This window comes from Cricetulus griseus (assembly GCF_003668045.3).
Source record: "Cricetulus griseus strain 17A/GY chromosome 1 unlocalized genomic scaffold, alternate assembly CriGri-PICRH-1.0 chr1_1, whole genome shotgun sequence".
Taxonomy (NCBI): domain Eukaryota; kingdom Metazoa; phylum Chordata; class Mammalia; order Rodentia; family Cricetidae; genus Cricetulus; species Cricetulus griseus.
The window spans coordinates 42,350,312-42,494,490 of NW_023276807.1; the positions used below are offsets into that span (position 1 = coordinate 42,350,312).

Genomic DNA, 144,179 nt, shown 5'->3' on the forward strand with positions numbered 1-144,179 from the left:
GGTTTAGTGTCAAATCTCAGTTCAAGTTACTCCTCGATTCCTTAAAGTTAAATTACTATGCTAGTAAATTTTAGTAAGGTTTTTTCTCTACATTTTTAAACTTAAATTAGAAACAAGCTTGTTTTACATGTCAATCCCAGTTCCCTCTCCCTCCTTCCCTCCACTATGCCCACTAACTCCCTATCCCATGCCCTTTCTGCTCCCCAGGGAGGGTGAGGCCTTCCATGAGGGATCTTAAAAGTCTGTCATATCATTTGGAGCAGGCAGCCTTCAGAATGGGAAAAGATATTCACCAAACCCACATCTGACAGAGGGCTGATCTCCAAAATTTACAAAGAACTCAAAAAGCTAGTCTCCAAAACACCAAATAATCCAATTAAAAAGTGGGGTACAGAACTAAATAGACAATTCTCAATAGAGGAGTCTAAAATGGCTGATAGACACTTAAGAAAGTACTCAACATCCTTAGCCATCAGGGAAATGCAGATTAAAACAACTCTGAGATACCATCTTACTCCTGTCAGAATGGCTAAAATCAAAAACACCAATGACAGTTTATGCTGGAGAGGAAGTAGAGGAAGGGGAACACTCCTACACTGCTGGTGGGAGTGCCAACATGAACAGCCACTTTTGAAATCAGTATGGAGATTCCTCAGGAATATGGGAATCAGTCTTCCACAAGATCCAGAAATTCCACTCTTAGGCTAGTAAGGCTTTTTTTTTAAGGCTCTTAAAAAGGACTTACTTATTTAATAAAACAAATTTTGTTATATTGTGTGTGTTAGTATTCAAGCATCTGTACTGGCCTGCCCTCTTGGTCCTGATGGGATATGTCCTCAGCTGCTGCCACTAAAAACACCTCCTGTGCACATTCAATTTACTAAGTATTCTTTTAAAAGGTGGACCTTGCCCACCTCCTCTCTCCCTCTCCCTCTCCCCTTCTTTTTCTGTTCCTATCTCTCTCTCTGCTTCTCTGCCTGTCTCTCTGTCTCCCCCCATGCCCTCTCTTCTTTTCTGCTGCTCCTGCCTCCAGAGGCCAATCTCCTCCCATCCACTACCCCCTTTTCTCATTTCCTTCAAAAAACCACCATGTGAGTTCTTTGGCATGGTGTCTTTCTCTCTTTCGCCGCTTTTTCTTTTTTTTTACAACCGTGTGTGTGTGTGTGTGTGTGTGTGTGTGTGTGTGTGTGTGTGTATGTGTGTGTGTGTGTGTTAACATGAGCACAGATGTCAAGTAATTTATATGGGGGTCTAATGACACCTTGAGGTATAGGTTCTTTCTCTCTACTCTGTGGAATCAAGCTCAGGTTTCTGATTGTAAGAACAAAACCTTACACAGCATTGCTGGCAAAAACATTAATACTGTAAAGTGCTAAACATTTTTCCAATATAGGAGGTTATCAATTATATATATATATGAAGTAAACTATCCATAAAGTATCAATTATTATAACTTGTAACAATTAGTGATGATAATTCAAGATCTGGTTAATTTCCTTAAAACAAATAACAGAAGTGGAGCCAGAATGGTGGTGCATACATGTAATCTCAGCATTGCAGAGGCAAGGTCAGGAGGATCAGGAATTCAGGTCATTGTAGAATACACAGTGAGACTGTCTCAAAAACAAACAAAAGGTAAGGAATATTAAAGATAACTTTGATAGTTTCAAAATCTATCTTTCCATTAACTACTTCTCTTTGTGTTTTTGTATCCTTTGTCTGGTGGCTTCAGTTTTCAGAGAAGCAAATTTTCTGATTAGGAGAGTCAAATAAAGCTCAATTAAGACTGACTTCCTGAAATATCTTTGATAACATAATGTTAATCTAAATGAGAAAATCTGCAATGCTGAGGTTTTAGCCATCAACATCAGATGAACTGCTACAAGTAATTGAACTGGATGGCCTATTGGGAACCATTCTAAACATCTTACTATATAAGCAATTTACTTGTTCATTACTGAGTTCTTGATGTAACACATATTTTGCTAGTTGTGTAAGACCTTCGAATCCATATTTCTTACATTTTTCCTCAAAAGTGCCCATAAGTTATATGAACAAGTGATACAGTATATTGTATTGATATTTCTTTACTATATGTAATACTCTGATTATAACATCTATCATGGGATGAAGCTTGGGAATTTTATTTTCAGCGTTCAGGATTGGCTTACCAATTTTGATTAGTTCATAACAGGTGAAGTCTAGATTAAAATATAGTTCTCTTTATCAAAATTCTTCTCCTCATCCCTCTAGAGTATCCTAATGATTCTAACACTTGAATCTAACTAAACTTTGACAAGTATAAAAAATATCCAAGTACTAAATGTATTCAGATGAGAAAAAATGATGTTTTTACTGATAATTGGGAATGGTTTCATAAACTCCCCTTTTTTCAGGCTTAGGGTCCTGGAAGAACAGACTGGACAATAGTAGACAGAAGGGTGAATAGACTTTTAATATAGAGAGAAGACAGGAGCTAAAGAGCAAAAGACAGAAAGAGCAGACGCCAAATAATGCCCTGTGTCCCAATTGAATGAAGAATGAGATATGTGAAAGAAGTGATGCTGTTGTAATTTTCAAGATAGACTCAAACTAGGTTATAGGGAATTGTAAGTTTGTACTTTTTTACCCAAAGCCAATAGTATTCAACCCTGACTGATCATCAAAATAAATTTTACTTCATTTTTTAAATGCCCATGTCCTGGCAACATTCCCAGAGATTGTACTCATTATATCATAGGGGTATGGACATCTGCATAGTTTAGAAGTCTTCTATTGATTTAGCATGTCTGGCTTTCTAAAGAGCAAGTGTCATGATGACTGAAATGTAATCCACTCACTGTGTGATGCACAGACCATGAGGGTCTTCACAATGTTGCTATGCATGATGAATATTACAGGATAAAATCTGGCTAGCAATTTTATGCAGTACTATTGAATCTGCTGAAGCATGTAACTTAAAAATACAGTACTATTTTGTGTATTTTTGTTGTTGTTCTTACACATTTTCTTTCCTGTCTCTAGACGAGATATTTCCATAAGCATTTGTTTTTACAAACAAAATAGAAATGAGTATGGAAAAGATCACAGGGTTCAGAGAAAACTCAAACATTCCTATCCAGTGCCATCTTTAATGTAATGGAGGAAAGTGGAAAGTACTTCAGAGGCATGGCATTGAGCTCTCTAGTGAAGACGTTTTCCCCACAGATCAAAAAGTAGGAGCTGGAAAGATGAGGACAAAGAAAGGAAATTAAGACAAGTCTGGCAAATATGTAAACAATTTAAATCCACATACCAAAAGTATGACCATGTATAGAGATCTGTATAGAGAGAAATTATAGTGGGAAATTACCAATACGGAGTCAGGTAGAAATATAAGGGTATTTAATAGTGAAAAGTCTTACTTACAGAGCTACCTAGCCAGCCGGCGTGGCAGCAGTCTGTACAGCAAGAAGCAAAGTGAAACCGAAAGCACAAACGCAGTCACACAACGTCATTCTGACCACACCCTCACAAGTGTGGTCAGGCACATCTGTAGCCAGCCCCTAAGTAGGCGTGGCTACAGCTTCCCCTACAATTCCCCTTTTAGTCTAAAAGAGGATTAAAACTTAACAGTTTAAAGTATCCAAAATGAACAATCATAAAGGTAAAATATAAGAAGATACAACAATCTGCTTATGTCACATCCTAACTATCTATGTTAACTAAACCCTAAAGTCATCTGAAAGAGGTGTCCAAGCCTGAACACTTCCTTCCAATCCCAACCATAAACAATAGGAAGCTATCCCTAAATAGGTATATACACTATCCTAAGTGACAACAATGGGGAAAGGGGGCGTAGCATTCTCCAAGTTACTTCCTGCTGAAATGGGACGATGATAGTCATGTGGGGTCCTGTAGGAAGAAAATATTAGTGTAGTAAAAAGTCTTGAATAGATTGTATCCAGTCCATGTTTGATGGGATTCACTTGATTGAAGATCTCGCTTGAAATCCTCAACTTGATTGAAGTCAGTACCCGAACCTCTGGCCGGAGTGTCAGTTGAAATGGAGCAAGTTGGATCCAGTGCAGTCGAGGAGGTGTGGTCCATTTTCTTTCCAGGGTGTCCAGGGATTGCTGTCAGGCAGGTCTTTATTGGCTGTGTGGGACTCAAACATAAACAGTTAGCAGAGAAATGTTTGCTTGTGTATGTACACATGCTGGGGAATGAAAGTGCAAACTGTATGTAAGAAGGGGAAAGAACATGCACTAGTTTATGTACTGCACTAACAGGGTGCAATGCCAGGACATTTTATTTATATTCAAGGGCATCATTATCAAAGCACAAGGGAAGGATTAGTAAAGCCTGTATCAAATTTATGTCAGAAGAAGTGAAAGTCCAGGTCATAGTGAGTGTGAATAGAGGTGAAAAGAGAGACAAATGCTAAGACTAATAGAGTCTGTAGCAGGATCAAGGCCATTTTCATGTTAGCTCAACACTTATACTCCGTGTATTACTTGGTTCCTGCTTCTATATTTTGTTACTACTTACAATTACATCCATTTCAATCATGAGGAACCCAGACCTGTAGGAGTGCTGGCTTATCTTGACTCAAAGCTGAGAAAGGGACACTGGTAAGTTCTAGGGCACCATCAGGCTTTCAACAGATGAGCTGGGAAAACAGTAATGTTGTCCGTCTTATGCAAATAAGATACGAGTTGTAATTCTTTACTTCTGCATTCCTGTGACAGAATGCATTACAGAACAAGTAGAGACAGGAAAGATTTGATTAGGCTCACAGTTTCAGACAATTTTAGCCTATCATGACTGGGAAGGTTTGTGGAGGGGACTCTTTTCATAGCTGTGGAAATGTATGGTAGATGTTGCTCATATCACAGTGGTCCAGGAAACAAAGAAAGGGAAAATGTAGGCTCATCTTCCCCATTTCTCCTTTTCTGTTCCATCTAAGATAGAATCTTGGGATGCTTCTGCTCACATTTGAAGAGTTTTCCTTCCTCGGTTAATGGGGTCTATAAATTACCTCAAATCCTCAGAAGTGTCTCTTCACCTCCTACAGGACTCATGTTTAGTCACACTGACAATACCAATTGACTGTCACAGCAGCATAAGTAAGACTGTCCACTTCTACTGGATATCAAGGAAATTAAAAACAAAGGTATGAGAGGTGAGAAGTTCTGAGGCTTTGAAAAGTAAGGTGTAATCTCCATTCTCTGTACTCCAAAGATTACACCGATGAATCATTTTTACTTTCAAAAAATCAAACTCTTCAGTCCCTTCCCTCCTTTTAGCCTGCACTGCCACAACTCCACCTCCAGGCTTATGTTTGATTTTACCAGTGTCTATATTACTTATTCATTTTCTTTACCCTTATGGGTTGCTAGACTATAAGGATTTCTACTTTTTAAAAATCATTTATAATTACTTGCTGAATGTTTCTTTTCCCATTTCTTTCTTTCCCTAAACAAATAGCTCTTTAGTATATTTCATAGGACTTGATGTTTAATAGGTCTATGATATTAGTTCAGAACTCTTACCAGTTTTGACAATGTTATCAGAAATAGGTCAGCCACTAAATAGTCTCTTACTTCTTGGCATACACATGGATTCCCATTTTTCAAGCTCAGGCTGGCAGATAGAGTACTGATTTAAAAACAGCCACTGCCAGCCTGTCCTTCAATGGGATAGGAACAAGATTGTAATCAAAATCCACTTTTGTGTTGTAATAGCAACCTGTGAACATCAATTCCACAGACTATTATTTTATAAAGTCCAAAATATGTGCCAGTAATGGTGGTATATGCCAGGGAGCTCAGCACTCAGGAGGTAGACAAGGGAGGTCTCGGAGTTTAAGACTAGGATCAGCTACCTACTGGTTTGAAGGTAGTCACAAAAAAAAGAAGAACAGTAAGAGAAGAGAAAAGATAAAAGAGTATGTTCATTAAAAATGATAGCAAGATATGGAAAAACAGCTACAAAACTATTTGCAGTTTAAGTTATAGAGAATATGGCTAATTATCCAGTGTTTTAATTACTATGAAGCTGGACCTTCAAACTACAACTCCAAATCTAATTGAGGAATTCCATCATATAGACAAAGCATAATGCAATATACAATTAACATTTCCTAAAATTAAAACTGACACTGCATATTTTGATTTACTCTAATTATACTGTTAATTTTGTTCCCAACACAAAAATACCTTTGCATTTTAAGAAAATGTCCTTTAAAGGTCTCCTTCTAATTTGTAATAGACTTGTGCTTCTCCCACTTAGCTGCTTCTAATATTAATCAAAAGTGAGGATTACTAAGAATTCTCAGTCCACAGGTGTTATAAAATATAGATTATGGAAACTTGAGCCTGAACTGTCCCCCAAGGACAGTTTGCATTGTTTATGCTACATAAGCTTCCAGGATACCATTTTGATCAGTCTTCTTTATTTATCTGTAGGTGCTCGTTAGAAGTGCCTTACAGGAAGCTAAGAGCCAATATCCCTGGATTCCCAGTATAGGCTTAGTGTTTGTGCTTTTACCATTGGTCTTTGATTAGTTTCCAGTGTCCTGCAAGCCTTCAGGAAGCACTGATTGGGAGCAGGGCAGCTTGCAGCATTGCTAAAGTAGAGGCTAGAGTACACAGCTGATCCTTTTGCAGGTCAATGAACTGTGTGTGTCCTCTGGTGTTCAGAGGCTCTCACAACAAGCACATTAACCTGCAAAGTGTAAGTCCCAAATTAGGAAATCCTTTTGATGATGTCAGTGGAAGTCAAGATCATGTGGTGTGAAAGGAGGAAGATAACTGGAAGACTCAGCTCAACCAATGGTTTTATTTGTGGTAGTTTAAGTCAGAATTCATTCTGTATAACCCTAGCATCCTATCAGAAACAGTTGTTCAGACTATTCTTTCACAAAGGAAAAAAACAAAAAGAAGAAGGTGGCAGCAAGGAGACTCAACAGTCAGGAGGTCATGTGGTATTAACACAAGGGAGGAAAATCATTTTGCCCAGTTCTACATCATGTTCTACCCAAAGCAGGAAGTAAATCAGCTTTCAGAACACAGACCTTTCAAGTCAAGATGAAGGAGGTTCACACCTGACTCTCGCTTATTGAAGAAACATCAACCGGTTATTTCATTGATCCTTGGTTTCCTTTAAAATGGAAATGTATGATTCCAGGTTAAATGACATATAATACACAGGAAGCCTGAGATGTTCCAACGTTTGTAGACTGTATCTGTCAATAAGATTATTTTCTTGCCATGACATATTGGAAGATAATGAAGTCACATTGGTTAGTTAGCTGTGAAGAAATAACAAACAAACCAAGGAAAACTTTCAGATATTCCAAATTACACAGTGGTCGTTGACATACAATTTTCAGCTTAAATGGCATGCTACGAACCTTGTGTTTATAATTAAATTAAGAGGAAAATTACATTCTCAGAAAGAAATTTACTATAAGTTTGGAAGTACTAATGGGATAAATGGTTTGTTTTGATATCATCGAAGGGTTATAACAAATGAAGGGGGGGCAGGGAAGATTAGTGTTAACCCAGCAAACAAAAGTACAATGACTTTAGCTAATGACCATCCTACATTCTCAAATGCCTAGAGAGAGAGACACATAAAGTTCTTAGTACCATAAATTAAGTGCATATATCATTTTTCACACTGTCTGAAGTAAGACTGCAAAACTAATAGAAATAAACTTAACAGTAGAACTTACTATAATTAACTAACTGACCCATTAGCAATTAACAAGTTATGTGTACTTGTTGAATCTCTATCTGTAATTCCTAAATTTTAGATGTAAGATTTTGGAATATAAAAAGTAGCAAAATATGATATCCCTAATAAAGTATTTTATATCTCTAGGGAGACAAAATATCACCTTGGTCCATTAAGTAATATTTATGATAAACCACAGACTCTGGCTTGTAATATTACAATACCATTGCCAAAATCATGTAAAGTTTGAAAATACTTGAAGAACCCCCCCAAAAAACAAACAATTGCACTTGAGATGCTGGCTCATGTGTTAAAACACTTACTGCACTTGGAGATAACTCAAGTTCATTCAGTTCCCAGTGCCCACATGGCAGATTACAACCACCTATAACTCCAGTTTTAGGAAATCTAGTGCCCTATTCTGTGCTTCTTGGACACCAGACATGCATATGGTGGATGCAGGCAAGCACCCAGACACATTAAAAAAAAAAAAAAAAAAAACAGCCTTTTTTGAAAAAGTACCCAAACCTCACATTCCTAGCATCAAATCCTAATGGAGACCATTTCTATAGCTGTCACGTACATTTTCAAATACCAGGAGCTAAGAACTTCTTGCAATAAATTATTCTTTCAAAAACTGTTTTTACAGGTTAATAATTTCTTTACCTGTAATAAAAATTAAATATTACTTAAGATTCTCAATATTGCTAAAACAATATTTACATAATTATATTAATAGAGCATATGCAACTTCATGCTACTGGTATACATTTGGGATTATATTTTAAACACCCCACGTAGGTAGTGGTCCATTGTATGTTAAGTGGCTGCACTATATGTTGTTTAAGCAGTTATGCAATCACCTTCTGATTGCTGAATATTTTGATCATATTCTTTGTGGTTATAATAAACAGTGTAAATGATTCTATTTTATGTTCACTTTCACCCATTTCCTAACATTAGCTACTGTATTCCAAAGAAAACTTCAAGGAACTATGAGACAATTGTAGCTAAATAATCTGAAGGACTGGTTGAAGAAGCAGATTTTTGGAAAGGGTTGTCATGAAGCAGGACATGTCCCTGTTCCCATGGGTTTGTCCCCTCATCTCAAATGATAAAAGAATCTTCAAAGAGCATGTGACAAGGTTCAGGCAGCTTGGGGCTCAGCATCCTATTCTGACTAAGGCATGAGAAATCTAAAACATGAAAGCCTGTGGTCTAGCTGGGAAAGGATACTGCATTGCTGGGCAGAAGGTATATGAAGAATATCTTAAATTCTATCTAATGAATATCAAGAAAGATGTCCCAAAGGCCAGCAAAATTACTAACGCCCAGGTATACTGATACTCTGTCGATAACAGGAGGTGGATAAGTGAAAGCACTCAAATGTAAGAGGTCTTCAAAGATGGTTACTCAATGATGCATGGTCCAGTTTAAAGACCTACCAAGCCAAAGGAATCACTGAGCTTTCTCTTAACATTGGCAACCAAGTAAAGCTTTCTGTTCTCCTTTGGAAAAGTATAATGTGAGGAATGGAAGCAGTGGACAGAGAGCTCAGGAGGGAGAGAGAAGGAAAATATACATTCAGGGCCAAGATGGGGAAGTAATGAATAACAAGATAAATATCAACTTGAAATTACAACTTTATTGGTATTCTAACCAGAAACATCCACAGAATTTTACTCATGTTCATTTTCTTTCTTTTCTCTTGAAACAGAGTCTCTTTATATGGCCCAAGATGATGTAAAACTCCAGAACTTCTGACCTCAGTACTCCAAGTACTGGGATTATAGGATGCACCACCATGCCTAGCTTGGGATTTCCATCACATAAGAATGAATAGAAGAATTGTGAGACAAGAGCCAACTGTCATCAAAGGTGAGTAGCATAAACTTAACAGTATGTTTCAACAAAAAACGAGCAAGCAGTGCATTGTTACATGTATGTACACTGTGCCTCTTGCTTTTCCAGTATAATAGAATATGCAACAGATCACTTGCATTCTTTTAATGTGTTTCTTTTGTATAGATTCACATAAGGAAGATGGCTGAAGATTTCAAGAAGGTGTCATCATTTACTTTTCAAACAACAACAAAACAAACAAACAAAAACTGTCTATGAGTATCCAGAGATTTCCCGTCAACTGTGTCTTCATGATAAACTAATTGATAATGGAATGGCTGATACTTTGCATAGTGGATCTTTCATACTTTAAGATCGTTTAGGTGAACAAATTTCTGTCAATGGAGTGCAAAGGCCAATGTGTGCTAATTACTTTTGCCCTTAATGTTCATTGCCAATTTGCTTTTTAGGACACTGTACCACCTCTGTTTTTACCAGTAGCATTATCAGCATTCATGTGGAACCAGAGTTATTTAGTATTAGTTAAAATGCACTTCAAAGACAAGAGATGCCTAAATTTTAAATTGAATCTCTTTATTACATATTCTTTATTCTTACTTATGTTTAACCTCAGTGGAATGTTTTACCATTTTTTGCCAATTTATCTCAGTGGGTTTTTGTTTTTTGCTATTTTGTTTGTTTCCCAAGACAGGGTTTCTCTGTCTGTCCTGGGACTTGCTCTGTAGACCAAGTGAGCTTTGAATGCTGAGATCTGCCTCCCTCTGCCTCCTGAATGCTGGGACTAAAGGTGTGTGCCACCACTGCCCAACTTTTTATTTTTTTTAATGGTCACAGGGTATCCACATATCACCCCAGGTTTACCACTTGCATTTGTAGGAAGAGAAAGGAAAGGAGTGGTGAAAGGAAAAAGAATACAGAACATTTGCTAGGATTCTGCTCTCCAGGTTCCTTGTTACTCAGGACACTTAGCAAAGTGTATTCCTTAGCAAAGACAAATTCCTAGGCAGACCTTCTTCTTGGGAAATAAATTCATCCTTTTCTTTTGTATTATTAATTTAATCTGCCTGAAGGAAAATCATTACTTTTATGTGAAGGTAAAAATTAATTCTAGAAACAGGGATTCCCTCAAAAAACTAGATGTATATACTTTAATCACTACAGGGACAAAGAAAAAATTAAAGGAAATTTGCATATTTTCAGCAAAGCACATCTAATAAATTTCATCAGTATCAGGATTAAAATTTATTTTCGGTTCATAAAGAATTCAAGTATAATGTTGAGTAGTTTCTTAATTAAAATAAAATGTATTGTGAAAGTGACAACGAAGGGGTGAGAGCCTCATTCTGAGTCAGCATTGGTGGCTTTTGATGACTGCACTCCTACCCCCTGGGAGGCAGAGGCAGAAGGACCACCAATCATAAGTGAACCCAGGCTTCACCCCCAGACTTAGAATGACTTTTTAAAATTTTAAAACTAAAAGTAAAACTTTTATGGAAAATAACAAACCCTCCTCCTCAAAGAGCAATAAGCTCTCAAATAAAGTAAAAAATAGCAAACAGGGAAGGAGAAAATTTAATTCAATAAGTGTTGAAAAGATAATAAAAAAATCATTATATGGAAAAGATGTATCTTATAGTATTAAACATTGTTACATTGTTTTCTAAAAGAAAAGAATCTACTTTCTATCCAAATGGAGATAATTTAGGGGAACTTTGGCCATATTAAAAATGTAGTGTTTAGCATCTCACACATAAAAACCTGTGAAACATTGGAAAGTGAAGAAATAATGAGTCATCAGTGATTAGAAAGGCTCATCACGATGACATCCAAGCAGATAAACATTTAGTTGTTATAGAGATCAAGAAGCTGGAAACATGTAATCAAAACTCGTGATATTTACCAACCATTTCACTCTTAGATAATGATATGTTTTTAACCAAATGACTCTTGCAATTTTATCCACATGGCAGCTGCCAAACTGGCCTAGTATGAAATTTAGCTTCTGTGATTTGCAGCAGTTCATTTATTTAGTTTCAGTAAATAACAAACACCAGAAACGGCAATTCCTGAATGTGTCTGATTTGCAATTCAGACTAATTGTATTTTTCATTTTTAGAAATGCTCATGGTTCTGAACTCTGGATTAGGGTGAAACCATGGAGACTGTAACTTGCCTGGGGTTTACCTGCTGAGAAGCAGAGCTGACATCTATCCTTTTTCTTTGGGGTGTCCTAGAGAGAAAGAAGGAAGGGATGGGAGCAGTTTCCAAGAGTTTTTTTGTTTTTCAGGACTCACAAAGTAGGTTTAGCACCTTGCTTAATTCTTTGGAATCTCATTGGCTTTATACAGCCATTTGAGTTTTAGAGATTAAAAACAATTCTAGGTAATATGTGCTAAAAAAAAAAATCCTACCCTGTTTCCTAAATACAACAGCAACAACAAAACCTAGCAAATCATAAAACAGTTATTTAGCAATCACTCAAGAAGGAGAGGGAACCTTGATAACACTACAGCCACCATCAATGTTTAATCTCTATCATGCATGGCAGAAAACAGTAGAAACACTATTATTCTGTGTTTAGCAGCAGGGAATGTATATTCTCTGCCTCCAAGACTCTTGGAAAATGTATTAGAAGTCTTGAGAAATAAAATATAGACATGTGTGATAGTTATTAGAAAGCAAAGACAACCTCTAGCTAAAATAATTAAAAATTTTAAAAAACATCTACTGACAGACTGATAACAACTACAGCCAAAAATAAACAAATTGAAAATGTAACTAAAGAATTTCAAATTATACCAAAAATGCACATATTAAAATGGGAATAAGCCTAATTGTAAAAGCATGCATCTCCACAAAGCCAATTATAAAGCTCCTTTTAAAAACTTAAGGGAAGAAGCAAGCATATGGCCCTATATGCCCTATCATGATGACTTCAGGGCAATAGAAATGCCCATAATCTTGAAACTCATCATTTCAGTGAGATTCTTTTTAAACAAATTAAGATGTCTCCAGGAAACATTATAAGAGATTTTGAGCTTTGTTGAAAAGAATTAAATTTAAAATATAGAAAGGACTGAGAGCCACAAAAAATGTCTCCTAAAGTTACAGCAATTAATTCTTTTGAATGATTTTTTAGAAGTGTGGATTTGGCACAAGAAAAGAAAATGCAGTGAAGCAGGGACTGATATAAGCAAATGTCCACACATGTAACCCACCTTCAGGATGACAAAGGGTACCTTTCCCAAAACCAAGAAAGGAAAACAAGAGAAGCTTGCTAAATCTTCTGCCAAATGCAGTTACCAACTTGCACTTCACATGCCATGAATAAAGAAATCGTATTACTGAGGAAAAAAATTATGTAGAATTTAAATTAGATTCTAATATAGAAAGTGTTTTAAGCAATAAAAGGGTAAAACAAGGAGATCTCTACTTCCCCTTGCCTGGGAGATCCGATCTCCTGGTTGGACTGGGGGCAGGTGGGCACAGGAACTTGAGCAATTGGATTGGAGTGGAGGGCAAGTACTGAAGAGAGCTGACTAGAAAGGAGGGCTTTACAGGAGCCAGCTAGAAACCTGATGCAAAAGAAAGGTGTCTACAAGGATGGCCCCACTAAGGAAGATTCTAGGCAGCCTGAATGGGCCATCCCATGTGATACCCCTGTTGTCATCAGTGAGTCTTCATCCAGTGACTGATGGAGTCAGATTCAGAGACCCAGGGCCAAATACTGGAGTCCTGCTGAGGAGAGGGATGGTAGGAGTCAGGGCAGTCAGAGATATCAGAGGAAAACCCACAGAAATGATCAATCCGGTTCATGGGAACCCAGAGTCTGAACCAACAACAAGGAAAACTGCATGGGACCCAGCTAGGCTCTCTGCACATATGTGACAGTTTTGTGTGGCTTGGTCTATTTGAGGGACTCCCAGGAATGGGAGCAGGGATATCCCTGGTGCTTTGGGTAGCTCTGGGAAATAATTTCATCATGCTGGATTGCCTTGCTGAGCCTGAACACAGCGGGAGGTGCTTGATCTTATGGCTTGATCGTTGCTGATGCCCAGGTGAAGCCCGTTGCTTTCTGAGGAAATATAGTGGAAGGGTGGATTAAAGAGAGTGAATAGAGGACATGCAGGGGTGAGGGTGGAGGAAGGAAGTGGGAGGAGAAGGGGAAGGAGGTGGAGATCAGGGTGCAAAATAAATAAATAAATTTTAAATAGGGGGGCAAAACAAAGGGAAAGGCAAACAACTCTGTGTCCATCAAATAGAAACTTGTGCATAAAAATAAAGAATTCTATAGAGGGAAGAGAAATGGATCTGAGTTTTCTACCTTAAGAAATACACAGGAAAGCAATCTTTTTCTTTTTTGGAAACCGAGTCTCATGTGAGTCCAGACTGTTCTCAAAGGCTCTGTGTAACAGGGGCTGGTCTTAAACTGCTGCCCCTCCCAGTTCTCCAGGGCATGCTCTTACAGGGATGCTCCATGACACCCGCTCTTACCACAGAGCGAAGTGTGGTGAAGAATGTTAGTACTGTGTTCTGCCACTGACCTTGACCACCATCAGGGTCCTCTCACAAGGAGATGCTGCTTTGTAGTCTATTTTTAGAACTAACTTAATGTTTTTAGAACTTTGTCATATGGGTGACCTTTGGCCTAGTTCAAACTTCCTTTCTTTTGTGCCTCTTGGTGATAGGGCCGGCTTATTCCTTATTTTGTTGGACACCAAACACATTTCCCAGTTGCTGGTCAGTGTGTCTGCTGGAGAGTCATGGAAATAAGATCTGCTCTTCACAGATGTTGTCTCAAAGCTAGCCAGTGTCACCCTCCAGGACAACACCCCTGGCCCTTAATAAAGGGCCAGTTTTTTGGGAGATTTCCTTCCCCCTCCCACTTTTCTGTTGTTTTCCTGATAGCATTGGCCTTCCTGTGTATCCTGCACATCATAGTGGCCTGTCTCTTGCAATCTCTAAGAACGGAAAATGCTCCGTTATTTCCTGTGTTCTCTTATGTGGTATTCTGTGTTTCACCAATCAACTCATTTTAGTTTAATTTCCCTCCATGTGTGTGCTGTCCTACTGTGTGCCTCTCTAGGAAAGAATACAGTAGTCACAGGTCACACAGTCACCATGGTCTGTGCCCATATAAACATGTTTCTTGGGAAAATGATACAGGTTTGGGTATTTAAGCAGAATTAGATCGTCTTCCAAGGTAAAGTAGCCCACAAAAGCCCATTGTAAACACACATTACTAAATCCCCCAGAACCCAATCAAGGCAGACTAATTAGAGACAAAAAGAGACAAATGAGGGTTCCTAGTCACTCCCCAGAGAGAAACCTCCAGAACAAATAGCAACAAACCAACGAAAGTGAAAACTCACAGTAGGCCTTTTCTCTGTGTGCCTCTCTTTTCCTCTTCAGAAAATGGGGAAAGGTATTCAAAGGTAAGTAATACGCTAGGTTTGACTACATAAGGAACTTCTGAAGTTTGTCTTCAAAGGAATAAACAATAACATCTGCAAGCAAGAAAAAATAAAACAATTCACACATGAAGATATGTCGAAAATAAATGTAAGTTTAAAACTTCTCAACAAACAGCAATATGGAATAAAAATTAAGCACAAATGAGATATTAATCTGTGCCAGGCATTGTGGTGGATGCCTTTAATCTCAGGATTTAGGAGGCTGGGGCAGCCAGGTCTGTAGAAGTTTGAGGCTAGACTGGTCTATACAGCAAGCTCTAGGACAGCCATGGCTACTGTGCACAATAGATAGATACATAGATAGATAGATAGATAGATAGATAGATAGATAGATAGATATCTCTTTGTGTTCTTTTATTTCTTACAGAATAGTTATTGTGCTAGGGAAGATAGAAGGAAACAGGAATCATATCCAATATTGGTAACTACAAAGTAAGACTTTCCTGTATTAAAATACTTGTTTTAATATTAAATGTGTGTCCTCTTTGACGAAGCAATGCCATTTCTGAAAATCTGCTTTAAGAAAATACTCTAATCCCATCAAAAGATAATTGCACGTAGTCAAGAGGGAAGTCATTCTCTAGATGCTCAGACAATTAAATACACAATATTTCACAGCCTAAGACATACTCCACTCATATTGCCAAGAAATTTTCATTGTATTTAAAGATGAGTTGAATAATACAAAAAAAATCACATGTGCCTTTAATGCCCTCACTCATACATATATTTGATTACATATAAAATTATACCATATAAAATATTTATAAAACATGTAAAATGTACATATATATATATTTAAAATACGTAAAAACAATGGTCAAGTCTTGAATACACATATATGGGGAAGAAATTATAGGAGCAGAAATTTACAAAAGACAAATTTTCTGCTCATAGACTAAATCATTTATACTGAGAATACAGGCACTTATTTACTGTAAAAAATTTAAATTCCATAAAAACATCACCTGTCAAATAAGAACATTCAATAAATAATTATTAATATTATATAAGTGAATGACTACAAATCTTGAAACTCTATGTTACTCTTTTGCTCTTAGGCACTAGGATTTTACTACTCTGAAATTCATAATTCCTCTCTAGTGTTTTACAGCATCATTGAAAAGAAGCTTTCCTAGTGACCAGACATAACCGTCTGGATTGAACTGAAATGAGAAAAACAGTCAAACTTCCACTTCACTCTACTTGGATACACTTGCACCAAGTAACATCAAACTTGGTATTTGCAAAGGGCAATATATGTTCCAACACAAAAGGGCAAGATGAGAATTAACATTTTAAGGGTTGTGTCTCCTTTATTTACCCATGCTTTGTTATTACTTTTAATGAGTCACGTAAATATCTATGAAGCTTCCATAAATGCAGTTTATTTGAGAAAAGCAAAATCATAGTGTCATAGTTTGTTACATTTGTTGTTATAAAGGTGATACAGTTAATGCTAACTTGGCATCTCTGCTAACTTGAGGGCTCTTAAAATCCAAATTATTTCTCAGCTAAATGTTAAGCTTTCTATTAAAAGTGATGTATCTCAAAAACACTAGTAATTCTGGGTCTCCTCTTCATCTCATATCATAGACACCTCAGGCTTTTTTTGTGATCTGTCCTTCAGTAATTGGTTGTAAGGTCAACAGTTTGGCATATTATACTTAATGTAATGGCTGTATTCGATTGATGCCTTTCTCATCTAATGATAATTCTTATTAATGTAAGTTATGTGGAATGGATGGACTCAGGCCAATCATAAACTCCCTTGACTGTAGTTCTGAAATATACTCAACCTCATAATGATAGAAAGTCCTATCTGGAAAACTCCGAGGGTGTCTTCAACTTGGAAGTTAACTTCTTCAAGTGAATTAGGGCTGTCCTTGGCAAATGGTGAAGGACCTCACTAAATGAAATCCATAATTAGATTTACAGTGACATAAATGTATCTCTCTCTCTCTGCCTCATTTTTTAATCTTAAAATTGAGATTTGAATAGATCGTCTAACCCTGTCTTCCAGTTACAAAGGAAGAAAATCTAAATATATGATGTCCTGGAGCAATCATTCCAAACAGCCCTGTACCGGTGATAAATTAATAGTAAAATGAAATATAAAGTATAAATATCAGTATGATGAAATTCCAGAATAGATCACCCAGGACATAATCCATGAACATTTGACAAATAAAAATAAATAATGATAATAATGATTACTATGAGCTGCATGAGAAATTTTATCAAACAATAGTTTCATTTTAAGCAGATATTTAGACAAAACTTGGCAAAGAAAGTCAAGTATGGGATGGGGGCACAACTCATTAACTTAAGTATCTGTTGTGTAAGCAGGAGCCTTGAGCTCAACACCTTAGGACTCGCACAGAAAGCCAGACATGCCACTGTATACCTAAGACTCCAGCCTTGGGAGGCTGGGATGGAGTCACAAGGATCACTGAAGCTTGTTCACCAGCCAATTGAATTCACATGTTTCAGGCTCATTGAGACACCTTGCCTCAAAATTAAAGGCACATGCTTGATAACCTATGAACTCACAATCACACACCATGTAGGTACACAATACCAGACACACACTGAAAATACAAAACCAAGGTAAATAATGAATTCCTTTGAGTGATTGCCATACCTAAAGGTGCTTTCAGTTAGAAAATTGAAAATGTGGGCAGTGAGGTTGAATTGGGGTTTGAGGGATGGTAAAGATATTACTAGTTTTTATCAAGTTTTTATCAAAGAATATATGTCAATATATATATTCTTTGTCCATGGCCCTTATTCACTAGTTATTTTTTAATTAATAGTTTAGAAATACAGAGCCTGAAGCGTACAGGTTACTTGAATTCAGAAGCTTGGACAGTACAGGCAATGACCAAACTATGATTCCAAAATGTGATAACCTTAAATCATGACTTAGCCCAGTCAGGTGAGGGTGCTGGAGAGATTATTAAAGCGTTTGCTCTTCCACAGGCCACTCACATCTGTCGGAGACTAGTTCCAAGGCATCCAGTGCAACTCACCTGATCTCTGTAAACACTCATACACATAAAATAAAATAAATAAATCCAACTTTGAAAAAAAAAAAAAGCACTCAGCCAGGGGAAATGTAGGAGGCATAACTTCCCGCAGTAGTTGTCAGTCTTTAAAGTTGCAACCCTTTAAATACTGTTCTTCATGTTGTGGTGACCCCCAACCATCAAATTACTTTTGTTGCTACTTCATATGTGTAATTTTGCTACTGTTATGAATTGCATTGTAAATGTATGTTTTCTGATGGTCTTAGGAAACCCCTGTGAAAGGGCCACTGACTTAAAGGCTTGCATAACACTGATGAGACAAAAACACCCTAACGCATTATCCATAGTTCATGTGCACAAGACAAAGCTTTTCTTTGCTGTTTCTTTCTTGCAAAGAAACAAAGACTGTGATTTAATCTATTGGTATTCAAAACAACATACACTTATTTACCAGGGACTTGCTCTATATCTGAAAATATGGTTGCCACGTTTAAAAGCACATTGTAAATATTGTTAGGAAATGGTTGTTTTTAACTTGGAAATTCTACTAAGAATGTGTCACCAGAAGAAATTACATCTTTTAAAGCTGGGGAGCATACGGTATGTCTGCAGTTTGGATATGAAATACCTCCTGGAAGGTCTAACAGCATAGCTTTAGCTCTGAGCTGACAGCACTACTGGGAGGTAACTGGATCACAGACATGTGAACCCCTTCCCGGATTAACCCAGCAGTGAGTTCACAGCAGAATGGGATCGTAGATGATAGAAGGAGTTCACTCGTCAATGAAGTGAGTGTCATTGATCCTCCATCCACTCCTTGTTTTGACGCTGTTCCACGTTCCACAACAGTGGCATGACGCTGCCATGGACTGAACCCTCTGATTCTGTGAGCCAATAGGCTCATCTCCTTCTTTTAGTTGTCTCTCACTATAGATGCTTTATCACACGTTAAGAAAAGCTGACTGATACAGGCCTGGCCAATCTATGCGGCCTCTGGTAGTGGATCAGTATTTATCCCTAGTACACAAACAGACTTTGGGAGCCCATTCCACGTAGAGGGATACTCTCTCAGCCTAGATACATGGGGCAGGGCCTAGGCCTGGATCCAAATAAGATGACAGACTTTGAAGATCCCCATGCAAGGTCTCACCTTCCCTGGGGAGCAGAAAAGGGGATGGGATAGGGGGCCCGTGGGGGATATGGGAGGAGGGGAGGGAGAGGGAACTGGGATTGACATATAAAACATCTAATTTAAATTTTAAAAATACAAAAAAATGAAAGAAAAGCTGACATCTCAGAGTTTGTGAACATGCTTTTGGAGAAGTTACTTGTGACACAGATTGGAAGAGAAAACAAAAGCATCATGACTATATAAATGCTTGACAGATTGTCTCTTTAAAAAAAAAAAACAATCATTTTGCTTCTTAATTTTTATCCTCGTCTTTTGGGACAGGAAGACTTGAGCTCAGGTCCTTGCCCACGCTGTGTGTATACTTCACCACTTTAGTTCTTTTATTTTGAATGGATCTTAAAATACTCAGCATGCTGACCTGCATTCATTCTGCAGTCCAGGCTGGCTTTGAACTTACAATCTTTATGCCTCAACCTCCAGAGTAGCAGGGATTTGGGGGCCTGTGCCAACAAGGTCGGGTTATGACCATTCCTTATGTTAATAAATGCTTATGAAAGAAATAGTATGATTATTCTCCCAAGCACTGCTTTTAGAACCAAGATAGGAGTGGCAAATGAAATACACAAACACACACCATGAGAGCATTCACACATGGCCGAATTTATTCATTTAATTTATTCAATTAAGTACGCTGGCACATGCAAACCAAAAATATTTATTAAATTAAGGAACAATAAAATAACAAGAAATTGTGGAAATAAATGACAGAAATCTTCATCAAGACTTGGATGACCATGTCAGAGACATCAGAGAAAGGATTTCTGAAAGGAGTGAATGGGCCCAGGTAGCCTGGAAGACATTTCAACATGACTTAAGAGGCAAGAAGAGCACAGGATGTCCTACAGCTCTGCTTCATACTATAATTTAATCATAGCCACTTACTCAAAGGAACTTGGGCTGCAAACTGTCTTGTCTATCAGGGAGAGTGATTAATACAGAAGTATAAAAAGGTTAAAATTTATGGTAAGAATTGGTGAAGTATTTCTGCATATGTAAGTAGATTATGCCAATTTGATTTTATTTGCAAAATTACTGTGCCCTTAGAAAGGAAGCAAAATATTTAATTTGAATGGTAATTCACTATTTCTTTTGTCATGAACCACTGAATCATTTCAACAGTTTTGGCAACATACCCAGCAGTTAAATTAGAATAAAACAATATTCATGTATTCCGTTTGGCGTTCTTACCTATGTAGTTATAATTTATTTTAAATTGGAATTGATGGTTTTTATTCTCATAAAAGTGACTATTCTGAATAAGCAGCTATTTTATCGAATACTTGTTTAGTTATGTTCATTCTAAGCTTTTAATTCGGTAATTTATGTGTTATGTTCTAGTAGTTTTATTTTTCTCTCTATGATGAGCAAACACGTTTTCTAAAGTACTTAAGCAATATGTGCACATTGTTGGGTAAGCAAATGTGCTATTATTTGGTACACTAAGCTACCAACTAGCTCCTATGAGACCTTGAAGAAAACTTAAAAATAGCATTTTTGAGAAATTACCTACATTTTATATCCACTTCAATTTATATCAATAATAAAATATTAAGTAACATTAAGAACTTTAAAAGATTATAAATGCATATATCTTCTCAAAATTTATCTTTGAACAAGTTTTCTAATCAAAGGTAAAATAAACCTTCATTTTAAGACATAAAAGAAAAATTGATAAGACTGAGTACATCAGCAGTTTCTGTTGTAAGATCAAAGAAGAGTTTGCTGTCATTTGTAGTAAAATTTAAGAATTATTCCCTTCAAATGACATTTTCAAGAGAATGAAAACAATAATCCAACAGGCTAGGAAAATATTTGAAAAACAATATCTAATAGAAGTCACATATCTACAACCTAAAAGAGAACTCTAAAGGCATTAAAACTTTATATATTTGTATATATATACAAACATAGACAGAGAGAGAGAGAGAGAGAGAGAGAGAGAGAGAGAGAGAGAGAGAGAGACATGTGGTCCAAACAATTATAACACATCCAAGAAACACATTAATGATCAATGTGCAATGTTGCTCAATATGATGTCATTAGCAGAAGATGTAACTAGCAACACATATACCAAAGGCTTGTGAGGGTGTGAACAAATGGCTTTCATTCATGTCCTCAGCAAATTAGAAAGCAAAGTAACCTTTAGCAGGCAGCTAGAAACTCATGCAAACCTAAATCCAGATTCAATATGTATTCATGCTCTCAGATATGGAGTCATTTCATTGTAAAACATATATCTGTACAAAAATAGTAAGTGTAAATATTTATAGGAGCTTTATTCATAACTGCCAAAACTAGAAGCAAACAAGAAATCCTCCCATTGGTGAACAGATAAACAAACTGTGCTATATCTGTGTAGTGGGATGTTATTTGGTTACAAATAGAAATGTAGATCTCCAATCACAAAGACAAAGGAAACAAATGCTGCCCTAGTTTGCATAACTGTCCCCCCAAGTTTCTCCTGTTAGCAGGCTTCATCATCAGCCTGGAGTGCTATTTAAGAAATCTCAAAATGTGTAGGTTAGTGGAAGAAGTTAACTAACTGGGGGAATCTCCCAAAGAGACTAATGAGACCCTGAGCTGCTTATGCTGTTGTTACTGGCTGCCAGAAGGTAACATCATGCTCTCCCACACCCCCATTCTAGTGTGCTGCCTTACCACATCCTCAGAAATGGGGCATCAATACACAGCAAACCTCTGCAATTATGAGTAGAAACAAATCCTTCCTCCACACGGCTTTATTTACTTCAGGCACTTATTTTAGAGTTGTGAAGAACTAAGTAAATGAATGTTGCTAAGTGAAGGAAGCCAGTCTGGCAAGCAGCATACTGTTTGATTACTATTCTGTAATGTTTGTAGCAGGAAAATGTACACCGACAGCAAAAAGCCATGTGCCAGAAAAGGAGTGGAGGAGATGAAATGTGCAGGTGCAACAGAGGGGAGTTTTTAGAATGGTTAAGCCGTTCAGAGCAATAACACAAAGGAGAGTTCATAGGGTGCACATTTGGATAGACAATCACAGTCTTTAGCACGCAGAGTGAGTTCTTATATATGTGCCTTGAAATTAGGAAGGCCCACCTGTGTTGAATTTGAACCCATCACAAAATAATGAAAGAAAACACACCTAAAACATAACCCGAGTCTATTCAACTCGTGGTTAGGTCCTGGGTAAGATTCTGGAAAAGGCAATTAACTTTAAGTAAAAATCAAGGCAGTTTGGACAAAATATGAATTTATTTAATATGAGTTTCATGTCCACATCTCATCTATTCGGACTGGGATAGAGTGGGGTGGTTCAGTGGTTAAGAGTGCTTGCTGCCCCATATTACAAAGGACCTGGGGATTTGATGCCCTCTTCTGGCTGTTTTTGGTACTTCACACATGGTACACAGAGATTCAGACAAAGTGTGCATACACACAAAATAAGTATGCTTTAAATACATGCTACTAGATCGTTAATTGCAGAGTTGTATTATATAAACATAAGATACTGATAATAAGTGCATCACCTCCCCCAACTTCAGGCTCCTCTTTGAATTTCTGTTCTACTCAGGACTTCTCCTATTTGTCCTCTTTGTTCTGTTCTTTATGCTTCTTATCCACAACTACTTTAATCATAATGACCTAGAATCACTAGCTCTCACCTTCAATCAGACTCATCAGACAGACTTGTTTTGCTGTTTTCAAACCAAAGTCATTACCTTCATGCCTTTCTTTACCTCTTTCTTCACAAGACACATTGTATTTTATATCATCTGTTTTGCTAAGCAATCAAAATCTATCACTTTCATGGATGATAGGCTCCATGAAAGGAAGAGCCACATTTGTTCATTTAATCTAGCCTTGGATATGATATTCAGTATTCAGTAATTCTAACAGAAGAATAAGAGGCTAAATGAATCTTGACTTCTAAAAGATTATTTATTTAAGGTTGCTTCTTTCTTTGATTAATGTGGAAACATCTATATTCTAAATTATTTATAATTGACTTCCTTATAGTCAATGGGAACCATAAAATGTATCTTAATGATTCACAGCTGTGTCATGGAGCTGTAAACACTAACATATACCAACAAAGTCTCCTTAAATACAAGGTATTTTCATCCGTATTTTGTATTATGCTAATTTAAGTACTGTATTGAAGGAGAATAAGATACTTACATTTTTTAATTGTCCAGACATTTTAGGAATGAAAAAGTAAAAAAAAAAAGAGTTAATTTGTCTACCAAAGCAATATATTTGTCAATATTAGATTTGCTGGTTAGAAAATTTGCTGATTAGAAAAAAAACAGCAGCCAAAATTTTCAAAACAGAGAAAAAATATATAATTCTTTGCTGAAAATAAAAACATGTACTATCAACATTGAGTCTCCTAATATTAGCATGTAAGTCTATATTTAACACAGTTCAAGTAAACTTTGATTTACTTATTTTTTTCTTCAAAGGTTTGGCCTCAGTCTTTTTTATTTATTTGTTTTAGAAGGACTCACAACTATAGAAGAGAAATATGTCATTTTCCTCACTTGAGGTTTTTCATATATATATACATATATATATATTTAATTAATTAATTCAAGTTAGGGAACAGGCTTGTTTTACATGTAAGTCCCTTCTCCCTCTCCCTCCCCTCACCCCCATCCCTCCTCCACCCCCAACCTACCCCCCACCCCATCCACCCACCACTCCCCAGGCAGGGTAGGGCCCTCAACAGGGGCTCTGTAAAGTCCACCAAATCTTCCTGTGCTGGGCCTAGGCCCTTCCCCATGTGTCCAGGGCCAGAGTGTATCCCTTCACGTGGGATGGGCTCTCAAAGTCCCTTCTTACACCACTTCCAGAGGCTCCCTGGAGTGCAGAGGCCTCCTTATTGACATCCATGTTCAGGGGTCTGGATCAGTCTTGTACTGGCTATTCTCCAGTTTCTTCATGTGGGCACTTAGTGCTATGAACTACCCTCTTAGCACCACCTTCAGAGTGTCCCATAAGTTTGGGTATGTTGTGTCTGCATTCTCATTAAATTCTAGGAAGTCTTTAATTTGTTTTTTTATTTCTTCCTCAACCCAGGAATGGTGCAATTGGGTGTTATTCATTTTCCAAAAGTATGCAGGTTTTCTGCCATTCATATTGTTGTTGAATTCTAGCTTTAATGCATGGTGATCTGATAAGATACAGGGGGTTATTTCAAATCTTTTGTAACTATGGACGTTTGCTTTGCTGCCTACTATGTGGTCAATTTTAGAGAAGGTGTCATGTGGCACTGAGAAGAACGTATATTCTTTTGAGTTTGGATGGAATGCTCTATAGATATCCGTTAACCCCAGTTGGGTCATAACTTCTTTCAGATCCTTTGTTTCTTTGTTAAGTTTCTGTCTGGTGGTCCGGTCTAGTGGCGTAAAGGGGGTGTTGAAGTCTCCTACTATAAGTGTTTGTGGTTTTATGTGTGGTTTGAGCTTTAGTAATGTTTCTTTCACAAATGTGGGTGCCTTCGTATTTGGGGCATAGATGTTCAGGATTGAAATTTCATCTTGATGGACTTTTCCTGTGATGAGTATGAAATGTCCTTCTTCATCTCTTTTGATTGATTTTAGTTTAAAGTCTAATTTGTTAGAGATTAGGATTGCTACACCAGCTTGCTTCTTGAGCCCATTTGATTGGAAAATCTTTTCCCATCCTTTTACTCTGAGGTATTGCCTGTCTTTGAAGTTGAGGTGTGTTTCTTGTAAACAGCAGAAGGATGGATTCTGTCTTCGTATCCATTCTGTTAGCCTATTCTTTTTATGGGTAAGTTAAGACCATTGACATTTAGGAATATTAATGTCCATTGTTCATTGGTTCTTGTTTGTCTTGGATTTATTGTTGGTGGCGTCCTTGTGTGTGGATTTCACCCTCCTGCTTCTTTTTGTGTTTGGTAAAATTAGATTATCTATTGCCTGTGCTTTTGTGAGTGTAGTTATGTGTGTTGGGTTGGAGTTTTCCTTCCAGAACCTTCTGTAGTGCTGAATTTGTGGACATGTATTGTTTAAATCTGTTTTTGTCATGGAATATCTTGTTTTCTCCATCTATAGTGATTGAAAGTTTTGCTGGGTACAGTAGTCTGGGTTGACATCCATGCTCCGTTAGTTCTTGTAGGGTATCTATCCAAGACCTTCTGGCTTTCAGAGTTTCCATTGAGAAGTCAGGTGTGATTCTAATTGGTTTGCCTTTATATGTTACTTGGCCTTTTTCCTTTGCTGCTCTTAATATTTTCTCTTTATTCTGTAGATTTGGTGTTTTGATTATTATGTGTCGGGGGACTTCTTTTTGTGGTCCAGTCTGTTTGGTGTCCTGTAAGCTTCTTGTACTTTCATAGGCATATCCTTCTGTAGGTTGGGGAAGTTTTCTTCTATGATTTTGTTGAATATGTTTTCTGTACCTTTGAGCAGTGTTTCTTTACCTTTTTCTATACCTATTATTTTTAGGTTTGGTCTTTTCACGGTGTCCCATATTTCCTGGATATTTTGTGTTAGGGATTTGTTGGACTTGAAGTTTTCTTTGGTTGATGAATGTATATCCTCTAACGAGCCTTCAATAGTTGAGATTCTCTCTTCCATCTCTTGAACGCTATTGGTTATACTCACATCTTTAGTTCCTGGTCGTTTATCCAGCCTTTCCATTTCCAGCATCGCCTCATTCTGTGTTTTCTTTATTGTGTCTATTTCAGCTTTCATGCTTTGAACTGTTTCAAGAGCTTCCTTCATTGTTTGGTTGTTTTTTTCTTGGGTTTCTTTAGATTCTTTAAGAGATTTGTTTATTTCTTGAATTTTGGGGGTTTGTCTTTTCCTCCATTTCATGTAATTTTTTGCTTGCTTTTTCTTCTATTTCTTTAAAGGATTTTCTTGTTTCCTATTTAAAGGTCTCTATCATTTTGCTGAGATAATTTTTGAGGTCCATCTCTTCTTCATGCACTGTGTTGGGCTTTTCAGATCTTGCTGGAGTGGAGTCCCTAGATTCTGGTGGTGTCATATTGGTCTTTCTGTTGTTGAACAAGTTCTTATTCTGTCTTCTTCCCATATCTTTTTCCAGTGAGTGCAGGAGGGGTCTCTCTATCACCTCTTGTTACCCAGTAGTGTGTGTGGGCCAGGAATTCAATGTCCGAAGCTCTGGATGGTCTTGCCTCTCCTGGTAGTCTCCTCACTCTGAAAGTGTTAGGCCTCCACAGGGGGCACAAGACCAGGGAGATCTCGGTGAATGTCGCTTTGGACAGGAGTTGGGTAAGAGCAGGGGGTCACTCACCTAGTTGCGGATCAGTCGTCGGAAAGAGAAAAAAGAGTGGCCTGTACCCAGATTCAGAGAGCTCCTCCCTGCCTGGGAGTATCTACTCCAAGCAAGCACAAGCCCGGGGAGATCTGGGAGAGTGGCATTTTGGACAGGAGTTGGGTAAGAGCAGGGGATCACTCACCTAGTTGCCGATGGGTCAGCGGAAAGGGCGAGGTTTTTCTTATGATATCGAAGAGGAGGAAATAATCTTATGCTGAAGGAAATTATAATGGCTAATGGTACAGCAGTGCACACTAAAGGAAGCAGTCAAACTCTTCCATTTAGCCTTGCCTTGTTATTAGGTATCAGCAGATCACTATTTGTTCTTGCAGAGTACGGCTTTGGAACAAAAGAGAGAGGTTGAAAGAGGGAATAAGTTGAGTTGAGGGTTATTCATCCTTTTGAGAGAAAGCTATGTCCCTATACTAAGTGCACCATAGAACGATCTAAGCCAACACACTGGTACACTTTCCATCTTTGCCTCTTCCTACCACCTCTTTTACTCAGCCATGGAAAGTTTGCCTCTCCACCAGTGCTGAGACAGCATTCCTCTGGCATCCTGCTCCACCTGCTACCCTGTGGGCTAACCAACTGGTTTGCCTCTCAGTCATAGAGCAGTTCCATACATAAAATTACAATCTGGCTGTCTTTGATGTGTGTCCCAGCAAATCAAGCCTAAGGCTCCCTGAGCTTTTGTAGCTAAATTTTTCAAAAGAGTTGAGGATGAAAAGGGAGACTTTGAGGTTCTCAATGCTTGCACTTAGTGTTGAACAACTTTGACAAGTCATCGATTTATAATTTGCCTTGTCCTCAACTCAAAGGCAACTCTGTTGATATGAGTTGATTCCAGTGAGCTACAAGTTCAAAAAATAGAAAATTCACATTTCCTAGACACTTTTGGTCAAAAGGATTATGAGCTGTCCTAGACTCCTCAAACCAGTTAAGAAACATTTCAACAGTTCTTGTTTAGTGGGATGGGATGCCTAAAATACCAGAGGAACAATTCTTATTTCTAGAATTAGCAAAACCTCAATTTTTGTTTTCCTGGAAGGTGGGTTCCCACAGGAATTCACAAAACTCTGTGGTATATCATTGCCTTTAAATGGCCCCAAATCCTTTCTTAAAATGGCCTTATGTGGTCTATTTGTAGAACTCTTTTACACAAAGTGCTAGTGTGGTGAGACGTATGAATATACCCGTAATGGCAACTTGCTAGTTTGAAAATGAGCACCTTTTATATGACTTGGGTTAACTCAGTTCTCTTAACCAGGCGTAATACAAATTTTGGAATAAAAGCATTATTTTGGGTAGCTAGATGTTCAGTCTTTTGAGTATCATAAAATTCAATTTAGAAGACTAATAATATAAACCACATAGCATCAAATAATTTTGTAGTTTATCATTTGGATAATAGGGAAGAATTATGATTGAAGATCAAAGTGTGTCTGAGGGCACATGTAAACTTTGTCCCAGGAAATGATTTTAGTAACCATTAGCAATGGGATGGAACATGTGATTAATGAGGTATGAAACAGTACAAAGCAATCCACATTGCCGTGCTTTATGGTGATATATTGTTTATGATCTAATAAAGTTTGCCTGGAGATCAGAATGCAAAACTAGCCACAGACATAAAGGACAGGTAGTGCTGGTACACACTGTTAATCCCAGCAGTCACACTAGTTAACCATAGAGCCAGCCAGTGGTGGTGCACACCTTTAATCCCAGCACTAGACAGGTATTTAAGATAGTAGCAGGGTTTCAGAACAGGCATTCAGTCTTGGGCAATTAGTCACCAGCCATGCTGAGAATAGGATCTCTCCAGTCTTAGTAGAGGTAAGGGCTCTCTGGTGGCTTGGCTGGTTTGCTTTTCTGATCTTCTGTTTGAACCCCAATATCTGTCTCTGGGTTTTTATTAATTGTGCTACAGCTCTTAATGGGTTTGTAGCTCAATGGTAGAATGCTTGCCTAGTATGCACATGACCCTGGACCCAAATTCCCAGTACCACAAAGCACCTGTTAATTCCATATACAGTTTTCTATAATTTGGAATTCCAAACTACATTATCTTGAAGCAATTCCCTGTACCATGTTGTTTAAAAACTTCTGCATGAGTTTGGGCTTCAGTACATATAATGCATTCTCTCCTGTGGAAATGTGTAGCACACAATTTATGACTGCTCGTGGAGGACATCAGTAAAGATGATCTGCTCCTCTCAAGAGGAAAGACATAGGCGAACAACTGCCAGGCAGCTTTGATTATTCAAACTAGGGAAGATAACCACTACTGAAAGTACAACAATGTTTGCTTAATTTTAAGGATTTATTTGTGCCTATGCATGTGTGCAAATGAGTTAATGTGTGCATGTGCATAGGTGTGTGTGTGTGTGTGTGTGTGTGTGTGTGTGTGTGTGTGTATTTGTGAATGCATGAAGAGGCTAGAAACATCCCCTGAAACTGGTGTTACAGGTGGCTGTGAGTCACCAGACTTGGGTGCTAGAAACTGAACTCAGGTCCTGTCTAAGAGCAGTACATGTCTCTAACCACTGAGCCATTCTCCAGTATGTGTGATGATTTTTAGCTTAATAAATTTTGTATGGTGATGCTGGCATGATTGTGGTAATATTTACTTCCAACAAGTTCAGTGATATTTGAGGTTGTCTTACATCTTGAGATAGTTATTGCATGGAAAAGCATCTGGAAAACCTGAGCCTGTTGCTTTTTTGCTTTCCTTGTTGCCTTGCCTTGTCCCTGTTAGCAGGTGATGGCTGCCCTCCTTGCAAGTTGTCTGTTTCACATGTAAGACAAAATGTTGCCTCTGAATCAAATCATCAAATCTGATGATACTCAAAATGATGGCTTGCTGAATTGTAATTCTTGTGAAGAAATAAAGCCCATTTTGTGGTGCCTTAAATATTCTTAATTATTACCCTTTATTATATTTTATGGTACTGTAAATATTCTTAAAATTACTTCCCTTTGACCAGCTCCCCATTTCGTCAGCCATGACAGTAACACGTGCTTTTCTGACCTTGCCTTAATTACTAGAGTTTAGGTGCCTGCCTCGTGGCAAGGAACCAATCAGGTTAGCTGGTGGTGCTATGCTTTACGGCTCTGGGTGTACTTTATGGACAAGCACACAGCAATGACGTGCAGAGCATAGTAACCACCCTGGGAGGGCCTATGGGCCATAACAACCAGTTGGCCAATCAACACAGGGCAAGCCCTCCAAGTCTGGAGGCACACCAGTCCTGTTCATACCCCTAGACACTCCCCTTACACTGCCCTACAAGATCTCTCTCTGCAGCCAGTTCGAGCTGTCTTTGCTAGCCATCCGCCATGGCAGGTGGGTGAAAGACCCCAGCTAACATGAGGTTAGCTCGTTAAAAAAACAATAAAGCCTCATGCAGTTTGCAAAAAAAAAATTACTTCCCTTTATTCTATAGTAATGTTCTTTCAGAAATAGAGAAATTGCCAAGTTTGACTTACTAGTCTACTTTACTCATTGACAATATTTATAAATAATACTTGTCTTTTTCTGATTCTTTTGTACTGCTCTAGTCACTTTTTCCACACCTGCACTGCCCTTTTATGTTATTTGTGGACTTAATCTCTTCCAATAATTTATGTTCCAGTTTTGTAGGATAAATATCATTATAAAGTGTATCATGATTAAGATCAATAAGTTAATTAAAATATAAAATTGTATATTTTGCCTCAAGATATTTTTCAAAACAAAGATAAAAGTCAATAATTTTTCAGAAACATACACAAGATTCACACCAAGATGTTATACATGTGATAGACAGAGCATTTGCCTAATATAGTTCAACTGTGGGATTAGTTCCTGGCATCACACACACACACACACACACACACACACACACACACACACACACACCTACATTTGACAAAGTGGTAACCCATTGCAAAACGCCATGACACTAACTGGTCTTTACCACTACAACAAGCACTTCTGCCACTTTGTGTATTTCTTCTGATGGTGATAGTTTATAAACAATTCTACACACTCTTTTCCCCTTTCTATGAATGTACTGTCCATGCCATCTCTGTCCAACTTGTGAATGCAACTGTAAAGTTCACTCCTTACTGCTACACTGAAGCAGTTGTTCATCTCCATTGCAGTCTCTTATCTGAGCTAATATTCAGATGCTACACTAAACGTTTAAAGGAGATTCATCCTTTTAGTATTAATGTAGATGTCAGTATACCTAACATATCTGCTGGAGTAGATTGTTTTCCGTAATTACAGATTATTAGAGGCCAAATCAAAACATTTTAAAAAGATTGTATAAAGTACATAGTTTGTTGCATAGAATGTAAGATGTACACATCTAAATTAATAAGTGTTGACAAAGACTTTTTCCTTTAGAAAATTTAGTTTCTTTTTTTTTTTGGTTTTGCTTTTCTTTTTCTTTTTTATTTTAATTAGAAAGAAAATTATTTTACATGTCGATCCGAGGTCCCTTTTCCTCCCCTCCTCCCCTGCTCCCCCCAACTAACACCCTACCTATCCCATATCCTTTCTGCTCCCAAGGGAGGGTGAGACCTTCCATAGGGGGACTTCGAAGTATGTCTTATTCTTTGGTATAGGGCCTAGGCCAACCTTATGTCTAGGATCAGTGAGTATCCTCAATGTGGAATCAGCTCCCAAAGTCCATTCCTATGCTAAGGATAAGTACTGATCCACTACAAGTGGTCCCATAGATTTTCAAGGTCTCCTCACTCACACCCACATTCAGGGGGGTCTGGATTATTCCCATGCTGGTTTCCCAGGTATTAGTCTGGGGACCAAGAGCACTCCCTTGTTCAGGTAGGCTGTTTCTGTGGATTTCACCAGCCTGGTCTGGACCCTTTGCTCATCAGTCCTCCTTCTCTGCATTTGGATTCCAGTTCAGTTCAAGGTTTAGCTGTGGGTGTCTGCTTCTACTTCCACCAGCTGTTGGATGAAGGCTATATGATGTCATATGAATTAGTTAATTAGTTAATTAGATAATGAGATTAGTCAATCTCATTATCAGGAGAGGGCATTTAGGTAGCCTCTCCTCTGTTGCTTAGATTTTTAGTTGGTGTCATCTTTGTTGTTCTCCAGACATTTCCCTAGTGCCTGATTTCTCTTTAAACCTATAATGTCTCCCTCTATGATATTATCTTTAATCTTGCTCTCTTCTGTTCTTCCCCCAACTAAATCTCCCTGTCCTATCATGTCTTCCTCAACCCTCCTCTTCTCCCCTTCTCATTCTCCTAGTTCCCTCTCTCCCCACCCACCCCCGTGCTCCCAATTTGCTCAGGAGATCTTGTCCCTTTCCCCTTCTGTGGGGGACAATGTATGTCTCTCTTAAGACCTCATTGTTTACTAGCTTCTCTGGCAGTATGGATTGTAGGCTGGTAATCCTTTACTCGATGTCTAAAATCCACATATAAGTGAGTACATACTGTGTTTGTCTTTTTGTGATTGGGTTACCTCACTCAGAATGGTTTTTTCGAGTTCCATCCATTTGCCTGAGAATTTCAAGATTCCATTGTTTATTTTTCTGCTGAGTATTACTCCATTGTGTAAATGTACCACATTTTCTCTATCCATTCTTCAGTTGAGGGGCATCTAGGTTGTTTCCAGGTTCTGGTTATTACAAATAATGCTGTGATGAACATCGTTGAACAGATGTCTTTGTTGTAAAATGTGCTTTTTTGGGGTATATGCCTAAGAATGGAATTGGTGGATCTTGTGGTAGACTGATTTCCATTTTCCTGAGAAAACTCCATACAGATTTCCAAAGGGGCTGTACAAGTTGACACTCCCACCAGCAGTGGAGGAGTGTTCCCTTTTCTCCACATCCTCTCCTGCATAAACTGTCACTGGTGTTTTTGATTTTAGCCATTCTGACAGGTATGAGGTGGTATCTCAGAGTTGTTTTGATTTGCATTTCCCTAATGGCTAAGGATGTTGAATACTTTCTTATGTGTCTTTCACCCATTTTAGATTCCTCTATTGAAAATTGTCTATTTAGTTCTGTACTCCACTTTTTTCCAACATCCAGCAAACATTAAGTCTTTTAATCAACTATGCCTGTTAGTAGACACATTACTTCTAGGTTTTCCTTGGCACAGATAATGTCTTGTGGTATTGCTCTAGAAAACTTAGCTACTCTCTGGTCATGATTTTGGGCAAAGCATATATTAGTCAGTTTTTCATGACTATAAAAAAGTGCCTGAGATAATCTGCATATGAAAAAGGGAGATTTGTTTGAATCACAGCTAGGGCATGACACTGGCATCAGCTCAGTTCTAATGAAGACTTTTGGCTGTGTCACACTGCTGGTCAGTGCTGGTAAAAAGCAATCATGTCTCAATACAGGAAGCGATAAAGCTGGGTAGACCCATACTCAGGCTTTTATAGTAACTCCTCTAGAATTTAAGGCAGGCGTCACAAGAAAAATACCTAATCCTTTTTGAGAGCAATATCCTCAGTTGGTCTAAGAACATCCTATTAGATTCCATATTGAGGAACAAACTTGGAATACACAAAGCTTTGTGAAACAAACCAAATTCAAACTATGACACAGCCTACTAATAAATCTTCAGGTTGTGTCAGCAAAACTATTGTTACATCGACATTTCACTCTGGCTCTTTTTCTCTTGTTTTCCGTATTATTACCCTAAAGCCAGGAGATCTCTATTGAATACCACAGCAGGATAACAATTCTGAACACTCAGTTTTTATATTCATCATACACATCCAAAGTGACTCATAGCTCGTCACAGATGGTCATGACACAACCCAGTTGCTTTTCTTTGCCTCTTTTGTGAACATCTAGGCAGGTTTGTGTGTCCATGATCTAACCAACCTGTTTTTGGGGTTCCTGAGACATGCAGCCCACCACTGGGAAGGGAGGTCATGAGCTGAAACAGAAGCTCATCATTATGGAGCCACAAGTGGGAGTGATGTAATCGCCCTCATAACCTTGCTTCAGTGCTGTTTAGTTTATGGGGAGAGTTTAGATCCTCCCTTCTATTGGCATCAACTTCCTTTTGGAGGTAGAGGTCAAATCAGGGAAACTTTTGCTTTCTGTTTGTAATCTGGTACCAGTTTCTCACCTACTGAAATTTATAGACTTTGAAGATGCCTCACATGTTATAATAACTAATAAAGAATTGCCATGTTCCAAGAATTGCCACGTGCCAAGCAAAACTTACCCAGTTCTCACCAGACTCCTTGAGTTCTTATCTCTACTTCCCAGATGAGGAAACAAGCCTCTAAATGATTTATTGATTTTTCTAGCAGTTACATAGTTTATAGGTAGAAGAGCTTGATTGGAACCATCATACGGAAGCAGTCAAAAGTTCTTAATCCCTATACTTTCTTGTCCTAGATAACTCAGGTCTCAAGCATTATAATGGAGCAGGTTACTTTTTTACCATCACCATATTTGGCAGTGTGTGTGTTTACAGCACCCCAGCCCTAATACCACTCCAGCTTTCCTCTGTTTCAGCAGAAAGTGGAAGATTTTCTAGTAAAGTTAGCTTTGTCTGTAAAAAAAAGTCATTCACATCATGAAAATCTGACGTGTGTAGAATCATGAGGAGCTCCTTTTTAAACAATTTTATCAGTTTTTATTTTGTGTGTCTGGTATTAAAGTGGATCTGCATGCCTATTATATCATGACTGAGTTGGCATCTGATTCTGTCATAGCCAGGGATACTGGTTGCTATATAATCTAAGCTCTTTGATGTGTTGAAGAAAATTTATTGATTTAATAATAGCTCCTTCTTTTATTTGGTAGGAGTGACATTCCTGACTTTCAGGAGAGACAGAGGCAGAAGTCTCTGTCATTGTAGAATAACATCTACCCTCCTGAAGATTACCTTCTACTTTGCAGGCTTCGGACAGCCACATGAGAATGAGATCATTTTCTATGACTTCACTGGAATATCCAGTTTATATAAGAAGCTGAGCTATAATGATGTTGTGAATTTATGTGAAATTACTTTGTCAAATTATCTCTAATCACGTTTGATTGAGCACTCTCATGTAGTTAAAACAAAAGCCTTCTTAATGTCTGAAGTAATGGTCATGGTCTTGTCTCTGCCCTTTTCTAGCCTCTTTGGACAACTCACTGAATCGCTTTGGTTCTGAACTTCCTGTATGAAATTCAGATGCTTGGGACTTCTGTGGCCTACCATCTGTTCTATGGTCACTGATGCTGAATGAATCTCTTTTTATCCACATAATTATAGTAGAGGTACTAGCATTATCATCTAACAAAGAAACAATGCAAAGGAAGCCAAGTGTATACACTTTGGCATTGAATTACAATCAAGTAGAACAGTGTACTCAATTACAAAACTTGAACTTCCTCTTCTTGAAAAAAGATGGAGTTAAGCCAAAACAGGAAGGAAGTGTCATATCTTCTGCATCCATGAGGAGCTTCTTTGATCACCAGATTGTCAGCTTAGGTTCCTACAGCAGCAATGGCTGGTTACTGAAAGTAGGTTTGTGTTGGTCAGATTCAGATGACTGCTGACAACATGTAGAATTTATGCCACATAGTAAGATGCCACTGCCATTAAAGGTAGCCTCCCAGGACTTAAAATTTCAAAGTGCATTTAATTTCTTTTACCTAGGCGGCTGTAGCTCATGTCGGCCTTTACCTGAATTTAGAGAAGCAGAGGGGACTTTCTTTTGTGGTCCATTCTATTTGGTGTTCTGTAAGCTTCTTGTACTTTCATTGGCATGTCTTTCCTTATCTTGGGAAAGTTTTCTTCTATGATTTTGTTGAATATGTTTTCTGCACCTTTGAGTTGTGTTTCTTCACCTTCTTCTATATACCTATTATCCTTAGGTTTGGTCTTTTCATGGTGTCCCATAGTTCCTGGATATTTTGTGTTAAGGATTTGTTGGACTTAAGATTTTCTTTGCTTGATGAATTTATTTCCTCTAGTTTATCTCCAGCATCTGAGATTCTGTTTTCCATCTCTTGTATTCTGTTGGTTATGCTTGCATCTGTGGTTCCTGATTGTTTACTCAGCTTTTCCACTTCCAGCATTCCCTCAGTTTGTGTTTTTATTGTCTCTATTTCAGTTTTCAGGTCCTGAACTGTTTCCTTCAGCTGTTTAATTGTATTTCCTTGGCTTTCCTTGATTTCTTGCATCTTTTGGTTTGCCCTTTCTTCCATTTCTCTGAAAGATTTTCTAATTTCCTCTCTTATGGTCTCTATCATCTGCATGAAGTTGTTTTTAAGGTTGCTCTCTTCTGCTTCATCTGTGTTGGGATATTCATGTCTTGCTGGTGTAGAGTCCCTAGACTCTGGTGGTATCATATTGGTTTTCCTGTTGTTGGATGTGTTCTTATATTGTGGTCTTCCCATCTCTTCTACCAGTGGGTGCAGGTGGTGTCTTTTCCTTTTCTGGTGTGTATGGGTCCAATGTTCTCTTCTAGTGGGTGCAATTGGCTCCAATACTCTGATGGGTCTCAAGGTGAGTGCAGGTGGGTCTGAGGCACTCGCTCTCCATAGAAAATTTAATTAGTTTCTTATGAGCTCTTTCTTTACCAGGCTCCACTCTTTGTTTACAAAGACTGGAACAACAACTCACATATGGTTAATAGTACAAGTTTTAATGTTTAGCCTAATGCTATCCTCTTCAAACACCTGCCTGAGAAAACTCAAGATTGCCACAAGAAATTTCTGTTTGTAAATACAGCTTATTTTTCATTATAGCCAGAACCTGTCACCCAATCTCTGTTGGGTGGTATGGCTGACCTTCAGCAAGAACTTAGAAGACTAAGCCAAGAATTTTGTCACTAGATCTCCCTCCAGACTACCTGAAGCTCTTTGATTCTGATAATTTCCAAAAACAGATTTTGGATAGCTATTAATCAACAGAGTTCATTGAAGAGTTAAATGATGAGAGGAGACAGTTGCTGAAGGGACCATTGTGCCAATTTGCTAGTTAGGTGGGCTTTCTATACTCTTTCTAACACTCTGGAGAGGAAAGCTTTTCTGAGGACTCTCTCTGTACAGGTGATTAACAGGCCAATTGACTCTTGTGGGCAGGGCAATGTTATGTAATGCTTCCTGCTAGGTTGCTCATTTCATAAGGTTTAAGGGTTCTGGGACAAGGGTTAGATAGTTAGCAGTTAAATGATGGTCTGGGTAATTCAGACTCTCATGTCTCCTCCTGATATCAGAGTTGTGAACTCAGGTGCAATTTTTCTGAAGAGTAACTAGAACCCTGTCATGCCTGATCTTCTTTCATAAGTTGTTGATTATAAACAGATGCCATCTATTGTATCTTTCAAGCCTGCTAACATTTCTCTACAAAACTGCCCAAATTGTCACTGTGGTATACTTGACCAACTTTTGTAAAGATCTGGTTAATTGCCAGTAAACTGTAATGTGATATAAATGTCAGTAGGAAGAAGTGCTATCTACCTGGAGGATCTATTCAACAAAAAAACACCTTTGGCAATATGCCACTGTGGACCCAGGAACACTCCCAGGCAAGTGTGATTTCTTTGAGCATAAAAGGAAAAACTCAACCAATTCAAAATGATTGAGGAAAAGAATTCTTGATAACATGAAATGACAATATTGAAGGAAAAATAACCTTTGCTAAGAGAATGTTTAATTTCTGTCCTACTCTCTATGATTGTTAGTTTTAACTGCTCTCTTAAAGTTTATGGGTTCTGTCATTCTACTACAGTCTCATGATTAAGACTTGATGGAATGCTGTCTTATATCCTCACATTTTCACTGATGTCAGAAGTTTGGAACTGACATCTTAAAAACTGAAAGAATCTAGGAAGTAATAGAAATGAAAAGGCATAGGGACAATAAGTTCCTATTCTAAATTCTAGTTGGGGTTTGTCATGCCTGCCTTAGGGTTTCTATTACTATTTATGGCAGTTTGAATGCTACTGGCCCCTATAATCTGATAGAGAGTAGCACTATTAGGATGTGTGGCTTTGTTGGAGTGGCTAGGGTTTTGGTGGAGGAAGTCACTATGGGGTATTCTGAGCTTTGAGGTTTCCTAAGATCAGAATACCCCCAGTGTCTTGTTCGATTTCCTGTTACCTGCAAGATGTAGGACTCTCAGCTACACCTGCAGCACCATCTCTTCTTTCACAGTGCCATCCTCCCCACCATGATGATAATGGACTGAACCTCTAGACTGTAAGATACCTCCTTAATTGAATGTTTTCATTTATAAGAGCTGCTGTGGTCATGGTGTCTCTTCACAGTAATAACAACCCTAACTAAGACACTATTTTTAAAGCACTATACCAAAAATAACTTGGGTAGGAAATGTTTTCTTTCACCTTAGAGCTTACAGTTCTTCATGAAGGGAAGTCAGGGCAGGAACTGAGGCAGAAGTCATGGAAGAATGCTGCTTACAGCCTTGCTCTTCCTGGTTTGCTTTCTTGTGCACTCCAGTAGGGCTGGTGCTACCCACAGTGAAGTGTGACCTTCCACTTCATAATTAAGAAAAGCACTCAGACTTACTAACAGACCAATCTGATGGAGGCAGTTCCTAAACGGAGATTCCCTCTTTCCGATTTGTCTAGGTTTGTTGACAAAAATCAACCGGCATGCCAGCTTAGAGTAGGAAACTTCAGTGTAATTAACATCTGTGATGTTTGCCTAGAAGGAGACACTATTCCTACCACACAGACATATGTCAAATAAGAAACTCAAAATAGTGATGAACCATACTTACAGCCTCAGCACAGATGGCCTTTCTTCTTTTCTAGCTATGAACTTGCATTTTCTGGAAATTTCATAAATAAGAGTATAAAGTTCATTTACAGTAAGAACTTACTTGGTCTTTCTTGGGGAACCCATGTGGCCTACAGTTTTGCCTTCTCATCTGTAACTCTATGCAAAGCATTTCAAGACCCCTCTATATTCTCATTTTAGAAAAGAAAAATTCTTCAGCAAACCTTTGAGATGTTATTTTAGAAGCCACCCAAGTCATATAAATGAATAACTTACAGACACTGCTTTCCTAAGATACCCATACCCAAACTTGGACATGTGTCCTTTTCTTGAGTTTCTCTCTTTCTATTAATTTCAGGTTTAAATGCATGTCAGAATCTCATCCTAATAAATTTCAGTTCTGCTTTGTGCTGGTTTATCCTGAAATACCCTTCTACAGCACAGCCAGGAATTCCAACTTCACTTGAGTAAAGATGTCTGAAGAGATCTCCTCTTACACTGCTGCACATGACACTGTGGATCTGCATCTTCAGTTGCTGCTCCCACTACCCCTCAATTGTGGCTCTCACTGGAGAGAGACTGGTTGATGAGGGTTAGTGCCTCATCAGAGAGGATCAAGGATTTCTGTTCTCTTTCCCAGTGGTCAGTCCTTCTTTCCCTGTCAACTCTGCTGTGATATGAGCAATAGACAGAAAAGCAATTGGTTTTCAGTTCCTCCAGTTGGCTCTTTCCTCTTCCAAGTGGATGCTGCCACTCTCATCTCTCGACAAACTATTCATCTCGAAGATATCATAGGGTCAAACTGGCAAGGGATAAGTAGTCATTTACATATATTTGCTATTAGGTCAGGTGTGCTGGGGCACCCCTTTAATGCTAATACCTAGGAGGCAGACACAGGTGGGTCTCTATAGGTTCAAGGCCAGCCCAATCTGTATAGCAAGTTCTAAGCCAGTTAGGGATACATAGTGATAGCCTGTCTCAAAAAAAAAAAAAAAAAGAATATTTGCACTTCTGTTAATAATTCTAGTAAACCTAATCCACTTCAGAACAAGGATCGATTAGCTATCCCTATGCTTCTTTCCTACATATAGAGCCATAGAGCCAGATACTGGTCTATCCATATCTTCTGTGCCCATAGAGAGCCTGTAATGCTTTGCACCTCTCTTTTTCCAGGACTATTTGGCTAAGAAGACATGAAGATTTGTACTTCTGAAGCTTTGGTCATTTACCAAATGTTGTCTGGTTCTGCACCAAATGAGATGCCTCTCTTTCTTTCCCATTGAAACAAAATTTAACTTATCCCAAACATAAAATCTGGAGAAATTAGGTAGTAACTGTCCCATAGAAATGGAAATTCATTCACATTAGAAATACTGTGGACATTAAAAAAGGACAGAGGGTCTGAAAATAAAAGACAGAAACTTCAGGCATAGGTAAAATGTTTAAGGTGCTGGGAATCAAGACACCTAGGTTCAGTGGGGTGCAGAAATAAATACAGAATTCTCAACAGAGGAATCTGAAATGGCTGAAAGAAACTTAAGAAAGTGCCCAAAATCCTTGACCATCAGAGAAATGCAACTCAAAACAACTCTGAGATACCACCTCACACCAGTCAGAATGGCTAAAAACAAAAATACCAGTAACAATCTATGCTGGAGAGGATGTGGAGAAAAAGGAACACTCCTCCATTGCTGGTGGGAGTGCGAACTTGTAAGACCACTCTGGAAATCAGTATGGTGGTTGCTCAGAAAAATTGCAATCAGTCTACCTCAAGATCCAGCCATTCCTCTCTTGGGTATATACCCAAATAGTGCATGTTCATACAACAAGGACATATGTTCAACCATGTTCATAGCAGCATTGTTTGTAATAGCCAGAACCTGGAAGCAACCTAGATGCCCCTCAACTGAAGAATGGATTGAGAAAATGTGGTACATTTATACAATGGAGTACTACTCTGCAGAAAAAAGCAATGGAATCTTGAAATTCGCAGGCAAATGGATGGAACTAGAAGAAACCGTTCTGAGTGAGGTAACCCAGTCACAAAAAGACAAACATGGTATGTACTCACTCATTTATGAATTTTAGACTTAGAGCAAAGGATTACCAGCCTATAATCCTCTTCACCGAAGAAACTAGGAAACAGGAAGGACTCTAAGGGATAAATGGACCCCAGGAATGGGAAGTGGCATGAAATCCTGAGCTAATTGGGAGCATGAGGGTAGGGGAGAGGGAGCTGCCACAATAAGAGCAGGAGAAAAGGAGTAGAGGAGAGGAAATGGAGGAGCAGAAATATTGAGTTGGGGGAAGAATAGAGGAGAGAGAGCAGGATGAGAGATACCATATTAGAGGGAGCCACTATAGGTCCAAGAAAAGATCTGGAACTAGGGAGATCTTCAGAGACCTACAAGGATGACACGATCTGACAATCCAGGCAATGGTGGAGAGGATAACCTAAAAGCCCTTCCCCTAAAATGAGATTGATGACTTCTCTTTATGCCATCCAAGAGCCCTCATCCATTGACTAATGGAAGCAGAGACAGACATCCACAGATATACACTGAGCTGAAATCTGGAATTTAGTTGAAGAGAGGGAGTAATGAAGATCGAAGGGGTCCGTACCAGGTTGGAGAAACCCACAGAAACAGTTGGCCTGAACAAGGGGGATCACATCGACCTCAGATGCTGTCTGGGAGGCCAGTATCCTGAACTGATCCAGACCACTGAACATGAATGTCAATAAGGAGGCCTCTGCACTCCAGGGAGCCTCTGGTAGTGGATTAGTATTTTGCCCTGGTGTAAGATGGGACATTGAAAGCCCATCCCACATGAAGGGTTACACTCTGGCCCTGGATACATGGGGAAGGGCCCAGGCCCAGCCCAGGAAGATTTGGTGGACATTGCACAGTCCCCATTGAGGGCCCTACCCTACCTGGGGGGGAGTGGGTGGGTGGATGGGGAGGGGGGTAGGTTGGGGGTGGGAGTAGGGCTGTGGTGAGGGGAGGGAGAGGGAGAAGGGACTTACATGTGAAACAATCTTGTTCCCTAACTTGAACAATTTTTTTTTTTAAAAGACACCTAGGTTCTAAAAGAAAGGTTGTATTGCAATGACAAATTTCCATTCTGTTAATGTATAAGGGTTGATGCTAATGAGGCCCCTGATCACTTTCATGTATATATGCTATACCATCTCTACTTTTCCTTTTGGGAATTGAGAGAGAACATTTAAATAGTTTGTCTAAGGACATCTGTTGAGTCCATTAGCAAAGGCAGATTAATCACTAGAAAAATTAGATTTCTGCATTTCGTTAATTTGAGCCACAATTTCTTGGTAGACTTGTCCAATGTTTCAAGACTTCTATTCTAATAGCTTGAAGTGGAGAAAAGAAAGTGAAAATCTGATATTATATGTACACTTTGAAATCCTTGAAAGTCAATGAATATTTATGATGACTCAATGTGGATTCAGAAGAAGGGGCATGTTCTCTTAGCAGTTGACTCTTAGTTTTTGTAAATGAGGTGAAGACCCAAGACAGCCAAAGGCTGAATGTGATAAAGGAAGTTAGAACTTGGCTGTATTTTTACCGGGGCAGGTGGCAAGATGTACCAGATATGAAAGAAAGTAGGGATGACAGGTGGTAGAGTGGAAGAATGGCTTTTGCTTTGGGTTTTAGCATTCTCCTTGGCTGTGACATTAAGATCTTCCAGAAAAGCAGCTGCTCACCTTCCCTCTTGGCTAGAAGAGGGATCCTAACAAATGCTTGCAATTTGAATTGGGTAAGGGAGTAAAGAATTCAAACAAATAGGTGATACTGTTTATCTGGCAAAAGGGGGGGGTTACTTTGGAAAAGAAATGCGTGGATGTAAATGTGATTTTAAGAATGTGAATCTTATTTTAGACTTAAAAAATTCTCTCTAACAAAACCCCTCAAAGAACAGTATGATTTCTATGGTCAGGGCTTCCCCCCCCCTTTTTTTTAAATTTAAATTAGAAACAAGCTTGTTGTACATGTCAATCCCAGTTCCCTCTCCCTCCCCTCCTCCCCTGCCCCTAACCAACCCCCAGCCCTTTCTGCTCCCCAGGGAGGGCTAGGCCTTCCATGAAGGATCTTCAGAGGCTGTCATATCATTTGGAGCAGGGCCTAGATCATCTCCTGTGTGTCTATGCTGAGATAGTATCCCTCTGTGTTGAGAGGGCTCCCAAAGTCCATTTGTGTAGTAGGGATAAATACTGATCCACTACCAGAGGCCCCATAGATTAGCCAGAGCTCCAAACTGACATCCACATCCAGGGGATCTGGAACAATCCTATGCTGGTTTATCAGTCTGGGGTCCATGAACAACACCTTGTTTAGGTCAGCTGTTTCTGTGTGTTGCACCAGCATGGTCTTGACCCCTTTGCTGATCACTCATCCCTCTCTGCAACTGGATTCCAGAGTTCAGCTCAGTATTTAGCTGTGGGTATCTGCTTCTGCTTTAAATGTACAAACACTTCAGGCTAACTTCAGTTGATAGAAGCCCTATATTAGATCCCCAAAATGACATAAACTGGGAGTAGTAGATTCTTTTAATATTGGCATCCAGGACATAGAGGCAGTGGGATCAGGAGTTCAAGGCCAGCCTTGGCTCAATACCCAGTTTGAGTCCAGCATGGACTACATGATTGAGCACTTCTCTCAAAAACAAATTTTTAATTAAAAACAATCATTATATGGCATAAAGTCTGAAGCACTGAACTGTTGGCTATTTTCTGTTTGATGTTTCCCATGGGAAGACATTTTAAAGGATTGGAGGAAGCAGGCAGGAGTTGTTCTAACAAAATGCTTGTATTCACAAGTGGAAAATCTATTACGACTGCTGTCAAATTTTTCTTAATTGACATGAGCATTTGATTGGATCCTGGAGGGAGTCATTTTTCCCTGTAAGTTTTCTTAAATTCATGAGGAAAGAATATTACAAAACCAGACACTTAAGGGAGGCATGTACAAAAAAATCAGGCTTTTTCTTTGATACAGAGCATGTTAAATATGTATGCATTTTATTAATAAAAGGAAATGAAAGCAGGTAGATTGGAAAGCAATACGTTACCAGACCCCTTGTTTACATTCTCTTAAGGAAACCTGGGACAATGCAAAGATCTGTACTTTTGATTTCACAAAACACTTGAACTTTGTTGGTAGATTCAGTTTATTCCCTTAGAGAAGAATATCCATATTTTAGATTTGAAAGAAAGGAGCCCTTTGGGATGATTTAAGGAGTATGGGTTTAGGAGAACCAACAGAAAAGACTGCTTTGTGCAAACAGGAGAGGCCATGTTAAGCAGATAATGCCATTTCCTTTTCAAAAGAAATGCATGGGCAGGTTAGTGTAGCACAGTTGCCAACAAGCTAATGTGATTTATAAGTAGTTTACAAAATGAGGCAAGGGAAAATACGGTGATGGAAGATGAACTGTGGAGATCAAGCTCACACTTTGCAGGCTTGGAGACGCTATAGATCTTCTGTTTGTGGCTCCTATGGAAGTTGTCAGAGGAGAGTGGCAGTAATATTAACTTTGAGGAAATTTAGTTGCGGCGACAGCATAGATAAATGCACCATATCGGGGCCATATTCATCTTTGCAACTGTAGTGCTAAAGAATTCAGTATTCCTGGTACACTTATTTATTCCCTACCAGCAAAGATGCCATGACTGCAAGGTTCACATTTATAAGAAACATGATTTTTTTGGAAGTTTTGCCACCAATTGCTTATTCTTTGATTTTTTATTTATCAATTGAATAATCTGTCCAAATTTAATGTGCTTCTGTCCCTGGCAGCCACCTGGCAGCCCCACAACCTTGTGAACTTCTATTATTATAAATCCTGCAAATTAATGAAGTTGCAACATCTGTGCCTTGTCAGCTCTTAAATCCCCAAATTTCTATGTGCCAATTTGTCGTGGCTTATATGTATTCAGAAAAGCAGGTGTTGTCATGAGGAATTAGAGTTTGATTTTGTGGCTCTCTTCTTTCAGTATCATATTTAATCTTCTTTCTTTAAAGGTTAAAAATGGAGTTGAGGTATTTGGCTATTACTAAGAGAGATCAGGAAACTCAAAAAGAACCAACTAGAAAAAAATGGATAAAATAATTTGTTACAGTGTTGTAAAAATTGACCAAGTTCTAAGAAAAACTCAAGAAGTATTGATTTTTTTAAATATAAGAACTTCTAGTAAAAGTTGAAAGCAAGGTCATTATGGCTTCTACTTTAATCTTATCTAGAGTGCTGGGGTAAGCTGTGATGTAGCAAAGTTTCTGATGTGGTTAAAGGGGCTTCTGCACATTTGGAGCAATGGGTATGATATAGACCCTGTATGTCCTTGGTTGTCTTCAGCAGGTCAAAAGTCTGCTTTGGGAATTCTTTGTCTGAAAGGATATATTAGAAACTAGTTAATGTTTTGTGGGCCATGTGCAATGTTAATTTCTCATCTTTTCTTCAGCCTTCTTTTTCCTTTTCACCCTTTTAATTACCAACTGCATACATTATGTGTATCTATTGCCTATGGACAGTAAAATAGTGGTAAAAGGTTCGGATGTGGCCCAGGCTTTCCATCTCAGAATTCAAGAGGCAGAGAAAGAAGGATAACCACAGTTCAAGGCCAAGGTGGTCCACATAGTGAGTTCTAGGCCAGTCAGGACTGTAGGTCTCAAACAAGGAAAGGACAGGGAGAAAAAGGAAGAAAGGGAGAAAGAAAAAGCAAGAGGAAAGAAAGAAAAAAGAAATGAAGGAAGGAGAATGGCAGCAGAAGAATTTACTAATTCATGTTATACTAAATGTAGAAAAACTCCAAGAACACGTTAATGTCAAAATAGAAGAGTACATATTATATGATTTCTATTAATACTGGGTTTCCAGACAAAGGAAATCTATAAGTACCCAAAGCAAATCTGTGACTGGCTAAATATCAAGAAGTTGCCTATAAAATAGCACATACCTTTAACCCCATCACTCAGGGGGCAGAGGAGGGTAGATACCTATGCATTTGAATCCAGTCTGGTCTATATAGTGAGGTCCAGCACAGCCAGAGCTACATAGTGAGACCCTAAAGGGAAATAAAGATATAAGGAAGTTGCTCTATAAAAGCACAATGCAAAATTTTGAGGAGTTATGAAATATATTCTAAAACTGGTTTGACAGACATGTGAACAACTTTATAAACTGACTCACAGTCCATGAAGTCTACTTATAATAAGCTACAGGCATACTAGCCACTCTTCCTAAGAGGTGAAGCAGTCCATTCACTAAACTTGTGGTATGCTACCTCATGGGGCATCTGCAAAAGATGTTTGCCAGTGTGGTTAAGAGTATAATCCTTGGCATGATGCATCTATCCCAGACTGTCATGGTGCATCTTATTAAATGAATCCTCAAAAATGTAAAATAAAGAAAGAAAGGTAGATCTGGAAGTTTAAATCCCAAGAACTTAATTCTCTATTTTCATCTTTGAAAATGGAAAGAGGAAACAGAAGTCGCACAATGTGCTGTGTATGAGTGATGATGGCCTGTGCTGATGCCAACAAGAACTCACAAGCCTCATTGTAACCACAAAAACTCAGTTCTGTGCACATCCGAATTGGGGGCTCCTCGAGAGCCTCTGTAAAGGACCACAGTGCACTGACGTTTTGTTTTAGTTTGGTGACATCTGAACCAGATTCCCGCTCAGTAAAACTGTAACATAGTAAATTGTTGTTATTTGAACTCCCAAGTTTATGATAAATGTGTGAATGGGAATGTGGCAATGGGAAATGAATACATGATAGAGTAAGGAAAAATAAAACATGGTTAAAGACTTTAAATAAGTAAATAAATAAATAAGTCATATTAAGGAATAAAATAATATGGAATATCCTTCCTGGAATGAGTAGGCTATTAAGTGTACTCTTGAGAATATTTTTAAAATATTTCTTTCACTTATGTATTTATTTTGTGTGGCTGTGCAGTGGTATCATGCATGCTATGTCAAACCCATGGAGACCAATGACAACTTGTTGTAGTTAGTTCTCTTCTACTACGTGGGTCCCAGGGATTGAACTCAGATCTTCAGGTTTGGTGGCATATAACTTTAACTATTAAGCCATCTTGCTGGACCAAAAATGTTCTTTATTATATAGTTAGTTTAGTCACATTGAGTAACGAAATAACTTTAATTTGGAGTAAGCCATATTTAAATTTAACAATTAACTAATTAAGGGTCTTGTTACATGACTCTGAATGGTTCCCAAACTCATGGTCTTTCTGCCTCATGCCAAAATTTGTGCTCACAAGAATGTAGCACCATTCCTATTTCATGATTTTAAGATTTTTAGTGATTGGAGCTAGATAATCAATACTTTCGGAGTGGCAGGCAAATTTGAAATAGAGCTAAATGCACTGGTGAAACACAAGTGTAGTGAGAGATCTACCAGATACACCTGTAGTCACAGGTGCATAGGTGAGCTGTGGGATTTGTTCTGGAGTCTGAGACAAGCTCTCTCTCTTGGTTCTGGTCAGGTCACAGAGAGCAGCTGGTTGTTGATCTTCGAGCTGGAACTTGTGAGTTATAGGTTTCTCATGTAAGTGACTTCTCCTCGAATAAAATTAACTATATTATCCTAGTCCTGTGTATCTTAATCTGTATATCCACACACAAGCAAGAATTAATAGACATTTTTAAATGAGTGACATCTAAATAAAAACAAAACAAACACATTCTACATAATGGTTGAGAAGGAAAAGCTTTGACAATTATGTACATAATGTCATCAAATATGTGAATTAACTTTGATTCGTCACTGGCGCCAGTGCCAGCAACCAAAGAACCAGACCAGGCTAGAGTATGCACATTAAGGACACACTGGGGTCATTTGGTAGAAGCTAATGTCATTGGTTTATTGCAGCCAGCAGTTTATATAACAAGAGGAGATGGAAAAACACCACCTGCTAGAGAACACATTCCCACACCTTATCATAAACAAGGAAACCACAACCCCTACCCACAGCCAACAAAGCAAGAAGGGGATGGGGGCAAGGCATAATGTTTCAAAACAAGAAAGGTTCGTAACAGGATGTTGATGCTAGTGGGCAAGGCCAGGAAAACAGGAGGTACCTGTGGTTATGCTGGAAAACAACTCACAGAGACCCCATGGGGGCTGGGTCCCAACAGATTGTCATTTGTAATATTTTCGTTGCTATTTATGAAGAATTTGATTACAACATATAATGCAAGGTTGTATATTACAATATACAATACAAATGGCACTATTTCGAATGAAATTAAGAAATTAGCAGTAATATAAATTTAGAAACTAAATGCACTTGAGAGATGGCTCAGTAGTTAAGAGTACTTATTATTTTTGCAGAAGACCTGGGTTCTAAGCACCTACATGATGGCTCATAATTACCTATAACTTTGGTTCTTTCACTGAGTAAATTGCTTCTAAATGCCCTAGAGGTCTAGCTAGATAATCTGGGCAATTATGAGATTCCCCCCACCCCTAGTCCCAGGGCTACTTCTCTTTTGTCAAAAGTTCTCCCAGGTAGAATTTTGTACTTTAACACATATTCACAAACAAGTGTTCCTGTTTGTTTTGTTTTCTCACCAAACAGGTCTTCACCTCCCCACTGTCCCTAACTGTTGCTCAGTGTCCTCAGATGAAAGTGGGTTAAGCTAAGCCAGGATCTCATCATTAGAAAGTAAATGTCCCTTAATTTATCTATTGTGTCTGTCTGTAAAGAGAGACCCATAATGGCTCCCCTTAGTTGTTTAAACAAATCTCTAAGAAAAAAACTGTCAGACTGATATTCGGGCAATTCTTTCCCCTTAAAGAAGCTTCCATCTTAAACCCAGCCTGTCTCCTGTTGTAGTTCCCTACCAGGCATTGTAGGCACATCTCTCACCCTCAGCCATAGTGGCTTCTCTCCCAGAGCCCTTTTGTCAATGGAGCGGTAGCGGTAGATGGGCTCAGATGATTCCATCTCACATGACACACAGCTGTGTCTGCTTCCTAATGTGCTTCTGTTTCCATCAGCAGGAGCCACATGTGAAGCCTGGGCTCTAGGGCAACCCTGGGAACCAGAGTCAACTGTCTCTCTAGATCTTTGTTTTTTGAACAACATAGAGTATGTCCAGGATGTCATGGCAAACATCTCATCCTGTTTACAAATGTAGATACAGCATAAAGGGCAGTGTTTGCAATATGTCTATTTTGTGCTTATCATTAGATCCTTTCCAGAAAAATTTGGATGTCTCCTTCTGCTTGTTAGCCTGAGTGGTTTACTTTCTTTTGAAAATGAGAGACAAACAACAATGAAAACAGAAGCAAGCGTATCAGCAACTTTGTTCTACACTGTAGGACTGGTCATTCTAGGATTTTCTCAGACTCCAGCTCTGAGTCTGCTCATATGCATTAAACAAAGTTGCTTTTCATTTTGTAAACAAATACTGCAATGCTAGACCAAAGCCATGATTAAAATAAGTGGTAGTAATAATCACTTTAAAAGGCCATACCCCCTCAACATCAACACATTGTTTGAAAGAAATACAATCTACTTTCAAGGTACTCTCTCATTTGAGTACTGCTTATTTAGTACGCATTAAATACAGAATGATTTCTATTTCCATAAGAATATTTCATGAAAACAGTTTAGGAAACTAAAATGGCAAAATAAAATTAAGGCAAGGAAGAAATAGATTGCAATAAAAGAAAGAATCCATACTGAGGGATGGAAATAACCAAAAACAAAAACAATGGTGGAGACTGGACTTAAAATAAGCTACATGGGCCCACTCAGAGTGGAGAATAACAAAATGTGATTTATGGACAAAGTATGTTTTTACATAATTTCTGAGAAAAAGTGTGGAATGCAGTCCACGTATGGGGAAGAGAAGGTTTAATCATAATAGTCTAGCCTTTAGCTGATGCCGTACTTGAGCAAAATAAGTCTTTTCTCTGCCTACTACCACTCCAGCACCCAACCCCTCCACAGACCTCTCCTGTCTCATGCGCTTTCTTCACTGCCTTCATTCTTTATTGCTTTCCACCCTTTCAAGGCAATGGTTTCCTAGTCTGCACTTTGCTTTCACAGGAGTGAAGCAGAATGTAGCACCCTTCAGTCAGATAAATAACTAGCAGGGCTGACTTGCTTTTGTTTATTTATTTTAAAATTCCAGTTTCTCTGCACCCTTTGTGATAGGAGGAGGAAGAACAGACAAAGCAGGTTCTGGCCACTTGGCTTCATTATTTCAGACATGCACGGCCTCCTATATAATTTGCTTATTGATCTCAGTAATGAAGACAGGAAAATTACATCCTCTCTTGTCTGTGGAGCTATGAATCACAGATCGCTTACCCCCTGTCACATTAAACACCCTGCCTGCCCGAGAAAAGACTCAAGGACTCACTGAGAAACAAAACGAATCATGATCCCTCCTGTTCAGTCAGCACATCACTCTTGTTAAATACAGACACCATCGCTCTGGACAGCCCTGCCCCCTCCTTCAGTCAGTTCAGGTAATTGCCTTCAGACCCTTGTCCTGCCAGCGTTGACATCTTAGCTTGCAGGAAGAAGGTTATACTAGGTACCTCTGTCCTGGATAGAGAAAACTAACAAAGCAAAACAAAAATAGAACCAAACAAGGGACACTGAGAGACTGTGGTTGCTCTCCTAAAGCTCCTGCTGATATTCTTTTCCAAACTAACATTTGAATATTCAGGGCTGCAGAAGTAGATGTATTTCATGTATTCAACACAGCGAACTTCGACTTGGGCAGATCAGTGGAAGTAGATTTAGAGCCGCCTAAATGTTTGCAGAGGCACAATCGTATCTAGCAGATAGGAATTACAGGGGACTGTTGACACCTAGAGCTTGTTCCTCATTGAGTATTCAAGGAAGGAGAGAGGGTGTGTGGCAGCACCCACTGAAGGGATGAAATCTAAAACTCCTCTGATCTTCAGTTTCTCAGTACATGTGGAATAAGAAAAAAAAAAACTGCAATGTACAGTTTTCTTTCATTTTTCCCTTGGAACTAGAAAATCATTCGAGACAAGTTTATTGGAATCCTACAACTTTGATTTCCTTCTATAAACCTAAAGGTTTTTGATGTCTGGGATGCTTGACCACTCCTAACTTTGGATATTTGAGTACCTAATTAATATTCTACAAGAACCACCTTAATTTTATAATTTGAAATAATTCTGAGTTAAAGATTGTAAATGAACTCAAGTAAGCTTCATATTTCTATTTATAGTGATTTATGCAAGCACATAGATTTAACCATATCTACATCTTGCCCTCCCCAAAATATCAAATTTGAATACTCATTGACTTTGAATAAGTTTGTAACTTGTTAATTGGTACCAGTGAAACCCAATGAAATTTAGACTCAGACGCTGTGCCTTCTGTTGCTGGGATAGAACACTGTGACCAAAAGCAACTTGGGTGTGGAGTTGTTATTTCAGCTTACAGGGAAGGGAAGTCAGGGCAGGAATTCAAAGCATGAACTAGAGCAGTGGCCATGGGGGAGAGCTTCTTATGACTTGCTCTTCTTGGCTTACTTAGCCTGATTTCTTATGCACCCCAGAACTACCTGCTGGGGAGTAGCACTGCCCATAGTGGGCTGCGACCCCCTCATGTCAATGATTATTCAAGAAAAATCTGCACAGATTTACATTCAGGCCAATCTGATGGAGAACTTCTCAGGAAAAGTTCCCTCTTCCCAGATAATCACAGTCTGTGTCACTCTGAGAAAAACCTAACCAGTACACACAGCTTCTTGGTAAGGAAGTTCTACCTTTTTTTTTTTTATAAATTTCTAAGTTTCTGATTAAACTTCTTTACTGTGAGTGATGACCATTCATCATTTTGATTTCTAAAACATTTTGTTTAAATTTCATTGGCAAAAATTAAATGATCCATTTTATTAAAATATTTAATAAAAAACTATTTAATGAAATTCCCTACCAATTATTTTTTATGTTTTCAAATGTCTAAAGCTCTAGTAAGTGTCAATACTAAGTTACATTTAAAAATCAATGCATATGAATTAAATGGACTTTGTACTTAAATTATTAAACAAAGAAATATGAAATTTTAAATGTGTAAGATGAAACTCGGGATAATAAAATAGTGATAAGGATTTGATTGATAGGCATGAATAGCTTTAAGGCTTAAAAGACAACAATGATTTTTAAAACTCTTCAACAGCATCAATACTCAGAAATTCTTCAGAGCCTACATGATAATATTGACTAGAAAGCATCTTCTGTGTCCACGACAAAATAGTGTTAAGCATATTTTTCTAGAAAAGTGTTTGTTGCTTAAGGTTTAAGATTTTAGTCGCCTAATGACATGATTGGTTCTGATATTTACATGTGAAGGGTTAGGACATCATGGGATATATTATTAAATTCATTAAGCATGGTTTATATACCATTCAAAGCCAATTTCGTGAATGGCTCTTGTGGTAAACCAGCAACTTGTATAGGTCTCATGATAAATACTCCTTAATTCCTGGACCATACATAGCCATTGGAAAATACTCTTGTAGGTGTTAGATGAAACATGTTGATGATAGATATAGATATAGATAATATAGATACAAATGAAGAATAGATTCCCAAATATCTTTCACCTCCTTGGTTTAGCTAATTTGTAGGTAATTTTTTAAGCTACTAGCAAGGGATATTTTACTGATTTCTGTTAGGTCCATAGTAGGCCTCCAAAATGGTGTGTTTATGACAATATCCTAAACATAAGCTCTAACCATGTAAACAGAAAGATTGCTATTGAGTAAACAGAAGCCTAAATTCAGCATTCCTCAGGAGTCTCATAAGGTGGATTTTTCCTTACCAGGACAGGAGATCTCATAAGATGTGTTTCTGTTTACTAGGAACCCTCTCTTTATCCACCCCAAGGTCAGTTACCTCAGGCAAGAGCATCTAGCAGCTCCAGTCAGTCTATATTAGTTCTAAGATACCTTGTTGACTATCATAAAACATCCACTTGCTTTCCTGCCACTTTTCTCTTCATCTCCCAGGGATAGTCTTGGAAGTTTGATCCCTAATAAACCTTTCTTTCCACTCAATGAGTAGTCTAGTTTGGTGGATTCGAAGCAGCCTTGCTTGCAATTTCCTTTTCACTAAATCTGTTGTTGCTATATAGAAAAGCTGAAGTTTGACTAAAAGTGTTTATCAGTCTTAAAATTTCTCTGGTGGAGTATGTAGGGTTTTCTAATTACAGTGGCATGTCAGATACAAATAGAAATAATAGGACTCCTTGCTTTATGGTTTGGATAACTTTTATTTTCTTCTGTGTTCTTTCTCTAGCTGACTTCAAATACTGTATTCAGCAAAAGTGATGAGCATGGGCACTTCACTTGTGCTTTATTACTAATTTTAAGGGAAATGCTTTCACTTTTTCTTCTTTTATTAAAGTTGATTATAGATTTGCTACATATAGATTAATTGTAGCCAAATAAATTCCTTCTAGTTTCTTGGGTTTTTTAACATGGAAATAAGTTTATATTTCTAGTTTCTTTGGAGATATTCTCATGAAAAGAAGTTGACCAAAGCCTCTTCTGTTTCTGTCAAGAAGAACGTTTCTTTATGTGCTATATACTTATTTTCACCTGTTCAAACATCCTTTCATGTCTAGAATGAAACAAATTGGATCATGGAGTATGACCTTCAAAATATATTCTTGAATTTGATTTGAAAGAGCCCCAGAGAGAATTTTAGTATCTGTGTTCAACAGGAAAATTGTTCCATAGTTTTTGTTTTAGTTGTGTCTATATCCACTCTTGGTGTCTGAGTAGTACTGACAACATAGGTGGAGACTCATAATGTTCCTTTCTTTCCTATTGCATGGGACAGTTCCATGAGCATTGGAAATGTATCATCTTGAAAAGACTGATAGAATTAGCAGTGAACTGACTGATCAGTTCACATATGGGGTTGTGCTCTTCTTTAACATTTCAAGTTCTTGTTCACATTCTCTTGATTTAATATTGGTTGGTCCTATGGGAATTTATCCACTTCTAAGTTTTTCCAATTTTCTGGAATGTAAGTTTTCAAAATATTTTCTGGCGTTCTCTGAATTTTTCTCTAATTTTACTGATTTTGCTCTTCTCTGTGTTTTTAGTGAGACTGGCAAGGAGTTTGTCAGTATTTTGATTATTCATTTTTTTATTTGAGAACAAGCTCTTTGGTGTAGAGTTCTCTTAGTCTCTACTTCATTAAGTTCTTCCCTGATTATTATTTCATACCATGCACTAAATTTTTGTTTGGCTTGTTATCTTTTTTTCTGTGACCTTGAAGTACATAATGAGGTTATTTATTTGAGATATCTCATATGACTGTAAACTCTTATGTTTACGAAGTTTACTCCTAGAACTACCTTGAATGCATCCCAAACTTCTAGTAAGTTGCAACTTCCTTTCCTTTTCATTCTTGGAAATTGTAAATTTCTTCTCTGACTTAGTTAGTGACCTGTTTCTCTGGACTGTACAGTTCAATTTCCAGATATTTGTGTGGTTCCTCTTGATATTGATTTCAAGTTTCATTCCATCCCAATCGGCAAAGATGCTAAACCATTCTGTTACTTCAGTTTTTTTGTTAAGATTTGTTTTATGGCCTAAAACATGAACTATTTTAGGGAAGCTTCCATAGGCTGCTGAGAACGTGTGTATCATATATATGTTGATGGGATAATCTATGATATAGTTAAACTGAAGTTTCCTGAACCATAGTGAGGTTGCCTGTTTTGCATATTTTTAGTTTGGTTGACCTATCTAAAGATGATAGTGGAACACTTAAAATACCCAGTATTATTCTATCAGCACCTGTATGACTTGTTATACTCCACCATTGTTTATATTATGAAATTTGGAACTAAAATATTCGATGACAAAATATATTCATAGTTGCTACATTTTTTTTATTAAATGTTCTGTTTTAGCATTTAATAGCCATCTTTTAGCCAGTTTTAGTGGACATCTACTTCCTTAGATTTGGAATAGATATGCCAATTTAATTGTGGCTCCTATTGCTAATTGGTTGCCCCTTTGTGTTTTTCTACCTTTGAGTGTCTTTGCAAGTGAGATGATTTTTTTAGATACAACAGATATTTGTATCTTGTTTTTAGTTCAGCCAACTAGTCTGTGTCATTTTATTGATGAGTGGAAGTGATTTCCTTTTACTATTGTTATTCAGAGGTGTTTGTTAATTCTCCATGGTCACTCCTTCTGTTATTGTCTTTGGGTTCTGGCCTTCTGTTCCTGCCTTGACTTCCCTGAGATAAATCTTTCCCTCTCCAAGTTTTGGTTTCGGTGTTTCATCACAGCAATAAAAAAGCAACTAAGATGGAAATTGGTTCCAGGTTAATAAGACATTACTGTTAGATATCTGAGCATATTTTGGGAAGATTATGAAGGACTGTCAAACATTGGGCTAAGAGTCAGTATGTGCTCCATGGTTACTGAGCTGTTGTGGGAACTTAGAAGATAACTCTGAGGCAATGCACATGTGGAGGTCTGTCCTGTGCATTTCAGAGGGGAGTCTGAGAGTCCCTTCAAGTTTCTATTTGGATTTTTTGGAATTTTGAAGTGAAACTCTATGGCTCTGGTCACTTGTGGCTGAATATCCAGCTGTGTTTACCAGAGATCAGAACCACTAAAGGGAAACTGATGCTTTACTGGGATAATCAGTTCTGTCTGGCTGGAGCTAAAGAACTAGCTGTGATTAAGATGAGACCAGCATCATTGAGGTGAAACCTTCCGGGAAGTGTTTCCTTGGGGTAAGCACACAGAAGCTGTGATCCAAGGCACTACTGGTTGCTAGTACCTGGACTTGGTAATATTAAGACTTTCCTAGGTTTCCAAAGCATGAGGAGATCATGGAGAGTATCTGAGGTTTGAGAGGACAGGAGTGTCTCCTGGTGAAAGCACAGCCTCAGTTGCAGTAGAACCCTAGAATTAAGGGATAATGAAGAAAAACTTAGCACTATGCATCGAGGGTAGAGTTGCTTAAGAGAGCTTAGGAGAGTCTTTTGTTGAAGGTGCAGCCCAGTTATAGCAGAGACCTCAGCATTTTAAAGATATCAGTACCATGAGGTGACCACAAAGGGTAGAGAGCCAGTCTGTGCTATATGTATCATAAATGGTAGAACCAGAGATGTGGAGTTGCACGAACCCCATGTAGCCTGGGGGATCCTGGGTCCCACACCTCTGACACTGAGCTTTAACAGTATTTGACTTGGGTTTCGAATTGATTTGAATGTAACTGTGGTGCCTTTTTTCTTCCCTCAGTATGAAATAATGCGTAACAAAACATGTTTTGATTTACAGAAGCCCAGAATGTAGTGAATGAATTTTTAAACAGATTGAATTTTTTTTCAGTGTTTGAAATTTTAAGTATTTGGAGTTTAAATGTTGAAATATTATTGTGTGATGTTGGTAATTGTGAACTCTTCAGATTATGCAAGGAAGGAAAGGCTATTGTTTATTATGTTGCACTAATGTGTCACGTGGACAGAGGATCAATTTTCCTGGTAGGTGTTTTTTGTTAACTTGACATATGCCTAGACATCTCCAGGAAGATGAATATTAATTGAGAAAAATGCTTCTATCAGATCACCTTTAGACATGTCTGTAGGGCTTTTATGATTAATGATTGGTATAGGATGGCTTGGCCCACTATGGGTAGTAACAATCTTAGGAAGGTGGTCTAGCATTGTATAAGAAAGTACTTGAGTAGGCTTCTGCCTCAGTTCTTGTGTCCTGGTCTGGTCTTGAGTTGTTGCCCTGACTCCCCTCAGTGATGGTATATTTCATCTTAGAGTTATAAGATAGATACCCTTCCCCCCACCCCCAAGTTTCTTTTGGTGATCATGTTTTATTATAGTGATAAAATTTAACTGAGATATTTGGTCTCTTGAGAATGTCCTGATGGTTTTAGAAACTGTTGTCATAATAACTTTTTTTCTGGATGGTTGGTTGAATGCAGTATTTCTTTGACTTTTCTTAGGTGTGGTAATTTGAAGGAGAAATGTCCCCCATAAGCTTAGGAATTTGAACACTATGTCTCCAGTTGGTAGCATTGTTTAGACTAGTTCGTAGAATCTTTGAGTCATGAACCTTGCTTGAACAAGTACATCACTGGCTAGGGGCTGTGAGAATATATAGCTTGCCCTACTTCCATCTTACTAACTCTGCTTCCTGTGTGTTTATAGAAACATGGTCAGCTAGCTTCTTCTTGCTCTGGCCACCTGCTGCCATACCTCCACCATCAATACAAACTTCTTGTCTAGAATCATAAATCAAATAAAATCCTTTCTTCCACAACTTACTCTTGATCATGGCAACAAAGAGTAATTAATATAGTTGACTAAATTATAATGTTTAGAAAGTCAACTTTATGAACACAATTTTTTATATGACAATCTAGATTTAACAGTGAATTTATCAAAATGTAACCCTATATAAAGTGAAACTCATTTGTGTGCTTTCAAGCACATACCTGAAATTGTTAATTTATGCACTTAGTTTAAACATATGATATGAAAAAGCAATGACTTCTAAGTTGGTTAATCTTGATTATCAACTTAATTGTATTGAAAGATGCCTAAGAAATAGGTAAAGCACATTTATTGCTGTCTCTGTGATGTTATTTCAAGAGTCAATTAGATCATAAATGTTCCAACCAAATGAATGGTTTCACACATTTATTTTTTTATTTGAATTAGAAACAAGATTGTTTTACATGACAATCCCAGTTCCCTTCTCCCTCCCATCCTCCCCTACCACCCCCCCCCAACTAAAACCCTACCTATCATATATCCTTTCTGCTCCCACTGGATGGTGAGGCCTTCCATTGGGTGTCATCAGAGTCTATCATATCCTTTGGGATAGGGCCTAGGCCCTATGTGTGTCTTGGCTTAGGGAGTATCCCTCTATCTGGAATGGGCTCCCAAATCCACACCTATGCTAGGGATAAGTACTGAATTACTATAGGAGGTCCCATAGATTTTCTAGGTCTCCTCACTGAAACACACGTTCCTGGGGTCTGGATTAGTCCCCTGTCTATCCCAGCTATCAGTCTAGGGAGCAAGAGTTCCCCGATGTTCAGGTCAGCTGTTTCTGTGGGTTTCACCAGCCTGGTCTGGACCCCTTTGCTCTTCACTCATCCTTCTCTGCATCCGGATTCCAGTTCAGTTCAGTGATAAGTTGTGGATGTCTTCTTCTACTTCCACCACCTGCTGGATGAGGGCTATCAGGTGGAATATAAGTCAGTCATCAATCTCATTATCAGGGGAGGGCATTTAAGGTAGCCTCTCTTCTGTTGCTTAGATTGTTAGCTGGTGTCATCTTTGTAGATCTCCAGACATTTCTTTAGTGCCTGATTTCTCTGTAAACCTAAAATGTCTCCCTCTATTATGGTATCTCCATTCTGGTTTGACACATTTATGAATGCAAGATTTTAGTAGACAATTGGGAGATAATACCACTATAGAAGTTTGGGCCCAGTAAGAGGACGTAGATCACTGGAGGTGTGGTATTGGGAATTATATCTTCCCTTTGTCACTTCCTATTACTGCTCCACTCAGCTTACTGCCCACCATTATATGAGATTTTCTACCAAAACTTCCATGACATGATTGATTGATTAAAACCATGAGGAAAATAAATCTTCCTCTAAGGTGTTTCTGTTGGGCATTCAGTCACAGCAGTGATAAAAACCAACCAATATAGTTTCTCAGAAAGGAGAAAAGAAAAAAGCAAAGTAAAAACAGCAACAATAAGAATAGAGTAGACTATGAAATATGTGAATATATAGCATGGGTCTTGCGCTGCTAAGGAACACTGGCATTTAGATTCTTTGGGGTCAAGTTTTAAAATAGACAAAGAATTTGATGAATATTGGGTAAGGCAGCTAGCGAATGATTTCTTAAAGACAAGTAGTGCAAGGAAATTGAATACAAAATTATCTTTGATGCCAGGAACTTTCAGCCAATAGGTAGGGAAGAAAAGATTTTTTGTAGCTTCTTAACTATTTATCTTTAAGTTTTGTTTATGTACAAATTGTATGCTAACCACATTCGTCAGACCAAATTGAATCTCTGTAGACATCCATATCACTGATTTTTTTCAAAGCAATTATATGTAATATTTCAACTGCAATATTCACAGAGCCTAACAATTTCAGACTAGGATAACTTGCAATTGTCAGCCCTCACCATCCAGCTCTTCCTGAAGTAAGAGAATCATTAACATCAATAAGGAGAAGAATCAACTAATTTTAGCCAAATTTGTGTGAGAGCAGTACAGGAACAGAAGTCTGATGCTGTCCACTAGAGACATTGTGCCTGCAACTAATCTAGCAACCAAGGGTCAGTCTCCTCTCAGAGGTTCCTGCTTACAAGTGAATTTGTTCCCCATCATTTAATTTATATTCTCAGCCAAATGATCCCAAGCCTTTGACTGGGCATTCTAGCATTTGAATAGAATATATCTAGTGCTTTCCTGTGCTGTATTTATACAAATAGACAACATTTCCTCTAAGGCATTCCTTAAATTAACAGTCACCATATGTCAAGTTGATTTACAGTTTGTGGCTTATGCTTTTCTTTATTCTTTTTTTTTAACTATTTTTGATTCAAATCATTTTCACTCTCATGGAACTTGCCTTCTGAATACTTGTATGACTGACTTGATATCAATTAGCTACCTCTCACTAAATGTCTTTTCTCCTTTGGGGAACTGATTTTAAATTCAAAACTCACTAGTACTTCATGAATTGCTGTTAATTTTATTATTATTTGATATGTGAATGAGTTAGTTGTAGGTAATAATTTGAGAGCAGTTTTATCTTAGATATTAGCTATTCAATATATCATTCATTAGTTAAAAGGGATTTGTAGCACTTTCCGTTTGCATTCTCTTAAATGATTTTGCTAAGATTCCTCCTTGACTTAGATTATCTGGATTTTCTAATTTTGTATTGTTTTTATTATTCTTATTTCTTTGGTAATTCCATCTCAGTGTTCTCTACAGCAATCTTCTGCTCAATTGGTATTTTAGGGAATTCTAAAATTAAATTTTTAATAAAAATTATTTGAGTAACTATATGCTCAAATGGCTTTCATTTAACTCTAATGTATTATTATCTGTTTCTCAAACTGAAGATTCATTTATCTGTCCAAGTGCTTCATTGTAGATCACAAATATCTTTTTTGTTTGTTTGTTTGTTTGTTTTTCAAGACAGGTTTTCTCTGTGACTTTTGAGGCTGTCCTGGAATTAACTCTTGTAGACCAGGCTAGTCACAAACTCACAGAGATCAGCCTTCCTCTGCCCCCTGAGTGCTGGGACTAAAGGTGTGTGCCACCAACGCTTGGCCACTCACAAACATGTTATGGCCAGACTCTGCAAAGAACATATATTAGGCACACAATCAGTCTTTCTTATAAGTGGTGCTAGTAAAGTTAAACACACACTCAGAAAATAAAACTGTGCTTCTATTCCTTGGTACACATAAAAGTCAACTCAAAATATTGAAGACAAGTTTAATATTTAAAAATATGAAACCCTCATGAGTAAATCTAGAAAATGCACCAAACTAATGTAGTACTACTCAATATAGCCAAGAAATAGATCATTCTCTCTCATATATATATATACATATTCATTCCTTAGTCACAAAAATGGAATTTTGTCATTTATAACGTAGCTGAATTCTCATTATATTAAGTGACTTGAATGTGGAAAGAAAGAAAACCCATCATCTCATTGACATATGGAATAAGATGACCTTGTAGAAATTTGGACTAAAGAACAGATTACCAAAGACAAAATATACATATGAGGAGGAGGGTAGAGAACAATCTTCATCCAAGAAGATTGTACTAAATAAGAACTGGATAGAAGACATGAGTTCTTTCCCGCTGTCTCACATGATTATAGGCAATAGTGCACTATGTCTTTCAAGAAAGAAAGCATTTGGGAACTGGGGTGATAGCATGCTTGCCATGGAAGCCTAAGGATCAGAGTTCAAGACTCAGACATCGCATGTAAAAGCCGGGTATAGCCGTATGGGTCTGCTTTTCCAGTGCTGAGGAGGCAGAGACAGACTCCTGGAGCTCATGGACAAACCAGTCTAACCAACCTGGGGAGCTCCAGGTTCAGTAAAAACCTTGCCTCAAAAAATAAAATGGAGAGCAACTGAAGAAGACACACAGCAGCAACCTCTGGACTATAGGCATACATGTAAACACATACACACACAAACACAAAAAAGGAAGAATTAAGAATTTTTTTCTAGTACAATATGGCTGTTAATTGTTGTACAATGCCAACTGAACGCGGTAAACTGGGATACTTTTTTCCAAAGTTGACAGCACAGCTAAAGTTTCCAAAAATTCAAATTTTGTATAGATATAGATATAGAGGTAGAGATAGAGATAGATAGATAGATAGATAGATAGATAGATAGATAGATAGATATAGATCAATAATGGCAGTATGTTATGCATCAATAGCAGCAACAGCTTTTCCAGGTTCTGCAGTCATTTGAACAAAATTGTAGCGACATCCAGCACACTCCATTAAAAAAAAAAAGTAAAAAACAAAATCCCAGAAAAACAGAACAGTTCTGTTACCCTTGTGGTACCTGGCACCATTTTTTTTAAATTAGCTTCTCAATCATCATCTGGAAGGAAACCATTCTAAGCAACATCATTAAAAACAGCTCTGATAAAGTACGGTCACTACTATGTATCATAAAGCAGGTCCACACAGGAGTGAGTACATATCATGTTTGTCTTTTTGTGATTGGTTACCTCGCTCAGAATGGTTTCTTCAAGTTCCATCCATTTTCCTGCAAATTTCAAGATTCCATTGTTTTTTTTCTGCTGAGTAGTACTGCATTGTGTAAATGTACCACATTTTCTTTATCCATTCTTCAGTTGAGGTGCATCTAGGCTGCTTCCAGTTTCTGGCTATTACAAATAATGCTGCTATGAACATCATTGAACAGATGTCCCTGTTACATGAATGTGCTTCTCAAAAACGGAAGAATTTTGAATGTCCCTAGAGACATGATAAATATTTACAGAGACAAGTTTAGCCTGACTTAAACCATATTCAATATTTGCATCTACTAAAACATCACATGATATCCCTCTTAAATGTGAGCAATCTAAAACAGTTTCAAAGAACTTTTAAATGTCCTATTTTCTCAAAAAATAAAAACATTTTTCTTACCAAAAACTTCATATCCTATCATGTCACATTAATTCAACCTTTCCCTTGCCCTCAGGAGGACCACAAAATTGTCCATTATCCACAAGAGTAGCTTCAGAGAAGACCAAGGGGAACAGCTGTAGGCAATGTCAAAGCAGTGTTAGTTTGTTCCTTGTGAGTTGCGAGTATGACGTGGGGGATGGAATCTTGCCAGTGAAAATCCATTCTTACTTGGTTGAGCAGATGATAACTGGGGAACTGGTGTTAGCTAGATACAAAAAGGACAGCCTATGTCTTTATTCTTGTGTGGAAACACTCTGAGCTCCCCATGGTTCTCATTACCAGCCTTTGTTTGACAATCATTTTAGCTGTATTCAAATAGGATAAATGGTATTACAAAGTAACTTTTAACGAATTTTTCTTATGTTAAAAGCAGAAAATGGTAACATTGGAACATGTTACTAAGTGTTAATAAGGAATATATTTAAAATTTTTACCAATCTCAAACTATAAGTGAAAAGAACACTGGTTTTCAATTGAGTTGTTTTCAATACATGAATTATAGCTTTTTTGAATTATTCATAAGTTAGTGATTCATGTATTACCAATGTTTTTACTTAGGGGAAAGTATATATCTTAAATAGCATGAAATAAAGGAAATTTGTCTTGTCAAGTATGTTCCTATAAACAACCTAAGAATTGAGGGATCCTCAAAAGGATGGTGTCACCCAGTGGTATCTTCTGAATTCACAGTTATTGAAATTACTTAATGACTCAAAATACCCATGTTCTGGAGGGCTGTTCTGCAAACATCTGAGCCTGGGGCACTAGAGTGATACTGACCGTCTGGCTACATATATTGCCTACAAAATACTCTGACAGCTTTACTTATAATTCACTGGACAAAAGTGAAAGATGGAAAAGAATATTCTATGGAAATAAAAAATATAAATGAGATCTGTATGTTTATATCACACTGTATAGATTCTAAGTGCCAAACAACCACCAGGGACAAAGAAAATAATTCTATAATGAAAATGATGAAGCCATCAAGATTTGGTAACAGTTCTAAGCACAACAATCTTTCAGTGCTGGTCAGAAATTGGTTTAGGGATCTTAAAACTAATATATGTGCAAATCCTTTTTACCATTATGTAGAATTTACATATAACCTATACACACCAATTCCATGCTTACAAACATGTGTCAAACCAACCAATTACAGTTACATAAATAGGTTTATGTTGCTTAGGAATGATAGGAACAGTACACTCATATTCAGTATAGATAAAATTTGCTTTTTAGTTATTTTCAGCTTTTGGTTCTATTCTATACAAATGTAGAATACAAACATTTCATGTCCAAGTACATAAACATTTAACTCAAACATTGCATGTTTTCATTCATATGTAGATGCTATCTTTGAATCATTAGGTGCATGTGTGTAAATTGGTATTTCCATAGAAGTCAGAAAACCAATAAGGAGTCATCATGGAAGTCTTTTAACAGAGATGAGATTGATCACAGATGGTATGAAGAGGGAAATGTTTCCTGTAGTGGCATTAATGTCTTCAGCCTGATGGAAGGATATTTAGCTCTCCTAAGGCAGGGTTAGCTAATGGCAACTCAGGAAGAGGAGACGTGTCATAAATCTATAGGAAGTCACAGCACAGACATAGCAGAACGGGTGATACAATGTCTAGAGACCATATTATCCTTAATGATGACATCAAGGATGCAGGCCCCAAATATACCACGATATCCCTTGTCTGCAATTCTGTGCTACATCATTCTGCTCTTGAGCATATTTCTTTAAGCTTCTTCCTGTAATTTGGTGCCAAGCAATGATATACATCTGACCAATTCAGAGGAGACAAAGATATATTCACATGCCATTAAGTAAAATGTTGAGGGAATGAGAAGAGGTGGTGCTTACCACAAACTAAAACTTCTCCAGCTATCCAGTTTGTGAGCACATTAGATGCCATAGATTCACCTACCACTTGAGCTTTTAATATGGAAATGTAGTGCAATTTTGTTGCTTAGATTATTTTTCCATAGTGGTTGCTGTACTCTGTCCCAGGTCTTCTTTCAATACAGAAGCACGCATCCTACACTGCCGAGGGAGCTATGCTGTCTGTCCTCAGCCATAACAAAATCTTGGTATGTAAAGACCTTATCCCTTGCCTATGTCTCAATGCTTTCCTAAGGGTGTCTTTCTTCCAATCACAGATAATGTAGTTTAGCTTATTCTCTCAGCCAAGTTTCAGATAACCAAGAAAGAATATCTTAATAGGCAGAGAATACTGTGGTGAATTTGGTCATCTTATGTAAAGAAAGAATACATGTCCATGTGCGTGCACACACCAGTGATGATTAATAGTTTGGACAGACAGAAACCCAGAAGAAAAGATACTGCAGGATTATTGACAGGGACATGGATAGAAGTATGGAAGTAGACACAATGTGAGAAGACTTTAAAACTGTGCTTTCACATCTTCCTACCAAATCGGAAGCATCTAATATAAAGGATATCTGGACAACCAAGTAGACAGAATGATTGAGCTAGCTGATATGAGATGCTTTCTGTCATTGGCCATTCACAGGCTAGCAACACAATAAATATACAAAACAGGGGACTTTGAACTTTCAGGTGAAGGCTGTGCATGAACTCCATAGCATATGGTCCTGCTCATCAAAACTATCGAGCTCTAGGTGCTGTCAGTCTTAGTGGAAAGCCGAATACAACTTAGTCTCCAGTAGTTCATCATTCAATGAAAGACTACCCAGTAGTTTGGTGGCAAGTTGACAATAGTACATTCCTTCAGTTTTGGAAGAGTTAATGATTTCTTTTGACAGTAAGAGACATTTATTTTTTAACTTGGATTTGCATTTCATGACCACATGGTCTCAGCCAACACCACTTTCTGAGTGCCATTTGCAAATATATTTGTTTTTTACTTATCACTATTTTAGATCAAGGGAACACATTGCAGCAACATGGCCATTGGATTCACAGGTGTGACTGTATTCCAGCCATTCAGATCATGTTAACCTGGGAGAGTGATACAACAAGCAGTTGAAAGACAGTGGAGGCATAAACTCACATAGGCTTCCTGTGAATGTACATGGTGTTCTTCTGGACATATCACAGCCCTCATACAGTGTGTATCACTAGCTCTATGATGCTAGTAAATAGAAGGTTATCAGTTAGAAGTACAGAAGCAAGAGAGGCCTTCATCAATCTTCCAAATGACCCACGCGTACTTATTATTTTTGCTCCTGCAACTCTAAAACTGTGAGCTTAAAGTTCCCAAACAAAGAATACTGCTATGTGCACATCACCTGTGCCATCAAACTGTAAGTGGTGGTAGCTATGTGGTCACTGAATTTCTTATTATAGGGAACCAATAGCAAAGAAAAAAGAATCATCATTTTGACAAAGTTAATGGACCTCGGTTTTCCTTGATCTTCTACCTTAGGAGTTGCCACTGTGACATTCCTCATGCAATCACCTTTTGGAACATCACCGACCAATTATATGAGTAAATGGGTATGTGCATCTGCCACAACCTGAGGAAGTCATAGTGCCCAATGTTTCACACCACTAGATGACCTACACACTCACAGAGATAATAACTGAGGGAATTGGCACTTTAGAGCAAACAGTAGAAAGACTGAAAACTACCTCTGAGACTAGCCGTACCATAAGGGCAGCAAATTTCCCCAGGAGACCCAAAGGAATACCAGATACTGCTTTAGGTAGTAAAGGAAGAAGCAAATTTGGGGTTTTCAGGAAGTAACTGTAGCAGACCTGACTGTGTCCATGAATTCTCTTTTCAGGCTATCTCACTCCATCCACACCCCTGAAGCATGATAGATGTCAGTCTAGGATGTGGAGGCACTTAGCAGACCCGCATTTCAGAGTCTGAGCTTCAGTGACATGGTGACTAACACATTTGAGAGGAAATGAGATATCTGGTGATCCAGTGAGGACTTAATCATAGTATAACTGAATCTTGACTCTTCTTGTCCTTTAGATAAATGCTTGTTGTGAGTCCTGAAATAATTCATCTTTGCAGTAATGGAAAGTTAGACCTCAATAAATTTCATGACTACATCAAACACTATGCCAATCTTGTGATATGACCTACAGAAATAGTAGAGTGTTGGAAAGCAAGTTATGTCCCCTCCATTGTCATTTCTAGGTGCTTACAAAAACTCAGGAAATAAACTAGACTTTAAAAAGTCTATGTCTATTTTTGTTTTCAAACCTGCTTTCAAAAATATAACTGTGCACAAAAAACAAAAGAAAATACACTGGATTTTATGTTATGACTCTAAAGTTATATTTATTGGAACATATCCAAGTAGCAATGGTACCGCACTCAAAACTGATGCCTCTCTTTGTATCCTAGGCTACTTGCCTACAACTTTGTGACTTTCAGCAAATGACCCATAAAGAGTGGAATTTACCTCTAGGTGGAGACATGTCTTTATCTCGTCCCTTAAGGTTTAATTAGTGTGGCAGGTCAAAGACCTGGCTAGAGGACCACATTTATGACAACTTACTTTTTCTTCCTGCCTCGTAGTGAAGTTCCTATTAGCCCAGGCAACATAAGGGTTAGTTGGGTCTGCCTGGCTTTCTGAGGGCTGACTCACAAAGGTTGAACTATTTTTCTTCTTTTTTTCTTTCAGATGCTGGCCAGAACCTAAGTGTTCCTTTAAACTCCCCAACTAATGTTTCAAGCTTACAGCTTTTCCTCCCCAAAAGCAACCCATCACCACCATGTTAAGGCTGCCTGTAGCCTGGTGACTGACCTTCATGCCTCCAAGTTTTTGTCTTGTTTCTTCTCCATTCCCCATCCCTTCTAGGCAGCTTTAAAATTTACGGCTAGAATGTCTGGGACTTTCTTCTTAAACTCCAGTAAACTGTCCTGAAGGTTCTGTTTATGTCCATTGTTACTTTATTCATTAACGAACCTTAAAACTCCAAAAGGGGGACCTCAATTGGCAAGATAAGTTTTGATGGCTCTGTTCAGACTCCCTGGGATTTCTGGTAACACTCTTTGCTTGCCTTTTAGTTCTTTGTTTGGCAGAGAAAATAGACCAGTTCCTGCACCTCTATATGGCATCAAACCTTTACATACTTCAGACTGTCCTACCCCTTTCTCTGAAGATTGATGTGAAGAGCACATGAGTCAATAGACAGAAGACATTCTAGAGGCACTTGGCAGAGCTGAAGTACTCAAGTCACTATTATTTTAATGTCTGTTATATATCAGAGACAATGAGAAGACTGATCATGAAAAGTGGACTATAATATTTATTATTCCAATACAACAGTGGTTCTCAACCTTCCTAATACTACGACCCTTTAATACAGTCCCTTTTGTTGTGGTGACCTCCCAAGCACAAAATTAGTTAGTTGCCACTTCATAACTGTAATTCTACTGCTGATATGAATAGTAATGTAAATATCTGATATACAGGATGTCTGCTATATGAACTCAGTGAAAGGGTCATTTGACCCTTCCCTACCTTCAAAAGAGCTGTGACCCACAGGTTGAGAACTGCTTCAGTAGAGTCACAGTGTATCTTCTTAGTCTGTTTTCTCAGATTTATTCTTCACCTGTCACTCTGATCATATCATCTGGGTCTCTTTTCCAGAAGTGAAGATGTAAACCGAATTCAAACAGTTTTGTACTTGATTCATTCTTAGAATGTTTGTCAAGGCAAAGTTTTATTCTTCCACAAGCCCTGTGAATCATCTCCAAGTTTGTTGATGAAATTCCTGTTTCTGTCTTCTTACATCTATGTGGCTTTTTGAAGAAAAAAATAACTGTGCATGCGCGCGTGCACGTGTGTGTGTGTGTGTGTGTGTGTGTGTGTGTGTGTGTGTGTGTGTGTGTGTGTGTGTGTGTTCAAAGAAGTTTGCACTTTTAATGATTTGAAAGCAAGATTTTTTTTTTTTGGAAAGCCCATGCCAGACCTGTGAGGAATATGTGTAGGTTTCACATTGAAAATAAATTTACCACTCAGCCCTTCAGTCTTCCTCAATGTCTCAAGTGTATTGGAATTTGTTGCCTCCTTGGTTAAGTGCCATTTTTTAATGTTTTTATTTTATTTTATTTTATTAGTTCTAGTTAGGGAACAAGCTTATTTCAAGTCCCTTCTCCCTCTCCCTCCCCTCACCCCCAACCCTCCTCCCCCACCCCCAGTCTACCCCCCACCCCATCCACCCACCACTCCCCAGGCAGGGTAGGGCCCTCAATGGGGCTCTGCAAAGTCCACCAAGTCTTCCTATGCTGGTCCTGGGCCCTTCCCCATGTGTCCAGGGCCAGAGTGTAACCCTTCACGTGGGATGGGCTCTCAAAGTCCCTTCTTGCACCAGGGAAAAATACTAATCCACCACCAGAGGCTCCCTGGAGTGCAGAGGCCTCCTTATTGACATCCATGTTCAGGGGTCTGGATCAGTCTTGTACGGGCCTCCCTGACAGCATCTGGGGTCGATGTGCTCTCCCTTGTTCAGGTCAACTGTTCCTGTGGGTTTCTCCAACCTGGTACAGACCCCTTCGCTCTTCATTCCTCCCTCTCTTCACTTCATTCCTCCCTCTCTTCAAAGTGCCAATTTTTGAAGTTTTATTTTATATACATGAGTGTTTTGCTTGCATTATGTGTGCACATCACATATTTGTCTGGTGGTCACAGACATCAGAAGATGGTGTCCAATTCCCTGGAGTTATAGATGGTTTTAAACCACGAGGTGCATGCTGGGAACTGAACCCAGTTTTTCTGTAAGAGCACAAAAATCACAATTATTTCTTCTACAAGGGGCTTTCAATTTCTCTGTAATCTATTGTTTGCCACCTTGTATTTATTTAACGTTATGTAGCCATCACTTCATATTGGAGATGGTCCTTTCTTCCACATCAAATACTAACTGTGATCATCTGTCTTTCTAATACTTTCTCAGTTTTTACATTAAATTAGCATATTAAAGTGCTAGATATCATTATATTTTCAAAGTATGCTTTAGTGGTTCTCATTTCATTTGAAATAGAAAATTGGAAATCTATAACAAATGCGTTATAATGTGTCTTTTATAGAACTTCTAAATTATTCTGTTCAAGCATAAATTTCGTCATTTTTCCTACCAGAGGCAGCAGTTTTCTTAATTGGGATGTCTAGTACCTCTTCATTAATGGAAAATGATCAAAGCTGATTGATGATTTTTGATAAAATAATAAATGGAAACTACATGCAGATAAAAATATCTGTATTTATAGTAAATCAAAATAATAGTTATATCATCTAGTGGAAAATACAACAATTTTATATAGGTCCATAAACTGAGCTGAATTATCTAAATTCATGTAAAATGAATACATGAAATATCAAAAATGTATGTTTTAAAAAGATAGCATATGAGGTTTTGATAGGCATGCATATTGTTTATGTTTAAATCAGGTTGATCATGTCTGTCTCTTCAAACTTTATCATTTCTTTATGGTAAACATGTTTAAAATCCTTCCTACAATTTTTTAAAAACATTCCATTTAAAGCAATAAATTAAATTATCTAACTATTACCTGTTATTTCTTTTTACTAATCAGTACATACCCAATAAAAATCAACACAAATATCCTTAGTAGCCTGACTTGTAATTTGTAAATAAAAGAGATGACTCAAATATTCATTTGACTGAATTTTTAAAAGATTAAGTAACTGTATCAATGGAATATTATTTAGCAATAAAAAGGAGAAAGGTACTAGTCAAGCATCAGTAAGTCTTGAGATCATTCTTTATATAAAAAGTCACAAGGGTTACACATTTTTTCATTTACATTAATTGTTCAAAATAGGAAAACTATGAGAAAAAAGAACAAGGTAACTACAAAGGAAATTAGGAAATAGATGTTAAGGAGTGATATATAAGAGTTTCACTGGGAGTAATAAAAAATCTAAAATCATTAACGACAGTGGCACAACTATGAATATACTAAAAGTAACTGAAACATGCTCTTTATGTGGGATAGTTGTATGATATATGAACTCTATCTGAACACAGCTATTTAACAATGAATGGGTGAATCATTCCTTTTTAAATAGCTCTTCCTCATTGATGAGGATAATTAGATTGAGCTGGAATTTTAAGGATTTTAGCATCTGTAGATGAATCACATGTGGTGGGCTCTGCTTCTGTAACTCTGCTGCCTTCCTGTATCCGGGCCTAAACCTCTTCTCTTTATCTTTAAAAACAGGCTATTGCAAAATAGTTGCTTTAACCTTGCTGGTTCCATCTGGTGCAAGCATGCTTGCTGCAGATAGTTTCTACTAATGGATCCTCAGTCACATAGCTTATAATTAAAACCTGCCAGTAATAGAAAAGACTAAATTGGCACTGTACAGTCTATAAATGTAGTAAAAACCTGCATATCTGGGCCCAGCTACTCAAAACATTGGCTCAGTTGTATCCCCCAGCATAATAAAACCCAATTCTGCAATTCTCCAAACTTCTCGATTGTCTGGGTTCTACAACAACATGCACTAAATTGTCAGGGCCAGGAAGGTGATTCAACAGGCAAAGACATGTGTCTGCAAAACTGACAACATGAATTTGTTTTCCTGGAACCCATATAGTGGGAGGAGAGAATTGACTTTGGCAAGTCATCCCCTGACCTCCACCTATGTTATACAGAAATGTTTATGCATGTATGTACACATGCACATACACATGAATAAATATTTGCATATATTTGTTCCCTCCATATTTGTTCAAGGATCTTGCTGATTTATGGTGTGTATAATAACTTAACTGATAGAAACAATCACAAGAGCACTAGATTTTAGTCCTACTTTAGTCACTCAAATACAGAATTACTCTCTGAACAGGCTACCATGTTTTAGTATCATTCAAATACTATACTTATGTACAAGTTTTTAAAATGAAAATATACCCTGAAAATAATTAAGAATATATCAAGTTTTTTCACTTGAAATATACTTGTTAGTGATGAGTTTCTTGGTTTTAAATTTTAAGGTGACCAGCATGTCAAAAATGAACTATTAGGTTTCACATTATTCAATAATGATATTCAACCACTCTTTAAAATGTTATGGGAATACCTATTGATATTGTTATGAATATGTTTATAAAATGGTTTACATATTTAGATACAAGAAAACAGACATTAAATGAGCATGCTCAGTAGGAACTTCTTATGTTTCTTTTCCTTCCCACCCCCAGGGTGCTAAGGAGGATATATGGGGAGTCTTGCATGCTAAGCAAGCATTCCACCACTAGTGGTAAGGCAGTCAAACAAAGCAAAGAATAGATCTTTTTACTGGGAGGAAGGCCATTCATACTCAACTACATTGGATTAGCTTTCCTGGGCTATTTTTCCCCATACATAAAATGACCATAATCATGCCAATCTCACTATAGTATGGAGGACATTAAAGAGATGATGTGTGAGTACTGCATTGCTTGCCAGTGAAAGATCACAAGCTATGATCCAGTATGGGGAGGACTGACAGCTGCTGGTCAGCATTGAGAGGAATAGGGGAGATGCTTGACAGTGATTCGGAGAGATAATGGCTATGGCTGTTCCAGTTAAACACTGCTCTGGCCAGCTCTTTCCAGTTTGCTTACTGCTCAGTTCTACATTGGAATGACTAGCTCCCATATAATCTGCACAATTTCCATACAATAAATCTTCAGGCTACATTTGGTCATCCCATAAACTCAATGTATTCTAAGCACCTAGTTAAGTACATTCATGGATTTCATGGTGAACGGCAGAGACTTGGTTATTAAAATGATATGCAGTCCCTGAAATAATGACACATGTAGTTGTTTACTACTAATGCTCCTGAATTCCACCTCCACTCCTGCACACACACCCTTGGCCTTCAGAAGGCAGAATAACCTGATGTTTGTCTACCTTGCTTACTAACAAGATATTTGAGAAGAAAAAAAAAAGCATGGCAATACCCATATATGGGATCAGAACTACAAACTATGTTCCCACTGAGTTCTCAAAAAAAAAAAAAACCCTGAAAAGAAAATAGAAAAAAAAGCATCTGCTTATGAGTTATGAGTGGGGTACACCTATTATCTATACAAGATACATAAATCTATAATGGCTGGTTTCCAACTTAGTGGGGTCTAAACTTAAAGAGAAGTTGGAGAGTTAGTGAAGAAATTGACATCTAATAGGAGGTAAAGATAAAACATTGTTTTATTTTTTTGAGATATATATCCAAAGGTAGTAATATTTTAGGCAAATGTGGTAATTGAATTAAGAAATTCAACCCAGATGTGAAGGAGACAAATTGTTACTGCAATGAGAAAATAGGTCTTTGCAAGATAATTAGCAGGATAGATGGAAGACCCCCTAAGAGGGCCAGAACCATAATGATCACTTACAGAGAAACCTGAAATACCCCAAACTTACCCATTCCTTAGGAATCCAGACATCACAGATCGTTCTTTAAAAGAAACACATCTGTTGTTTCTGACAGTTAAACACTTCTTCACAAGATCTGTCATTTTATGAAAATGACTAAATTAAAGAAGGATCAATAAATTTTAAAATATTTTAACAACTGCCTCCCCTCCAAAGCCTGAAATTTGGTTTAAACTGATACTCTCTAGTGCTAGTATCTAGAAAAATTATGTTTACAAAGTATTCCTTCACAGGTCAATTGATATGTTATCAACTATCTTGATTGCTAATGTGCTGCCTTGCTTTTCCCATCAGCAAAAGCCTATTAAATCTACTGGTTGGAATGAAGACTGTCTTGGAATTGTAATGATTATGCGCTTAGTAATGTGCCAGGGGGCGGCTGATACATGATTCTGAAGTTAATCTATACTGAATTTATAATCTGGTTTACCAACACCTTCAAAGTCTTAACCAAAATGTCTGAATTTTTAGAATCCTAAGTTGCTTTCCCTTTGAAATGGGTGCATGAACTTGCTACATAGGATTAAATAGAATCATATTTTTAAAAAACATAGCACATTGCTAACACTGTTAATCTGTGATGGGTGTTTTTGCAAAATGGAAGAGATTGTTATACATGTTACAATTCTTTCTTGTTTCATGTTTTCTTGTTAGTTTTGCTTTAAGAAATATGTATTTCTTCCAACTCTGCCCTTTATTTCTTCGATAGCACAGCCAGAACTCTATTTAAAACACATATTTAGCCATATCTGACCTTCTATTTTAATTTCCTCCAAGGGCTCTAAAAGACATGTTTACAAAATGCAAAATCATTTGATTGGCACCAAAGTCCCTTCACCAATTGAGAACATTCTATTTGTCTAAACTTAGAGCAAATACTTTGAACATTTTTGATTCCTACCACAGACAGTCTCTTGTACTTGGAGCCCCTTCAGGGAGTCATGCAGACATCACCTCCTCACATGCCACCTGAATGCCTGAGGCATGGTCTACTGTTCTGAATTATCAAGCTCCTGTCTACTCAGTTCTGAGCAAAGGTTTCTTTGTGATCTAGACTCCCTGTGCCATTCTTCCCAAGCTCTGTGCATGTGCAATTGTTGTAGGGCTGATTGCCTTTTGATATGAATGTAATTAGCTTGCTTATTTCTCCCTAGTAATTAAACCATGTCAAATGCATCTTTTCACTCCACATTGTGTGACACTATGCCTGATAGCAAATGAACACACTGTGCATATTTGTTCAGCAGACAGGAATGTTCAAATGAGATCTAGCTTATGGAGATAATGATCTTCTTCTTGTCAGCTCATTCCAGGATTTCTCCTTATTGTGGCTGACTGATGTACACCATATCCAGAGTGTAAGAATGACTGGTGTACTGGAAATAAAGAAGTCTGTTAGATGACTTTCTTGGAAGAAAAAGAAAATACCTCTATTCACTGCAGGTAGAACAATAAGAACAGATAGGAATAAATGATTCCATTCAACTATAGATTGTTCAATTAGTAAGTTTACTGAATTATTGCAGAAAAAACAAGGGCACTTAGAAAAGTATAGATCACACAAAGGCAATCATATTACCACAAAGCCCAACCCAGTAGAGATGAACACACACAATTTTTCATCCCTCGATCACACGCATAACTTGCAGGTGGTTCCACTAAATAATCTCTTCTCTGGCAGCAATTTTTCACAACTTATACATTATTTAGGAGGGGCTTTACTGGTCTTGTAGCTTTCTGAACTCCTTGAGCCTTGTAAGTTTCATCAGCTTTCTGGGGCTTCTAAGGCTCCTTCCTCCCTCTATAAGGAAGCTTTTCTGTTCAGAGGAGTGAGCTGCACAACACAACCCACCTTGTCAGAAACAAAAATAACCACTATACCCTAGTCCCATCTCATCTTTTCTTTCCAGAAATGAAGAGAAAAGATGTCTTATGTTGTCAGTATACCTTATGCTGAGCACCACTTTTAGTAACATGTTCAGGCTGCTTCTTGGTGAAAAATTCACTACTACATTTTACATCTAGTACTAATAAAACTCACAGTGGGTCACAAGGTAGAAGCTCATAGCCATGTCCTCCCATATCAGGAGGCCTCAGCAGTTCTGTCGCTACAGGATTATTTCTTAGTTGTACACTTGACTTATATAGATTTTATCTAGGTTTTCTTTCTTTCTTTTCTTCTAGCAGTGGGTCAAAGGGATCTGAAGGGATTCAATAGATTGCTTGCCCCGACCCCTTCTCCAATTCCATCAATATACTTTTGAAAGGAGAGTGTACAATTTAGTTGAGTCCACGTTTCCTAGCCTTCTTTTGGATCAATGGTTCATTATTTGCTATATTTGCCAATATGTAAAACCTTCAGGAGAGTTTCTGTGGTTAAATAAAAAGCTCTATTTGCAGCATGTTACATGATTTGAAATTCTGAGGGATTTCTTCCTTGTTTATTTGATAGTAGGGAGTTTTTGACCCTTACTCTGCTTGCCAGCTTTAAGGCAATGCAATTCTACATGCTTCCCATTTAGACAGCAACTCTGAATGATCAAGCAAGTGTCCACTCAACTTCTGTAAAACACTTAGTCTGTTGTTTATCAGATCCCCTGGCTTCTATAACCACTGTTTTCTGTCAGGTGGGAAGGGCTAGCCTCTAGGGAGATCAAGGACCATTAGATATAATTAACTTCCCCCACTCCTCTTTTCTCATAGGAGATGGATTTTAAATGACTTCGAATCACACTATGGTTTGTGATTACATTCTATTAAATGTGTTGAAGCATCTTCAGAAAAAAGAGCCATTATTATGAGTTGAGTTGAAAAGCAAAAATTCCCATGAGATCTGATAATTATCTCCTGGGGTAGAGATTATATGGCCACAGCAAGAGGATCTGTTTCACCGGTACCTGGACTCATAATGATAGCTTACAGTAGGAAATAAGATGGATAGAGTGAGCCAAATACTTACAGGAGAACAGAGATATGTCTGTAAAGGAAAACAGCCACAAGAAGACAAAACCAGATCAGACAGACAATTGCACTTTGCAAAATAACCCTCATTACCTTTCATGGTTCCTGCTGACATAATGAAGCTAAATGTAATTCATTGTTAATAGTGTTTGGTGTCTCTGCCTTTGATTTCCATTTGCAGTCTTGAGGCCAATGGATGCTTTTACATGGCTTTCTCCCCCAGATGAAACAAGAATTAATAAGAAGAAACACATAGGAAAGAAGGGTGGAAGAAATACAGTACAGAAAAGTTGCTGGCCTAATCAGATACCTGGCATGAGGTATGCTTAGGCTTCCCTCATAGAGTATAAGATCAGGAAGAGTTTTCAGCATGAGGCAGCATTCAGCCACTATGATAAAACCCATCCAACTTTAAAACAGGAAAGGTTTGCTTAGCTCACATTTTAGACATTTCAGTGCCTGGTTTAAATGTCTCATTGCTTTTGAGCCTGTTCAGCATGTGGCAGGAGACATTCCTCATATCCTAGTAGCCAGAAAGTAAATGAGATAAAGGTAGATGATGAGGATCAATATCCTTTGCAAGGCCATGTTCTCAGTGACCTGCCTTCCTCACACTAAGGCCTGTCTCTGAAAGGTTCCAGCATTTCAGGTAGCACCTCAGGCTTGTCATCATGGTGGTAGCACACAGGCCTTGGGGAATGTTAGAAGGTCCCTGTAATAGATAACCAAATGGAAGGACTTCATCATTTTGCTTGTGTTTCCAAATCTCATATTTATTTCTATGAGTAAAAAAAAATCACCTCCTCTAGCCTCTCACAAGTGGAAGGTGTACTGAATACCACATCTGATAATAAAGGAATATGATTAGCATAACAGAGAATTAGGGAAATGCATAAACATAAACATATAGCTATCTAGTTCTAAATATCAACTTAATTTTGACATGGCTCTAAGGGAACATTTAGTTTCACCTTATGAGTTTTTTTATGATGAAAAACAATATGTTAGAAACGTGGATGGCAATGTTGTTACAATCAAACTTCCCTTTCTTTCCTCAGTAAATTATGCCAAGATTATGTTTACATGACACACAAGACAGTTCTCCACACCATGACTACCATGGGATGTGGTGATGTCTTCCCAACTGAAACATTCCTTCCTAGATGGAGGCTTCTTAAGAACCCAGCACTCTGCAAGGATCAGGAGATAAACAACTCACAAGTCTCAAAGCTCTTGGAAAGTACAAGATTCACTAAGCCCTTCTCCAAGAAACAGTAATACTGGTGGAGGAATGGGTACTGTCCACTGACCCATGCAGGGAATTCCAGAGATAAAACTTTCATGTTTCATGGTGTGGGGATTTTGGTGACACAACTTCCTTTCATTCATTCATTTATTGTAAGTAACCCCTCAGCCATACTCCTGTTAGGGAATATTATTTTAACTAGGCAGAGATGTGTTACATTTATTTATGCTGCATACTATTACTTTAACTGTGTAGAGGTGTGGTACTTTTGTTTATGCTGCATTTCTTTAATTACGTAAAGATACCTAAGGCACGAGATTGGTCTAATAAATAGTGGAATGGCCAATAGCTAGGCAGAGAAAGGACACGCAGGGCTGGCACAGAGAGAGAATAAATTGAAGAAGAAAAAGAGAGAAGGAATGAGAGAAGAAGAGAACAAGGGAGACACCTGGAAACAGATGCCAGGCAAACACATAAGAGACAGACATGAGAAGCAGGACAAGTAAGATAAACAGAAAGGAAGGAAGGAAGGAAGGAGGGAAGGAAGGAAGAAAGAAAGAAAGAAAGAAAGAAAGAAAGAAAGAAAGAAAGAAAGAAAGAAGTCCAAAGACAAAAGGTAGATAAACAGAAGAAACAGGCTAATTCAAGATAAAAGAGCTAGGCAGAAACGAGCCTAACCTAGGCAAAGAATTCACAACTTATAAGTTTCTGTGTCATCATCTGGCAAATGGTTGGTGGCCCAAAAAGAAAAGGTACAGGCTCCTGTATGTAAACCCAAGACACTCACTGGTTCACTAATTGCAGCTTGCATAGAATCATCACTTTTGTCAATCTTTGGTGTCCTATCTAAGTGACTAGACACTTGTTTGTGTGTCTTCAGGAAAAGTCACAGAACTGTGTGCTTTATAACATGAACATAGATTAGAGTACAAATACAAGGAAGTAATATTATCATGTTACTTTCATATAGGTTTCTAAATATGCATGCTATTGGTGTCACATTCTATACCCAGACAACTACAAACTAAATCATCCCTCATCCAAGCAAGGGTAATGAATTTTATTTTATTATTCTTTTATTGTTGTTGTTGTTCATTTGAGACAGGGTTTCTCTTTGTAACAGCTCTGGCTGTCCTGGAACTCACTCTATAGACCAGGCTGACTTTCGAACTCACAGAGATATGGATGTTCCTTCCTCTGCTTCCCTGAATGGTGAGATTAAAGGTGTGGGCCACCACTGCCTGGTGGGTACTGAAACTTTAGGGAGTTAAGAGTCCCTTTCCATTGCAGTGAGAAAATGGCAGGACAAGTTTAAGTCTGGATAGTTAAGAACCCGGTTTGTGTGAGCATGGTCTCGACCTAGTCTGTTGCCTTCAGCATGTCCACTAACTCTTAGCATCAGAAAATCCTATTATGAAACTCTGCTTGTGTTTTACAAAGTATACAAGTACCAAGAAATAAATAGCATCATTGTAACTTCAGCACATGACTTTTCATGATGACCTGCTGGCGACATTAAACGAGATGGATTATACTGTGAACTGTCTGAGCAGGACACAAACAAGCTCAGTTGCAACTTCAAGCATCTGTCTTCTTTGTCTCTTCCATACATCATTCACACTTTGAGAGTAGCCCAGCTCTTCTCAAGAGGAATCACACTGTCCCTTGAGGCTGTCCAAGCTGTAATCCTAAAAGGAGAGTGAAGTTGGAATCTGCCTTTGAAGCCTGCTCAAACATGCCTGATGCTGTATTTAGATGCGAAGTGTCAGGCATCTCAGCATACGACTATGATAGTTCTGATGATATTTTGCTTGCAAATAAGAAAAGAAACAAGGCAGTCTTTGTGTTTGTCTGAGAGAGAACATGGGCTGGTTGGCCACTAGTCTGATGCTGCAAAGAACTTATTGGGTGATTTCATGTTTGGAATAGCAAGAGAAGAGTTAAGAACTTTAAAACTTTTCAGCACTCATTTGCACAGGCAAATGGCCTCATGTTCTGTCTGCAATGCCAGCCAAGATGTTTCATGAAATTCTACCATGGAAAATGGGTAGCAGACATGAGCTCATTCAATACTTGTCCCATTACCTGGGAATACTGGGAAAAAAATGCTTTCCAAATCAGTTATCTTTGTTATGGATATTCAGTATTTTAATCCAATCTAAAATTTGTCTGATTTTTTTCAAAACAAGCATCTAAAAACCTTTTGTGATGCCATGCACATTGGCAAACTTCTGTAATTCCATCAGTTAGGATGGGGTGGGAGGGAGAACAAGATCTCAAGGTAAGCTTTGGCTATATCACATGCTTAGAGTTATTCTGGGACACATATGGCACTGTCTGAAAGGAATTAAAAATTCAAAAGGATAAAGAAACATTTTTGTAAAAAAATTAAAACCATATTGTAGCCAAATTTCAAATCCATGTCTATTCATTCATAGCTATTGGAAGTCAAATACCTCATATGAGAAAGTCCTTTGCTGTTTATGGAAAGATAATTTGGGAAATTGTTTGACAAATTGTGTGCCTTTGAAGAGGTAGGAAAGTCTTCCAGGGTTGCTCTTTCTTTGTCATGAGGTTTTACCTATCTCTCTTGACTCAGGAGAGAAGTTAATGAGTCTCAAGAAGATCTGTGAAACAGTGTTCATGGGTGAATTAAATAAGATTCAAAAAGAATGGAATACGAAGTTAGTCTATCATAGGAATTTCTGTTTGCTCAAGAGCATACAACCAAGCCAGGTTGTAGTGGCCCACACCTTCAATCCCAGCACTCCAGAGGCAGAGGCAGAGGCAGGTGGATCTCTGAGTTGGAGACCAACCTGATCTACAGAGTGAGTTCCAGGACAGCCAGGGCTACACAGAGAAACTTGTCATGAAAAGCAAAACAAACAAACAAACAAAAAACAAACAAAGGATACAACCATATTACTGGATAGTGTATTTATAAGGCGACAGGTCTATTTCCAGTATTCAATTTCTTCTCAAAGTCACTCATTGTTTTTAACTATATCATTACAAGATATGCTGTTTTCCATTCAATTGACTTACTTTCCTTCCTTACATTTTACCTTATCTCTAATTCTTATCAAGTAATGTCTTATAATAGACTCAGGCATCAGGAGACAGAAGAAGCATTAGGGGCTTTAAGGTCCAGGTACTTGCACCAGAAACATCTAATCAGTTTCTGGACCTGATTTACCTTCTGAATCAAATAGGTCAATAATTTCTAGTGTTTCTGGTTTGTCTGAGAAAGGGAGACAGCATAAGAGAAATTGTTGGGCATGATTTGTAGCCCATAACAACTCTTAAGGTATCTACTGCTGTTCTAACAGAAAATGGTCCTAAGAGTAAAGCTATGATGCCAAGTGTACATTCCCTGTAGCCGAAACTGATGGTACCTATCTTGTGGTCTCCTCTTTCTCTGAAATTACAGACTTCCAACACTCATGTTATGAATCTTCAAGAAGAGTGATTTTATTTTCCATGCCTTATATTCCTCTATCTTGGCTCATCGTTCTTAATAAACTAAGATTCTAGGAAGAGTTGGAGAGACAGGAAACTTGCCCAAGCCTTGACAGTACCTCTTTGCTGCTAAAATACTTAATATTGGATGTTATTCTTCCTAGGCTTTGTCATATTTTATCATTGGTGATGGTACAAAGATTCTTATTTTCTTATTTGGGGTACAAATACATAAAGGTATGTATTTAGTAATATAATTTTTAATGAAATTCATGTTAGCCTGGGTTTTAAGAATGTAAAGCAGGACTCTTCTATCCTAAGGGAAAACAATCTTATGCAATTAAAATTGGCAATCTCACTAAGAAAAAGATTTTTTTTTTACAATTACTGAGTTGTATCACCATTCACTTCATTATCACGCATGAACCTCTTGTCAAATTTGTTTTGGAGAAAACAGGGAAAAGCTACTCTATATAATTCTTACTTTCTACACACTAGAGTGAGTTGTGCCTGGTGGGGAAACAAACAAACAGGGAAATGTATGTGCTAGATGTTGCTCAGGCATATGAATTTTAATCAGAAAAATAGAATTCACTCTTTTGAAAACGAACATTGCTGTCCCTTGCCTTGTGGACTGCAAGCTGCAGACAAGGCCATCCATGGCAGTGTAGGCCCTAAAATTAATTCTAAGTTGTGCATCCCACTTCTTCCCAGGAATATTCTCCATAGGTAAAAAATAAATTAGGATGCATAAAATGAGCATTAAGGATTGTCTTGGAGGGAAAAGATATTACTGGAGAGTGGTCTGAAAGGTCAAAGTAGAAAGATGGAGTCTGGAAAGTACACAGAGATCAGGAGCAAAGTAGCTGCGTGGGAGCCTTTGGTTTTTTTTGTTTTGTTTTGTTTTGTTTTTTGTTTTGTTTTGGTTTGGTTTGGTTTGGTTTGGTTGGGAGCCTCTGTTTTAACACTTACTGTTGACCTACTGGACTGAGTAAGTTCCCTAAGAAAGAAAGTCCAGGCAAATCAGCTTGCTCCACAATAGCCTAGGAAAGATCCCACCTGTTAGTATTCCGGCATCTGTACTGACCTGCCCTTGGAGTTCTGACACTCAGCTGCAGCCTCTAAGAGCACCACCTGTGCATATTCACTATGTTCCCTTTTAAAAGGGCCCTGCCCACCTCCCATCATTCTCTCTTTCTCTCCCTCTCTCTGTCTGTCTGCTCCCCTCTCTCATCTCTCTCCCCCCTTTCCTCTCACCTGCTGCTCCTGTCCCCAGAGGCCAGTCTCCCTGCTCCCCATTCCCCATTTTATGATCCCTTTTCCTAATTAAAAAAAAACCCTCTGCTTGAACCCTGTCTCATTACATCTTTCTCTCTCTCATTGCTTTTCTGAAATTACACCACCAACTATTTCTTAATGCTTTTACTTAGAAAAGACCAACTCAGTGACATTTGGACACCACCGATAAACTAGCCTACTATGAAAGGGTAGGTTTGTATAGTTTTGCTTGGCCTATGCAAAGTCGCATATCTTGTGTGTCTTAAAGTGACACCCATTATGCCTAAAGGACTTTATTTGTTCAGTTATCCGACATTTTCTCTTCAATGTCTTCATTTTGTCTTTCCCCCTTTTCCAATAAAGTAGCACTGTAAAACTCCCTATAGCATACATGCAATAAATGCAGTTCTGTTCCTTTCTCTGTGGCTCTGAAAGTATAGGTCAGAAGACAGACTCAATATGCATCACAGTGAGTCACCTTCATATCTTCGGTTCCATTTATGATTAGTGCTTAATTACCATATTTTCCATATAACTTCAATTTTAGTGCTTCTTACAGTCAGCATATTTCCCTTTAATTTGTAGATAAGAAGAGAACAATTGTTGACAGTATTTTTGTTCTTTGATTATGTATGGTCTCTGTTATGATGTCAGAGAAATCTCCAGATTTCAAAGATAAATATGATAATGGCAGAGGGCTTGAAGGAAGTGTATAAAGGAAATAAGCATTTTCATTGGTTTCTAATAATCGTGTAATTAGAAAAAGATGTTTGGGATACCATTAGGTGATATGCGGTAGAAGCTTTCACATATAAATGTAAATCTGCTCATCAAATCCAAAGCAAACAATAAGGAAATCAGGTAGAGTCATCAGTATACAGACTGCTACTTATGACAAAACCAGCTCTGTTTAGCAGCAGAGGGTTACTTAATGTTTTCATCTCTATAATAGAACAAGAACAATAGAAGAAGATCATTGAAAATTCTGTTGTGTAAAGCTCTCTGTATGTAATAGGGATATTTTGGGGAAAGTAGTTTCTTTAACTCTGGCATAATATAACATTCTGTAAATACACACAATAACATCTGTGATTTAAAAAAGTAAAAATGGAGATTTTTCCGAATCCTAATGCATCCTGAAGAATAAATGATTAGCAAACACTGTCTTCTTTCTTTTTCTTCACCTGATATCTTGAACTGTGATAGAAGGACTGATGCTGGGTAACATACAAGGAATATATAATGCAAAGAGTTGGGAAACATAAATAGTATAGTGCTGGTGTCCTAACGAGAAGTCCCCCTTCATGGCTGTGTCATAGTATGGAAGAGATTTAAAAAGGAAACCACAGTATTTACATCTCTAAGTTTTCATAAACACTACACACACACACACACGCACACACACACACACACACACACACACACACACACACACACACATATATATATATATATATATATTATATATATATATAATTTGATAATAGAAATGCCTTTGTTGGACAAATGATAGAAATATCATGAATTAAAATTACTACTTTTTTTCAGAAAAGGAAAAAGCAGTGTCTGTATTTCACAAGAATTAATTCAAGTACGGCAAACTAGAAGGGAGAGAGGATGACTCATTTTGAGTAAACAATATAATAACAATGGGAATTGATACTCAGCTTATACATTGTTTTATCTTGTGTACTAAACACTCAGTGAGGTGTGAATCGACAAGAATATAGGTAGGCTGTAGGTGTCTCATAAAATCAGAAAGAACCAAGCTAATGCAAAGTTTCCATCAAGCAGAGAGCGTAGCTAAATTATCTTTAACAGTTCATCTTTCTCTTTTACAGTATCATTGCAAGTGTATCTCACAGGCAACTTCTTTTATGTCAGAAACCAGGTTTCTTCCATCCTTTTGTCATCTTCCTCCTCCTCGTCCTCCTCCTAGTCCTCCTCCTCGTCCTCCTCGTCCTCGTCCTCATCCTCGTCCTCATCCTCCTCTTCCTCCTCCTCCTCTTCCTCCTCCTCCTCCTCCTCCTCCTCCTCCTCCTCCTCCTCCTCCTCCTCCTCCTCTTCTTCTTCTTCTTCTTCTTCTTCTTCTTCTTCTTCTTCTTCTGTTACTTCAGCTAACATCCCTGAAAGTTTGCAGAATCTGTTTCATCATACAGCACATACAGGAAGGGACACTGAACAGGTGCAAGGGTCTCTCCCTGGTGCTAGAGTGGGTAAACAGGAGAATGGACACCTGTATTTGCTTGTTGAGGCTGCATGGACAGCTACAAACAGAACTGGTAATATTGAGCAGAATCAATACTTCACCCTATCCCCAGGGACAAGATCTATCCTCATCAAACAACTCCCTCTGTTGCTGACCTTTGGATATTTCACTCTCTCAAGCTTTCTCTCATTGACTGGTTTAATCTTCAAAAGTATTCTACACCTGGCAACACACCAGGTACTTTGCAACATTTGAAGACAGAGATAAACAACCCAAAATTGTTTCTTGCACAAACCTACAGACATATATGCAAACAGATTGCAAATCAATTTTTTAAAGCAGAATGGCAAAACAGAACAGTGACCAAATAAATACACCTGATAGACTGGCATTTCAGTTCTCTCTCTCTCTCTCTCTCTCTCTCTCTCTCTCTCTCTCTCTCTCTCTCTCTCTCTCGCTTGTTGATACTTATGTGAATTGGGAAAGTTACCCTATTTCATGAGCTTTGGTTTCTTTATCTTTAATTCTGAATGTACAAGTGGAAGTTATGTAGAAAGAAGGAATACTAATAAAACAACATAGCATGTGAGGCAGTCCTGGATTTGTTACAGAGCTGTTACATGTGTGTAACGTATAAAATGTGGCCTCTTCTCAGGTCTGGCCTGGTGGGTACACGATGTACAGAACAGACTTTCTGTTTCTGTTTCACATTTCTGCCACAGAATTACCATATTTGGGGAAGGCCAAAAATCTTATGATTACTTTTTTTCTCATCACTTAAATCAACTATCTGAGTTTTTGCTTCAAATCTTCAGTGGCTGCCATGTAAAAGCAAAGGCAGTCCCCAGCATGTCAGGGTTGAATACGTGTGACAAATATATGGAGATAGGGAACACAAAATAAACTTTTATGATACAGCCTCACCACTGAGGTGGGGAACTGAGTGTACTGGAGAGAGTCCCTGCATCTACCTGGCAGACTCAGGAAAACCTCACCAGAGAAACTGTCCTGATAAGCTAGAAACTAAACCAGATAATGTGGTGTATTCCTTTAATCCCAAGCATTAGGACTCTGAGGCAGGAAGATCATGTAAGTTCAAGCCCAGCCTGAGACATACAGTGAGACCCTGTCTACATTACTCAATAAACCCTACATTACTCAATAAATCCTCATTAAAAACAATGAGGTCTGTAGGGAAACAGGAATCTTATGGATCGGACATGTATGGGAGGGTACCCTGAATAAATCATGGAACACCACTGAAGCACACATTATATGTTTGTATGTAACTCATTTGCCTCCAGCTGGTGAGTTCAAATTAAAATGATTTATTCCTCATAACTAATGGTCCCTACTAGCCAGACAGAAATCATTCTCGAATGTTCTCCATCTACCTCTCAGTGTCTGGGAGCCTCTAGGAAAACACCAAAGATGTTTAGAGAGAAATCCAGGCATGTGTTGATCTACCAATTCCCTCGTGGAAAGGTGCTCTGTGCTCATCATTGGCTGAGACCACAGAGGCCATCTTCAGTGCCTGGCGCTGCTGGGAGAAGAGCTTTCATTTAGACCCCTCACCTCTGCTTCTTTGAAGAAACTGCAGTATTGCTTTGGTTCGAAAAGAGTGATGGTGTTTGTATTGCAGTAATGTCACTTTCGACTAGGTCTAGGAAAAGCAAGTCAGAGTCATTCCTAAGATCCAGGTACAACATTCTAGTGTCCTGAGGAGAGTAGTGGCAGTCATGATTGAGAGAAGTGATTTCAGAGATATTTAGGACAATCGATAGAGCTTGACGATCGATTGGAGACCTGAAGCTACAGGAGGGAGAAGTCATGGACAATTTGTCAGATTCAGAATTGAAAACTGAACCCACATGGTGCTCTGCTGAGGAGTAGGAGCTAAATTTGTGTGGAAGAAGGTGTGGTATTTGTGTGGAATGGGGAAAACTGCAACCTCAGCTTAAAGTTTAATATCAAAATTAGAAATGCTCAGAAGATATTTCAGTAGATGTTATTTTGCTAAATATGACCATCTTGTCCAATTTTCCTCTTTGTGTGACTCCATGGCATTACATCAGACATGATCCTTTGAAAACAAAGGCTAGGTTTTCTTTTTTCCTTTTGCCTTTTTAAAAACTTACATCTTTAGCTAAAATATAATTATACCACTTCTTTCTTTTTCCTCCTTCTAATACCGTGCCTCCTTCCTTTAGGCCTGTCTCTACCATCCCTACTCTCAAGATGATAGCCTATTTTTCTTTTATTTTTATTGTTATACACACATACACACCCATGTGTGCTGTATGATCCATATATATGAAAAATACATTAATAAAACCTGCTGAGTCCATTTTGTGTTTATAAGGTTTTAGGACCAACAACTTTGTGTTATGATATGAACAACAACTGCATCAATAGACACACATCAATACACACTTTTTTTTTTTTACAGAAGTGTAAAAAATGAAAGAAAGAAAGAAATCATGGAGTCCTACCAATAGAACTACAGGCAACTTTTGGCTGCTGATAGAGGAAGAATTGACCTCTCACAGGCATCAGGACAGCTTTTTGCCTTCATGCTCCATTCTAATTTTCTCGGTGACTTCAGGTCATGCTGAGCCTTAAGCCACTAAGCTCCAGTAAATGTATCTCATCCTCTAATCAACATATTTGAATAGCTAATCACTTTGTGAGATATCCTCTTTCTTAACTTAAATGTAGCTACAAGTACACAGTTGGGATTTTTTTTTCTTTTTAGTGATCTATTTTTATTTTTAATTATATATGTGTCTTAGGTTGGGTTTATGATGGTGTGAAGAGACACCATGACCACAGCAACTCTTATAAAGGAAACCATTTAATAGGGGCTGGCTTACAGTTCAGAGGTTTAGTCCAATATCATTATGGAAGGAGCATGGCAGCACACAGACAAACATGTTGCTGGAGAGGTAGCAACAGTTCTATATCTGGATCACCAGACAGCAGGAAAAAAATAGACAATGGGCCTGGTTGGAGCATCTGAAACCTCAAAGTCCACCCTCAGGGACACACTACTATCAATAAGGCCACACCTACTCCAATAAGGCCATACCTCCTATTAGTTCCACTCCCTATGAGCCATTGGGGGCCTTTTTCCTTCAAACCACTGCTATGTGACTGTGTGTAGGTAAGTCCATGTGAGTTTGGGTGCCTTGGAGAAGAGAAGAGAAAATTAGATTCTCAGAGCTGGGCAGGCAATTCAGAGCACATTGAAACAAGTACTGGATATTGCACTAGTGACCACTGGAAGAGCAAAACAAACTCTTACCTCCTGAAACAACTCTATTCCCCAGCAATTAGAAATCTGCAGGTAAGGATAGTCCTTCATCCTCATCAATTGAAACTTTTCTTTACAACAGAGACCATTACAGGAAACCCACAACTAATCAAAATGCAGAGTTGTAGATCCCAATCCCTCAAATGAACACATCTACAACAAAACTCCTGAACCTAAGGCTCAATGATTATTGTAGACGAGGAAGTGGAAATATTTGGAAATGACTGGGAAGCAGAGAGTGTGCTGTGAGATAATGTCTCTAGAAATGTCAGAAGCTACACTCATAAATTCTCATCAACATGGCTGATGGGGGAAGTACTTCTGTGTATGTTTATCTTATTGATTGTTGAATAAAGTTTTGTTTGGCCAATGAAACAGCAAGTTAGACAGGACTAGGGGTCAAAGAGGATTCTGGGAAATGTAGTAGAGAAGTGGTGATCCAGACAGGAAGTGACATAGCAAGGAGACTCATATTTAAGCAAGGAGAAACAGGAAGTATCCCTTTTCCCCTCTGCTCTTCCTCCAACGGTGCAATGTGATCTACCAGCAAGAGAGAAGCCAGCAGAAGGCATCCTCTATAAGATAAGTCTTATAAAATATATAGATTTATGATAATTAAGACTGAGCTAGCAGATGAGAATCATAGACATTGGCCAAGCAGCATTTGAACCTAATACAAGTCTTCTGTGTATTAATTTGGGCCCTAACTCGGGCAGGCGGCTGGCATAAAGCGCACACGTGGTGGTGGGGCTCGGGTGGCTTTGGCAGAAAGATTTATCGTAACACATGGCTACCTAAACATGATATGAACAAGAACAACCACAGAAATGCTAGATGAATAAAGGAATACTCAAGTGACCTTAAGCATACTCAAAGAACAGACAACCAAGAAATGCTGACAGTGGGAAAAACGGTCTTCCCCAGAGAACAACATACCAGTTTGTTATCTAATACCAAATGGTCAAACATGAAAACATACATACAAGAACTTACAAAGACTTAGCAGGTTGCACTGAGGAATTTAGGAAAATATATGCATATGTATCAACAATAGAGAAAAAAGAGGCAGAGAATTTGAAAGAGGGCAAGAATGGGAGGGTTTAGAGGGAGAAAAGGAAAGCAGGAAATGATCTATTTGTATTATAATCTCAAAATTTTTACAAAGTGTTTCAATTATGATGTTCAGAAACTCCAGGAAATCTTGTAGTGTTCGACAGACAGGTTCTGAATTCCCCATGATTAGGAGAAGTGAGAGCAATTATATGTGAGTGGCATTGGTAAGAAAACTCAGGAGTGAGACACCTATACCACAGGGAACTTTATCAGCATCTAAGAAAGCAAAGCAAACTTTTGTATATAGAGTAGATGTAGTTGGTAGATGTGCAAACAGTTGGGGGCTGTTAAGAAGAAAGATGTAAAGATTATTTTTAAAGGAGCTGAAACATGGTGTTGTGGCACACATCTCCAATCGGAGCACTTTGGAAGCTAAAGCAGGAGGATTGTGAATTCCAGGCCAGTCTGGGCTATGGTGAGAAACAGCAGCACACTGTACATTAATCATGTTAATAGCTAATCATTATATAATGTTTGGCCATGATGGACATTCTTCTTCTACACACTTTGCAGATCTCCTTACTGCAATTACCACAGTAACCCTTTACCTGTCCATCCATGTTCACTTCTGTTCTATTCACAATGGCTAGGAAATGGCATCAACCTAGATGCCCATTAACTGAAGAGCGCATAGTGAAAATGTGGTATGTACAGGAGACACATTATCACTGAGCTATAAAAACATAAAATAAGAACGATTGTTATTTTAGTTAAAGATGATTAAATGGAGCCACAGAGAGTTTAAGTCACTTCCTCAAAGTCTAGCTGCAGAAAGTCGACTCCTCATCAGCAAATCTAAGACAATTCAGGACTTTAAGAAAGTATGCCACTTTGAAGCCACTCTGCCACTCTTCGATTTTAGGGAGACAAACAGACAGAAGAATCATTCCTAATTTAAACAAGAGGGTTTCAACTTGGGTGTGTAAGTACACTGAGACCTTTAATGAGTAATCCTTCTCTGTAATCATCTCCCCAAAGAAGTAAATCTGCAACCTGAAATAGAGAAATAGGGCTGGAAAATTGGTTCAGCAGGGAAAGGTGTTGGCCTGATAACTTGAGTTCACTCCTGAGACTCACATGAAGGAGAGAGAACCAATTCCCACAAGTTTGCCTCTGACCTACACACACACTTATACTCACACCACATACATACACATAAATGAATATATATTAAAACACAGTAGCAATAACCCTGATTTATTAATACGTGCTGTGTGTCAAGCAAGTTATACCTACCTTTTGTGAATTATTTATAATTTCCCAAGACATCTATATACTAAATGGTTATTTCTCCCATATTGTATCTAGGAGAATTTATTTTTGACACAGTTAAATAGTTTACCTACTACAAACAAAATGATAGAGATGAGACTCAAATCCATACCTGACGAATCTCAAAATTCAGACTACTTATGCCATCCTTTCTTTTTATAAACTATCTTCTTCAATTCAAGGTCTATAGAACTAATAAGCTGTAGGGTACATGCCATTGAGCTATTGCAAGCTCTTGAAGTTTCACTAACGTGCGGTGCATTGCAAGTTTGAATGGCAACTGGTTTCACATAGATAAGGAAATTTCCTTTCTGTATATTGTCAGAAATCAATGGTCTGGGCAAAGGTGGTTCGGCACCTAATACAGACAATGAATGGCATTCCTTCTGGAAAGAATAAAAAGCAATACAGCTATGTAGAATGTGAAGGCTAATATATGGAAGTTTTATTATTCCTACTGCATCAGAAGTCCAATTTCTTATTATACGGACATGCTGCATATTCTGTTAGGGCAGAGGAGACAAAAGGGACTAAAACTTTGAAATTGAATGTCATCTACATTTTTAGCTTGGGTGGATGGCAGGAAATGGCCGCATAAGCCATGAGAAGGAAATGGGAATGAAAAGTAAAAAAATGAAACAAGTTCAAAATATGGAAATGAAAAAATGGGGTCTTTTTAACAAACACTACATTTTTAGGTACCTACTCAATCCTTAACAAACCTGATGTGTCTGACTGCCTGGCAATACAGATAACAAAGCCTACTTATAAGGCAAGCAAACAAATACCATATGTGCAGGGCTATGAAAGACATACAAAGTCTCCACTCTATAATTATTATTCTTATGTCCTTAATTTCTATTTTCATTATGTTACACCTTTAAAATGTCTTAATGTGCATTATTTTATTTGAACACAAAATACTGTGAGCATTTAAGCATGTGTTCATGGGCTATAAAATTCCCAATATTAACATTTGCAAATAAGAACTATGATTTTAAATGATTTTGGTATTTAAAGAATAATAACACTTCTTAAGACTATTCATGGCCAATTTATATTTCAGCACAGTTTTACTGTTAACTTAAATTCACTGTACTGTATTAAGAAGGAAAGTCTTTATTATCATCTTGTCAGAAGAGTTTTTTAGCCATTAATTTGCTGGGACCATGTGGTTATACATTTAACTGTTCAATTTCTACACATATTTATCTTATTGTGAAAGACAGAAAATTGTTTTGCAAGAAAAAATAAAATATTCTTATCTCAGAGCTTATCTCAAATTTTATTAAACAGGGAAATTATATTAGCCCAAAAAGATTAAAAGTTACAAAACATAGCTCAAGGAAAACAGTTAATTGTACTGGATAATTGTAAGCTTTTCTAGAAAAAACAACAAAAAAAAAACAATGAATTGATTTTAACAAATATCTCAGGTAACTTTGAGAAATACCTTTGTCTTAATTTTCTTACAAAAATAAAATTAATTTTCCATATTATAAAATATCTAGCTTCAAAAATAGGGTGCTCTTTGACAGTGCTTTTCAAGCAATGACATGGTTTAGCATAAAGACCTAGAAATAGAAAGTCCTTGTTGGATCCTTAAGGATCTGACTGTTCTTCATCAGCGACTTACCTTGGCCAAACTTCACGAAGAGCCTTCCCTTGCTTTTTTGTTACTGAAATACAGTGTGTGTGTGTGTGTGTGTGTGTGTGTGTGTGTGTGTGCACAGACTTGCATACTGCCTCACACTCAGAATGTAGAGTTGTGAAGCTCCAAATGAGATAATGTATGGAAAGTACTCATAAACTGTGAGGGATAAACAAAAGTGGCTGTTATTGAGTGTGGGAATTGGGGGCAAATTTGTATTTCTAAACTCCTAGCACATAGGCCAGAACTTTCTTTTTCTGGGGGAAAAGTTGCATTCAATCATCTCCAAAAGTAGCAAGAAAGGCTAGTGTGTCTCCATAAGTCCCTTAGCTGAAGGGTTTACTGTTCCATTTGCTTAGGTAACTGGCAGTGCATGCTCTCTTTTTGCCTTGACTTGAATGGGTATTACACTGCTAGCATTCAATTACCAGGTCTACACAGATTATAGGGATGTGGCTATTTCCCGTGAACTCTTTCTCTTCTTTTCCTGCTCCCAGCCTTGTGAGTTAGGACACTGAATGAGAAAAAGAAATCAAAAGGAGGACATGACTGCTTCTAAGAGGCTGAGGTGTTTATTATAGACATAAGGGAGTATACAGGCAGAAGCAGAGACATTTGAGAGAGTTCAGAGTAAACATTCCCAGAAAACTGGATCAGACCTTGTGATGAGAGGAGGGAGAGAACAGGGGAAAGCCAGGAGACTAAGAGACCAAAAGGCCAAAAGACGAAAAAGGACCACATAGGCAAAATGGCTGGATTATATAGGGGGGCAACTGAGGGAAAGGTAGCCAGCCCCTGGGCTGGAGAGTAGGGGGCAGGCCATGCCATCAAGGAAGACCCTGTAATAAGTAGTGACTGAGGGATACTGGGAAAATCTTGTGGCCAGTGTCAGTTTTGATATGCTAATATACATCTCAAACATTTTCCCCTGGTTATAGACATCTTACATTGCACTATGCTAGGAGACATTTCTGTGTTGCAGCTATGGCTACATAAATCTTCTAGCTTACTCATGTAGTATTTCCTAAATGACTGTCATAGCTGTGTCTCCTAACTCACTCCTGCCCTATTATGCCTAGTAACTCTATGTTCATTCTCTCTCCCTATTGGTTGCTTCTGGAAGAAAAGCTGGGCACTCTGGGACCTACAAATTGATTTCTTGTCTAACAATATGAGAATACCCCACCACAATATTTAGGCTCTTGAACCAAAGACTTGGCAGTCACATATTTTGACTCTTCTGAGAAATGTTTATTGGAAAAACTTTGTTATCTAGTTAAGAACTGCCCAAAAGGTTACACTGTAAGCTATACAACATCCTCTTCGCGTTGGCAAAGCTTTTGCTTTCTTTTAAACCTGAAATTGGTCTCTGATTTTTCTCTATCATCAAAGACGATGTGTTGGAAATATTTTATATATTAAAGTCCATTTTACCAACAGTTCCACTTTTATAAATCAAACATCGATCAAAACTCACGGTCACTATGAGGAAACTACTTGTTATGACAAAAATTAATCAAATTATAGCTGGAAGAAAAAGATTTTATTCTCATCATACAAAGCAGTTTATGGAAGACAAAGTTATAAATCATATTTCACTATTCCAAGATGTTTGAAACTTTTGTCACAAACCCACAAGTAATAAACTCATATGTGAAACATTTGACGTTTAAGCCAGTCACATGCCAATAAACTCAATCAGTATTGGGGAAGTTGTAGTGGGAAAATTGCACGTTCAACTCTAACTGAAGCTATGCAGTGAGATCCTATTTGAAGGCAAAGAGGTCTGTTTGATGGCATATAGAGGTAGGTTTATGAGATGCAATTTTGATAGTGAATATGATGCTTCCAATGGGATTATTTGATGCATAAGAAAGGGGAGGATATGGGAGAGAGAAAGAGAACATGTATTCAAGCCCCTAGGAAAAACCAGGCCAAATATAGGGAGAAGACTTCCTGCATTCCAGGGAGAATGCCTCACAACAGCCTCACCACACTGTCAGCCTGATCCAATCGTTCAGCCTCCAGAACTATAAGAAAATAAATGTCTGATGCTTGAGTCACTCCATCTAGCATACATTGTTATGGCAACTCAAGCTATTTTAGACAAAGCAATTTAATTGTATTGTCACTTCTTTGTTCCCAAGGGGTTAAGCATGCTAGGGATTGGAGCTACTTCTTGGGAAGAAGACCTGTGAAACGGCTCTGGAATTCTAATTCCTTAATTCTAATTCATCTTGTGTTAATTGTAACATTTGACTTCCAGGCATCCACCCAACATTAGGGTCATTCTATTTAATTATCAGTCTCCATACACTAATTATTCTTAGGCTCCAGGGAAAACACATTAAACATTTCATTGCTGTGGTAAATAAATATAATTTAAGATAATGTAGTGAATAATGTTCTTTTTTCTTTACTGTGGAAATATCTTTTTTTGAGTATAATTGTACCCCAAAGTTGTTAACAACCTATGTACTTTCAATCTCTATTTGTAACCATTTGAAAACCCCAAAAAGATAAGCATCCTTGACAGGTAATGAAACTAAACATTACGGAAGGAAATATTTGCCCATGGTCTTCAGATGAATTGGTGGTGGAGCTGTGCCTAGCTCTGTAGGATATCTGAAAGTGAAGCCTCTGAGCTTTAGATATATTTTACAGCAAAATTATCTGATAGTCAACTGTAGTCTTAATAGGAAACCATTTATGTTTTCCTGCCTTGGGTTCAGATAAATGAATTTCTAGTGAAATAGAGTCTGAATTACAGAATACATGTCTTCAGAATCAGCCCATCAATTTTGGTCAATACCTGAGGGAATGGTACCATCATCCAAGGTGATTGAGTAAATGAGTTAATATCTCTGTTACAGATATTGTATAACAGAAAAAATCTCTAAATTTGTCTCCAGTATAATAGATATTAGGGTATGAATAAATATCTTTGGACCACATGTTGGCTAACACTAAATACTCCAATTAAAGCATATTCTCCCGGTGTTCATATGAGTTGGTTTAGATATAAAAAGCTCATTGATGGCTCCATTTTCTTTGTAGCAACAGTTCCAAAAAGAATTTTGGTCTGAGGACAGAAATCAAAGCTGCTCTAGGAAATACTCATTTATTATACCTCTGGCATAAAATTTCCTATTTTTATGCTTCAGACAGATAAGATATATATTTACAGCATTAATATATACGTTAAAGGCCAAGGAAAATTAACATCTTCAAGAGGTTTGAAAACAAACCTTCACTATAATCCTAAAGCCTACGATCCCTTTGCTTCATTGCTAGCAACCTCTTCTGCGTCCCTTCCCTGGATGTTTAAATCATATTTTTGCTTCATATTTCAGCATGTCTTTCCGTCAAGAACTGTTTTCCTTTTTAAGGTTGCATTACTTATTTATTTTGTTGCTATTTACTTTCTTACTTTGGCAATGCTTTATGTTAATTTGCCCTTTGCAATGTTGTTTTATGCCATCTTTTGCTTGACTCATCCCTATTTTGCTAACTGGATGGCATCAGTCAGTTTTAACTTATGCTTATGGGGATTTACTGCTTGTGCTTTCAAGTCTCATCCCAGTTCTTTCACTTGGAGACCTTAAATAAGGAAATTTCAGATTTTCAGAAAGAATTGATTACAAAGAAAATGCAGACCAATTCAAATTAATACCAGAGTATGTTTCTATTGGTGTCTTTACTATAGAATGCCACAGCAATAGCTTAAAATAACTATTCACTTCATAATATTTAGAGTTTTTATTAAGGTTTACAATTTCTACAGATTATTTCTACAGCTATTAACCCCAATTTGCAAGTGTAAAAACTGAAACAAAAGTCAGACAACCAGAAGTCCCAATCCTGTGTATAACTCAGAAACAAAGCAAAAAGAAAAACAAAACAACAAAAAACCTTTCTTTGCATATTTGTTTGTGTGTTTTTTTAAATTTTTTTCCAAATAGAATCACACATCATGCAATCAAATAAGAGCATAGAAAACACACACACACACACACACACACACACACACACACACACACACAACACAAAGAAGGAGTAAAGAAAAGATGTCCTAATACAGGGTCTAAAAGAAGGCAGTCTTTGCAAATGATCCTGAGTCCACAATGTAATCTGTTTGAAGATGTTGGGTCACACCAAAAGGATTTTAAAGAAGTCTTGGCATTATCTAAGAATATAATTGGCCTTTGGGCATACATTTCTAGAAAGAGACTGTTTTCTAGTCTGATTTGATAGTGTATTTAGAAATCAACAGTAAAAGTGCACATTCTTCAATTACTGGTGTTATTCTTTCCAGTGTTTTCCTTCTTGCTAAAATTAAAAAAGAAAATGGATTGTAATAATGAACAGAAAAACCAGTAGGTAACCTTTATGTAATATAGGCAGTATACACACCTATTATGTAGCAAGAAAAATCAAAGTACATTTGGCTAAATAAGGATTCAAATAATCCACTAGATAGTTGCTCTCTCTCTCTCTCTCTCTCTCTCTCTCTCTCTCTGTGTGTGTGTGTGTTGTGTGTTGTGTGTGTGTGTGTGTGTGTGTGTGTGAGAGAGAGAGAGAGAGAGAGAGAGAGAGAGAGAAGTTTTAGTTCAGAGACGAAAAGAAAATGAACATCTAACCTGTAGAGTTTATATATAGCATAGCATATCAAAGATACACAAAAAAGTGTTATTTTGGTTTAAATTACCTACACACAAAAAAAATAGTTAAATTTCATTTTTAGAAACTCCATTCTTCAAGTCCAAAATACTTTGCATTCTTTTATTTTATTACTTTCTCAAAAAATTGCTTTATGAGGGGTTGGAAAGATCCCTCGGCAGTCACAAGTGCTTGCTACTCTTGCATCAGACTCCAGTTTTGTTGCCAGCACCCACCTCAGAAGCAGCACCTAGTGAGAGTTGCCACCAATTTCCAAGCTTCCCATTCATCCACTAAACTGTTAGAATAGTGGAAACTTTTGTTGAAAGCCTCTGTCATTCTTTTATACATGTCTTGCTTGCAACCAGCTGTGAAATGATCAGATTGCAAGAATCTCAGAAACATTAAAATTGCAACACTCGGGGGCATTTTCTTCCCACTCAGGGAATTAAAGTTCTCTCACACTTCACTGTAAAAACAGCTGCAAATCATTTCCCCATGTAGATCCACCAGAGTCCTGTTCCTAGCTCTCAGGGTAGAGAATAAAGTACTTTATTATAACCCTTAATTGCAGTGTCAACATGCTAACACCATGTCCCCAAGCCCTTGCTCCCTACAACATGGCAGAAAAATGATCCTTTACATTAACCTGTGTGTGTGTGTGTGTGTGTGTGTGTGTGTGTGTGTGTGTGTGTGTGTATTTGGGGATATGGACATTTTTTTCCTCTGAATCTTCTCTACAGGCATTACAGACATGTCTGTACACATGAAGTAAATGCACTATCCTGTAGCTGATTTCCTTGTTCCATCTATCTTAGTGACCAATGTGGACTACTGCACAATCAATTCAACCACAGCAATCAGTGTTATTTGTGAAATATTGGAAATTTGGTAAAAACAAAATGGTTTAGATATTGGAAAGTAACTTATCGGATACTTGATTTCAGGGACTATGAAATATTAATGGTGGCATTTGTTCAATATTGCCACCATTTTAAGCTGAAAGTTAAGCTAACAGCAACATAATTTGAAGTCATGGAAACTTTCTTTAAAATTTCACCAACGATCATTGTTTTAAAACATAGTTGAGAATTTATTATAACACATGTTTAAACCTGGCTGCAACAATTACATCATAAGGTTTTGAGAGAGTCAAGCCTAAATATTTTGGAGTGCATAGTCTATTTAACAGAACTGTAGACCAAAGTTTATTTTCTGTGGGGAAAAAAAAAATCTGTTAAGTGTTACCTCTCACAAATAATACACAAATGTGTCTAGTTTGGCAGATTTTCTACATTGTCTTCCAGTAACCAGAGTCAGTTGCCATCCAAAAAGACTCAGTATCCTTGCATTTCGGCTTTTCAAAGACTATCTCATGAAAAATTTTGATTAGTTTCCATGTGGTAAATATCAAAGATATTAACTTCCTGAGAAACCACGTTGTTCAGAAAGAGTAAACTACCAACAAAGGGCCTCAAAGCAAGGTGTATTGCACAGCTACCATTCTGGATCTACAGAGAAATTTTAATATCAAATGTCTGCTACTGAAAAATAAAATCTGTAAAACTTCGAGACAGACAAAAGAACTTCTTTATTTAGACGAATATAATTTGAGTATCACATAAATGCTATCCTCCATGAGAGTTGAATTTCTGTGAAAATTGTGAAGATTCTTATTATCTAAAGATACATCATGTAATAGGAAAAAAATGTACCAAGGGGATTATAGGATATCTGAATTGACAACTTAATTCCTATGGCTGGGTTGTCATCTTTTTGGAATGCAGGAGTACATTCCTTTTAAGCAGTTGTGTTAGAACTTTTTTCCTGGTTTTGTTTTTGGGGTTTTTTTGTAATAAATTCCATGACAAAAGCAACTCAAAGGGGAAAGGTTTTATTTGGGCTCACAGTTCAAGAGTATAGTCTTTCATGGTGAAGCAATCACAGCAGAAGGGGCTTGAGATGCTGCATCATGTTGTGTCTACCCTCCGGAAAGAGAGTGATGAACTCTTTCCTTGGCTTCCTTTTCATTTTCCTTCAGTCAGAAAACCCAGCCCATGGAACTGTGCCACCCACAGTTGAGAAGTCTTCTGACTTAAGTGAAGCTAATCGAGATACATCCTCCAGAGGTCCTTGCAGGCTTGTCTCCTACCAGGCTGGAGATCCTGTCAGGCTAACAATCTATATCAACCAGCACAAGGGTGCTCCTCAGAGGGTATTCAATCAATATCAATCAGAGACATAAGCTATAGAGCAGTAGTTCTCAACCTGTGGGTCTCAGCCCCTTTGGGGGGGGGGTCCTGCCTATTAGATGTTTACATTATGATACATAGTAGTAGCAAAATTACAGTTATGAATTAGCAAAGACAAAATTTTATGGTTGAGGGTGACATCAAGCTGGGAGCTGTATTATGGGGCCACAGCATTAGGAACGTTGAGAACTACTGCTCTAGAGTGAAGCTGTTTATGTTGTAATATTGCTTCTTGCCTGTATCATGTATAAGAGCAGAAACCTGATGTGTCCAAATATATCTGATTGCTCACATTAAATTGTGAGTAGTCAACAAATGCTAAAGAAATAGCATTAATTAAAAACAACAGAATTCTCTTCTCCCTCTCACTCAAATAGTAATTCAAAGCACGTTCAATCTATCCAGAGTCCTTTTCCAAGCCTCAAAAGATTGGGTAGCATAGCAATTAATTGTTTTAAAGGCATTATAAAAGATTATGATGAGAGGTAAACATAAAACCTAATACACACTGGGTAAGAAATTTAACAGCATTTCCTCTGCCAAGAGAACATTTTTGTTTCAGAATATAGCTTGCTTCCATATTCAGCTAAAAGTGACTATGGAAAGAGTCTTTAAATGTACTCAACTCAATATCCCCTGTAGATTGATGCAAGTTCATGAGTAAACCATCCTGGTAACCTGGCTTACAGATAAAATGTTAAGTTTCTTTAACTCTTCGGAGCATTGGTATCATGTATTCCATTAAAACTATTAGCAAAATACAAATAGTGATGGACAGAAATAAAGATTCATAATGATGCCAAGAAAACATTTCATGAATGATTAAGAGTTTTAACTTTTCTCTTGCTTTACCAGAATTAATTCTCAAAACAAAACCAGTAGGAATAAGTATACCCCAAGGTTATATTGATCTCAAATGTTTCCTCAAGATGCTATCCTAACAAATTATTTTCTACTAGTAACTTGAGTGTTTCTATATTCCTAGACTCCTGGGCCTCTGCATTTCTTTCATTCACAGACAGATGTTATATGGAAGTAAAGTTAAGGTAGTATTGGAGTCAATTCTTGACAGATAATGATTTACCTTTCAATGAACCTAAAAATTGACCAAGGGAAAGGAATTCAGAAAAGCAACCAGTGGAAGATTTCTAGCTAAATTAAGGTAATAGAACACATATCTGTATATTTGTAGTTATTAGTGTCTAAGTTTATGTGAAGAGTATAGATGCATTTCTTACTCTAACATCTAGTTACCCTTCAAATGAAAATCTTCTACAATTCTATATATTTCTGTAATGACAAAAAGAGGAAGAGCATACGTGCAGAGATGATAATGATAGAGAAGATTGTATTTAGGAAGTGGTAAATGCAGATCCTTTGGAAAATCACCCATGCCTGTAGAGAAAGATCAGACAAACTTTACCTTGCAAGGAATCAGTTTGTCACTGACCAGGAAGGTATCATATATGAGTAATCTTGACCCCTGATGTATTGTATTGCAACTGTGTTGTCTGTACACTGTGCAGCCACATTAAGACAGGAACTTCAAGGAAGGCTCTTCTTCCAACCTCAGTAATTTCTGTCAGCACAAAACACTTTGAAAGCAAAGTGTTGCTTTTAGAAACTGAAGCAATTAAGGGTAGAGCCATGTAGGCTAAGTGAGACTGGATGACATAAGTTCATAGCAGTTACTGTTGCATAGCCATGTCTTCAAGAGCAAAGGTTTCTACCTACGGATATATTGTACTGTGTAGCATTCTCTGAACTGTTGCCCAATTTTAATATTTACAATAAAATTAGTTCCTAATGCATTTATATTTTTATAGCAGTTCTTAAAAGCATGACGAATAAGGGAGTAAATTATGTAAAACTTGTAGATTTTGACTAAGATAGTAGACTAAGGTTAACAAGAAGGGCCCTTGCAAATGCTGTCTCAGAAGCAAAGCTTTTGCCCTAAGCTACCTTTCCGTTACTGAAACAGGGTTTCTACTTACAACTGTGAACTTTCCTAATGCTGCAACCCTTTAACACAGTCCGGCATGTTGTACTGACTCCCAACCATGAAGTTATTTGGTTGCTACTTCATAACTGTAATTTTTGCTGCTGTTATGAATCGTAATGTAAATACCTGCTATGCAGGATATGTGCTATATTACTCCCCAAAGGGGTCACAACCCATAAGTTACAAACCACTGGTTTAGAGTGAATGGCTTCATTTAACAGTGTACATACACACAGCATCTTCTCACTCGTGGGAATTGAGCATTTTAAGAATCTGAAATTCTCCAGGGCAGTTACAATTTAAAGTACATTTTACACTTTGAGACATACTATGTATCTATCTGTGTTAATTATATATGTCCTATTGTGAGGGATCCACTATTGTATGTTTAATCATATATTCTCAGATGATAGATAAATTAAATGAAATTAAATGAAAATTTTCGATATTTCTAAACAAATTTAAAAATTGACATAAAGTTATGGACATGGCTATCCTCACAATTGTCAGTGAGTCACTATCCATTAAATAACAGCTGACAAGAGGCAACATGCTGTAGGAAACTATTGTAAAAGAAGAGGCAGTAGAGGTCTGCAGAAAATTCTTTCATGTCACATTTTTGCCAAAGAAATGCCTCAATGCAAATAGGAGCTGACCTATAGCTGATGATCTGTTTTGACTGCATAACCCCAGTGTCTCAATGTGTGTGATTTTGACAGCCCAACAATTCATTTTCTGTTATTTTCAGATTTCTTTTATTTCTAATTTGGAGGGAGGAAATGACATTTCAGTTCCTGCTTTCTATGGACTTAAAAGTCATACAATCATGAAGAGGTTTAAAAAATTGTCAGTTTTTTAAAGGCTAAATGTGGGAAAACGAGACTGCCTGAAAGGGCGGGTGCTTACTGGATTCAGGAATGAAAGGCAGATAGCTTGGAAAGGGCCACTAAAATATAAGCACTGCACAAAAAACATCAGGCCAAGGTAAGTTTGTACAAACAGCCATGTTGACACCATCTTCAGTTATTTCTCCTAGCTTTGCAGTTGTATGAGCTGTATAAGCATGGTTATCCTTTTGAACATATACCAGATGCAGCAGTGTTAAGTTGACCGAAAATGTTAAGGCAAAATATGAGCAGTTGTAATATTTCCCTCCCCTTCTGTCCTTAAGTTTTAGATTTTAGTTATAAGGTAAAAGCTGTGATGGTGGGGATGTACATTTCAGAAGGGCAGGGAGAACATTGGTTTCTGAATTTTACAATTTTATAGTCCTTAAAAAAAATCTCTGAGGACAAAAGCTTCGGTGTTGGCAATGGACCATGTTCTAGCCAACAGGTAATTTTTTGTTTCTGCTATTGCTTGAAATAGAGTAAAACATGAACAACAAAAAAAGCAGATTTATTCCTATGGAAGCTGTCAAAGAAAAAGATATTACATCCCACCATTACATAGACATCAATGACAGTTAAAGCTTGGGAAGATTTTCTCTGTGAATGAGGGCTCTTAGGCTACTTCCACTTGTGCCTGGCAGTTGGCCCTGTTCCATTCTCACTCATAGAAGAGCAGAAAAGCCCCCTTTGTGAGCATTTTAAAACCACCAGAAAAAATAAATGTTTGATTTCCCCTCCCCATGCTAAAGAGATATGAGAGGCAAGTAATGTATAAATTTGGTTCAAAGCTGTCCTTTTATGATTCTTTAACAAATTCTGGCAGACAGTAGGTACCCATTTAACGAGCCAGACATTTCTGGTGCCTAAACTAATTCTTGGAAATAAAAGGAGTCTTCAGAAACTTGTCCTGATTCCTACTCCACATTTCAAAGTTCTGAGTTACCCATTAGGGATATTGGAAACATGCATGGAGTGTGAATTTATGAATGTGGACAAGATGTTGAAGGAGTCAGTGTAGGGCTTTCATCAGCATTACAGAACTAACATGTAGACTATCTTCTCTGTGAAGATTACATTTTATAGTGCTACTAGAGACACAGCAATACCCTGATACAGTTCCTGCCCTCAAGCAATAACCCATCTAATATTCTAGATGAGTATAATGGTCAAACCCGAAGCTAGGTACAATGCACCTAATAGGCTGAGGCAAGGGGATCAGAAATTCAAAGTTACCCTGAAATACATAAAGTTTGTGGTATTCTTTGGCTATAAGACAATCTGTCTCCAGCCCCTTGAGTTTTTTTTTTTTCAAATGAGGAAGTTTAAACTCAGTAATAGTTAATAACTGACGCCATTTCATAGTGAGTGAGAGAGAAGATATGTAAATACAGGACTTTGTCCACTTAAGTGTCAGACTACCTTCTCAGCACATGTGACATGCAGTATTGATGCTTAATGGCCATCTCTGGGACTGAGCACATTCCCTGAGTATGATTGAGAGCTACAAAGATCAGTAAGTATTCATAGAAGTGCAAGTTTCAGAAAGAAAGTCAATAAATTACTTAAAGAGATACTAATTCAAGTTGAAAATGGCACTTTTAACACCAGGCGTATTATATAAAAGTATAGATTTGTACTGTTTGATAAATGCTCTGAAGAAACTCAACTTTAGGGGCTGGGAAGAGAGCTCAGTGGTTAAGAGATCATGATGCTCTTCCACAGGAGTCCAGTTCAGTTCCCTGTGCCTACATTCTGTGGCTCCTAATGCTTGTAACTTTAACTCTTTAATTAGAATTTAGAGCTTTAATTCCTTTCTCTGGCATGTGCACTCACTCATATCCCCATACAGTCACACACACACACACACACACACACACACACACACACGCACGCACGCACGCACGCACGCACGCACGCACGCACACACACACACACACACAATTAAAAGTAAAACATATATCATTAGAATATAACTTTTAAGTGGATTAATCCTCAGTAGCTAGAATTGCAGTTTGACAATCATGTTACTATCTAAGACTTTTGCTTCTGTGACATTTTAAAGGACAACTCACACGCTGAGAAACTTATCAAAAACTGAAGGCAGCTTAATGCACAGAATTATAAATGTAAATGTATAGTATTTAAGTTCATGAATGTGTTCAAGGCATGCAATGGTTATTATTGACCATAAGACAGAAATCCTTTAGTTTGTGAATATATTTTCCTCTTTATTTTCTGCTATAGCCTTTGCTCTCCCTCAGTTTTAGCTCTTCTCTTGTTCATGGGCTTACTTAATTTCCAAGGCAATTAGATCAGCTCTAGTCATGATTCTACAAATGTGTAAGTATATCGTGAGATGACTACATTATAGACATAGCAGTAAGAAGAGAATGGAAAAACAACAGCTGGATGTTTATCAGAGATGGGTTTATTGGTTGAAATAAACCTAATTTTATCTTTTTCTTTAATTAAGCAATTTTGGTGTGTTTTGTTGCTTTTTGAAGAATCAACAAAAGAGCAAAATCCTTGATGTTTTTCTCTTTGATGGCTGCTTCTAAACTGATGATTTAATTTTTTAATTAATTCCTCAATATGCAATGTATGTGGGCTACAGCTGTGGGACATAAAATCTAAGGACAGACATGTTCTATGGAATCATGTTCAAAGTACTCAAATACAATATGGACTTTATTGTGTAGGCTTCCTCTACAAATGAAAATGAAAGAGAATTTTGTCTAATACAATCTTACCCTTCCTGTGTGATAAGAAATAATAAACATTTTAATATGTAATTCCTTCTACTGAAGTACAATAATAGAAAATAAAGGATGAAGTGTTTTAGGAAGATTTATAAACTTCTTACACACAAGTAAGAAAACTAGGATTAGTGACTAAAATGCCTCTTTAGAAACGCATTGGTCTACTGTTGCAAGGAACAAGTTGTCCCTACTCTATACAAGAAAGGATAAGAGTCCCCTGACACGACAATGAATTTTTCATGTAGTCTGACCACAGTTACACAAATTTGGGCTAGTTATGGGGACCTTAAGTAATTTAAGGCAAACAATGGGTATTTATAGAAAAACAAATGTGGAGGTTAACAGCTTTGGGACCTAGAGTCTATTAAATCTTGGTTAAACTTTGGCCCAGCAAATGCTAGGGTTACTAACTAAAGCAAGTTCATTAAACTACTAAGGCCTGTTTGTCTCAGTAAATGGGGATAGTGAATATAGTTTGTCTATAAGGTCATGAAGTTGATTAAATGAGATAATGAACTGAAGCGCTTAGAGCAGTGCTTGACTTTTATGCACAGGACATGTTCTACTTGCTGTATGTTTCCATGTCGTTGTAATTTTTATCTAACCATGTAGCTGTATGCACTCTTGAAGTTATGCCCATAGTGTGCTCTTTCATCATTTCTGTTAATGATCACACTCCATAAACCTTTTAGACTAACTCATCCAGCATTACTACATGTTGCCAATGCATCCTACCCAGAAGTTAATTCTTTCTCCAAATATAATTCTAAATGTCATCGACACTGGTACTTAATTAATATTTAATTCTGGCAAACCTAATGTGTGCTTATATTTGTATGCATTTCTCAATGAGATACTCAGTGCCTTTAAGGAAATTATCTTCAGCATCTCTACATATTTGACTATACTGGTTATTTGTTGTATTGATAAAATGCCTGATAAGAAACAACTTTGGGGAGGAAAACTTCACAATTTCAGAAAAAATATAGTCCATCATGATGAGGAAAGCATGGCAGCATAGGCAGGATATGATGCAGTTGACTCTGCAACCAAGAAGCGGAATATGGACAGAAAGTAAGGATAGGCTATAACACCTTAGGACCCACAGGCAGTGACATATTTCCCCTTCTGAGGCTCCACTTGCTGCAAGTCTTGTCCAGCTTGCAAGCCCACAAAGATGTATGTCTGAGAATACCTGTGAATGTATCATAAGCTTCCCTAAATCATCATTGGGTATGAGACTGATTTGTGAAATTTTAAAATATAACTCAACTTTGTGGTTCTTGAGTATGAATTTTGTAGATGGTAGTGTTATTTCCCATTGGCCAAAGGTTGGAGTACCTACAGGATTCTACCTTAGCAGACAGCACTTTTAGCTGAGGACCAGGAGTTTAAACACATTTCACATCTAAGATACACCAATATAATGTCTTGCACAGATATGCAAGACCTAAATATTTGTTTTTCTCATCATAAAATGAATCCAAACTTCCAAACTCATATATAAAATGGCTACATAATTGCTTAGCCATGAAATAACTAAGGCATATGCATCCATTCTTTGAAAATGTAAGAAATATCTTTGGATTCTTATGATGAAAAATTAAGACAGAATATTTCAAAGGTAAGATTGCCTTGATAAAAATCTGGGTTTTATATGATAAAAATTACAGTGGATGACATACTTTGAGAGTCAGTCACCATATTAGGCTGTTAAAAATATAATTTCTAGCTTTAAAAGTATTGTGGCTATAACCAGTAAGAAATGGAAAGGCTATTCTAGGAATCTGAGAGCTGTCCTAAACTCCCTATGCTCTGCTTGTGAACACAAACTTTTTGAGAATACCACTATTAGATTAATTTTAGGGAAATGGGAGTGTCTAGCTGCTTGTCCACTAAGTCAACTACTGAAGTCAAACTGATTTTAAGAAAGAACTGGGGTCTGGAGAGATGGCTCAGAGGTTAAGAGCACTAGCTACTCTTCCAAAGGTCCTGAGTTCAATTCTCCAGAAACCACATGGTAGCCCACAACCATCTGTAATGAGATCTAATACCCTCTTCTGGTGTGCAAACATACATGCAGGCAGAACATCATATACATAATGAGCAGTAAAAATCCTCATGCCCTATTCTATTCAGCCATCTGTGCCCATTCGAGTATGTTTTAAATAAATGTTCTTACTAATAATATATCATTTCTAAGTGTCATTTAGTCATAAAATCTGAGTCATGATTTCAAGGTGGGTAACACCAAATTCAATGTGTCTCGAATTTTAGAGGACATTACCGGCACTTATGAGGCAAGATCCAGTGCTTGCAACTTAAGTTTTACATGCTTAAAAAAATCACATAAGGGCCACACTAGGCTGTGACTTAGATAAATTACATTATTTAATCCTCATCAGGGAATGTTTTTCTTGCAGTATATGGCAATAAACACAGAGATTCACAGCTGTGCAGAGAGTGAGAGACTTTGGAGTATCCACTCCCAAATGAGATGTCTTTAGTCAAACGTGTCCCCTCAAGATTAAGAATCTACATGGAAGAAGAGGGAGAATTATTATAAGAGCCAGGGGTAGTGGACGAATCCAAGGTAACAGTGTAGTCCAGACACAACAGAACTGATACTCGGGCGTTCATAGGAAATGTTACAGCACTGCACAGGTTCAAACCAAACCCCCAAATTGGCAAGGGGGAAGGGCTAGACATAAAATCCAACCCTTATACAAGAAGCTATTTGCAGTTGTTTTGAGAAAGGGGAAATCTGTTTTCTTCAAAGGAATGTAACTGGTTATACCAAGGAAACATCAAGGCAGGATCTATGTCCTGTAATAGGCCAATACAAAACTGACTTCATGAGCACAGCCCTAACTGATAAATCTACAACACAATACACCTCCTACATCTAAGGATCAGGGAGCACTAGGGAACAGTGGGAAGAAGAAATATTCTAAGAGCCAGAGGACTAGGTTGTGACAAAATGTCTTCTATATAAGAAAAGGAATCTACATCCATGAAATCTCAACAATGTGGTATGAGAACAACATCAGTTGACATGCCAGTGTGGATATGGGAAACCACACAAGTCCCCACCATTAGATAATGAACTATAGGCAAGCAATGGCTGCTGAGAGAGGTAGGATTAGTCTTCTTCAGGGATGAGCCTTCTGATAGATTATTCAGTTCCAAGTAGTTATTCCTAACCAAATATGTACAACACTAAATGGACTCAACAGGGCATGCGCGCGTGCGCACACGTGTGGTGTGTGTGTGTGTGTGTGTGTGTGTGTGTGTGTGTGTGTGTGTGTGTGTGTGTGTGTGTGATAATTAAGGATTTGGAGGGCTCCTAGCTATTCCCTCCACATTCAAATTTTTACAATCTAATTCCTTTTCTCTGCTCCTAGCTCTTTCCTTCATCTTGCCTTCTATACAAATTCTCAACATTATATTGGGCCATCTAAATAACCGAACATAATATATTTATTTTAAAACATTAATTTATAGCAGTTAATATCCTTAATATAAACACCTTAATATCCAATAATAGAACTGTAAAGTCCATTGAGTGTATTCATAATGCCTGCCTACTGCACTTAGATAATACACCCCAAATCTCCCATGATATGAGTTCTACTTTCAAACTTTCATTTCATGGCAGCTCCATATCTCTCCTTTCACTACTTTAGTCCTCTACTGTCTAACGTGAACCTTTTTTTGTTAACCTTATGAAATTAGCCCAATTCTGTTAAGTCACAACAGAGGGTCTATTAAAACAGAATGAAATATCCCTTACATTCTCTATTCCCCTTACAATGGATCCAAAGCCCTGACATCTGCCTATGGGTTCCAGTTTAATTTGAGACTATTTTACCTTCCTGAATGAATCTCATAATACCCTCCACAGTCTCTGTGTTAAGAGTGCAGGTGCCTTTTCCTCTCAGGAAAAAAAAAATGTTGTATGCCTTTCTTCACCAGGACCATTAACTACCTTTTTTCTCTGCCTGAAACTAGCTTCCTACAACATTGCCCACAACTCATTCTATTTTGTTTCAACTCACTATGACCTTTTGGAAGCCCTTCCATATTGCCCAACCTAAAATAAAACCCCTCTAAGTTGTTCCCGCTACTCCCTTTTATGATTATTATTTTAATTTTATTTACTATCTATTATTGTGGATATTGTACTTGGTCTCTTTGATTACTAGAACTTTCCTCATTTATATAGAATTCTGGGTAATTTTTTTTCATTCCTCTCTTTTTCTTCAATGTTTAGATAAGTGACTTGCACAGAATAAGTTTATTAAATTAAATCACTGCTATAAGACAGATTACTCCCTCTTCAAACTCTCTCTTTCTCGCTCTGTCTCTCTGTGTATCTCTGTCTCTCTCTGTGAGTAATCAGCATTGAAAATATATTTTATCATAATTTTCTCGGTTATTTTTTGATGATTGACCCCTCTATTCTTCAGCTCTTCATTTTGTGCTAATACTCAGAAATTGATCTCCTTTTTTAACTCCCCACACTACCATTTGGGTGGATTCCTCCACTATCAGATGTTCTATGGAGCTCATACATGATAGGGTAGTTAATGGGCACTCTAAATGCTCATATCCCAGTTTCCAGAATGTGTGAATATATTCCCTTGAATGATGAATATGACATTGCTAGTTTTGAGTGGGTTAAGAATCTCAAAATCAAAAAAAAGTTCTTATTTTATATTTGAAAACTGTCTTTCAGATATTTTCAAATGTGTTTGGAAACTCAAGTGATTCTACTGCTTATATTTGATCAGGCTACAAATTATACTCAGTGAATATTTTACTGACTAATGGTTAGTTAAACAAAAGTTACTATGCTAACATCCTTGGCTACTTCAGTTTTTCATCAAAATGGCAAAATAATTCTTAAGCTAAATGGGACTGACAAGCTTTAGCAAATGCTGCCATTGTTTACAGTTCAAAGAGAGTTAAGTTCATCCATGGAAAAGAAAGTTATTTCTTCATTCTTCTAATTTTTAATAAAAGGAAACCAGAAAGTTTTGGGACATTTACTGTGAATTTTTTCTATATTAGCTAAAAACAAAACTCTTCTTTTACTTCTACATCTTCAGGACTCTGTCATCCCGTGTTTCAAAATGGTACTCAGAAAGAATTCTATATATGAGGAAAATGTACTGATTATTAGCATAAGACCTGGATAACACTTATTTTCAGAGCCAGCACAATTATTTGACAAAAAACAAAAATGAAGACGGGCCCATAATGGGCATGCCTCAGAAAATCTTCTCTGTTAGCTTTATCAATCTGGCTTATAAATACAACGGCCACAGACCTAGCTTAAGAAAGTTGGTGATGGGTTTGTTTTCTTCTAGTAAAGAAAATGTGGGGGTAGGGGACCCAAACTCACAGTTATGCATCTTCAAAACAAAGGGAACACTTCAAAGCAATTAGGAAGCCACCACAGAGCAAAAGACTCCCACTCCAGAAAAGATAATAGGTAACATTCACAAAAGACTTTCTGTGAACTCTTGGAAAATCATTATAAGCACATCATAAATGCACTTACAAACTGTTGAGTATTGTACAAATGTCAAAAAAACACATGCCTTATCCAAATTTTGATTGGCTAAGTTTAGCTAGAAAGTCTGGTTATTCCCAGAGATGGTCACATTGTTTCTCTTTAGAGGTTTCTCAGCTGAGTCCTACTATGGAACAGATCAAACGTGAGTATACCCATACCAATAGTAATTGACTTGAATTCTCTCTGCATCTACTACTTTCTTTTTTGATAATTCCTCCTTTTTTGTGTCAAGTTGTAAGAATAATTAGCACGTAGTGTTATCTAGCAAGAGTTTGCTGTTAACTGATTATTATTTTATCCCTGGAAATCTTGGGCAAGTTCTTGCAGTGAGATTCCAGAATTGAAGTCCAAGGGCGGGGGACACTAAGGTAGCTTGGCATTTTGGGGGAAAAAAAGTCTTATGAATACAATTACTAGTGCAATAGAGACACAGTATTGTGGTACTTCTAAGGAGAGTTTATACACATGATGCAGAATCCAAGGAACCTTTCTTATAGGGGACATTCCATACAATGTAGTTGATGTGTAGCCCATAATATGTTCTTGTAATCAAGTTGTCCACTTACTGGATTGCATGGGGTGGCGGGGGCAGGTGTCACAAAGTTTGGTCTTTTAGTAGATGTGTGTCCACCTTTAGTATATACCACCTGTAACTTCTTATTTCCTAAGGTAAACTTTCTTTATAGGAATGTGCATTACTGATTCACAGGTAGACTTTCTCAGTAGGGTGCCTGTCTTCCTAAATAGCAGTGAGAATTACAGAGTCAGCTATAAGGGTAGAGACAAAAAGAGGCAACTGCAGGTGAGCATGGCCTGAATAACCTCTGGCCCAAACTTAAGGATGAGAGTTCTCAGTGTTTAAAGTGGCTCCCCAGTGCTTAATAATCAGATGGCACCAGGGCAAAGCACAGAGGAAAAAGACAAGGTTCTGTGTTTGTTATGATGCTGTTACATTGTGCGTGCTGGGAATTACAGGAAACAAAAGACTGATGTCTCAAATGTGACCTGGCTCGGAGGAAAATGGAACTTTAAAATAGCATTGTAAGAAACTTAATATTTTTCTTAAGCCCTGAGCACCAGAACTGAGATCATAATCCAGTGTCAGTACACAAGTTAGCCCACTCTTGAGTATGTCAATAATACAGGTATTTCATATCACATAGAAAGTAGAGTCTATGGTTAAATTAATTAAGAGACATGGGCAAATGGGAAGAGAATACCCCAAAGCCTCCATGCCTGAATTTTTCATTCATTAATGAGTGCTGAAGATATAGTATGTAGGAATTTTTAGATGCCATCAGCACTATCATTTTAAAATATAATGAGCAAAATGTGAATGGCTTTTATCTACTTTATCGATTTCCTGCAGCGTCAAAGGCATTGGCAGAGTTGTTTTGCAAAGTTTTCTTTTTCATTTTTTTCTAGTTCAAAAAATGTTGGCTGTTAATATCACTGTGACTGTAAGATACAAGCACCCTAATTTTCCTGACCCTAAGCATCCATAAAATAGTCAATTTTGTTTAGAAATAAGCCCTAATACTGTTATCCAGACATTTTTCAAGGAAGACAATATTTCATGCTACTCTGATAGAAAAACATTAAAGGACAATAAACTTGTTAGATATTGTAATTGGTTAAATGATACAGTGGCTAGATTAAATACATATAAATTTTTATGAGGATATTTTTTGGAGGGATGGTTCTCTTTCTATATAGTTTATTTAAACAAAGAAGTTGCAAGGGACAATCACTCTCTGGGGCTGCAAGGATCCACAATAATAAAGGGAAAGTTATCATCTCATAGTAGTAGGTGATCTGCATTGTATTGATATCATTCAAGTGGGGGGGTTGTAGATGAAAAAACTAAAGAGGAAAGCTAATGAATAAGAATTAGACACAGATTACTGTAATGTAACCATCTGAGAAAATTCATCAAGAATGAAACCTGTTGCAAAATAATTAGAAAAAAATTAAAAGGTCATGGAGGGTCATCATAGTTAATTTTTGAAACATCATCTGTAAAACATGTTAGTTGCGTAAACTATTGCATTCCCCCTGAAACTTAACTTGGTTCTTTCTGGAAATAGTTTGTATCGTGTCAGAGGTCATTTTCCTAACAGACCATATAAAATGCAAAGTGCTCTGCAAGCTGCTAGGGTTAAGAACTGTCATCAACAGTCTTATGAGTAGAGCCTGTCTGTATGTGATATTACTGACTATATGAAAGATATGATCACAGATGCACTAATGGTAACTGTTATGGGAGAACCAACCACTTCGTTGAATTTGAATGAAACTTCAGAGAAAGGGATTCACATTTGGTACTGAAAACACAGTCAAAAATGCCTGACTGGGAAGATCATAAGCTCCAGTAGAAAATCTATTGCACATTGTGCCTGTCAAACGCACTCTAAATAATTATGTTTATGCCTATAGATTAGTGTTACTTTGGCCAAAGAGGATTCCCTCTGCAATGGTCAGTGGTAATTTCATAGACTCATAACTAGTCAGAGTGCTGAGAATAAGTTATTGTTGAATACTAAACCACAAGTAGCACATCAATTTCACTCCGTCCAAGGCTCATGAAACAGGGAAGAAGAAGAGGTGAAAGTTAAGCAATTGAAATACTGATTTAGCCATTGCATTCTTGAACTTTAACCAGGTGTGACTACCAGCCAAAGCATGTACAAAATTGGACAAACTAAAGTGAAAGAAGTAGATTTAGAGGCCCCACCCTTCTCTGAGGATATTTAGACAGTCATGGTTGCCACACAGGTTTGATGGTTAATTTTCAACTGGATGAGTTCTAGAATCTTCTCCTGGGAGACAAGCCTCTGGGAATTCCTCTGAAAGGCTGTTTTGTTTAGTTTAATTGAGGCAGCATACTTAGAAACTGTGAGAAGAACCATTCTCTGGCATGAGATCCTTTACTGTATAAAAAGGGGGAAAATGATCCTAACTCCAGAGATCATGTTTCTCTATTTCCTGATTATGTGTGAATATCACCACCTGTTTTAAGCTTCAGCTACATTAAATTCCCCACCATAGCGGACTGCACTCTACAACTGTGAGCCAAAATAAACCATTTCTACATTAAGTTGCATTTGCCAGGTATTTTAGCTATCAGGCATTTTGCCATGGCAATAAGAAATGTACCTAAGGCAAGAGTTAAATGTTTTTTGTTTTTTGTTTTTTGTTTTTGTTTTTGTTTTGTTTTGTTTTGTTTTTTGGTTTATAGCTAGTAGCAAGGCCTTTATGCTCCTCTAAATTACCCTTCCCCCATCCTCCTGAAGGCAACTGTAATACCTCATCACAAAACAGAGACACAGATACACACACACACACACACACACACACACACACACACACACACACACACACAGAGAGAGACAGAGAGACAGAGAGACAGAGAGACAGCGACAGAGACAGATAGAGGTAAAGAGGGACTATTTGAGAAGAGGAAGATATCTATGGGAGTATAAAGAGGACCACAAGGGGAAATAGAGCATGAATATAATCAAAATCCATTATGTTCATAGATGAATACATCATAGTGAAATTTGTCACTGTGTCATACATTTAATCTGTGCAAAAAAAATTCAAGTGGGTCAATGGGTTTGTGGAAAATAAGAAATTATTTTTGATCCCACTTTCTGACATTAAATATTCATAATGTTTTACCTTGAAGGAAGGGCAATCAAGTGGATTAAAATATGTGAAGTTCATTGCCAGTTGTTATCTTTAAGAAAGATTTAAGCTTTCAATGTTGTGAATGTTGTGTCTCAAATGCATATACTAATCTGGCAAGGGATGAATCAATGGAGAGAATCATGGGTTTTTAGCTTAATTTTAGTTTAATTTATCGAGGAAAAGCATCTGCTTTGGAAAAAGCTTAATTAGTTTTCTGATGTCACACACTACTACTAGGGATCATCACTGGAATGCATGGGCTGATTGCACCTCTTTTTTTTTTTTTTTTTTAAGAAAATGTGTGTAAATCCTGCCACCTAGAAGTTGAACAGATACTGAAGTTCTTCCATGCTTAAATCCCCACACTGAGGAAAATACATAGGAAGAATTTAAAGATGCTTATTTTAGATCACAAAAGACTCTCCCATCATTCTATAACTAGTTAAACCTGGATATATTCTTGACTAAATTATATTATTAAGTAATAAATTAAGCCATAAAGACAATCTCCAATGACCATGATTCCTGGCTCAGAGGAACCTCAGCATGGAAATCTTGATTCTGTCTCTTGCACAGTCCATGTTTAGGTATTCATTAAGTATGACAGCAAATTTGGGAGTTGAAATTTCATATTAATTATCTTTAAGGAGCAGGAAAATCTTCAGTTCTACTAGGCTTGATGAGAAAACAAATGATTTAGCCTGCCTTGACTCTTATCTCTAGCAATAAGTGCATTTTTTGAAAGTTAGTGCTCACCAGCTCCAGAAATTCTACACCTCATCAAGTTGTATCTTCCAGAAGAGATTCACTACCTGCCATGCTTCAAGCTATAAAAATAATGATTCAACCAAGATCAGATTTATCCCAAATCTAGAAAGAAGCCCTAGGAAACAAAAACAACAACAAATAATAATAATAAACTAAAAGTTGCCCCAGCCCAATAAATTACTACAATGATAGCTTTTTGTTTGATACTTTTATTATATATTTAAAATTAAAAGTCTATTAAAATAATGCAATTTATATGCTTTGTAGTTTTCAGATTACCTTAGAGAGAACAATAGATTTTAAGGTTTAATTTCCAAATGTAAATGTTTATATACAATATTACTGATTGAACAAAAGTCATGGTCATGGTCATGGTCATGCTACGCATATCTTATACCTTTGAGCTACAGCTTATGAGGATCACTTCTTTATATTTTAGAAATACCCAATTAAATATTTAAGTAAATTGTCCAGAACCATCATATCACATAGTTCAATTTCTCACCAAGAATCTTGGCCAAAAAATTCAACACATTCCTTTAAGTTTTGTTTCTTTACAACAGCATTTATACAGAAATGTTTTTTGATATAAATGTCAGTAGCATTTCTGAAGACATGCAAGCCTGTAATGAAAGAACTTGGGTATTACATCTGTACGAAAAGACATACTTAAACTATTTTAGCACTTATTTTTTCATTCAGTGGACAAGAGAAATCAACATAGTCATGTAGGAACTCTAGAAGTTTCCACCTTTTTACCATTATCTCACCATTCTAGGAAAACACACCTCTCCACCACACTTTCAGGTATACTAACACAGTACAAGCCAACATGTATTTTGATTCAAACATGTTTGTACTGGCTGGTTTTGTGTGTCAACATAGTATAAGCTATAGTCAGGGAGGAAGGAGCTTTAGTTGAGGAAATTTCTCCATGAAGATCCAGCAGTAAGGCATTTTCTCCATTAGTGGTCAGTGTGGGAGGGCCCAGCCCATTGTGGGTGGTGTCATCCCTAGTCTAGTCTCATGGGTTCTCTAACAATCAGGCTGAGCAAAGCATGGGGAGCCAGCCAGTGAGCAGTTCATGACTCTGCATCAGCTCCTGCCTTTAGAATCCTGTTTGAGATTCTGTCCTGACTTCCTTCATTGGTGAACAGCAATGTGGAAAAGTAAGATGAATAAACTCTTTTATTCTTCCCCAGCTTGCTTTATGGAAGGCAAGTAATAAATAAAACCTTCCCCTGCAAACACCCAAAAACTCATTTCTCAAGCTTTATCAAAGCAGCCATAGTCAAGTAAATAATGGTCAGAAAGCAAAAGGCATACCGCATCTGGGATAGCCAGAACACAATTCTGCTTCAGAATTCAAGGACCTGTGGTTATTGACACATTGAAGAATTTGTGTAATACCTGTGTTTCATAACTCAGGTAGTCTGCACATTTTAGTCAAAGAAAAAATGCATCTCAATGCATTCAAAATAAACTTGTCATGTTAAGGATTTAAATATTTCTTGACCTAACAAGATCAAGTTGTAATATTTGCTTCAAAAAGGAGTTTGTGGTCTGTGTGGTTTGGAAATTAAATGTACGTGAGTCTGCATATGATACATACCCTTTTCTGATTACACAACATTTCTGGCAAATGTTTTCATTTTTTTAAATTCTATTCATTCATTTTGTGACAGTGTCCGTGTGGAGGTGAGAGAACAACTTGAGGGATTCAGTTGTCACCTTTCATTATGTGAGAGTCCTGGATTGAACTCAGGTCATCAGGCTTGGCACCTCATCACCCACCGAGGCATCTCACCAGTGAGGAACTTTTGTTCAAACTGAGCAGTGAGTTAAAATCTTTTCTGGTGCCCTTGATATTACTGAATGCAAGTAGACATTGAAAAAAAAAAAGAAAGGACCTAAGGATTAGATAGCAAAGCAGCACAAGGTTTTTTGTGTCCTGGATATTTTCTTCCCTGCCATGATGACAAAATATAAATATTATAGGGCTGAGTTTTGTTCTGTAGGAAACCAGTGTTTCTTCAAGATAAAAACAGGGAATTAATTGTTTACATTAGAGTCTTTTAAGGCTGGTGTTGTTTTATATGCAAATTTACTAGACCAATTTGTTTTACATGTTTTACACTGTCTGAGTGGGTGAAGCTAGGATGATAGGCTATTTCATTCTGTTTGAGAAGAATTTGCAATTCAGCATTTTGTACAAATCTAATTGAAATGTAATCACAGCTCTGGAAGGCGGTGATAAACCTAATTTATGGAAACAGTTATTAAGTGCCAATAAAATATCAAACCCCAGCAAATTAAAGAACAGTTATCAGGATGGCTGTTTAAAATGATATGACTAGTTTAAAATCTGGACCAAAATAAATAAATATCTACAAAACCCAACTTATTTCAATGTTCAAAGGGCAGCTGGTGGAATGAAGTCTGTTTTTCTAACTACCTATTAAATTTCTCTGTAAAATGATGATAAAAGATTCTATCATGAGGTAGACTTTGTGTATACCAGATGAGAACTCAGGAGTCTCACTGTTAGCTGAGCCTAACATGGAGAATCTCTGGGCCTGCCCTCTTCACTCAGTGGCATATGGCCTGTGGCCTGCACCTAAAAGACCTGTGATCATTATGGAGTGAGATGTTTTGTTATCACAGTTAAAGGGATAAAATAGGACTCTTTTCATGTTAAATTAACAAATCATTTAAGACTATGTGGTTGGCTAATGTCACCTGTTTTTTCTCCCACTTCCAGAAACCAGGCAGGACCACAGCCCTCTCCATCTTGTCTGGTGAGATGGTGAAATAAGAAAGAATAAAAAAGTAGAAGGTCTCAGCACCCAAGAAGGCATTTTGTGGAATTATGTAACAAGAATTTAAAGTACCTCTTATTATTCTGCTTTTGATTTTGTTTAGGCTTTGTTTTGTTTTACAACATTTTTTTCTAAATAAATTTCATCCACAGTAGCTCCACTGGAAATGCCTTATTTGCTAACATTACTAAACTTGATTTGTTACTAAATGTTGGGGCTCATGGAGTAGCTTTACTTGAATGCAGTATAATTTGGAAATATTTGCACTTTTTTTGCACTTTGAAATGTTTTTAAAGCTGTGCAAACTGGGACAAGCCTCTGAGTCCATCATGCAGAAGGTAAAGGTAGAGGAATATGAAGTCAGCTATATTAACAGCTTTGCAATGGGATGTTAATACAATATTTGTATAAGAAATTTCTGTTTCCTTTCTAGCATCTTGCACAGTCCAGAATTTTAAAAGCAAGGTGCCGATCACCCTAGCTATCAGGCAAATTGTATTAATGACTTTTCCATTGCTATGACAAAACAATTGCCAGAAAGTATTTACAGGGAGAAATATTTATTTAACCTCACACTTACAGAGGATTTTATTATCTCATGGATAGGGAAGCATGGGAGAACTCACTTCAGTATAACTGGCCTGTCAGAAATACAGACATTTTATAGAGACATTTGTGTCTCTCAGTCTGACTATCAGATATCTGAAACAATGATTCCCAAAGAAATGCAATTTTCACAGGACTCTCATTCTGCAAGAAAGAAAAAGTACCAGCCAGAGGGAGACTTGTGTCCCTAAAAGAGATTAAACACACAACCAACAACTTGCTAGGCCACCTTATAGGATGGGACTAATACCCATATAATGATGAGTATTCAATGGTGTATTGAACTATACCTTGACTGGAACATGTTGGATGCATGTATCCTTGCCTCTTTATTTGAACTTTGATATTACTTCAGAACATAGAAGATGGAACTCTGTCCATCTTCCTGATGTGGCCACTTTGAATATATTTTCTATTTTTCATTACGAATATGGCTCCTTTAATTCACTGGTTGAAGATGAATGGCCAGATCTGTCTTGAGACACAGGCAGAGTAACAAAGCTTGAGGTTGACCAGTAGGCACAGAGTGAGGCAAGAGTCAGGTTATAGCCATTGAAAGGCCTGTCTCTCGGCCTGTTTCTGCTAGCTGGGCCTCATTTCCTAAAAGTTCCAGTTTCCAAAAGATTGCAACCAGCTTGAGAGGACACTAAAAGCCTGGACTATTGGGAAGACATTTCAGATTCAAAATAGAACTCAGGGTGATGTCAATATTAACATAGAATGCAGAAGCTGAAGTCTATACCTGACCCATGGAACGATGTACTACTCATGTGTTCTGCTTTACATAGGCATCCATGAAAGACTGATGAGCATCAGTCTTTGGAAAGAGGTCCAGCTCTGCAGGAGGAGAACATCTGAGAAGACCCACAGACCACGCTGGTTTCATTCCTTTTTTTCAAAAACACATTATTTAGGATTTTCATTTTCCTGGGACAAACAAATTCACAAAGCATGTGTAGTGAGAAATGAGCATCAGAAATAAATACTGAACATAATCGAAAACCAGATCAGCAGACATCCTGAGGTTACAGTCTCTAATATCCTCTCATTATGAAAATGTTTATTGGGAGAGTGAGTTTCTTCCTAGAGGTGTGTATGTGTGTGTGTGTGTGTGTGTGTGTGTGTGTGTGTGTGTGTGTGTGTGTGTATGTATGTATTTGCATGAGTTTATGTGTGCTCATTTGTGTGTATGTGTGTGTATGTTTGTATGTCTATGTATATATGTGTTTTTTATGTGCTTGTATGTGTGTTTGCTTGAGCATGTGTATGTGTATACTAGTGTGTGTGTGTGTGTGTGTGTGTGTGTGTGTGTGTGCACGCATGCGTGTGTGCATGTGTGTGCCACTTAGAGAGTATTCTGGCTGTTCTACTTTTTATAACACCAAACAGACAAACCAAAGTGAAATGAAATTTAAGTGTTGGTTATAAATTAGAGAGATACTTGAGAAGTATTTTCAAAGTAAATTTGAAAAAGCCTAAGAGATCTACCTAGTGAATCAAGTGCAAAGGGACTGCAACACCAATGCCATGTGCACATAAGTTTGAAAATAGAGAATCCAGTTGAAAGGCTCATACAGACACCAAGAAGAAACCTAGATATTAAAATGAAAAACATCTTCTCGAATGAATCATAAGGCAAGGAAGAAGAGTCCCAAGAACAGGATTCTCTGCTCTAGACTAGTGATTCTATTCTTACTGTCCCCAGGTACACACATTGCACTGATTGAAGAAGTCAAGATGTTGGTTACAACTGTCAGCTGATTATTAAAAAACCTCAGATCCTGCCAAGTCCAAAACATAGTAGAATTCCATTCAAATAAATCTTATTGTGAGCTGGATGCAGTGGTACATACTTACAACTCAGCATCCCAGAGACTGATGTAGGAGGATCAAGAGTCCAAAAACCATAATTTATTTATTTATTTAGTTTGTTAGTTTATTTTGAGACAAGTTATCTCTACCTGCATTCACTGTCTATCCTTGAACTCCCTATGTAGATAATACTTGAATTGAACTTACATAGAATTACTTAACACTCACATTAAAGTTGTGGGCCACTCAAAACTTGACTCCAAATGGATCAAAGACATCAACATATGTCCAGGCACCCTCATTCTGACAGAAGAGAATATGAGGGATGATGTAGAACATGATTTTCTGAACAGGACATGGATATCACAGACTCTAAGATCAACAATCAGTAAACGGGACTTCATAAAATTTAAGAACTACTATATGGTGCCAGACACCATCATTTGGACAAAATGGCAGTCTATAGAGTGGAAAAAAGATCTTCACCATCTATACATTCAATACAGAGTTACTATGTAAAGCATATAAAAAACTTTGAAAACATAATGGGCTATATACTAAGACCCTGAGAAAGAAAGACAGACAGAAAGAGAGTATGATTTTCTTATACACTTCTTCTACGTGTGGGAAAGAAATGATCGGTTACTAATACAGTGTGGATTTCACTTCTCAGAACTTTTTGGTAACAATTGGAGTTTGTTTCACTAAAAATAGAGTACTTTTTATTTAGTTGCCAGATTACATAAGACACGACAAGTACTTTTTTCAAATAGGATGTGAAAGTCATGCTGTGTAACTATGTGAAAAATAACAGCTTCTTTAGCTATTCATCTACTGGTTTCGGAATCACTTGTTCTTTTAAATGCTAATTTCTAGAATCCTCTCGGAGGGTGTTATGTTTGTTATTTCATCACATGGTCTGGTCCTGTGAGATTTACTCAATGTCTATGAAATTGCAATGTACAAGTAGATTTCTTAAGCATCAAATATAATTAGGACTAAATATTCACATTATTATGAGTCTGTTCCTGTAGATAGAAAGCAATGTGAATTCCCAGCAGGTGATAATTCAGGGAATATTTGCATTTTTAACATTTGTAGCATTAAACCTGTCTTACTGAGTTTACATTAAAATTGCTTTAGTGACCAACTTTGTATGCTAAAGGGTAAATAAATAAATCAAAATCTGTTCTAAATGGTAACTAGTTGAGCAAATGTAATAATTTGCTACAGAAGTTATTGACCCTGTTTTCATATTTTAACTAGTTTTTCTCCCTTTAATAAGTAGGATGTACATACACCAACAACTTTATCACTGTTTACAAATAACATTCTTTAATGATTTTCAGATGATTCTTAATCCTGTATAGATTTAAAACTATGAAATCTTTATGACGGAGGAATAAAAATCCTTTACTGTGTCCTTTCTAAACACAGTTTGTCTTTCTTGATGATTCTTTTACACTGTGATTTCTTCAACTTCTTCCAATGTTGAGGAGATTAAGAACTACAGTCTCACTGATTTTTCACAGAGCTATAAGAAAATATTGCATGTTTGCCTGCAGGCCAGAAGAGGGTACCAGAACTCATTTTAGATGGTTTCTGCCACCATGTGGTTACTAGGAATTGAACTCTGGACCTCTGGAAGAACAGTCAATGCTCTTAACCTCTGAGCCCTCTCTCCAGCCCTGAATAAAAGAATGGAAAAGTAGAGAAAATAGAGAAATCTTTGTAGGTAGGTTTTCTGGTAGTGGTCTATATAGTCTATTTCTTATAATTCCTTATATCAGTCAACATGTTCTCCAAACCAACATAGATAAATTCCCAAGTCATACCATAACTATGTCACTATCTGGATTATCTTTTATAGTGTATTCATTTGTACCCAGGATTGGTGGTTAACTTAAATACACTAAATGTATTTTTTGTCAACTCATTTGCCTAGACTCATAAAAGTTTTTACAGGTTGACAAATAGCATGAAGGTAAAATAATATACGTGGGTTCCTCTTGGATTCTGACACTTAAATAAGCTTGGGAAATTTGATGACCTCTAAGCTTTAATAAAATCCTCAGTACAATACAATAGTGAAAAAAAAAAAAACAAAGAAAATGTTGCAGTCTAGGTGGTTTGGTCAGGTTTATTTTCCTTACCAGTTAAAGAATTAAAAGGCAGAAAGGGTCTGGTTCAGGAAAGGTATCAGCAGGGAAAGCTAGGAGCAGACAAAATTAGCAGTTGAAAAAGGTGTTAATTGAGGATGGGGAGATAGGCACAGGCAGCAGACACACAGAAAAAAAGACCCTCTGCAAATTAGGGGGTTGGGGGGAGGGACTCAGAAGATTTAGCAATCCAGTTTCTTCTCAAGGGCTGGGGTTTTTAAAGCCTCTGAAGAGTTTTTCTCCCCTAATTTAGTGTTGGTCATCTTGAAGAAAGATGAGATGGGTGTTGGCCCCAAAACTGTAGTGTAATATGTCCCGATCTTGCCTTGAACATTTTGATCCAGTCCATCATCAGGGAACCTTTGGGTGGCAGAGAAAAAAATGAGGTGGTGATGCTACCATTACCAAGCACTAGAAGATTTAAATGCTGAAAACTTGGTGTGAAATTTTTGTATTTTATTTTAAGCATGAAAGAAAGTAATTGAAGATTCATAATCAATAAAACAAAATAATCAAATTTAAAGTTCAATTTTTCTTTGTATAGAACCCGTGTACACGTTATTGTGTGACATAAAAACATTTACATACAAGTATATATTGTATAATGAACATAGTCACCCTTTACCATGCCATTAATACCATTTTAAACCTAGAAAGTTTAATTCTACATTCATGTGTATGTGTGTATTTACATAATATATATATATATATATATATATATATATTATATATATATATGCACAAGATATTTTACTCTCTGAGAGTGGCTTTATTCACACAATAAGATTATATTCAATTATATACAAGTGAAATTTAATGCAAGTGAAATAATTTCATTCTTTATTATTGGTTGAAAATATTCCACTATGTATATGCACATTTCATTCATTTCTCTATTCTTAGCCTCCTATGCTTTTTCTGTAGCTCTGCCGTTATGAGTAATGCTGCAAAAAAGACTGATGCGTGAGTATCTCTGGGACATGTTTCCTGGTTTCAATTGCATAAGTATTAGAAGTGGTACAATTGGGTTATAAGACCCACTTTTAGGGTGGGTTTGTTGTTGTTTTAGTTTTTATATGTGCATATGTCTCTGCAAGTAGAGTCCATGAGGAGAGATGCCCTCACAGTTCAAAAAGAGATCACACAACTTTGGGAGCTGCAATTATAGGTGTTTGTAAGCAGCCTGATAAGGGTGCCTTGAACTGATATCAGGTCTCTAAAGAGCATGAAGGCCCCTAACTGCTGAGACATCCCTGCCTCTGCTGTTCCTGTCTTCAGCATGTTTTGAAAAGAAACTCCGTCCTGATTTCCATAGTCACTGGACTAGCTTACATTTTACCACTTGGTGTGGAAGGGTTATTTTTTTGGTCACACCCTTCAACATCTGTTGTTGTTTTCTTCATGGCCACTGCCATGACTGGGATGAGAAGGAATCTCGGTATAGGTTTAGTTTAATTTCTCTGATGCTTAGGAGGGCTGGACCTTTTTTGTTTTCATGTCTATATTGGCTGTTTCTGCCTCGATTTTGAAAACTGTAGATATTCATTTTATTAGTCCATGTTTTGATTGAAATGTTTGGTCAGTACTTTCACTTTTTAAATTACTTCAATATAATAAATTTTATATTCTCTGGCAAATGCATAACTATCAGAGATATTCTCCCACCCTGAAATCTGTCTCTTCACTCATTATGCGTTGCACTTGCTATGGAGAAAGTTTTTCATATAATGATGTCCCATTGGTCAAACACTGACATTGCTTCCTGAGTAACCACACACAGTCTTTTTCAGAAAGCACTTGCCTATATCTATATCTTCAATTGTTTTCCTACCTTTTCCTCTAGTAGCTTCAGAACATCATATCTTATATTAAATATTTGGGGTTAATCCTTGAACATAATGAGAGAAAACAATCTAGTTGCATTCTACATGAGAATGCACCATTTGTTTTCCCCAGCACCATTTGTTAAACAGGCAGTCCTATTCTATAATGCATATTTTTGGCATCTTTGTTCAAAATCCCATATCTAGATCGGCATGGGTTTATATATGGGTCTTCTGTTCTGTTACATTGATCTACATGTCTGTTTATGTCGCAGTATGCTGATGGTTTTGTTACAATAGCTCTGTAGTAGATCTTGAAATAGATTCTGGTGACAGCTCACCACTATTATTATTGTTCAGAATTGGTTTGTTATCAAGGTCTTTTGTGTGTACTTAGGAATTTCAAGACTATATTTTCTATTTATGGCATGAATGCTGCTGGAATTTTGATGAGGCTGGCCTTGAATCTGTGGATTATTTTTGACAGTATAGGCATTTCACAATATTAATCCTTTATATCCATAAAATTGCAGGTCTTCCCAGCTGTTAGTGTCTTCTATTTCATTTCGTAAGTTTTTAAAACATATGTGTTTTTGTTATTTCTTTGAGAATTTCATTTGGTATGTTTTGATTATTTGCACGTCCCTAATTCCTCACCAATTTACTCCCACTTCCCAACCCACCAAACCTTGAGTCCTTTTATTAAAAAGAAATTTAAAATATAATTACATAATTCTCCCCTTTCCTTTTCCAACAACTCCTCCCATTATCATCACAGTCTGCATCCCAAAATCATAGCCTCTTTTTCTCTAGTGCTATTGTTACACATGTATGTTTCTTTACAGAATAGTTTTTCTCATATGTTTGTACTATACTGTTGCTCAAACCTATGTTATGTATTGCCACTTCTTTGTTATTGATCTATAAATATTTATTTTGTATATTATTTGATTTGTATAGCTGCATATATATATAAAATTATTTTTTCTTTTATTACTACTCATATTTACATATCCATCCCCCCATTCCCTCGCCCTCCCATCCTCCCAAGTTCGCCACCAAACCCCACCAACCCATCCCACAGCTACTCTCCAGGGATAGTGAGACCCTCCACGGGGGGACCATCAAAGTCTGTCATATCATTTGGGGGAGGGCCTATGTCCTCCTTGCTGTATCTGGGCTACAATAGTATCCCTCCATAGGGAATGGACTCCCAACGTCCATTTGTGCTCTAGGGTTAAAGACTGGCTCCACATTCAGTGGGCTTGGTTCGGTCCAATGCTGTTTCCGTAGCTTTATGACTAGGGTCTCCATGCTCTCACTAGGTCAGGTCAACTGTTTCTGTGGGTTTCTGCAGCACTGTCTTGGCTCCTTTGCTCCTCCGTCCTCCCTCTCCACAACTGGATTCCAGGAGTATGGCTCAGTGCTTAGCTGTGGGTGTTTGTTTCTGCTTCGAACAGCTACTGGATGAAGGCTCTAGGAATGGTAACCAAGGTAGACATCAATCCAATTATAGGGGAAGGGCATCAATGGCATCTTCTCCAACACAGCATGGAGTCTTAGCTGGGGTCATCCCTGTGGATTCCCTAACATTTCCCCTGTGCCAGACCTCTCTCCATACCTGTACTGTCTCCCTCTATCAAAGCATCTCCGTTCTTGTCCTCCTCTATTCCTCCCCTGTCTCAGTCCTCTTGTTCTCTTCCCCCTTATCTTCTTCCCATTCCACCTCCCCCCCCCCCCACCGTGCTTCCACTTTGCTAAGGGTTTTTTTTTTCCTCCACCCTTCTTCAAGGAACTATGCAATCTTCTTAAAATTATTTTATAACAACACTTTTATCATATATAACTTTAACTCAAAATGGGTTCTCTCTCACCCGTAGTGTATGATATAAATATGGGTTCATGTAAATGACATAAAATTTAACACAGAGAAGATTAACCATATGCTTCCAAAGTCCAGAGAATAACCAGAAGCTGAAGAAAAATCATGAAATCAAATCATCCCTTAGCAACACCAGCAAGTGCATGGCTCAGAGGATACATGACATTGGGGTTAGGGCCTTCCAATCTATCAGACAATAAGTAGCTGCTGTTTAAGTTTGTGTTACTTTATAAAGGGAGTTATCAAAAACTAATCAGTGAAGTAAAGCTGTCTGATCAAATAAGGTCTTATTACCAGATAACTGTGATGGAAGCTGTGTGAAACAGAGTAACTCTGGACATAAGGTAGAAGGATAATGGACACACTGGCAGAAATGACACAAAGATATTAAAAGAAAAAGTGATTACAATTGTTTCTACCATTTGTGCCACATAGTGATTTCAATACACACACCTCAGATTGCTGGTTTTTCAGTTATCAGGCCATAAATGGCAGCTGTAATTCATCCCGGCGCTGTTATTTTACTCATTCTCCATCTTCTACATTCTGTTCACTTTTCTTTTTCTTTTGTATGACAGTTCCATGGGAAGCAAAGGCTTCTGCACCTGCAGATGTGCAACGCTATTTACTGAGTTACTCACTGATCTGAGAAGGATAACAAGGAACAGTGGACCCTCACCTTTTGAGGCTATTTTGAAAAGGGGGTAGTGATTTTCTGGGACTTGGAATACTTTCAGTGTCCTATAACATACTTAAGGTTTGAGGAAATAAACACGAATGAGGTCTGCAATTCGAACAAAAGTATAGAACGTAAACTATTTTTTTTACCATATTGAAGGAGCAAGAGGAATACAAGTGAGAAAATGTATTCAGATTAAAGTTATTGGAGCAGAGAAAAAAGGATGTGTTATTCAGATTCGCTAATTTTGAGAAATAAATTTGGTTGAGAAGATCCGTTAGTCGACTTGGGAGGCAGCTCAGTCGGTTGCCATGTTCTGTAGACTGGGAGGTTCTTGTTGCTCATCTCAGATCTCAACAGTCTCTGCTCAGAAGATGGGTGTATCAAATGAGTCGTAGAGAGGCCCACACCGAGAAGGGACCAGAGACCCTTCACCTTTTGGTAAGCTTTTAAAGAAAAGCATAGATAGTTAACACATGATTATGTTCACACTTCCCAGAATTCTTTTCCAATTGTCTGTACATTGAAATTGGCAAAATACCTTGTAATTTCATACTTTCTTCTATTGTGTTAGGTGAGGATAAACAGATTTTAATGGGTTAAGGTAGTCTTAATGAGAGAGAGACTGGGTGGTAACTGGCTAGTAATTTTTGAACTGATGCACTTATGATGATAATGTATAAAAGATGGCATGTTACTTATTAACATACAAGACTCTGTTATTATGGATCATGGCTCTGTAACACTTTTTGTATGACAATTGTATTTTCTCAGGGGTTGATGGCTCTGGGATAATCATGACAGTAAGGAAAGGTGGTCTAGTTCAAATATTCCTTCAAGTTTGTTTCTATCACATGCTTCTAGAATGAAGTATGTGAATTAAATTCTGACAGACTTATTGTTGGTGCAATCTCAACAGTGCCACAGAAGTGGTGAACAAATCCTTTATATTATGGCACAAGTCTATGATCTTAAATACCTATCAAGTATGTAACAAAACGGTCATGTTACAGTGACGGTGTGACAGAATTTTAATCACAGTTTCATGATCTTGTCCTCAAATGTCTTTTTCTGTACCTTTTCCTTCCACGTTCTTGGCACTCTGTGTGGTGATGCTTCCATTTTCCTACTTGATTGCTTCCTCCAAGCAAGCTGGCATACTTGCCACCTTAAAGATGTCTATGGAAGGTTAGTGAGATAACTCAATTGGTAAAGTGTTTGCTGTGCTGACACAAGGACAAGAGTTTGATCCCTAGCACACCTCTTAAAACGGCATGTATGGTAGCACGTGCTGCTAATCCCAGATCTGAAGCAGTAGAGACAGTCCTCCACAGGGCTTATTTGTTAGACAACCACATTTAATTTGTTGACCTGGTCCAAAAGAAGACCCTATCTCAAAACTAATGTGAGTGGAGCCTGAGAAACAAAACCTGATGTTCACTTCTGCTACCCAGATGTATGCCATGCACACTGGCACCTGCACCAGAACATTTGTACAAGCACACCTACACACATTCACATGTCCTCAACATACATTCCCCAGTATGAGAAGAAATACCCAACACACACAGCACACATGTACAAACACATTCCTATACCATATAACACAACATAAAAATACAGACACCTCTGTAGACACCCCTACTCATGAGATATAAAGAAACATAAAATAAAAGTGTTTGTGTTTTACAATTTAAACTACCATTACTAAAGTCAATAATAACAACTTAGAAAAAACATTTGAGGAGCCTGTGTGCTATTGAAGACAGGTAGAAAATTAAAGGAAAACTATAAAAAGCACAGGAGCATTTGAGAAAATAATACATTTGGTCTTCAGGCTGAACTGTGTGACAAATCCCTCATCTCCACTGAGTTGAACACTGTAGTCAGCCATTAGTGAGTCTGGAGCTTCACAGTGGGGATGACAGACATTTGAGGTGCTTGAAAAGAAAATAAAGAGCAGTTACGACACACCTAAATGAATTAATGAACTTTGGGTTAGTGATTGACTTTTCTTATCTGGAGGCACCTCAGTATCCCCCATCACAGTGTTTCCTCCATAGACACTTCAATCTTCATTTTACTCCACATGACCAGTAACTTTGGAAATGATTTTTCCTTACAAGATAATGTTTGAGTATCAATTTAGCAACCCAGAATCCAAGATTCTGCTGGCTTCAATTTTCCTAGTGTTTGATTTAGCCAGCCATGGTACATGTTGTGGTAGACAGAAATTATTTTGAAGGACACTGGTGCTTTGACACCGGCTTTGCAATTTGAGGGGATTAGAGGAAGAAAAAAAGTTAATGGTTTATTCCATGAAATACATATTAATGGCCATGAATGATCAATAAATGTGTATCTTTAAAAAATTAACTCCCTCTAATATAAATAGTTCATTCTTTAAAATGTGATAGTATTGATACTTACTCTATGCTAGCATGGATATGCCAAAAGTCTCTTTCAGCTTCCCATTAGCACTCTTTTTAAAATATTTTTTAATGAAAATGTTCACGAATGTACATTTATTTTAAAATTAACAGAAGCCATGAGTCTTTTATCCTCATTAAGAAATTCTCTCTGCTTATGTCAATTATCATTCTATATACCTACATTAGTCTAACTGTTCTTTACCACAACTATAGAGTAGGGAGCTGAAGAGATGGCTCACTGCTCTTTCAGAGAAATGGAATTGGGTTTTTAGTACCTACATTGGGCAACTGGCAATAATATTTAACTCCAGCTCCAAAGTAGCCTATGCCTTCCTTGGCATCTACTGATACCTTCACATATTTGAACACACACACACACATACAAACATGAACAAACACATACACATAAGTAACTTTTAAAATAAATCCTTATTAAATATATTGAAGGGCAAAGCACTTAAAGCCCTGCATTAAGTCACACCTTGGTCAAATGCTGATCTATATTAGTCCATGGCCTGCTTTTTCTCTTCTACCCTGATGTAGTCATGGTTTACCCATACATATTTTTGCCTTCTTTCTCCTTTTTCCTTTAGTTCTGCTTTTTAATGGATTGACTCTGACAGAAGACAGACCATTACAAGTCAGTGCTTAACACAACCAAAGTAAAGGGTGCACACAAGAACCGTAGCCTCTTTACAACATTCCATTGTTCTCATGACAACTTTGTTTGATACTCTGGTACATATGAAGATCACTTTCCCATGGGTTTCGCTGAGGACATGGCTCTTCCTATCTTTATGGTGATTGTTGTGGCATTTTGAACAATACAGCAGCCCACCAGAAGTTGTGATGCCCTTGAGGGTCACTGATACTAGCAGAGACACTAGTCCTCCAAGATGGCTATCCTATAGCCTGAATATTGAGGGCCAGAGACACATTATCTCCAAGAAGTCCAAGAAGAATTTAATATCCAAATATCTTTCTGTGTTCACTTACACTAATCAAGTTGCTCTTCATGAAGTCCAGCTTTTTGTGCAGAATGATTGCTACTATCATGGCTATGTAGACAGAGATCCAGAATCCATGGTTGCTCTTATAACCTGTTCTGGGGGCCTTCTAGGATAACTGCAAATAAATGGCATAGCATATGAAATAAAGCCCCAAAGCTTTTCTTCCACATTTGAACATCTGATTTATAAGATGTACAGTGAAGAGATGGAATCACTTCCCATGAGATGTGGCTTAACAGAAGAAGAAATAGCATGGTAACTAAAAGTTGAAAATGATGGTTTCACATTGAAGCAGAGCAGCAATACCGGCTGGTGGACCAACATATTTACTGTGGAATTTACTATGGTGATAAATCGATTTGTTTATTGGGAAAGTAAATGATTCAAATGTATATGAAGATGTGATCACTGTTTTAAATATAATAAACGTCAATCTTTCTCCATTGGAAGCTGTGATTGTTCCAGTGGCACTTGACATATGGAATTAAAGAAAATCTCATAGATGTAGAAACAAAAACAGCACCTCTTCTTGGAAGATTTTGCACCTGGAGAAACAGAACCTTGATCATCCTAACTGTCATGACGTTAGGCATCTTTTGGTAAATTACCCATGTGGCACATCAGCTGGCATGGACTACATTGGAGGTGTTTGTTATTCTGGTCTTAATTATGGCATTGATAGTTTCAGGCATCCCTCAGCAACTAGCTTTGCCCAGATAGTGTCACATGACTTGGGCCATAATTTTGGTATGCTTCATGATGAAAGTAAAAATAAATATACACATGGTTGAAAATCCTGTGTAATGTATCCAACAAAAGGTGGTGGTGTAACATTTAGCAACTGCAGTTATGTTGGATATTTTCATACAAGTGATGCAAAGACCTGTTTGCATGATTCACCAAAATAAACAGGATATCGTGGAATTGACAAAATGTGGAAATGGTGTGGTTGAAAATGAGGAGGCATGTCATTGCAGAGCTCTTCAATTGAGTTTAAAAGATCCATGTTGCCAAGACAATTGTGTTCTGAAACCCAATGCTGACAGTGCTAGAGGGCTTTGTTGTAAAAATTGTCAGGTCAGACCATTAGGTACAGTATGTAGAGCAAAACACAATGAGTATGAATTTACAGAGTGGTGCTATGGAATTTCAAGGGTATGTCCTGACAATGTGAATGTGTCCGTGATGGTGGTCACTGCTATGGGAAGAAATGGAAGGATAGTACAATGCATTGTCAGCAGACTTTTGGCAAGGAAGCCAAAAATGCAGGCAAAAGTTGCTATATAGAAATGAAGAACAGGGGTGACCGTTTTAGCAACTGTGGAGGAAAATATGTAAGATATCTCAGATATCTTTTGTGGATAAATTCAGTGTGAAAATGTGACAAGGTTACCTCATCTGAGAAGTCATTACATTGTGCACTGGAGTCACAAAATGAGGTAACTTGCTGGGGTTCAGACTACCATTTGGGGATGACCAGACATGATATTGGTGAAGTGGAAGATGGCTCAGACTGTGCCCCAAACCACATGTGCATTAATAGAAAATGTGTCCATAATTCTGTGCTGATAAGTCATCCACCAAAGACCTGCAATTAATAAAGGTATCTGCAATAATAGACCACTGCCATTGCAAACCTGAATAGATCCCACCACATTGCAAGGAAAAGGGCAATGGAGGGAGTATTGACAGTGGCACACCTCCTGGGAAAAGAGACAACAGAAGGGCTAGACTTAATAAATACACCTTAGGTTTTTTATTCCTTTATGAGTTATTTTTTGCTTGTTTCTAATTTTATCTTCTATGAGAAACAATAAAGACATCAAAATATCACTTGAGACAGAACAGCTAAATGGTAGAATTAAGCAAGAGCTCAATATTCAAACTTCACCTGAAATTGGAGAGGATAATGCTCACACATCACTTGGGATGAAACAACTCAAGATAAATCCCAAACAAGGAACAAACAAAACTTGAATAGTCAAAATCAATAGAAAATAAAGAGTATAGTGCTTAAATTACATCTGGAGATCAAATTTTTCCAACTTCAGAAATAACCCCAATTAATCTGGAACATCCTCTCCCCCACACAGATTACTCTGTAATGTCCTGGCAGTAGAACCTTGACTGCATGTGTCAGAATCCGAGGCAAGAGGTCCCAGAGAACTACATTGTTTCAGGATCATCAGAATTCACTACCAAGGAGATCGGCAGCAGGATCCAACACACCGGACACTGCCAAGGCCCCGGTGGCAGTTCCGCCTCCACCCACCACAAGAGGACAGACATCTGAGTATTGGAACTGTTTGCATCTACCAGAAGGGAACCTTGGTCCCATATCCACCAGGAGAGGAAGAGACTCCTGCTACACCCACCAAAAGAAAGGATGAGAAGAGTTCAATGTAAAAACACATTCAAAAACAGAAAACCCAATATGACATTACAGGAGACTAGGAACCATACACCAGCAAGAAGTGAACATCACGATGCAGATGAAGCAGAAGAGAATGACCTTAAAAACATCTTCATGAAAATGATAGAGGACCTCAAAGAGGACATGAGAAAATCCCTTAAAGAAATGGAAGAAAAACAAACCAAAAAAAAAAATAAAAGATATCAACAAATCTCTCAAGGAAACATTTCAAGACATAAAAACTGAAATAGAGATAATAAGGAAAGCACAATCTGAGGGAATGCTGGAAGTAGAAAAGCTGGGTAAATGATCAAGAACTACAAACACAAACATAAACAACAGAATACAAGAAATGGAAGATAGAATCAGGAGTTGAAGATACACTAGGAGAAATAAACTCATCCAACCAAAGAAAATCTTAAGTCCAACAAATCCCTAACACAAAATATCTAGGAAATGTAGGATACCATAAAATGACCAAACCTAAGAATAATAGGTATAGAAGAAGGTGAAGAAACCCAACTCAAAGGTGCAGAAAACATGATCAACAAAAATCATAGAAGAAAACTTTCCCAACCTAAAAAAGACATGCCAATGAAAATACAAGAAGCCTACAGAACACCAAATAGACTCGACCAAAAAAAGGTCTCCTTGCCACATAATAATCAAAATACCAAACATACAGAATAAAGAGAAAATATTAAGAGCAGCAAAGGAAAAAGGACATGTAACTTTTAAAGGCAAACCTATCAGAATCAGACCTGATTTTCCATGGAAACTCTGAAAGTCAGAAGGTACTGGATAGATATTCTACCTACATTAAGAGACCACGAATGCCAGCCTACTATACCCAGCAAAGCTTTCAATCAATATAGATGGAGAAAACAAGATATTACATGACAAAACCAGATTCAAACAATACATATCCACCAATCATTACATTACAGAAAGTTCTGGAAGGAAAACCTGCAACCCAAGGAAGTTAACTACAAACAGAAAAATATAGGCAATAGATAATCTCACCTTACCAACAGCCAAAAGGAAAAAGGTATAGAAACCCATACATAATTTCACCACCATCACCAAATCAAGAACAAACAAGAATGAACAATCAATGGTCATTAATATCCATCAATGTTAATGGTCCTATCTTGTCTATAAAAAGACACAGATTAACAGAATAGATAAGAAGACAGAACCCATCCTTCTGCTGCATACAAGAAACACACCTCAACTTCAAAGACAGATGGCACCTAAGAATTAAAGGTTGGGAAAAGATTTTCCAATCAAATGGACCCAAGAAACAAGAGGGAGTAGCAATCCTAATATCCAACAAATTGGACTTTAAACTAAAATCAATTAAAGAGATGAAGGAGGTCACTTCCTACTCATCACAGGAGAAATCCATCAGGATGAAGTCTCAATTTTGAACATTTATGCCCCAAGTGCAAAGGCATCCATGTTTGTTAAAGAAACTTTACTAAAACTCAAATTACACAAAAAACTGCACACAATTATAGTGGGAGACTTCAACACCCCACTCTCACCACTGGACAGGAACACCAGACAGAAACTTAACAAAGAAACAAAGGAATTAATTGAAGTTATGGCACAATTGGACTTAACAGATAACTATAGAACATTCCATTGAAAGACAAAACAATTTACCTTCTTCTCAGCTCCACATGGAACCTGATATAAAAGTATCGACTACATACTTGACAACATAGCAAACCTCAACAGGTACAAAAAAATTGAAATAACCCCCTGTATCTTATCAGACCATCATGCTTTAAAGTTAGAATTCAACAACAACATGAATTATAGAAAACCTACAAACTCATGGAAATTAAGTAACATCCAATTGCACAATTTCTGGGTCGAGGAAGAAATAAAAAAAGAAATTGGAGATTTCCTAGAATTCAATGAGAATTCATGGACACAACATACCCAAAGCAATGGGACACTCTGAAAGCAATGATAAGAGGAAAGTTCATAGCACTAAGTGTCCACATGAAGAAATAGGAGAATAATCACACTAGAGAATTAACAGCACAACTGAAAACTTTAGAACACAAAGAAGGCAATACACCCCAGAGGAGAAGATGAGAGGAAATAATAAAATTAAGGGATGACATCAATAAAATGGAAACTAGGAGAATAATACAAAGAATCAATATAATGAAGACCTGGTTCTTCAAGAAAATCAACAAGATAGACAAACCTTTATCCAAACTTACAAAACAGCAGAGAGTGGACATGCAAATTAATAAAATCAGGAATGAAAAGGGGGATATAACAACAGAAACAAAGGAAATCCAGAGAATCATCAGGTCATACTTCAAAAACCTATATTCCTCAAAATTCAAAAATCTAAAGGAAATGGACAATTTTCTGGATGGATTTCACTTACCAAAATTAAATCAAGAACAGATAAGCAGCTTAAATAGACCTATAGCCCCTAATGAAATAGAAGAAGTCATCAGAAGTCTCCCAACCAAAAAAAGCCCAGGGCCAGGTGGCTTCAGTGCAGAATTCTACCAGAAATTAAAGGAAAAGCTAATACCAAATCTCCTCAAAGTATTACACAATAGAAGCAGAAGGGTCATTGACAAACTCTTTTTATTAGGCTTCAATAACTTTTATACCCAAGCCACACAAAGACACAGCTAAGAAAGAGAACTACAGACCAATATCCCTCATGAACATTGATGCAAATATTCTCAATAAATTACTGGCAAATCGAATTCCAAGAACACATCAGAGAAATCATCCACCATGATCAAGTAGGCTTCATCCCATGGATGCAAGGATGGTTCAACACACGAAAATCCATCAATGTAATCTACCATATAAAGAAACTGAGGGGAAAAAACCACATGATCATCTCACTAGATGCCAAAAAAGCCTTTGACAAAACCCAACACCCCTTCATGATAAAAGTCTTGGAGAAACTATGGATAACAGGAACATACCTCAACATAATAAAAGCAAGATACAGTAAGCCAAGAGCCAACATCAAATTAAATGGAGAGAAACTCAATGCAATTCCTCTAAAATCGGAGACAAGACAAGCATGTCCACTCTCTCCATACCTCTTCAATATTGTCCTTGAAGTTCTAGCTAGAGCAATAAGACAACAAAAGGAGATTGAGGGAATAAAAATTGGAAAGGAAGAAGTCAAACTGTCACTATTTGCAGATGATATGATAGTCTACATAAGTGACTGGAAAAACTCTACCAGGGAACGCCTATAGCTGATAAACATCTTCAGCAAAGTGGCAGGATACAAGATTAACTCAAAAAAAAAAAAAAATCGGTAGCCCTACTATATACCGATGGCACATTGGTGGAGAAAGAAATCAGAGAAATATCAACCTTTACAATTGCCACAAAGAATATAAAATACCTCGGGTCACAGTAATCAAAAAAAGTGAAAAACTTGTGCAGTAAGAATTTTGAGTTTCTTATGAAAGAAATTAAAGAAGATACCAGAAAACGGAAAGAGCTCCAATGCTCTTGGATAGGTAGGATCAACATAGTAGAAATGGCAATCTTGCCAAAAGCAATCTACAGATTCAATGGAATCCCCATCAAAATCCCAACACAATTCTTCACAGATCTTGAAAGAACAATCTCAACTTTATATGGAGAAACAAATGACCCAGGATAGCCAAAACAACCCTGTACAACAAAGAAACTCCTGAGGCATCACCATCCCTGATTTCAAGATCTATTACAAGCTATAGTCCTGAAAACAGCTTGGTATTGGCACAAATATAGACAGGGAGTCCGATGGAATAGAGTTGAAAACCCTGATATTAACCCCCACACAACTACAAATACCTGATTTTTGACAAACAATCCAAATTTATATGTTGGAACAAAGAGAATATATTCAACAAATGGTGCTGGCATAACTGGATGCAGACATGTAGAAGACAACAGATAGACCCATACCTATCGGCATGCACAAAACATAAGACAAAATGGATCAAAGACCTCAACATATACCCAGACACACTGAACCTATTAGAAGAGAAAGTGGGAAATACCCTGAATTAATTGGTACAGGAGACGGCTTCCTGAACATAACACCAGTAGCAGAGACGCTGAGATCAACAATTAATAAATGGGACCTCCTGAAACTGAGAAGCTTCTGTAAGGTAAAAGACACAATCAGCAAGACAAAATGACAGCCCACAAACTGGGAAAAATATTCACCAACACCACATCTGACAGAGGGCTGATCTCCAAAATAAACAAAGAACTCAAGAAGCTATTCTCCAAAACACCAAACAATCCAATTAAAAAGTGGGGTACAGAACTAAATAGACAATTCTCAACAGAGGAATCTAAAATGGCTGAAAGACACATAAGAAAGTGTTCAACATCCTTAGCCATCAGGGAAATGCAAATTAAAACAACTCTGAGATACCATCTTACTCCTGTCAGAATGGCCAAAATCAAAAACGCCAATGACAGTTTATGTTGGAGGGGATGTGGAGAAAAGGGAACACTTCTCCACTGCTGGTGGGAGTGCCACTCTGGAAATCAGTATGGCGATTCCTCAAGAAAATGGCAATCAGTCTACCACAAGATCCAGCAATTCCACTCTTAGGCATATCCCCAAAAGAAGCACACTTATTACAAGGACATTTGTTCAACGATGTTCATAGCAGCACTATTTGTAATAGCCAGAAACTGGAAGCAGCCTAGATGCCCCTCAACCAAAGAATGGATAGAGAAAATGTGGTATATTTACACAATGGGGTACTACTAAATCGGGAAAAAAAAAGCAATGGAATCTTGAAATTCGCAGGAAAATGATGGAAGTAGAAGAAACCATTCTGAGTGAGGTAACCCAATCACAAAAAGACAAACATGGTATGTACTCACTCAAAATCGGATTTTAGACATAGAGTAAAGGATTAGACATGGAGTAAAGCCTATAATCCACACTGCCAGAGAAGCTAGTAAACAAAAGGAGGACCCTAAGAGAGACATACATGGTCCCCTGGAGAAGGGGAAAGGGTCAAGATCCCCTAAGCAAATTGGAAGCATGGGAAGAGGGGAGAGGGAGCTAGGAGAAGGAGAAGGGGAGACGAGGATGGATACAAAGGACATGAGGAGCAGAAAGTTTGAGTCAGGGGAAGAATAGAAGATAATAAGAACTGAGATACCATAATAGAGGGAAATATTTTAGGTTTACAGAGAAATCAGGCACTAGGGAAAGGTCTGGAGATCTACAAAGATAACACCAGGTAACAATCTAAGCAACAAAGCAGACACTACCTTAAATGTCCTCCACTGATAATGAGATTGATGACTGACTTATATGCTACCCAATAGCCCTCATCCAGCAACTGGTGGAAGTAGAAGCAGATACCCACAACTAATCACTGAACTGAACTGGAATCCAGATGCAGAGAAGTACAAGAAAAGAGCAAAGGGATCCAGACCAGGCTGGCGAATCCCACAGAAACAGCTGACCTGAACATCGGGGAACTCTTGGTCCCCAGACTGATAGCTGGGATACCAGCATGGGATAGGACCAGACCCCAGGAATATTGGTTTCAGTGAGGAAACCTCAGAAATCTACGCAACCTGCTGTAGCAGTTCAGTACTTATCCCTAGCATAGGAATGGACTTTGGGAGCACATTCCACATATAGGAATACTCCCAGAGCCACTACACATGGGGGTGGGCCTAGGCCCTATCCCAAAGGATACGGTAGACTCTAGTGACATCCTATGGAAGGCCTCACCATCCAGGGGGAGCAGAAAGGATATGTGGTAGGTAGGGTTTTAGTTGGGGGGGGGGTTGGTAGGGGAGGATGGGAGTGAGAAGGGAACTGGGATTATCATGTAAAACAATCTTGTTTCTAATTCAAATTAAAAAATCTGAGGGAAAAAAAGGACTCAATAAACACTAGCTATTCATATTAAAAAAAAAAAGAATTCACTACCAAATAAATGGAGCTCCTAGAAAACCCACACTTATATTACTTTAAGAATTTCATTGATTTACTTTTTATTCAATTGGTTCTGTGTTCCCTAAGCATAGGTCTAATTTATTTCTAATGGTAATGTTTTCTCTGGTAAGTAGACTTTTCCATCATTCACCTCTTCTCTGACCCATCTAGGCATTTGGGGTCTGTTTTATACTCAAATTCTACGTGATGATCTTGATTAGATTACACAAGTAGGATTATGCATATTAATCCCTTATTTTTGTATTATTTCTCTTCACTTATGTCCTCCAAGCCCATTCATGTTGTTTCCCATGAAGTTTTATTCATGGCTGATTTATTCAATCCTGTATATATTACACACTTTCTATTTCTCTGTTTATGGGCATGATAGGTTTTTTTTTCTGCCTTTTGCTATTAAAAATAGGGCTACAATAAATATGGGAGGATATGTCTGTGTTCTGATCACTGATTTCATTTACTTTATATATACAGTCAGAGTGGTATTGCTAAATCATATTATTCTGTTTAAAAGACTGTTTTTCATTTTGTTATCATTTTGCAGTGCTGAGTATCAACAATAGAGCTTAAGCATGAGCAGAAAATACTCCAATTCTGAAAGAAGAGTTGCACTGGGCTTTTGTTGTTGTTGTTGGGAGACTTTTGATGAATGCTTCTATTTCATTACAGGTTATAGGTCTGTTTAAGTTGCTTGTCTGTTCTTGATTCAATTTTGGTAAGTGACATCTATCCAAAAAATTGTCTGTTTCCTTTACATTTTTTAATTTTGTGGAGTACAGGTTTTCAAAGTATGACCTGAAGATTGTTTGGATTTCCTCAGTGACTATTGTTATATCCCCCTTTTCCTTTCTGATTTTGTTAATTTGCATGCTTTCCCTCTGCCTTTTGGTTAGTTTGGATAAAGATTTGCCTATCTTGTTGATTTTCTCCAAGAACCAACTCTTTGTTACATTGATTCTTTGAATTGTTTTCTTTGTTTCAACTTTATTGATTTCTGCCCTCAGTTTGTTTATTTCCTGGCGTCTGCTCCTCTGGTGTGAATTTGCTTCTCTATTCTAGTGCTTTCAATTGTGCTTTCAATTCTTTGGTGTGACTGTTCTCTAGTTTCTTCATGTCAGCACTTAGAGCTATGAACTTTCCTCTTAGTACTGGTTTCAAAGTGTCCAATAAGTTTGGGTATGTTGTGTCTTCATTCTCATTGAACTGTAGGAAATCTTTAATTCCTTTCTTTATTTCTTCCTTGACTCAGGAATGGTGCAATTGCTCATTCTTCAATGTCCATGAGTTAGTAAGTTTTCTGCAATTTGTGTTGTTGTTGAACTCTAACTTTAAAGCATGGTGGTCTGATAAGACATAGGGGGTTATTCCAATTTTTGTACCTGTTGAGGCTTGCTATCTTGCTAAGTATGTGGCCAATTTTAGAGAAGGTTCAATATGGTGCTGATAAGAAGGTATATTCTTATTTGCTGAGAAGTCTACAGAAGTAGAGACTGTTGAGAGAGATCTTTGGTTAGCGCCAAGGGAGATGAGAGAGAAATGGTCTCAGCATAAGGGAAGAATGGTTAGAGAGCAGCCAGGAAGATGCTGAATAAATGAGAGACACTAGTTTTGCAGCATGGAACTGAGAGCTCTCTAAAGATGACAAGATGCCTGTGTCCAGTCTTTATCACTGTTGGATTGCTAGGAATTTCCAAGTCCATGCTCCCCCACTCAGGCTGGACCTCCAGGCTTGTATGGTTTGGTACTGAAACATTCTGGGCCACAACAAAATGGCTCCCAATGTGGGGCGCAAATAATGCCTACTGCAAATGAGTCAGAGGAAGTTTAATGAACAGATTTTTTAAAGGAAAGTACTCACACGATGGAGTCAGTCCCATACAACCAGGCGAACCATGGAACAGAGAGAGGCGCATGTGTGTGACCCTCATATTTAAAGTCTTGCTATGTCACTCTGACCACCCCCAAGTGTGCCTGGTCTATGTCACCTGTGCCAGCCCCTTAGAGTGCATGGCTAGCATTTCCCCTACAGGGTTATTCCAATTTTTTGTACCTGTTGAGGTTTGCTATGTTGCTAAGTACATGGTAGATTTTAGAGGAGGTCCCACGTGGTGCTGAAAAGAAGGTATATTCTTTTGTGTTTGGATGGAATGTTCTACAGATGTCTGTTAATCACAATTAGGTCATAACTTCTGGTAGTTCCTTTGTCTCTTTGTTAAGTTTCTGTCTGTTGGTCCTGTCTAGTGGTGAGAGTGGGGTGTTGAAGTCTTCCACTATAACTATAACTGTGTGAGGTCTTATGTGTGATTTGAGTTTTAATAATGTTTTTTTTTACAAATGTGGGTGCCTTTGTATTTGGGGCATATATGTTCAGAATTGAGACTTCATCCTAATGGATTTCTCCTGTAATGAATATGAGATTACCTTCTTTATGCCTTTTCATTGATTTTAGTTTCAAGTCTAATTTGTTAGATACTAGAATAGCTACATCAGCTTGTTTCTTGGGTCCATTTGGTTGGAAAACCTTATCCCAACCTTTTACTCTGAGGTAATGTCTGTCTTTGAAGTTGAGGTGTGTGGAGTGACCAACCAGCAGTCAATAGGGCAAAGACTTCTTTATTCAGATACACCAGCCAAGCACAGGCCAAAGCCAGGAGGAGGGAGCCGGGACCAGGGCCAGAAGAAGGGATGGTCCACGTGTCCGAGGTCCCTTAAGAAGCCTTCCTGACATCACCTTAGACTTCCCCTCACCCTGCCCTCACAGGCATGTTCCAGCACACCTGTCTGGGTTACCTGGAGGCGGAGCTACAGTGTCTCCCTACAGAGGTGTGTTTCTTGTATGCAGTAGAAGGATGGATTCTGTCTTTGTATCCATTCTTTTAGCCTGTGTCTTTTTATAGGCGAGTTAAGACCATTAATATTGGGGGAAATTTATGACCATTGAGTGTTAATTCTTGTTTGTTTTTGATTTGTTGTTGGTGGTGGTATTGTGTGTGGATTTACCCTGCCTTTTCTTTTGGCTTATGGTAAAGTGGAGTTATCTATTGCCTATGTTTTTGTGAGTGTAGTTAACTTCCTTAGGTTGGAGTTTTCCTTCCAACATTTTCTGTAGGACTGGATTGGTGGATATGTATTTTTTAAATCTGGTTTTGTGGGGAATATCTTGTTTTCTCCATCTATAGTGATTGAAAACTTTGCTGGGTATAGTAGTCTGGGCTGGCATTTGTGGTCTCTTAGTGTTTGTAGAATATCTATCCAGGACCTTCTGGCTTTCAGAGTCTCCATGGAGAAGTCAGATGTATTTCTGATAGGGTTGCCTTTATATGTTACTTGGCCATTTTCTTTTGCTGCTTTTAATATTCTTTCTTCATTCTGTATGCTTGGTGTTTTAATTATCTGACAAGTGGACTCTATTTGATGCTCTGTAGGCTTCTTGTACTTTCATTGGCATGTATTTCTTTGATTGGGAACATTTTCTTCTATGATTTTGTTTAATATGTTTTCTGAACCTTTGAATTGGGTTTCTTCAACTTCTTCTATACCTATTATTCTTAGGTTTGGTCTTTACATGGTATCCTATATTTCCTGGATATTTTGTGTTAGGGGTTTGTTGGGCTTAATATGGTCAATGAATCTATTTCTCCTAGTGTATCTTCAACTCCTGTGATTCTCTCTTCTATCTCTTGTATTCTGTTAGTTATGTTTGCATCTGTTGTTCTTGATCATTTACCCATCTTTTCAAATTGCCACATTCCCTCAGACTGTTTTTTTTTTATTATTGTATCTATCTCTGCTTCCAAACCTTGCACTGTTTGAATTGTTTCTTGCAATTTTTCGTTTGTCTTTTCTTCCATTTCTTTGAAGGATTTTCTCATTTCCTTTCTTAGGGTCTCTATCATCTTCATTAAATTGTTTTTAAAGTCATTCTCTTCTGCATCATGTGCGTTGGGATGTTCAGGTCTTACTGGTGTAGAGTCCCTAGACTCTGGTGGTGTCATATTGGTTTTTCAATTGTTGGATGTGTTCTTATATTGTTATCTTCCCAATTCTTCTTCCAGTGGATGTGGGTGGTGTCTCTTCCTTTTCTGGTGTATAAGGGTCCAAGGTTCTCTTCTGGTGGGTGCAAGAGGATTGGATAATCTGATAGGTCTCAAGCATGGTGGGTGCAGGTGGGTCTGAGGCACTCCCTCTCCAGGTGGGTGGGAGCAGGACTACATTGTGATGTCAGAAGACTCATTGCTTGGTCCTCAGTGGTGAGTCAATATGCCTGCAGTCTCCAGGACTGGAGTTCCCAGAGTGGTCAGGCCCAAGGCTGGGGCCCAAGGCTGGGGCCAAAGTCCACCTCTGCCGTGAATGGATCGAAGGAGTAGCCCAACGATCTTAGCAAACTCAAGGTTGCTTGGTCCTCAGGAAAATCAATATTCATAATGAACCTAGACGTTTCTTTTAACTTTAAACTTTATTATGAAAACTTGCTGGGAGAATTGATGCAGACTGCATCAATTATCAAGTGCATACTTTCTGGAAGAAATACATCATTAAACTGTAGGTTTTCATTCAGTCTCAGGAACATGAATGGCTTATAGAAACATAAGCACTACACCTGTTACTTTGCATAAAGGAAGCTCAAGGATTCTTCAAAGAATATGTTCCAGTTAAGCTTTACGGATGCTGCTTCTGAGGCAGGGAGGAAGATGTCGATCTCGCTGGATTAGGGACCTTGTCATTTGTTATAATAGTGGAATCAAAAGAATTAGTAGAGAATGAGCTCTTTATATGCTATGTAAGTTTAATAGGTCATATATAATGTATCTAAAAGGTTAACATAATATCCTTGGTGAAGCCTGTCATTGGCAAAAGTGAGTCATTAATAAAGACCATTTTCACCAGAATTAAAAATGGGAGATGATGCATGAGAACAAACTATGGTGACACAAATGTATGAGGATATCGCCAAGATGCTCTTTATTGTGAATGCTAACCTAAAAACCTTTATCAACCAATTTTATGTATTTCCCATGTGATATTATTGTGAATGGTATTACAAAAATGCAATATCCATTAGCATATGGAATTAAGTTAGTATTATACATTAGCTAGTTGAAGCCTCATATTGCTTCTTTTCACTTTAAAATCTAAGTTGATCTACATTTATCTAGGGGACCCTCCTCAAGCATGTAGGGTGTGGTTTAGCTAGTCCAGCTAGTGTAACAATGGCTATCAATCAATGGAGGGGTTAATAATCTATTAGTGATTCAATCCACAAGGTTGATGTCTCCACTGGTTTTTAGTTTATATCAGAATCCTGAACAAGTAGGCTTTAGTGGTAATGAAGGAATGGCCCTTCCTATAAGAGGGAGAGCAAGCAAGCCAAAAGCATGACATCTCTATGTACTTTAAAAAGGCTACTACCTGAAGGTGGGGCCCAGGTTAAATGTGGATATGCCCACATCAGAAGATCTAAATTAAATATCTGTCTTCCCACTCTAAATTATTTAAAGAAAAAATCCTCTTACACATGTATCCAGCCATTTGGGTTTTAGATAATTCCATATGTAGTCAAGTTGACAACAGAGAATAGCCATCATAAAACCTAAAGAACTTACAGGGGGCCTTAATTTTAGCTGAAGAGAGGAATGAGCATAACAGAAAGACTGTGAAAAGAAATATGAAGTCATATTTATTAAAGCACAATATACCACCAAGAACACAAATAATGCCAAAAATATACATAACAACCACAACTAACACATACATTTCAATAATTTTAAGTATCAGTAGCCTCAGTTGTCTAATCAAAAGACACTGATTGACTGAATGTGCTATAATCAAAGGAAAAGAACCCAAATTCTCTTATCCTCTGTCTACAAGAACACATTTCTGTTTTAAAGCTAGGTGCTTACTGCCTTATAGTAAAAGGACAGACAAAAGTACTCTACTCAAAGGGGACCAGGAAGGAAGCTGGCATTGCTATCCAAAAATCCAATAAAATATATTTCAAACTAAAACTAATCAGAAGAGATAAACAGAGACATTTCATTTTAATCAAGGAAATAATTAATCAAGAAGAAATAACTATCCTAAACATATATTCATCAAACTCAGGGGTGTCCAGTTTTACAATAACATCCACAATTTGGATGAAAAATACAGATTAACATTAATCCATGTATGTGATTGCAACACCCTACTTTCTCCAATATACAGATTCTGGACAAAACATGAACACAGAATTACCATGCATCAAAGGTATTTAATATACATCTACAGAATATTCTATCCAACACCCAAAATGCACATTCTACTCAGCAGTATATGGAATATTTTATAAAATAGACCACATGCTGGGACAAAAACAAGTCTTTATAAATTCAAAAGGATTGAAAGCACTCCCTGCAGAAGGGCCTAGGCCTGGCCCAGGATGATATGGTAGACTTTGGGAAGCCCCTTTTAAGGGCCTTACCCTGCCTGGGAAGTGGAGGGGGGATGGCTAGGGGCAGGTGGTATGTTGTGGGGGAGGGGAGGGAGAGGGAGAAGGGATTGACATCTGAAGGAAGCTTGTTCCTAATTGAACTAATAAAATAAAATAAAATAAAAAATATATAGTAAAAGATGATTTAATATAAGCATTAATGTTAACAAATAAGTAAAATTATAATTTAAATGTAAGCTAATATATTACCATTAATTTAATATATTAACTACTTTTGGGGTATTGTTTTGAGTCAGCGTTTCTCTGTATAACTTGCTCTGTTGATGAGGCTGGGCTTGAACTCACACATATCTGCCTGCCTGCCTGCCTTTGCCTCCCAAAGGCATGTACCACCACTACCCAGTTATATTAACTATTTGAATATGTTTTGTGATGGTATATCTTGGTTGTCAACATGACTACATCTGAAATTAATGAAAACGCATGCATCTGGGTTTATGATTGGTTGAAATATTTTACAAGGAAGACCAACCCCAAACCCAGATCATTTGAAGTCAGAAGATCCACCTGAAATCTGAGACATTTCTTCTTGTTGCAGTGAGGAAAAGAATAAAATAAAATGAGCTGGTTAAAAAAAAAAAAAGCAAGCACTCCCTGCATACAATCTGGTCAAAATGAGGTAAAACTTGAAATTGACAACAATTAAAAAATCTCTAGTAAATACATAAACTCATGGAGATTAAACAACTCAATCCTAAACAATGAAGGGGAGAAATCAAGACGGAAATAAAAACTTACTGGAACTAACTGAAAATGAAAACACAACGAAACCATTAGGACACATTGAAAACTACCCTACAGAGGATATTTTTGTTCTAAATGCCCACATTATAAAAAGCAACAACATCAGAAAGAACACAAATAAATGACTTAATGATTCAACTAAAAAATGTATACAAACAAGAATAACCCTTTCAAACTCAGTCAATG

The 144,179-nt window shown here is 37.6% G+C and overlaps 1 pseudogene; it reads left to right on the forward strand.

Annotated features, from left to right (window-relative positions):
- The first annotated feature begins 129,227 nt into the window (after nucleotides 1-129,227).
- Nucleotides 129,228-130,146, forward strand: LOC113832782 (annotated as a pseudogene).
- Nucleotides 130,147-144,179: the final 14,033 nt, after the last annotated feature.